This window comes from Ruditapes philippinarum, unplaced genomic scaffold (assembly GCF_026571515.1).
Source record: "Ruditapes philippinarum isolate M1 unplaced genomic scaffold, ASM2657151v2 ctg5383_1_1_1_1, whole genome shotgun sequence".
NCBI lineage: Eukaryota > Metazoa > Mollusca > Bivalvia > Venerida > Veneridae > Ruditapes > Ruditapes philippinarum.
The window spans coordinates 1-143,182 of record NW_026861954.1 but is presented as its reverse complement, the minus strand read 5'-3'; the positions used below and the strand labels follow the sequence as shown (position 1 = coordinate 143,182).

Sequence of the window (143,182 nt, the reverse complement as noted above, 5' to 3'; positions counted from 1 at the left end):
CGGAAAACAACAGTTTCTGAATGCGGAAAACTACAACATATCGTGAATCACCGAAACAGTTATATCCTTTTATACAAGAATAACTTTTATACAGGTTTTTGTGCATCCACATTTGCAGAAGTTAAATCCTGAGGCCATAAGATGAGGGCTTTAAATGAGTCGTCGCGCTTCTGTAGATGTTAATGCGGGAAAAGGTTGAAATAATCCTCTATTGTATTGTATATTTAAGTGCACACACTTCCTTAGCTTATTCGAACAAAATGTTAAATAGTAGTTATACTAGTAAGTGTCGGAAGACTTATGGGTTTCTTCTCCTGTCAATTCTTTTTAATAAATATAGTTTGCAGCATCCTTGTGACCGTCTTACTGCAGCTGCGAGTTATTTTTTTCATAAGTAAATTGGTTATTTTTTTCATAAGTAATTTGAGCAGCATATTTTGTGTCATAGATAACGGAATCAGGCTCTTATTATGGCATTATTTTGGCAAGGTCTTGTGGATCAATTAGAAAATCAGAATAACATTGAACAAAAACAATATCCTTGGTTTTTCGGTAATCAAACTACGTGTTTAGCATTATTAACATTAGTCATTCATGACTTAATATGAGATCAAGTTTAGACTTTACAGCTCTTTATATTTGATAATTTTGATATAAGATTCCATTTGTATGATTGAACCACTAACTTTCTGACTTCTGCATATTTCAGGGTTGCATTCCAGGGGTAACGCACTTAAAAATCTTGTTTACTTTTTCCTTTTATATTTTATAGCTGTTGAAATGCCAGATAAAGCCTTTAATAATCATGTGTCTTTCTTGATATTACAGATGGTTGTCTTTTATCTCAGTTTTTTTTTTTTTTTTTTATATTTCAAAAACAACTGAAAAGCTTTAGCAAATTATAAATCGAAATACGGTTATTGTTTACATAGATTGAATGATTTTTGTTTGCTTACTCGTTTCCACAACTGTCATAAAAGTACTGTACACAAGAACTAGTGAAATCATGCCACATTTAGCTTAATTCATGAGTTATTTTTACTGTTTGCAGAAAAAACATTGTAGCTTGTCATTTGTTAAGCTTTCTTTTTTACCTCACCAGAACCGAAGGTTCAGGGTGAGCTATTAGTATCAAAGGGGGATGCTCTGTTTTCCGTTGTCCGTCGTCAAGCGTCAACAATCGTCTTCTGCTTTTAAACTGCTGGGCAGATTTACTTCAAATTTGGTCTGTAGCATCCTTGTGACAGTCACACTTGAATTTGCTCATCTCATTTCAATTTGCCCCTTTTAGGCGTCAACAGAGCCAAAAATAGAAAAACCTTTAAACAATTTTTTCTACAGAACTAACTGATGGATGATCACCAAACTTTGCCTGTTGCATTCTTGGGTAGTCTTGTATCAAGTTTGCTCATATTAATTTGGTTGGCCCCTTTTAAGGGCCACTAAGCTAAAAATAGAAATACCTTTAAACGTCTATTTCTACAGAACTAATTAATGGATGATCACCAAACTTTGTCTGTAGCATTCTTGGGTAGGTAGTCTTTTATCAGGTTTGCTTATATTAATTTGATTGACCACTTTAATGGAGCCGTTAAAGCTATAAATAGAAAAACCTTTAAACATCTTCTACAGCAGAACTAATTAATGGATGATCACCAAACTTTGTCTGTAGCATTTTTAGGTACTCTTTTATCAAGTTTGCTCATATCAATGTGATTAGCCCCTTTTAGGGGCCACTAAAGCTAAAGATAGAAAAAACCTTTGAACATCATTTCCTACTGAAATAATTGATAGATGATCACCAAACTGCTACATATTAAATCATTTGAATAAGGCTCAGCTTAGTTTGATTGCAAGTTACTTGCCCTTGAAATTATCTCATACTAGCAAAGATATTCTTATTCAAGGGCAGGTAATGCAATTATGAGATGGTTTAACCCCCTTTTTTGTTTTAAGTATTCTTTTGTTTCTTTTATTGTGTTCTTAAACCTAATTAAAATGCTTTTAAAAAATAAATCTGAGACAGTTTAATTATGAGCATGTTTCAATGTGAAACGGATGTTTTAAAACAGTTTCATTATGTATTATATTAGGTTATGCGGCCATATTTAACTTTGTCACCCATGTTGATATCTTTAATAGATTATCTTCATGCTGGTATTTATAAAAAGCATGTAATATAATGTATTTGTGTTATTTTATACTAATTTGAAAATAATTACAGCTGGTTAACTAAAATAATCTGAAAATTTTAATATGGTGGCCATCTGGGATTTTGGCAACCATGTTGGATTTGCAAAACCTAGATCCGAGGCTTGGATATTGATAAATATGTAAATATGTAAAACAATAATTTTAAATTTGTGTTATTTCATACTGTTCTGTAATAACGACAACAGCTGAAAACTATAATATTCTGAAAATTTAAACATGGCGGACATCTTGGATTTTCGCAGCAATCATGGATTTGCACAACATGTATCCGAGGCTTGGATATATATAAATGTGTAATATATTAAAGTGTTGCTATTTCATACTGACATGTAAAGACTACAACTGTAAAGTTAAAAAACTCTGAAAAAAATAATATATGGCGGCCATCTTGGATTTTGGTGGCCATCTTGGATTTGCACAACCTGGATCCGATGCTTGAATATGAATTGATATGAAATTTAATGAATTGGTGCTATCTCATACAACTCTAGTTATGACTACAGCTGAAATACCCAATTATTCTGAAAATTTAATATATGGCGGCCATCTTGGATTTTGGCGGCCATATTGGATTTTTAAAAAGTGGATCCCAGGCTGAAATGAATTGAAATACGATTTTCTGCCACCATGCCAAGTTTCATGCTTTTCACAAGAGGTGCACAATTCACGGATTTCTTGCACTATAATATTACACTTCAATTAATGAAGTACAATGCCAGTTTTAAAAGTCTTTAAAGAGACATTTTATCAAGATAACATGTATAGTGATCACAGGAAACAGAAATATCAGGATACTTATACATGTTTTTTCTCTTTTATATAATAGAAATATCACGATACTTATTATACAATAATATACTAGTGAGTCATTGAATATCACATCATATTCAATGGCTCGCAAGTCAATAACTGTTTTTATTATATGAATAGATGAAGATTAAAGAGACATACAAAAAGTAAAGCCGTGTAAGGAATTACAAAACAGCACTTTTGCCTGTTTTCATTGAAGCCCAGGAAAAAAAGACGCTCTGTAAACAAATGATGTAAGGCGTTCAAACAAACGTAATTCAAGTTTATACACGTCATTGCGATGCAACTTCTAACTATTATAGTAAAGTAATAATATTTTAATCGAGAAATATGACATAAAGAATAAAATACAACATTTTCTTATGTTCAAGAGTAATTAACAGTCTACGATGTTGAGTCTCAATCTATTTTCAGATTGAGAAAATCCAATTCACTCAGTGAATATGATACTTAACCAAGTTAATATGATTTAATAAATAGTTCTGGGCCAATGTGATTGCGGCTAGATTAAGATCATAAAATAAAAATTAACTTTCTTTTATATAATAGAAATATCACAATATTTATAAATGTATCTCTCTTTTTAATACTGAAATATTACGACACTCATACATGTATCTCTCTTTTATATAACAGAAATATCACGATACTGATACATGTATCTTACTTTTATGAGTAGAACCTAATCAAATTTCGATTTAAAGTTTAAACTGATATATTGTTTTTTTATATTAATAACATAATCAATCATTTTTAGTGCCACAGATTACTGCAAACATCAAACCCAAAGCAGTTTTTCCGTTTCCCTCAATGTTTGATCCGATCTCGGAATTCGTATGTTCCGGGTCATAGGTGGCTATATTGTACTGTTCTATCACGTGGTACTAGGAAAAATCTGAAGCATGATAAAAGAAGAAATGTCCTACAGAACTTTTTACAATACGATTTTTCCATAGTAACAAATGTTACATTCCGCGCATGTGCGTAGGGCACAAACGCGTAGGGCAAAAACGCATTAACGATGACTACAATTTATCATATTCAAAGGCTTTAATAAACGTGATTTCAAGTTATGTCACCAAGAAAATAATAAGTGTGTGATGACTTAAAGCAGTAAGTACTTAAAACGTTAATTGTATCTATAACAGATATACGAAACTAAGGGGGAATAATAAAAATGCATTATCACCTGTTAACACTTTTTTCAGAACCTCGACATCATATATTATAAAAATTTCTTTAATTTTCATATGAACTACTTAAACAACAATTATGTTGACCTCTTTATTTGCAAATAGATATACACATTTCCACATTTCCAACAATGTAAATGTCAATGTCAGACCCGTGATCGTAAGGGGTATATAAAACAATTATCTTTTTCATGCCTTTTAATGGCAAACTTGGCCACAAATCTAAAAAGGCATCTTTCATGTTTTTGTCATGAATATCATTTTCAGTGACGGATGTGGCTATCTATCAGAATTAAAATCAAACATTTGCAAATGCTTTACTCAGCAATCTGCAACATATAACGTAGAAATAACCTAAAAGTTCTCAGAAAAGTGTCACGCCCAGATAGAAGTAGACAAAACGCATAGCTCAATGGAATCTTGTCTAAAAACCGACATATGTATTGCCCTGGTAATTATGTTGATGTATCACCCGTATACAGTTTAATGTATAAACCGCACATTCTTTGGGGACTACACCACACTGAAATTCTTTTGATACGACCTGGCTTTAAGAGAAGAGATCCGATTGTAAAGGATATATACCCTGTACGGCACTATTCAACATAATATATCGAATACAGATGCACCCGAACTAAGTGGTAATGAGGAAATTCAACCGTTGTACAAATGACCATTACAAATTAAGAAATAGAAATATGAACACTTACAACTGTAAAATTCCTAAAGACTACCACCTTTTCTATGATTTTCAAGCATATATAAACATTTAAGGATATCTTTTGTATAATCGTACGTATTGTGAAGTAGCAATATTGAAGATTCAAATGTTGTGATTCGCGTGTTTCTTACTATAAAGAAATATAATTTTTTTGTTAATTGAAAATATGTTACAATATGCTATCATTTAGGATTGTAAAACAGTTTAATAATTATAATAGTTGTGGTAAGTAAAGGTCATTTAAATTTGCCTGGTTTCCTTTTGTAATAACTAAACTATACTGAATCATTTTTTATTGGAATTAATAGGATTAACAGTTATTTTGTGACGGAAATTTATTTTAAGCACTCGATATGCAACTTTCTAATAAATAATAAAGTAAAATAATTAAAGATGTTTTCAAAACTAATATAACATTTGGATAAAACTAAAACATTGAAACAGGAACCATAAATAGTCCATTGAAATGCATTTAATAGCATAAGTGTTATTCCTCAACAAATTGATTACTTAAAACTTTTTATGTTTACTCTGTATTTTGTTATCATGATCAGTTGAGCTTTTTACTCATTTTAGGAAGGGAATTCCTGACCGATTCTGATTGGCTTAGATAAATCATTAGCGCAATCTGATTGGTCAGGAACCCTTTCCTATATTCCTTAACGACTCAAATGTTATAAATAGAGCGACAGTCCTCATTTCGGAACACTTCTCCAAATCCCTTCAGAGGCGTGCACGTCGCGGAGAAGGCACACGGCAGGTCAAGGTCAAGTCATCTTAAGTACCAGAGGTGACTGGTTGACCTGTCGTGACTAACTCTGGAGGGTTGGCGCTAATGAGAGCCGTTTTTGTTATCGTCAGTCAGGAACATGATGCCTTGACAGTATTGTCGTCTCCTCTACCACCAACGAACGAAGAATGGGTACCAGGAAGATTCAGCTTGACAAAGAGGTCCCCGATGAGACTACCATAGTGGACCGGCAAGGATGCTATAATCTCGGACATATGGTTATTCCGGCGCCGAGTATAAATAAACTCAAATTGACTAACTGACTGATTTTGGAACAACAACGCCCACGAAAGTTGCGAAGGCGCGAAAATTAAAAATTGAGCAGAAAGCATCAAAATTTAATTTAAGTAAGTTTCTATTTAGGATAGATGGCGTACTTCATGTAATAACTTTTACGTCTAAATTAAACGCTACTATAATCAAATAATCCAAACTTGATAAAAGCGTTGTCAACTTATATTTTAGGAAATCCTTAAATCACTGAACAATAGCGCCTTATGAAATAATGCTGAAACCTATTGCTGTGTAATGATGATAAGATGATATTAAATGTTAGTATATATATATGCACTTTATGTATGTATACAGATGTCTACAGTATTAACCAAAGAATTGAAACTTGATAAAAGCGTTGTCGAATGATAACTTACATAATATTGTATATTATTTATGCTAGTAGAACTTATGGCGTATTTTTGAGATAGTTTCCTGACACTGCGGCACAAGAACGTTACAAAACTGGTGTCAAAAGTACAGTACCGTATAAGTACTTATTTCTGCGGGCTTAATATTCTGCGATTTTTGTCAATATAAGGGGTTTTTAATTTCTGCGCATCTTATTTCTGCGGTGTCATCTTTCTCGCATTGATGCGTTTTATTTCTGTGTTTTTATTTAGATATTTGTACAAAAAAAGCAAATAAAAACTGACACCATTTCAAGATTTGTTGATGTTACATTACTTCTGGTTTAAACTGCAGACGACTAATAATGCTTTTTTTCGTAATCATCAAAATACTTAAGTCATCTGATAACTCAATTCTTAAAAAAAATGTATAACATGCTAAAAGAAGAAGCAGATAATGAGCTATCATACAGAGAAAAAAACTGGGCTTATCAAATAAAAAATATACTGAACCAAATAGGATTGTCTTACGTTTGGCTTCAACAAGATAATTTAAATATAAACAAAGAATTTTAGATACAAAATGTATCTACAAACAAAATTGGTATTCAAGCATTAATTATTCTAACAGACTTTCGTCTTACAGCCATTTTAAACACGAATTTCAGTGAAAAAAGTATTTAAGCGTTATAAACAAAGATAGCCATAGAATTATTTTAACCAAATTTAGACTATCAACTCATAATCTCGAAATAGAAAAAGGAATGCACGATAATATTCCAAGAGAAAACAGAAAATGTCGATATTGTGCATTAAATTTAGTTAAGACAGAATATCATTTCTTATAAATAAATATGCCCGATATATTACAATTTACGTAGAAAGTTTTTTAAACCATATTTTTGTAGATGGCCTTCAATGCAGAAATTCGAAACACTAATGACAAACACAAATATCAAAACAATTAATAACCTGGCAAGTTATCTGTACTACGCATTTAAAGAATGGACATAACTTTATATTTTCCACTTTTAATATCCGGAAACACACTTTTTCCTTATGATTACAGGTAATCATGGGAGATAACTACGACAATAAATGATTAGTACATATACAACGGTTATGTCATCTTAAAAATATTATAATTGCCGTTTGATTTGTGGATATCGATATAATATAACGTTAACAAATATCGTTCTACTTAGTTTCTTACATATTTAAGTGTATTTATGCCAACTCTCTGTTTATACTTGTCACCAATTACACGTGAACAAATCTCGTTCTACTGTGTACATGTGTAAGTATTTTTTTATGCAATTATGTCGTAACCTTTGTTTATATTTGTCAACAATACTTCTCGGCAACGTTAACAAATATTTTTTCTTCTTTGTTTAAGAACATTTGTTTCTTACATGTATAAGTATTTCTTATGCAAACTCTGTTACATATATCATAACATTTGTTCATACTCGTAAACAATACTTCTCGGCTAATTGTAACTTGTAACACTTTACACCATACAGAATCTGATTTGACTATAAATTGTATGTTTACAATTACATGTTAAATAAAATCTATGTTATGTTATGTTATATATCGGTTTATATACGTTTAAAAAACAACAACATGCAAACACAATTTGGATAAAAGAACGTCGATTGTTTCTTTAAAAATGATTTGTGGAGGTAAGTGTAAAAAATGGCAAATCGCACATAGACACAACTACATGTATTGTATAAATACTGTTTTATACTGCAGGCATTTATTACAATAACAAACAATTATTTTTATCATGTCTTTGATAATGATATCGTTGAATATATTTAAAAATGAGAAGATTAAATCAGCGATATAAACAACGGTACACAATTTTAGTGTTAAATTGTAATGATATACAATATAAATTTGCATCGAGAATTTGTTAGTATCATATAAATATATTCTGAGAAAATGATGAACAAGCAATAGAACAAGCAAAATAGGAACTTTTTTCTAATCGTTTATTCACAACGGATACGTAAAGAAAAAATCCCAATAACATTAATCTCTACAAAAGCAGATAACGTTACATGGAAATTTAATTATACAATACTGGTAGTTAAATATTCCGACATATATATAGGGAAAGGCTTAATTTTCTGCGTTTTTTAATCTGCGGTGTCGTTATGAACCGCAGAAATAAAGTTCCCGTAGAAAAAAATACTTATACGGTATTTTGAAGTTTTATAGACCGCGTAAGAACACACGTCTTCAATTAATTTGAGGTAGAAAACGTATTTTTCACTTTCATTTTCAGCAAAATCACCGTGGCGAATGTGGTAAAGGCCTTCCATAGAAGATAAAGCTTAAGTTGGAACTTGGTATGATGATTAGAAAAGCCAAATAAAACAAACTGTTGTCCCTAAATCAAGATGTACAGAACTAATTGATTTTCTGAACGACATTCCTACAGGTGGTCACTAGTTTAAGCGCCAAAAAGAGAAAATTTGCCAAAGTTTTTATTGGTCTGTATGAAAGAGGACAGCATGAATTATTGTAAAAGATGCGATCAATATGCATCACGTGAACTCACAGATTCCGTCAAATTTCACCTTGGGTCTTAATTTGTTTCAAAGCCCCTTAAAAAGTGTATTATTGATATTTTTGGACAACTTCCAAATATTACCTGCGTTAAGTCGTATATACTTGTAATGTGTGACTGCTTCACGAGATGGACATAAGCTATCGCCTTGGCTTATTAAGAAGCAGCGATCATTGCGAAACCATTCATTGATCATTACGTGTTTCGTTTCGGTGTATATCTTACCTTTCATAGCGATCCAGGCAGCAACTTCACTTCAAAACTTTCTAGCGATATGTGTGAACATTTGCACATACATCACACAAAAAAAGTACACCATTGCACCCCAGTCAAATGGCACAGTTGAAAGATTAAATCGCACACTAGCTGCAATGCTCACCATGTTTTGTGCTGATAATCAGCGCAGCTGCGATGAATACCTTCAATAGGTTATTTAGCTTACCGCTCTTCGAAAAATTCAAGTACTGGTCAAACACCAAATAAAATGGAATTCGGCCATGATATAACTTTACCCCTGCAAAAAGAGAAAAACAGAATTTCTAAACAAGAGGGCCATGATGGCCCTAAGGTCGCTCACCTGTATATAGGCCCCCCCCCCAACCATCCCCCCAACCTTGCAGGGCCAATTTAACCCAAGGGCTTTTATTTGCACAAACTTGGTAGACACCCATAAGAAGATATTTCATGCTAAACATCTAAGCTCTAGCTCATTGGGCTTTTTAAAAGAAGATTTTTTTTTAAGTTTTTACTATACACATCGGTGGCTCAGCGCAATACTGGTCTAACTGCTATTTTTGAAAATGTTCAGGAGAGACAAAAAACTGATTTTATTCAAAAATACTTATATAAGAAAATATTTTTTTGCTATGTTAACATTAATTATAATAAGAAATAATGCCATTTATATAATTTTTTATTAAAGTGTTACAAATTGTGTATTTTAGAGTTAGACCTTTATTGCGCTGAAATTCTGAGCGCAATACAAGACTAACTTGAGTTAGACTCAAATTCCCTCTTGCAATTTGGTAAAAGTGGTACAAATATTTGAGTTAGACCTGTTTTATGTTATATATTCTGATATAAATTTGAACAAAATTGTTTTGTTAATTTAAACATTGTTTAAAATATTTTGCAAGTCTGTAGAAGAACTTTACAAAGACTAAATCCTTTAATATTTTTCTATTAATATATCATGCTAGCTGACTTTAGATGAATGTACACTTCTATAATTCTTCTTTTTCAATTTGTTTGAGATTCAGATTCACTTAAGATCTTTTGCAGATTATCTGTGCAATAAATTTGAATTCTAAACAAAATGCAAACAGTTTTGATTCATATAGTGTTATGAACAGTAGTCATGAACAATGATGACTGACAATCCAGGTCATCAAAGTTTGAAAACAGGGATTAATGTACATTTTCTATAACTCACATTTGTACAAAGAAGAAACATTTTATTTTCTCAATGTACACCATTACCACCATTGGTGCTTAAATGCTGTGATTTCGATATTACTGTTATGCGCTAAATCTTAATGAATTTAATGTATGTGGTCCTCTTTTCTGATGATATAATCATTTATAAATATCAAATATTTTCAAAAATGAAAGCCGCTGTTAGACCATGCTTTTATTACATATTTTGTATTTACTTTCTCAACTGTTTAGAGTATATTTTGAACGTGAAATGTGCAAATTTTATGACATGTTTTGCTGAAAACTGTGCATATCTTAAGAAAAGTGTTTCATTTTATATATCAAAGTCATTTTACCTCTAAATTTTGACCAAATAAGAGGTTGTCAAACATATTTTAGAGAAAAAAGTAGGGCAGTACAACCCACTATCAGGGATTCATAGAACAAAGTATTGTTAGTACAGTCATGATATAATTCAGAATCATTTTTGTAAAGTTAGATGTGCTTTAAACACTTGCAACCACTTACTCATTAAGATATGAAAAGGCGCACACCTGAAAAGCACCATGTGCACACCTTAGATTAGCACCAAACAATTAGAATGGATAAATGTTTGAATTTTCTCATTGACACTGATACTATACCAAAAGCAGTTGATAGTCATTACATTTTTAATTTCATTAAATGATAGTCATTACATTTTTAATTTCATTAAATTTGATAGGTAAAATTAATGGCTTTTAGATCTAAAATGAAACATTTTTATCAACTTATAGCTGTTTCTGCCACATAAGTCAAAGAGTTTTTGACAATTGCACTCTTGAAAATTCAATGGAGCTGTGTGATGTAAAAAATTATCAGAATACAAGAACTGAAAAGGTCATTATAATATATAAGTGTGCATATTTTTAATTTTTTCTGCACATATCACATCAGACAGAAAGATATTGTATCAATAATATAAGTATTGTGAAGAGTGTGATTTGCACATGTTGACACTATGTTGTTATTGTATTGTTTGAGTTGATAGTGTAAAGTTTATATTTCTAACACGACCCACATTTTTCCCGATTGAACATAGAAGAACCGAAAGTATGTGTTATTATGCTATAAAATCACTGTTTGACGTTCTATATTTAGACGTGTGACATTATCATTATACACGTGACGTAACCACTAAAAATGTGACGTGCTGACAATAAGACCGGAAACAAATCAGGCGCAATTTAGCTAAATATCAGGTACGTGTTAATGTCGTGTTAGAATTGAAATAATATATCCAAATCGGTGATTTTATTGCTTGATAACATTACTGTTTGTCGTTCGGATGCGCATCATTATATCACTCAGGCTACGCCCTCGTGATATAATTCCTAGCATCCGAAATCCAAACAGTGATGTTAATGAGCAATAAAATCACAGTTTGGGATATATTATTTCTTAAATAACTTTACTTGATTAAAGAGAGTGATACAGAAGTAGATACATAATTTAAAAATAAAAACCCAAGAACGCCCTCAAACCTGAAATTGGTCATTGTGTTACAGGCTAAGTTTGATTTGGCAGTGAAACAATGTACAGTCTACCCCCTTACACCATCTTTAGAAGAACACATTATATAAATATGAACAAAGTGTAAAATTAAGAATTAGGAAATCTCAGCATATGATTAAACAAAGGTCAAACTAAAAAAAAAAGGAATTTTTAGAGGGGGATCAGAGGTTATGAATCCACTAGTGTAACACGCGTTATTTTCCATTTTAAATGTGTGCATGAGAAACATACACTGGCTTTTACTAAATTGTACAAAAATGATAGTTTTAACTACACTTTATTTTATCAAATAATACAGTATGAGTATGATGTAATGACTTCAAAGACAAAATCAATGTTTAATTGTGACACTAAATTATTATTAATTTTTTTCAAGATTTTTCGTTTACAGTTACTTGTACATGATATGCAATTGGCTAATATTTTGCGATTAATACAAAGGCAAATAATTTCTAGTGTTTTCATGAATTCTCACATTCTTTATAACACATTTCAATGGGATATGCATATTATTCTCTACCTGGAAATGAAACATCATAATCAAGGTCTAACTCAAGCTTTTTTGAGGAAAATTGATATATTTGACATTGCAATAAGAGACCAACTCAAGTTAGACCTATATTGCACTGACAAAATTGAACTACCTGAGATAGACTTTTATTTTAAATGTAAATAAAAAAGGCAAAAAAAGCATAAATTACCCTAAAATTTTCACAGAATGTGTATTTGACCTTACATTATCAAAATATGTAAAAAGGTGATTTTTGGTAAAAATGTCACTTAGACCAGTATTGCGCTGAGCCATCTACATATAGTTAAAAACAATGACACCCCTGAGGCCGGGCCAGTTTTGACCCCAGGGCTTTTATTTGAACAAACTTTGCAGACACTTACTAGAAGATGTTTCATGCTTAATATCTAAACTCTAGCTATTTGGGTTTTTTCAAAGAAGATTTTAAGTTTTTGCTATACACATATAAAGAAAATCAATGACCCCCGGGGCGGGGCCAATTTTGACCCCAGGTCTTTTATTTGAACAAACTTTGTAGACACTCACTAAAAGATGTTTCATGCTTAATATCTTAACTCTAGCTATTTGGGTTTTTTCAAAGAAGATTTTTTAAGTTTTTGTTATACACGTATAAGGAAAATCAATGACCCCCCGGGGCGGTGCCAATTTTGACCCCAGGGCTTTTATTTGAACAAACTTGGTAGACACCTATTAGAAAATGTTTGATGCTAAATATCTTAGCCATAGCTCTTTGAGTTCTTTAAAAGAAGATTTTTTAAGTTTTTACTATATGCATATAGGGAAAATCAATGACCCCCCCCGGGGCGGTGCCAATTTTGACCCTAGGGCTTTTATTTGAACAAACTTGGTAGACACTTATTAGAACATGTTTCATGCTAAATATCTTAGCTCAAACTCTTTTGGTTCTTTAAAAGAAGATTTTTTAAAGATTTTACTATATGCATATAGGGAAAATCAATGGCCCCCTGGGGCGGGGCCAATTTTGACCCAGGGCTTTTATTTGAACAAACTTGGTAGACACCTATTAGAACATGTTTGATGCTCAATATCTTAGCCATAGCTCTTTGAGTTCTTTAAAAGAAGATTTTTTAAGTTTTTACTATATGCATATAGGAAAAATCAATGACCCCCCGGGGCGGGGCCAATTTTGACCCCAGGGCTTTTATTTGAACAAACTTGGTAGACACCCATTAGAACATGTTTCATGCTAAATATCTTAGCTCTAGCTCTTTGGGTTCTTTAAAAGAAGATTTTTTAAGTTTTTACTACATGCATATAAGGAAAATCAATGACCCCCCGGGGCGGGGCCAATTTTTGACCCCAGGGCTTTTATTTGAACAAACTTGGTAGACACTCACTAGAAGATGTTTCATGCCAAATATCTAAGCTCTAGCTCTTATGGTTTTTTAAAAGAAGATATTTAAAGTTTTTTCTTTCGGTTGCCATGGCAACCAGAGTTCTGCATGGAATAAAATTCTTTGAACAATTTTTAAAGGTGACCACCAAAGGAACATTCCTGTGAAGTTTGGATGAAATTGGCTTAGTGGTTTATGAGGAGATGTCATTTAAAGTAAAAGTTTACGGACGGACGACGGACGGACGGACGACGGACGGACGCCGGACGAAAAGCGATCACAAAAGCTCACCCTGTCACTTTGTGACAGGTGAGCTAAAAGGCCCAACACGGCAAAATTGAAAATGTTGCAGGATCGGTTTGATTGAGCCTGTTTATGGACGGTACTGGAAATTGCATGATACCGCCTGCATCGGCTTGCTACCAGCGCAAACTAACTCAGATGAAGTTCGAGCCTTACCCGATTCTTTGGTGACAGAACTGAAACAACTATCCGATTAAATACATAAAAAGGCTCGCGAAGTTCTCGAAACAGACGCAATCTACAGTAAAAAGCATTATGACCCTTTTCTAAAAAGAGAATATTTAAACCTGGAGATCTTGTTTGGGTTCACGATACAACACGACGTCCAGGTGTAAGCAATAAACTAGCTCCTCGTGGAAAGGCCCTTGTGTTATAATATGTCAAATCGATGACCTTGTTTATTTCATTAAAAGGTCAGCAAAGTCTTCGGCCTCGCCGTTTAATGTTGATAGACTCATGAAGTATGGTGGCTCTCATATTCCTGTTTGGCTAAAGGAGCGGTGTATAAGCACCACTCTAAAGGATTAAAAATCAAAATGTTAGAATAATGTCAACTTTGTGTGGCAAGTCTGCGCAGTTGCATCTATTTATCTAATGGCTGGTCCATAACTGAGTTTGTGTTGTGTGTGCAACACATAATTTCGAATCGAGACGTCTCTTATTTGAGTAATGAAGTTGAATTGAACTCTTGCCAGCAATTTGCTCAAACGTGTTCTACTGGTAGAGATGAGGCGCAGTGAGAACATTAAATTGACCGATAATCTTCAACAATATTTATTTTAACTGAGTGAACTGTTCTGTCATGTCTGTCACATAGATGTTGTATTCTTTAACTTACCTTTGTAACGTTTTGGCATTTTTTATAATATAAAGATTATCGTTTTCTGAAATGATATTAGTGTTAACTAACTCTATTATGTTATTTGTTTATATTGCGACAATGTATTTAAGTTTACGGTACTTTACGATATACGTTTGGTATACGTTTTTTTCAATGAACGTTTGAAATCATTTAATTTAATAAACGTCTCAGTGATCACGATTACTTTGATCAGCCAATGAAAATAAGTCATGCTTGAGCGGTCATCTCAGCAGGTATAAATACGGCGATATGAGCCAGAATTATTCATTATTTACTTCTCCAAATCCCTCCAGAGGCGTGCACGTCGCGGAGAAGGCACACGGCAGGTCAAGGTCAAGTCATCTTAAGTACCAGAGGTGATTGGTTGACCTGTCGTGACTAACTCTGGAGGGTGGCGCTAACAAGAGCCGTTTTATGTCAACCGCCTGTTTGCAGCCGTCACGGAACTTGATGCTTTTCCGGTATTGTCTTTCCTCCATCGAACGAAGAACAGGACTTGGGAATATCGGCATGAAAAAGACGTCCCCGATGAGACTACTAGAGTGGACCGGCATGGACGCTGAGATTTCGGACATATGGAATTTCCGGCGCCGAGCTAAAATAAACCTAAAAACACACACAAGAATTATTCAGTCTGCAGAGGAATTCACCGGGACCAGGTTATTCTATGTAACTAAAGCCTCGCTTCATACATAGAGGATAATTTCGTCAACCTAACTGAAGCTTAGCTTCATAGGTAGAAAAGAAGAATTGGCCAAAACTAAATACTCTTGTTTATCCAATTGAAGCCTAGCTTCATGGATATAGTGTCGATAGATTAAAGTTTGTGAAATTGTATTTCACTCTGGGTACTTATAGACCACCACATTTTCTGAAAGCCTCGCTATCAGGGAAATGGTAACATATAGATATTAAAAATCCAGAGGTAGAGTAATAACGAATAAGTTTTGTGTAGATAAAAATAGTTGAAATTTGTTGTAAATCCCTACCAGCAACTTATCTTTCTATCTAAATAGAAGCCTCGCTTCATAGATAGGGAGGTAGTTGCTGGACTATAGGAAATTATCGGGTTGCAGCGTACGCGATATCTATAGCTTTCGAATTATTTCATAGTGTTATATTGTAAACATTTTTACTATATTGAGACTTTTGAGAATTTAATAGTGTATTTCGGAGTTTAATTCAAGCTGATTGTTTATGGTATATGATAATTTCTTGGGTATAGACCGATATGACATCATCATAACATTCGGGTTTATGGTCCCGAAGGAGGTCATTGAACGCCATCTTTCCTTGTTGATCTTGTTTATCATATTTAATAATCGTTTGTATCTAATCAACCGGCAGGTAGCCCAAAGAAATATTTATAAGATATTTGTTGTACATCCGCTCGGTACACGTTACACCTTTTTTTTTTTTAAATAGGCATGGCTTCTGGTGACACAAGGAAGGTGCAGTCTACTGTTGGTAATTTTGACTGCAGCCAATGTTCAGCAACCTTTCTTGTCAAAAACGAGTTGCTTGAGCACATCAGGAGTGACAAGCACGATGTTGTGAAAGTGATATGTCCTTTCTGCGTGACAAAGGAGCCGAGAATCTTTAAACGAGTAGGGGACTTGAGGTTTCACGCAAAGAAGAAACATCCCCAAGAGGTCCAGGAGGCTCCTAAGGGTTTGTTTACCACCAGGACAGCCTTTTACTTTGCCTTAGAGCCTCACAAATACATAAAGGACCATAAACCAGAATGTTATGATGATGTCATATCTGTCTATGCCCGTGATCTTGTTACGAAATGGTCCACTGGAAGACCGCCTTGTATAACAAAGTGGCTCGAAGGCTGGCAGCTGGCTAAAGGTCCAGCAAACAGTTCCGTCAAGAGACCCTCTACATCTCTAATGCTGATAGACGTCATTCTGTTCCCGCGAGAAATAAAAGCTCAATTTACTCTCGATGATTCCTATGTGATGGCTAAAGTTGACCTTGGTATCTCTGACGATTATAGATGAATAGAAAATATAATAAACAAGATCATCAAGGAAAGGCGGCGTTCAATGAACGCAGCCCCCACCCGACCCAGTAACAAGAGCCAGTGGCAAGGAGCCCAGGACCCCAAACAAAAACAGGGAAGGGCATAAGGCAGAGAACGGGCAGGCAAACCACTACCTAAGAATAAGTAATTAGAAACTGATAAGGAACTAAATGAAAACAAATAAATGATTGAATGTAAGGCCCATAAAGTCAAAAGACACAGGTGAAGGGGACACGAGACGGGGAGGGGGGGGGGATATAAATAGAATAAATAAAAAATAGGGGCAAAGGGGTAGATACTTACCGTAGACGAGAAAACAACAAGAGACACAAAAGCCTCACACATAGATCAAGGTCACTTAAGCCATCACAATTCCATCTGCCTCCTAGAAGATCCTTCATAAGCAGGAAACAAAAACCGAGTCTGCCGCTCTCTTGGGCATCCATGAGCGTTATGTCAATATCATCCTCCACAAGCCAAAGCCTCATTTCACAATTAAGATGCCTAAGACGGTGGCAGGCAACAAAGATTCGCCGATGACGACTCTTTTGGAGATGCCTCCGATCGAGCCGCCAATCCAAAGTCAGTGAAGAATGATGTGATTGGAGGTATATTGGAAGAGTGCGGAATTTTTCCACCACTTTCACCAATACCTTTACCTCCAACGATACACCTTGATGTCGCAGAAGATGACCAATAGACTGAAAAAAGTTGATGAATTCCCAGAAGATCCTCTTCAAAAGGAGGCCCATCAAAGTTATTTATAACAGACACACCCTGCCAAACTCCTCCTGTAACTCAACATTTTCAATTTTGCCGTGTTGGGCTTTCTTTAGGGATTCTGTATTTTTCTGTTCAATGTGCATCACCTGTCATGTCTGAGCCATCACATATTGAGCCGCCACCAGCTGAAAGTCAAACAGCTTCTAATGAGCCAGAAGTGCTTCATGATTACCATACTGTGTATGTCTCTTTATACTCATACCAACACCTAAAATTTCCTCAGGTAATGTCAGGACGAGCACCATCAGTTTATTGCAGGATGGATGTATGCCTCTCCTCCCGCCTGCACGCCGTGATTGGAATATTATTCCAGACCAATCAGTTCAACTTACTGAAGATTTGAAGTGGCCTCCAGCTAATTGGAATGCTTTATCGCCTGACCAGAAATCTATGTCAGTGGAATTTGCCGCTATGACCATATCACACATTTCAAATCCATCACAATATTTATCAAAGGACTGTTTCACTTAAGTACATGAATTCAATTCTCTTGTTCTACCTGGCAGTGGTCCATACAAAATTCTGGAAACAAAGTGATCCCTCGGAAGCATTAATCACAACAAAATTACATAAGAATTGCAGACTCGGTTTGATTCAGTCTGTACATGAGGGATAATGAATACGTGCAAGATCCCCCACGCCCCTTAGCACCGGCTTGAGCGGTACCCAATTAGGAATCATCCTAATTCTCTTTAATTCTCCTGCCAAATTACTAAACAAATTTCATTGAAATGCATTTTATAGCACAATGTTATTTCTCACCAAAATGATTACTTACAACTTAAAATAAAATGTTTACTCTATATTTTGTTATTATGATCAGTTGAGCTGTTCACTAATTTTAGGATGGGAATTCCCGACCGATTCTGATTGGCTTAGATAAATCCTTAGTGCAATCTGATTGGTCAGGAATCCTTTCATAAATTTCTAAACGGCTCAAAAGTTATACATAGAGCGACAGTCTTCATTTTGGACCAACAACGCCCACGAAAGTTGCGAAGGCGCGATTATTTAAAATTGAGCAGAAAGCATCAAAACTGTTTTTAGCAAGACGTTTCTATTTAGGAAAACAATCTGTAAACAAAAACTGGAAACAAAAACTCCTAATTCACGTTGGAATATGTATTACACTTTAAATAAGCAACTTTTCCTGAATGATACCTGGCGTACGTCATGTTAAATCTTTTACGCCTATTTAACCAAGAATCCAAACTTGATAAAAGCGTTGTTGACGTATCTTTTAGTAAATCCTAAAATCAATTAACATAGCGTCTTATGAAATGATGCTGAAACCTTTTGCTGTGTATTGATGATAAGATATTTAATGTCAGATAATTGAATTTTGCTTATATTTTCTTAACTTTGTCATTTATTTTTTAGAAATGATTCATACATAACACAACATTTGTGACTAGACATACCTATATATATACATATTAGAATAAAGAAAAGAAAAACTTCATTTTCTATTCTTTAATTTTCTTTTTGAACCGTTTGTTTCTTTTTTTTCTGCAGTTACTGTTAATCCGCAAATTAAATAATATAACAGATAATAAGATCAGTCTATGCGAAAGTCAATTTTTTTTTTCAGGCCACAAGGACCGGCACCATTAGGTTTATTTCCGGCCCGAATGATTTTTTTTCCGGCCCGGACATTTCAAGCATTAAATCAAACTAAAAATACGGGATCGGTTTACAATAAAAAATCCTGAAATCACATTACAGTAACATATTTTATTGTTTATTCTTATTCATTTTATTATCAGGTTATTGTTGTTCATTTGCAAACATTGATATTTTTTTGGAGTTTAGCTCTTCATCCTGGAAATCACTAAAGTAGTCACTGTCATCATCATAATCTAAATCTATGTCTGAGTCTAAATCTGACTCAGAGTCACTCGCAGATTGTTCAATATGAATTTCTTTTTGCTGCATCTCTGCGATGATAACTTGATCATCTTGTTCCTGAACATCTGAATTTTCTAGGGCACTTTCGGTTGCTCTGGAAACAGTACTCTCTGGCTCTTGGGTGACATTATCCTTGGGATTCTTTGGGGTACGGAAGTAGTTCAGCCTTCTACCAGCCCTTGGTTTCAAACTATTACCCTGAATATGAAATCAATTTTCATCAAATCAATAAGATTTATTCAAGCACTGAATTTTGACATTTTAATTTCTTTTACATTATATAACCTGTATAAATATATTTCAACAAATAATTTGAATTGCACAAAAAATAGATGTGCTATATCATAATTTTACAAAGTCATCAGTCATGTAATTTCTTAAGTTATTACATTTTAAAGCTTACCAGCCACATGTCTATAGAGGGTTCAGGGTTTAACAATTCAATACTCGGGCTATTAAGATTCACTTGCATCAAAGTATCCAGTGTACCTTGCTTCAATTTAAGTCTGCGATGGGTCTTTAAAAGCTTTAGCTGTGAGAATGTTGTCTCACAAGGCACACTGGTTGGTGGAAGACTGAGGAGTATGTCAATAAGTTTATAGAGCTGACAAAACTCCTCTTCATTTGCATGCAGGTCTGCCAATGTCATTGATGTCAAAGAGTCTCCATGTCTGAAATAAACAGTTATTACGGTGCAATTATTAAACATTTGATACAGTTAACATACTTATGGCATCTTAAAAATTTTAGTTATGCACATTTAAAAGTTATTTATTGATCAATCAATGACATCTTTACACAAACTTTTATATTAAAAAAAATAATTTATTGATTAATTATCTTTCAGGTAAGAAGTAAATAAAAGTGAAGCACAAAAGCAACACCTATTGTATTGTAAAAAGTTTGAATATCAACCTTTTCTTCATTATCTTCTTGAAAGATATCCACTGTAGGCTGACAGTATCTGTAGAAAATTCCCCATCAGAATTTCTTAAGGAATGTCGCATAGTGCCGGGCAGCCATTGTGACTTCTTCATGTCCAAATGCTGCATTGTAAAATATGGATCGTTATGATAAAGTTAGTTTAAACAGATGTCATCAAAATTTTAAAAGGACAGGAGGTAATAGTTTTCCTGGAATATTGTATTCAATTTACTGTTAGGTTTTAAATTTATCAAATAATTTGCATTTTGTACTGTACAATAACAAAGCACACAAATTATCATTTTGTTTTGGGGGATAAAATCATATCAAGTTGGTTTGTTAACTGAATAAAAAAAAACACCAACTTTCAATCTGAAAAACAAGAGGCAACAAAAATAAAAATCAACAGCAACAACAACAACAATATTTTTTTTAACTTTCGAATAACACATCATTGTGTGTCGGCCAACTTTTTGTCCTTAGGATTTTGATTGCTTTGACAAGCGTCATAGAATCTCTATCCAAGTCAAATCTGATTTTTAATGCAGAACAAATGCCCTGGATTACATCAGATTTGTAAGACAGTGTTGGTGATGACCCTCGTAAATTGTTGTGGCCAGTGGTTATTAAGTCATTAATTTCTTTCATTTCCCTGTTAAGATTAAACTTATATATTGAAATAACTTGATGATAAATTATCATTTTAAGCTTTTTTTACATAATATGTAAAATCACAGAAATAGCAAAGACAATAATTTATGCTGATAACAAATGTAGGTTACAGTACCTTGTTTCCAAACTCATAACTAGCTCCATTGTTGTTTCTATCCAAGCCATGGCATGTGCTAAGGTTATATCTTGGCGTTGCAGCTTTTCTTGCAAATTACACAGGGGCTCAAGAAGTTTCTAAAATGCATTAATAATGTGTATATCGATCAGTGCATTAATAATGTATGTATACATATCAATCAATGTCTTATGGAATGTTGGTTTTGCCAAGAATGATGATTGAATTTGAGTGAAATTTGTATTGATTAATCTCTTCAAACGGTTTAATTTCCTTCAGAAATGATTTATTTAAATATAGTTGAAATACTGTTTGTTTCAAATATCAAAAATGTAAACCTGCATAAAAAGGGCAAAAGTTAGGACATGCTTGTCTAGCATAATCTTCACTAGCCCTTCAGCCTTGGCATTTGTGTGGCTAGCATCACTCATATGGGTGTTGTATGCATTGAAGTTTCGGAGTAGAACAGCTATGCCTTGTTTCATATGAGGAAGCCAGCGGGTACCTGTAACTTTGGGTGGCATATGGGGCTTAACTTTAATAACCTCAAATGCACTCATAAGTCCTTTTTTGTTTTTATATTGCTTTGTGTAGAAGTAGTAAACCCCAATAAGAAGTGTCATTAACTTCTCATAAAGCTTGTTTTTCTTCACAGCATCTCTAAATGCCAACCCAAGGCGGTGACTGAAACAATGAACATTTACAAAATGCTCCCCGATATCTTGCTTCAAGAGTGTTGCCAGTCCTCCCTTGCTTCCAACCATATTTGATGCTCCATCTGATCCGAGGCCAATCATTTTATCTAAAGTATACTTTAAAAGCTGAGATGCAAAGCAAAAGAAAATGTAGAAAAAAAGTCCAGTAAAGGGGTTAGAAATGACCAAATGAGCTTGACGTAAAGAACAGGATACAGCAAACATATTTTTCATATTTATAAAAGTGAACACACAAGCATTCATAAGTAAAATGCAGTTAGAACTTTACATAAAAATGAAACAGTGATTTTATGGTTCAGGATTTGATGAAAGTTCACAATTTAATTACTGTGATATGATTTTTATAAGCTTTTTTATATTAGGTAGTAAGACAAAGTCTAAAACCTTTATTCAATTTAAGTGCTCCTATGGCCCCATCAACAAACTCTTTAAGATCTTTGGAGCATGTGCTTTTTGGGGAACCGATGCCAGCAAACCGTTCAATTATTTTTCCATTTAATGCAGCTCTAATATAAACACATTCCTGTTCATCACCCGACAAATCTGTTGTACCATCCATTAATAAAGAGTATGCAGGTGCTGTGTTTGTAAGTTTGGTAGTCTTGTCCCTCTCTGCATCTGCAATGTAAGATAAAAAAACAAGAGCAGACTTTGGGTTCCTGTAAGTTTTTCCTAAATCAACACCATTTGCCTCATTTACATCACATAGCCAAGTGAAATCTCTGAGGGGACGGCCTTGTTTACCCAGTCCATGTGCTGCCCGAAACAAACAGGCAATTCTATGCTTCTCTGATGCCTTCATAGACAGAAGTGTCTTTCCAGCAACAGATTTTGCTTGCTGCACTGGGGTAGAATGTTTGGCCTTTTCCCTAGAAATTGCATTTACATGGCTTGTACTATTTTCATGATCAGTGATTGAGGACTTTTTCATATTTGTGCTACCTGTTATGAAGGCATTTTTTCCTTTTAAATTTGATCCGCCAGACCCCGATGTACCATAAACATTAATACAGGCAGAACATGTTATAACCCCCTTTTCCTTATCAAATTTTAACCAAGGACGCCCTATTTGCCACTCATAGTTGAACGATCGATCTACCCGTTTTTGTTCATAATCTTTCCAGCGTTTTTTAGCATCGTCCTTGGTTTCACTTTCACTTTTCTTTCGTTTGATAGGTTGGCCGGGTTTTGCCCCTTCAACATATTTCAGTGAAAGCATATTTAATATATTTGCAATGTTTTAAATGCTAATTTAATAATATTTATAATAATATTTGTATGAAAACGAAATCACCTGATTATCGTAGCGTGACCTTCAGTGTAGAATCAAAACAAACGCGCTTATATGCTGGGAACCGGCAAGTCATGCGGAGTGATTTCCCTTTTCAGCAATAGCATACGTCATCAAAATGTTTACTATCCGGCTATAGTCGGCCATTTAAATTATAGTGTGACGGAAAATAGCGGAAATAAAATATGCATGACGTAGCTGAGGTATGCAAATTAAGCTGTCAAAACAAAATGTTGATGACGTTATCAATAAAAAGGTCATTTATATATTTATAGCTTCTGGAATTTTTATTCGGACACGAGGACTGACGGAAAGGAAATTTATCTCGGACCGCATGATTTTTATTCGGCCAGGACCGAGGACCGACGGACTTTCGCACAGACCGTAAGATAGATACCTGCTTAAAAGATAACAAGTTAATGATAAAATGTTGGCAAAAGTTTGCTATCATGCGATATGCCATTGATAAATAATGTAATAACCGTATTCTTTTGTATATCAGCCTACATTTATTTACAAGTACCCAATTGAAAGGTATACTGTGCCTGCTTGTACAAAGATTTAGAAAGATATATTTATGTATGCTATATAGGGTAAATCATGTAATTGATGAGATGTTATTGTTACAAACACACATACGTTAGATACTTTAGGATAGTTAAGAATGTTTAGTTGTTCTTCTATTGTTATGTTTAGCTTTATTTATTATTTGGAATGGGGTTTTCAAGTAAATATCATACAAGATAAAATATAAGTTTAAGCACATGCATTATGCTTATCCCAATAAGTCATAATAAAGTTGCTGTGCTTATTACATTTTGTATTAGTTTGAATAGACGTTATGGAATGGTACTTATGTGTCACATTGAAGGTTCCATGATAATCGCCATATGAACACATCTGCGGATGTTTCAAAATTCCAAATTTTACCAGTTCATGTTAAATGTTGAATTCTGCTGGGGCGTGGACGGTAATTTGCACTTGACAGTACCGTCCATGAACAGGCTCGATCAAACCGAGCCTGCAACTTTTTCAATTTTGCCGTGTTGGGCTTTCTTTAGGGATTCATATTTTCTCTATTTTATCGCCACATCAGCGTTTTTTTAAGCCGTGTGGAGGCTGTAAAAAGTCGCCCCGTACAATCAATCAGATATGTTATATTTCCGTTCCTTAAAGATCGTTCAGCACGACATTATTGTTGTGCTTGTGGTTATTTAATTCTTTCTATTCGGCTGTTTTCTTATTGGGTGGTTCCAATATTCCTCACTTGAATACTGTTGAATAACCCTAAGGATATGTGGCCTGCTTTTAAAATTTGTCATTTGACGTATTATCTGTGATATGCAGGCTTCATATCCTCTGATCCCCTTTCAAAATTCCATTTTATTTAGTTCCGCCCATTGTTTTCTTCTTTAGGGCACACACATTTTTTTACTTGGGGACAATATGTCGCTTTTTATGAAATGGCACTTATGTGTCACATTGAAGGTTCCATGATAATCGCCATATGAACACATCTGCGGATGTTTCAAAATTCAAAATATCATATTTTCCCTATTTTACACGGTATCAAATTGTAATGCGCTTTAATTGGCACAGTAGTCCTGTGCCTGTGTTTTAGACAATACGTTTACTTAGACTTTATATATTGCGTAATTTCAGTCTGACTTCTAAATTTGAAGCGAGAATTGAACCATCATGAAAGAATTTGTATGGAACAGAATCAATGCATTTATTCTATCTTGCTTAGTGACATTGAAACTTGCCTTATGCTTTATTCCATCTTGCTTTATGATATTTAAACTTTATATTATGCTGGATTCCATTGTGCATTATGTCATTCAAACTTGATGTAAAAAGTCTCCCAGTACATTTAATCAATGATGTTATATTTTCTATCCTTGAAGATCGTTCAGAACGACATTATTGTTGTGTATACATGTTATGTGGTACTTTTAGTTTCTTCTATTTGGCCATTTTCAACTTTGGTGGTTCCAGTATTCCTACTTGAATACTGTATAATCACCCTTAGGATGTGTTGCCTGCTTTTTTAATTTGTCTTTTGACGTTTTATCTGTGATATGCAGGCTCCATAACCTCTGATCCCCTTTCAAAATTCCATTTTATTTAGTTCCGCCCATTGTTTTCTCGTTTAGGGCAAAAGCATTCTTTTACTTGGGGACCATACGCCGCTTTTCATGAAATGGCACTACTGTGTCACATTGAAGGTCCCATGATAACCGCCGTATGAACACATCTGCGGATGTTTCTAAATCTAAATTCAAAATTTCACCATTTTCGTGTTAAATGTTGAATTCTGCTTAAGCAGGTGCTAGGGGGCGTGGGCGGTAACTTGCACTTTCCAGTACCGTCCATGAACAGGCTCAATCAAACCGAGCCTGCAACATTTTCAATTTTGTTGTGTTGGACTTTCTTTAGGGATTCTGTTTTTCTCTATTTGATCACTTTGTTTCCAGATTTTCGCCCAGTGACTAATTTTTTCAATTTATAAAATTTAGTACGTCAGGCAACCGTCAACAATGGCCGCGTCCAATGTTGTATGTATCTATTGCAAACATATTAAAAATTTGATTAAGTGAAAATCCAGGTAGTTTTCGTCTAGTTTTTAGAAACTAATTTCAACTTGGTATGTCTTTCTTCCATAATCAGCTTTGGTTTATCAAATATATATGTTATCAAATATATATCAAATTCGGACATGCTATGTTTTTTATGAATCAGTAATAAAGTATCATTTATACACACCACATTGTACATGATACTTATATTTACTTTAGATCAAATTATAACAGTTACTGTAATTGATGATTAAAAATAATGGGAACAAATGTGTTTTCTGATCAATTCAATTTAATAAGAGCTGATGAGAATGAGAAAAATTATTGATTTTCAGACTTAATGGGGCGTATAGTTCAGCTATATACAGCCAGGGTAGTTTAATGTCAGAACGCCACTTGAGAAAAATTTCTATGGCGGTTTGGGTTCAAATCCCAACCCTGGCTAATACCGAGAAAATTTTATATCATGTTTACTTTCATATAAATAAAGGATACATTACTTCAGAATTTTTGTGCCATAAATTACATCAATATTAACTCTTTTTTAAAACACTTCATTAACTAAACTTTTGGCCAAAAAGACATTCATTTTTAAATACAGAAAAAAATATCCACAAGGTAGTGTATGATTATAATTCTATAAGTAGTAATTTCTAGCTGTTATCAATTATATGTCATCTTCTTTCAGGATAAATCAAAGCTTTGTGATGCCTTGATGTCATATAATAAGACATTGGGTGTACAGATAGGCACACTAAAGAAGCAACAGATAGATGCAATTTTGGCAGTTTTAAGTGGTAATGATTGCATCTGTTCTCTCCCAACTGGGTATGGCAAATCTTTGGCCTATGAACTTTTGCCATTGATCGAACCAGCATTTTTGGTTATTGTGGTTGTTCCCATCAATGCCATTATTGAACAGCAGTTGAAAAAACTTGGCAATATGGCCATTTCTTCAATTTTATTTCATTCTTCCACCTAAAACCACCAACTTAAACAAAAGTAAAAAGTACTTTAATCAAATTTTCAGCTGAAGGAGGCCATTCTGTCTAATTTGCAGAAACTAGATGAAAAATGCCATATAAGACTTATCTTTTCAACTGTGGCACTATGTATGGGAGCCGACCTAAAACATGTTAAGATGGTTATCCATGCAGGTTCTCCAATTTCACTAGAAAGTATATTTGTTTCTACATTTAATATTATTTTGGAAAAATTTACTATCTCACTAGATCTGTACATATGTAATTCAGGAGTACAACTTAAGTTTATTGGTAAACTTAAACTTCTAAGTAAAACAATTTCCCGTATCATGCACTGTGTTCAAACTTATACTTTGAGGAACATAATTAACGTAATTTGATCAAATAAAACAATGGCATTATAATGCAGCATACATATGACTACAATTGTTATATATGATTTAAGCAAGAGCAACAGAAAGCACTTCTGACTTTTATTAGCTCACCAGAGCGGAAGGCTCAGGGTGAGCAATTAGTATCAAAGGGGGTTGCTCCGGCGTCCGTCGTCCGTCGTCATGCGTCAACAATCGCCTTCTTCTCTGAAACTACAAGGCAGATTTACTTCAAATTTGGTTTGTAGCATCCTTGTGACAGTCACACTTGGATTTGCTCATGTCATTTTAATTGGCCCCTTTTAGGGGCCGCTTTAGCTAAAAATAGAAAAACCTTTAAATGTCTTTTTCTACAGAACTAATTGATGGATGATCTCTAAACTTTGTCTGTAGCATTCTTAGGTAGTCTTTTATCAAATGTGCTCATATTATCTTGATTGGCCACTTTTAGGGGTCACTAGGGATAAAAAATAGAAAAACCTTTAAACATCTTCTTCTTCAGAACTAATGGATGGATGATCACCAAACTTTGTCTGTAGCATTCATGGGTAGTCTTTTATCAAGTTTGCTCATATGAATTTGATTGGCCCCTTTTAGGGGCCACTTAAGCTAAAAATAGAAATACCTTTAAATGTCTATTTCTACAGAACTAATTGATGGATGATCACCAAACTTTGTCTGTAGCATTGTTGGGTAGTGTTTTATCAAGTTTGCTCATATTAATTTGATTGGCCCCTTTTAGGGGTCTCTAGGGCTAAAAATAGAAAAACCTTTAAACATCTTCTTCTACAGAACTAATTAATGGATGATCACCAAACTTGGTCTGTAGCATTCTTGTATAGTCTTTTATCAAGTTTGCTCATATTAATTTGATTGGCCCCTTTTAGGGGCCGCTATAGCTAAAAATAGAAAAACCTTTAGACATCTGCTTCTGCAGAACTAATTGATGGATGATCACTAAACTTTGTCTGTAGCATTCTTAAGTAGTCTTTTATCAAGTGTGCTCATATTAATTTGATTGGTCCCTTTTAGGGGCAGCTATAGCTAAAATTAGAAATATCTTTAAACGTCTGCTTCTACAGAACTAATTGATGGATGATCACCAAACTTTGTCTGTAGCATTCTTAGGTAGTCTTTTGTCAAGTGTGCTCATATTAATTTGATTGGCCCCTTTTAGGGGCCGCTATAGCTAAAAATATCTGGAGCAATTATAGCTAAAATGCCCTGGGCCATGGCATTTCAAAATATTGTTTAATAATGAAAGGAAAATAACTCATGTTGGAATGTTTCCATATATGTGTACATGGATACATGTGAACTCTCCCAATTGGAGCGGAAGACACCTTCTTTCTCCTGTCAAATTTTTAAATATTTTTCTTAGAATAAGGGGTGTTTGAAAAAAATAAAGAAATCTCCCTTCTTTTTCAATTCCAAAATTTCCTGTCAATTAAAAAATCTCCCTCTTTTTTTGAAGTAAATTCTCCCTCTTGAAAAAAAGTTTACATGTATGTACATGCTATGCATAAAAAAGATTTAATGTCTTAATGTTATGACCTGTTTGCTTTACAGAGATCTGAGGTCAATGAGCTTTGTATATTTCTGTTTGTGCTGGGAATTGCATCATTCTAAGGTTCATTTGTAGGTCAATCTAGAGAATTTTCCCCAAGGCCTAAAGTAATGTTTCATTTGTTTCTCGTACCTTACTAACTTTGAGAAAGCACATTTCAATAAATATAGGGACACAATGTTACCACCACCACTATGCGGACCACCACCACCATGCAGACCACCACCACTATGTGGACCACCACCACCATGCGGACCACCACCATGCGAACCACCACCACCATGCGGATCACCAACATTGGGACCACCACCAACATGCAGACCACCACCATGCGGACAACCACCACCATGCAGACCACTAACATGCGGACCACAACTTCAAAGCAAATCACTATCACCATGCGGACCACTAACATGCGTACCACCATCACCATGCTGACCACTACAACAATGCAGACCACTAACATGTTGACCACCACCACCATTTAGATCACCACAAACATGCAGACCACCACCACCATGCTTACCACCTCCACCATGAGGACCATTACCACCATGATGACCACCTTCACCATGCAGACTACCACTACAATGCGGACCACAACCCCCATGCAGACCACTACCACAATGCAGACCACTTACATGTTGTTCACCATCACCATGCGGATCACCACCAACATGCGGACCACCACCTCCATGCTTACCACCACCATGCCGACCACTACCGAACACCTATGGGACTAGCCAAAATGTTCGGAATTTAGAAGTTCCGGAATTCAGAAGTTACACTGACCTTTTTAATTTGTTCAAACATTTCTTTGTTTGCTTTAAGAAAAAGTAAAAAGTCGAGCGTTGCCCCAACCTGGTGGTGGCTCTTTATTCTTTGTGCTATTTTAGTATTAGTTTCAATTACACATTTTGCAAACTTGGTTATCACTTGTTGAAAGTAATTTTGAACTGTTTCATACAGTGTATGTAAAGTTGTTTGCATGTTCACTGAATACATTTCATCAAAACAACATTTTGCTTTTTTCCTCTATGTAGTTAAAGATACAATTTTTCCCATTTCTATTAAAGAGAAAGATAATTAACCTGAAATGTTAACTTTCTGGTCAAGTTGACTAGTAATAGTATACCTATGTTATCTTAAATAAATATTGACCGGTGGTGTCATCCTGACAAACAGTATACATGTATATCTAAATAATGAGATTATAAGATTATTATTTTTTAGTTAATTAAAAAAAAGAAAGATCGCAATTTTGAAAAAATTCATAGGCAAATTTTATCACAAATTAATGGATGGATGATCACCAAACTTGATTCCTATCATTTTTACTGTCAAGAAAAAAAAATCAGTGTTGGGAAACCTTATAACTAGAGAGGCAAGTTGAAGTTGACCTGGACTTGTCTTTCTACAAGTTTATTTTTTTTCTAAAAATGTTTCTATAATCACTGAAAAACAGTTGTTTCTGGTGAGCGATTCAGAGCCATCATGGCCCTCTTGTTTCATAATGTTATAATTACTCTGACACATAATACAAAAGAAAGGCAAATAAATATGGTTTGTCTCAAATTTTTCTGTGAAATACTGAAAAATATCAGTGTAATAGAATTCATCTCGCACTGCTTGTAACAGTGAGAAATATTGATGTTCTGTTCCCATTCTTTATATCTAAAAACCGAGCAAAAATGCAACACACAATAGATAAATATTTCATGACATCATGAGTAACGTCAAAGGAGTCAACATCATTTAGCACAGTCTTTCTATTTCAATGACCAATCTACCAAATGCGATGTAAGACAGAAAATGGCGTTGGTTTGTTTTTACCTAGCTCTCCCTCTATATATAAGTATCTCACAACGAAGAAATATCTCACAATAAATTGAGATATTTATATACTCTCACTTGCGATTTAAAAGCTCACTTGATTATGGTTTCGCCTATTAAACAAACTCTAAGCTTAAAAACCTTTAGCCTAGATATTACATAATAACATGTAAGAGTAAATACAAAAGAGAATCATGATTGTCCTATATCGCTCACGTTAGTATAATTGCAATTAAAGCAGCACGCCTCCAGATTTGTCCTAATTTTCATGAAAATTTTAGAAATGTATTTAAAAGTAAAATACTCCAAGGTGAACAAAGAAAGTAATTTTCACAATGCAAACAGCACATACAATCCACGAAAAAAAAGGGGTCAAAATATGCAAAAAAGGCCTTACTGTGTTAGTGACGCAGTTGAAATATGGTGATAAAGACCAAAAAATCAGTCAGTAATCGAACATAAGATATAAATTATTACTTGAATATTGAATCTATTTAATTTTCTTACAATATTAGTGCGTTTTCACAAATTTTGATTTTCTTGAAATATTTTGGCTCATCTGGAGGAATGTAGCTTTAAATATATATCATATACTTTTATCAAGGCCTAATACAATAAGCCACATGATGAGAACACCAATATTTTTATCTTTGCAACTTAAAAGATCTAGATGTGCAGCATTTTATCGGCAGATGCACAGGCTTATCTTGATTAACTTGTCACAAATTGTTGATCTGGATAAATACTGGTCGCATTTTCAGAATGTTTTTGTTTTCTTTTAATGCTGCTTATACATATTATATATAAATACATTGTATATAAATATATATATAATTAACAACAAATTGTCTCTTTAGCCTTTGTTCAAAAATTGGATGAGCTAAAATGCCTTTTCAGCATGGGATATAACAGGATACTGCCTTAATCACTTCAAGGCAATTCTATACAGGTACTCTGCCCCAACACTGGCATCTTGCTATTTTACATAAAAGATTAAATCAGCAAGAGCTGCCCAAAAAGCAGGAATGCTAAACTAGTAGTATGTTTATAGCAATGGAAAGTCATTATAAATGAATAATTTGTATTAACATTGTGAAAGAATTAAGTTCAATCTTTTGGAGTTAAACCAATTAGCACTGTGAAACTCGATATTAAGAATGCCTATATTATAATTCACAGCCACAGATTTTCATCTTCATATTCCAATGATCCGATAAGATACAAATACCATGTCACCAACATTAAGTATAATAGCTGAGTCACCCAAAAATTTAACTTCAGGATAACTGCTGCTTTTGTGACCAGCATGGTCTTAAGTAATTAGACCTGAAAGATTATCTTAGAATTATGGGATCACATTTGCTGCAAACTCACATAACTCGAAGGTACCCAGCTGATGTAAGAACTGCAATTGACAGACTATTATAACTTAAACTCCAACCTAGCTTATTTTGGGCTCCATAAACAACCAACCACCGCCTTTATAAGAATCATTGAAAATAAAGGAATGCAAAAATACTGCATAATTAATAAATTCACAATTGCAAAGAATTAAGAAAACAAGAGAAAAAATTAAAAAAAGCATCAAGAAAAAATGATCTAGATAACACCATATGTGATTACTGTTTTATTACATGCCAACAGCCTTATCTTGTTTGGACAATTCTTCAAAGAAATGAAAACAGGTTCATAACTATACAAGGATAAGCATGTATACTCATTTTTTGTAAATTCTGTTTATACCTGAATTATACTTCTTAAATTGTTGCCAGTTGCTATTAAAACAACAGCTTTTATTCACAAGTGCAATATGGTTCTATAAACTTTAAAACTAAGTTTCTATTAATTTTTTTTATTGTGGTAATGACTTTTACATGTTTATACTGTGAAACTTTATTTGATAATAACACAGTGAAATATGATTCACAATAATAGTTCAATAAAATAGTTCAATAATCTATGTAATAAAAGTAAATACTTGCTCACAGTTCACTGGATAAATTAAAAGCAATATTCTTATTTGCATCCTGAAATATATGCAAAACGATTGCAATCATTTTCTTAGACTTCAATACTTGTGATATAATTTTATGACATTTGCAAATATATAACACTGCGCATTCCACGTGGATATTTGGTGTTCATGGCAACTGAACATTTCTGCCAATATTCTGTTGTTGTGTGATTCCCTTGAGGCATCTCATGGACATAGTATTTGAAGAAGTCTTTTCAAGCTTCCGTCCATGGAATATTCCATTTTTGACTGTAAAATAATTGTCTTCAATAAAAAATTCTTAAAACACTGGGATTTTCCAGACTTGCTAATAACATATTATTATTGTTATTATTTACCAAACTTATATAGCGCCCTTTTCATATACATGTTCAAAGGCGCTTTACAATGATATAAACTAATAACTAATTACAGCAATACAATTTAAATACTAAAACAGCATTCACATAATAAATCTACGACATAATAAGAACAAGAATATGAGACAATCAATTAAAATGTGGTATTTACCGTTTTACAATGATATAAAAACTAATAACTAATTACAGCAATACAATTTAAAATACTAACACAGCATTCACATAATAAATCTACGACATACTAAGAACAAGAATATGAAACAATCAATTAAAATGTGGTATTAACTTAGTCGTTTAGAATTAAAATAATTGAATATCGACAACATACGATTAAAATATTCTAGCGAAATTTCTAAAACACTAAATTAGAAATAATGTATTTTATAATCAACACCTTAATTATTTGTAACTGTCTTAAAAATATTAGCAGAATTAAAACAAATTTTAAAATTATGGTTGATATCACACAGTAGTCACACAGTTTTCTTTCTAAAATCACTGTCTCAGATTATTCACGATAAAACATAGGCTTGTTTGAAATAGTGTGTTTTAAGTGCACGTTTAAAAGAACACAATGAGCTCGAGTCTCTCACACCAGACGGCAGATCGTTCCACAGTTTCGGAGCTGCATATTCAAATCGTCGGTCGCCAAAGGTTACAGTTTTACTCGTTGGTACCACTAAAGTAAGTGCTTTGTTCTGAGATCGTAGATTCCTTCGTGGTTTGTAAACACATAACATTTCTTCCATATATTCCGGCGATTTTCCATTTAAAGCTTTGTAGGTAAGTGTTAAAATTTTAAACTGGATTCTGTATTGCACCGGAAGCCAATGTAATTCTTTAAGTACAGGTGTAATATGATCGTACCGTGAAGTTCTGGAGTTGATGCGGGCAGCTGTATTTTGAACAATCTGCAGTTTGTTTATTAATGTTTGAGGTACTCCATACAATAATGCATTGAAGTAATCTAGGCGCGAAATGACCAATGAAGTGACAAGTTGTTTAGATGCATCAATTGTCAGATATTTTCGAATTCTTCCTATTTGTCTAAGCTGAGCATAACATGATCTGCATACCGAATTGATGTGATCTTCCATGTTCATGTTTGAATCAAAGATGGCACCTAAATTTTGACCGATTTGTTTATTTTAGAGTCACCCACGGTTATCGATAGATCTTCAATGTGTTTTGAGTTATACGGAGATGAGAACATGATGACTTCTGTTTTATCAGTATTTAGTTTAAGCATGTTTGCATTCATCCATGATATTATGTCTCGGAAACACGCTTGAATGCGTTGTAATGTTTCTTCCTTAGAAATGTCATCTAATGGTTTGAAAGATAGATACAGCTGTGAGTCATCGGCGTAGAGATGGTATTGCAGTCCGTGATATACATGATGTTTCTGATAGTTTGTTTCATTTTACGCCTTTTCCCAACAGTATTTCACTCATAATTATAGGCGGGAAGTTTCCTAACCATCGTTCCTGGAGAGTTACGCCAGTACTAGACTAACTTCCTCTGTGCATAACTACCAAAGAATCTCCCGGGGATCGAACCCACGCCAGAGAGGTAACTGGATTAGAAGTCATCGACTCTAACCCCTCGACAACGGAGGCGTTTCTGATAGATACATGCGGCAAGAATGATAAATGAGAATGTGAAAAGGGATACATATCACATCAAATCAAATCATAAAACTATTATTATAATTTCAATCTGGAAACAGTTAATTAATAATTATCTACTACATAAACTTTTCTATCTCCAACGTTTCGAGGGGTTAAACCCCTCTTTTTCAAGGAGTTTCTGTTTATTTTTATTTATTTTATGCTTTTCGATGGATTACCGATTTATCCGTGAAAATTATATTTGATAATTTCACAGTGAAAATTATCAAAATATAATTTCACACTTTTCAATGACGAAACTACTTTTTAAAGATTTTCCCCATGTGGTACCTCAATTTTATTTTTGCTGACAATTCTGACAATGTCAGGCTGTTTAAAGAAAAAGCAAAGCTGAAATTGATAAATAACTTAAATGTCAAAAGTAATAAAAAGAAGAAAACTTACTTCTATTCATTCAAATTCCAATCACCAAATTTCGTCTCTAAAACTTTTTGTTTCATTTTTACAGTCTGAAAAATACATTCCTTCCACATGCAAAACTGCCCTTGTTGACATATTAAAGTACCCTACAAGCAATAACTGTCGTATGCTTTATAAAACATTGAAAAGCAATGACAGCCATCCTCGTAGAATAAGTAAAACAACCCAGCGTTTCATGAGCCAGCTTCCAAGTTTCCATTTCCATAGCTGCTTTATTGAATGTTTTCACATCTGTCAACACTTATTTTTTGTATGTTACAATCCTCAAATAAGTTTTATTTCTTTTAAAAAGGTGTATGGCTAACAAATCCAAATGATATCCATCTGAATCAAAACACAATTATTTTCCTCCCGTGAAATACACTTTAAAAAATGGCTGCCGCTTACATTTAACAAAGCCAGGTCTAATATAAATTCGCAGTAAGTAACAGAAATATGGATGGATGGTTGGACTTTTTCTCCTACAAGAATTGTTTGTTTTTTATTATTTAAACAAGAGATCATTCATATTTTATTAATAAAATGAATAATATCACCGCCATATAACGTTGATTGTCGGACTTATTTTTCAGCTCAAGACTTCTTGTTTTTAATGAGAAATTCCGACTTAATTGGGCTCTCAATGGGGAAAACAGATTTTAATATTAACGTTAATATTATGGAAATTTTGTTTTAACTTGATTTTAAGCATAAAATAAAAAGAAAATTTGTTTGTTTGTTGTGTAAGATGTAATTTTATTTCATCTCGTGAACTTTAAAAACAGTATTCTCACTCGTGGCTACGCCACTCGTGAGAATACTGTTTTTAAAGCCCACTCGATGAAATAAAATTTCATCTTACACACAAACAAACAAATATCCTCTATATAAATCACGTATTTATCTTCTTACATGTCTTATCTTAAACTATGTTATGCATACAGGAAATGACGTCGTTGACGTCAACAATAAAAATTACGCAAAACATGATGATGACGTTTTCCGTCAAAATTGTTCCACTGCATAACGTTGCTACCCTTATTCAATATTATTTATAATATTAACATAGCAAGAATTATGAAACTTATTTCATTGAAAATACATTAAGAACAATAATAATAATAAAACTGATAATGATAATAATAATAATTATTATCATTAAACTTCTTTCTACTAAACCATGCCAGTAATATTTACAATATACAGTTATTTCATATGTGATTTGGGAACAGTCAAACTGTTGGCCCTAGGTGGAGGGGGTAGTGTTTTGAACTGGGCAACAGTTCAAAACACTATCCCCGACACCGAGGGACAACTGTTTGACTGTTCCAAAAATCACGCATGAAATAACTGTTTTATTACCTGATCAACTACAGTTTTAACAGTACTTACAGAAGAAAAATGAACAAGAAAATGGTTTTGCACATATGTTAATAATTAAACTTAATAGTTTAACTATGTCACGTCACGTCTGGTTTATGATCAAGATCGATAGCCGCTTCAAGTGGGAATCCTCTATGACGTCGATGACGTCAGAGCACGCGAGGGAAACAGTCGAAACTATTGACCGGTCAACAGTTCGCGAACGTTGACGTTTTTAGAATTTCAGAAAACAGTAAATAATAACAAACTACATTTATATAAGGTATCAGGTAATAATAGCAAATAATTTGATAATAATAAAAATAATAATAGTAATTATAATAATTATAATAACAATAGTCTTAATAATAATAACAATGGTAGTAGTAATAATAATAATAATAATAATGATGATGATAATAATAATGATAAAAATAATAATAAAAATAATAATAATAATGATAAAATAATAATAATGAAAACAACAATGGTAATAATGATAATAATAATAATAATAATAATAATGATTACAACAATAAAACTAATGAAAATAATAATAATCATGATGATAATAATAATCATAGTAGGAAATAACAGTAATGATAATAATAAGAAGAATAACAATGGTAATGATAATAATAATAATTATCATAATAATTATCATAATCATAACAGCAAATAACCGTAAACTTAATAACAACAATAATAATAATAAAAGGTATATAATGGATATTTGTTTGTTTTGCATAAAAACAAATAAATTTTCTTTTTATTTCATGCTTTTTAAGTGATTTTAAGTATTTTTTTACTGATTTTGCCGCGTAATGTCGCGCATTCTCCTTTGTGACGTCATCACATCATGACGTCACATCATCAATTTTGAAATATAGTTCTGTTAAATTTCTCTTATTATGTTACATTTTTAACATGATGTATGGTGACGTCGACTTTCTTTTCCTAAAGAAGCAAAATTTACGCATGACGGCATTTATTTTTGCCTGTTATTCCATTTAGTTATGATTTTCTTTTCATCCGCATTCAGATATAGTTCGGCTACAGTGAAAATTATATTTTATAAATTTCACTAGTGGTTTATCAGAATATAATCATTTGATTACAATAAAACACTTGAAAGCATGAAATAAAATAATAATTATATTAATAGTAGATTCTAATAATAATAATAATAATAGTAATAATGATAAATGACACGTGATAAGCAGTGACTAACTAAAATTACCATGTTTTAGTAGTTAGAAAAATAGAATTGATAAAAATTAAAAATTAGATTGCAACAACTCAATATTACAAAAATACCGATGAATGCAATAATAACTGTCATATACTAACAATCAAAACAATAATAATATTGATAAATCCTTAAGCGCATATCACTATCAAATCATCTTAACAACAATAATAACGATAACAACAACAATACCAGCAAAAGTGATTATGACGGCAACAATGATAATGATAACTCTTATTTTGTTTTGATATTCAGTCCAATAGGTGACCATGTTTGTAATTTATTTATCCAAAATTCTTCACGGATCCGTCTGTAGATTGTACTTTTATTGTTATTAAATGATTCGATGATGTTGAATTTTATGTCATTTTCTGAATGGGCTGATGAATTAAAATGGTTGGACACAGGTTTGTCTCTGAATGCCCTTATATCCCAAATATGCTCTTTAACCCTCTCTTTAATGCTCCTCCCTGTTTCACCCACATATACAGGTTTATTACATTCTCCGCAACTTATCAGGTAAACTACATTCTTGGTGTTACAGTTCCCACCTCTATATATACTGTACGTAGCATCTTTCCCTTGAAACAATTCGCTCTGTGGTAGGAACATGCAAGTCTTACACCCAGGTGTATCACATGGATCACTACAACGGCTGCTCTGTATTATACCTTTCTGTTTTTTTTAGTTTTCCATGAATTAAAATGTCTCTAAAGTTTTTTGATCTTTTGTATGCTACATTTGGTGGTGACCTAAATACATCATAAAGGATGACAGATGTATTTATTATTATTATCATCATGATTATTATTATTTTCATTAATATTATTGTTGTAATTATTATTATTATTATTATCATTATTACCATTGTTGTTATCATTATTATTATTTTATCATTATTATTATTATTATTATTATTATCATTATTATTATCATCATCATTATTATTATTATTATTATTATTATTATTACTACCATTGTTATTATTATTAAGACTATTGTTATTATAATTATTATAATTACTATTATTATTTTTATTATTATCAATTTATTTGCTATTGTAAATATTACTGGCATGGTTTAGTAGAAAGAAGTTTAATGATAATAATTATTATTATTATCATTATCAGTTTTATTATTATTATTATTCTTAATGTATTTTCAATGAAATAAGTTTCATAATTCTTGCTATGTTAAATTATAAATAATATTGAATAAGGGGAACAACGTTATGCAGTGGAACAATTTTGACGGAAAACGTCATCATCATGTTTTGCGTAATTTTTATTGTTGACGTCAACGACGTCATTTCCTGTATGCATAACATAGTTTAAGATAAGACATGTAAGAAGATAAATATGTGATTTATATAAAAATAAACAGAAACTCCTTGAAAAAGAGGGGTTTAACCCCTCGAAACGTTGGAGATAGAAAAGTTTGTGTAGTAGATAGTTATTATTATAATACTTGGTTAATTATTCCAAACAAATTCTTATAAATTTGCTGCATATAACTATATATTTAAATGAGTGCCTTCCATAAGAGGTGGTCCATATTTTGACTAGAACCACCTCTAAGATTCACGGATTTTTTTCTATTAAATACAACTGAATTACCTGGGGCCTGTTGATACCAAAGACCTATTATATATATTATTTTTATTATTACAGATCTGTTTATACAAAATAAAGTTGTATTTGAATATATGATTAAATGTAACTAAAATCAATAACTTTTACAATGATCAAAATTAAATATAATTGCATCAATTAAGCATACCTACACTTACAGGTAAGACTGCTGATCCAATTTTAGAAGGCTGCTGCAGAGTTGTCCCAGTAGGAGAACTTCTTTCCCTCTTACGTGTGTCAAATGTACTTGGTGATCCAAATGTAGTAGAACTGTTACATCTATGACTTTTAACTGTACATGTGATCATCACCGAACATTGTTGGAGGCCTCTAACAAGCATGTCTTCGATTCTCTCCCCCTGCCATATTTGAGGAAGAATTGTCAATGACTACTCTGAAAATTATGGAAAATATTTGAGTTTTACAATGCTAATAAATGCTATAACAGTTATGATAATAAAAATTAACATTATTTTCAAAGGGTGAGGGTGTGGTACTTTTCCTCATATAGCACTAATATATACTACAAAATTCTAATATTTTTATGAAGAAAAAACTTAATAAAAACTTAGTTTTAGGGGAAATTGCATGATTTCTAGCACTTTAGGTATTCAATTATTATAATAATAACGACAGTTACAAGCCAAAATATAACCCTTTATTACATGCTTTTCGGTGGTTTATAGAAATATATCAGTGATATAAAAGTGGTAATTTCACTGTTTGAAACAGTGAAATTACCTTTTTGATAATTTCACTGTTTTGAATTTAAGCCCCTTATACGTTGTTTCAGTGAAATACCAGCGTGCACAGTACTGGGTACCAACTTTATGACGTGACGTCGTAAATGACGTCACGTTGTATTATTATTTGGCGAGCTTTTCATTCAGTATTAGGTTTAATGTCTTTTTAAAACGTTTCTTTGCATGTAATAAAAAGAAAATTTGTTTAGTTTAGTGTAAGATCGAAATATATTTCACCTTGTGAAAACCAAAAATTCATATTTCACTCGTGGCTGCGCCACTCGTGGAATATACCTTTTGGTGCTCACTCGGTGAAATATATTCCGATCTTACACTGAACTAAAAAAAAATCCTCTATATTGATACATTTTCTGGTATAATTATGTATTTGATGACAACCATGAACCGTGAACGAACCTGTATCCGAAATACTGAGATCACTCCTATCACCAAATATTCAGGTTAACTGATAAAACCAAGAAATGTTTATATAAGTAGCATATTATGTATATTGTACCGAGCAAAAATTTAAAATTTGAACTTCTTACTCAAAATATAACGCAAACCGTTGAAACGACGTTGACTATAGCCTTACACTGGACGCCGCCATTAACAGCGTGTGCCTGACCTATTGAACGGGGAGAAAAAGGCAGGTAATCCAGACTATAACTATTGAAGTTGAACAAGCCATTAATCGTACTGACTGTAAAGCCCGTCTCACACAAAACACGGTTGGACACACGATTCCCATACGGTATACTCGGTTATACACGGGTTGACTGGTACGAGTTTTGAGATCCAACCGTGCTTGTGGATTAGTTGGCACGGATTAGACTCGAATATAGCACGAGTATGTACGAATTGAGCACGGATATACTCGGTCAAGCAAGGTTTGAACACGATTTGCATACGAATACATACGACTAGTGTACGGTTCCAAGTACGGTCTAGTACGGTCTGGTACGATTAAACACGACTTTTACTCGATTTACTCGACTTTCACAGGGTTTACATAGGGTCCCGCCGACTTTTGTTCAACTTAGGCTCGAAATATCACACATTTGTGTATGTTTTGATATAAATTAACCCATTTTGATGACTTGGCTTCATGAATTTTCGAAATTTCAACGAAGAACACCTATATATAAATCATTAACATCAATAAATGAATAAAAAGGTGAAGCAATGTAAAATGAATGTGTCTTTTTTCTGTGGTGCAGCGGTTGCTGGAGGGTCCACCGAGCTGGCATTGGAGTCTATATCCCTGGGAGACATGGTTATTGCCGGTTGGTCCTCCAGCTTACCATGGTCAATAAGTTGGAGTGGTCGGTGGGCCTGGATGGCTCTTCTTGTATTCCTTCTATGCGTCCAAACCTTCTTCTTTGGATACATTCTAGTGTGATGCAGCAAATACTCTTGGTTGGCAGCAGTTATTTGTGTTTTTGTACCGTTCTTGCTGACGTAGAGGCCGTGTTAGACCGTACGAGGCAGTGTGAGACCCTGTATACCCGTACTTTACCGTGTCGGCCATGTATGTTTCGTATATGAACCGTATTGGTCGTATGGCGATCGTATGGAACCGTGTGTGCACTCGTTTGAATCGTACCGTGATCTTGTGACATTCGGGTGTAAAGCGGGTGTTGGATGTAGGACTTTGGGACGGTCTCGAACGATTCCATACGATTTATATACGACCTTGATACGGTTGGGCTCAGTCGTGGAGTGAACTTCACATACGGCTGTATATACGGTCTCATACGGTCTCACACGGTCTCTTACGGTCTTGTACGGTCGCTTATACGGTCATACACGGACATGGCATCCGTACCAGTTTTTTAAAAGTTTTAAAAATCATACACGGCTTACACGGATACACTCGAATGGCCCGAGTGTAACTCGGATAACGCTACGGTTGGTTCGGTTGTATGTACGGTTTACACGGGTGGCCAACCGTGTAAGCCGTGTGTCCTGTGTGAGATGGGCTTAAACGTCATATACCTTTAAAACAAACTATTTACTGTTTAGTTCATTTTTGTATTACTTTTTTGTAGAAGTAATTCAAAATCGAATATCTTTTATTCCCCCCTTCCTCTCGCACACTAAAATTACACGGTGGATTTTGTTAAAGTCTGCTTGTGTCAGTTTCATGCAATATTGGTCATAATGTACTCCCCTATGAAAATATTTATTGCTGTCATCCATAAGTTAAGCACCTGCAAAGGTGCTGCAAAGGCCTTTATCTAATGACTTGAACATTAGAAAGGCAATTTTATTAACCTTTTAACTTTCCAAATGTCTCAAAGTCACTAATAGTGGCGAAAAGGCGTGTAACGTAGTACAATATATAATAAGGAAGTAATGAATGAATGAAGGAAGGAAGGAAGTTGTTTATTATTGTGAAATGTGCATAGCCAATTACAAATAATGATCATATATGTGTACGAATATAGTACACGGCTAGGGGCGTAACTGAGCTATTTTGGTATGTATTCCTTAACTAGGGGGGTTCGGGGGCATGCTCCCCCGAGAATTTTTTTTGAAAGAGGAAGCGATATCCTGGCATTTTGTGACTATCTAGAGGCTATATTGACAACATATTGGTAATGATTTCAAACTCTTTTTGTCAATTTTAAAATAGGTAAAATGAACATGTACGTTACATATACCATAGAACTTTTTTATATTTATAATCGATTTTTTTGCAGAAAAAAATTGTCATTTTGCGACTTTCAAACCGATATTATAGCAACAAATCTTCCGTATTCAGTAAATTTTAAATAAAAAAAAACACTAGAAACGTCGAAAACTAAAGCAAGCGTTTGTTTTAATTGAACTGATTATATATGTCATGTTTGGGTACAGAGCCTTGCTTTCTTTAGAAAAGCCGGGTCCGCTGGACGGAATTGTCAAATTCACGTTAGTCCATCATATAAGCCACAGCTAACGCTGAGACTCTCGACAAATATGAATATATTCACACAATGCCCCAATGCTCTCTGAGGAAAGACTGTCATTTTGCATCTTCATAAGTAGCAACTGTTGTAACAATATATTAATTTAAGAACTATAATGGTGTGAAAATTGTGATTTAGTTCAGTGACTGTTTTGGACTGTTAAATATTTCATTACATTACAATACATGTATATATATAAAAAACGCGTTATATTACACGTTATATAACATGCAAAGATATTTCAAAATCTCCTTTCAGAAGTGTCAGTAAATTAATTAAAAATTGTTGCATTTAACATAGATTATGTGGATCATGTGAATACATTAAATGACCCATTTAAGACCTTTTGTGCTAAAGTAAATTCATAAGCAGATATATGCATGTACGACTTTAATAATGATGTAACTTTCTTGATGACTCATCGCAATGTTTTGCTGACCACAGAGAATAGTAAATTTAATCTCAACAACTTATTTTAGAATTTACTATTCTTTTAAATAACTGCATAAAATTGAGAAGGAAGTGTACATTCTTTGTATTTTTCTGCCCTTTTAGCACGGCAAAGTAATTCTCTCAATCAATTGATTAATATGCCATTGAGATATTACACTAATTTGTTACTTGTTTTCTGATTAAAAGATGAGATTAAAAATCTAACATTCAAGGCTACGTTGGCAGAACTCAGCCCCCTACACAATCCAGCCAAACCAGCAGGGCACCCAGAAGGCACCCAACCAAAAGCAGAAGAGGACACAAAAGGGGCGATACGGGAATAGTTAAAAGTTTGAAAAAAATATTGCGGGCGACCTGCGCGCCGAATAAGCACGTTGCGCAAAAACAGGCCACCAAGCCAATGCTAGGGGAATATCTCGGCCAAGAATAGGTTCTGAACAAGACACCTTAAGCTTTTCATAACTTTCCTCCGTTGAATCTGTACAATATATCACAATATAGATTATTTTAAAAGATATTAATTTATACTGTAAATGTTATGAAATATTTATATAATGATTAAGTCGAAAGAGTCAGTAGGCCTGTATGTGCCCCGGCCACACTCACGGGGGAGGAAGTGTTACACGAAGGATGGAGTTCTTATGATAACTTGTTTGGAGTTCTTATGATAACTGTCACGGAGTTCCTGGAAAACGTTACGGATTTCTGTGGAAAACTTTTCTATTTACTTGGAGAACTCACGTGAAAAATGGTCATTTTAACTTTAAATGGGGAGTTTGAGGTGCTAAATTAAACTTTGATAATTAAGCTTGCCCTACATATTGTATAATGTTTCAGAAAAACCTTTTATTCCATTTTTCATCGCCTTTTTATAAAAAAAATTTGGTAGTTTTGAGTAAAATTTCCAAATTACTTGCTCATTCGTACATATTGACCTCTTCATTTGTGATCTTCTTCGTTGCTATACATAATTACATAATTATAATGCAGAGTTGCAGACATAAAGCCCAGGCTAATAAATTTATACCCGATTTTTCAAATGTCACGGAGTTCTTGTGATAACTCAAAATATGTCCTGGAGTTCTTATGATAACTTTTGTTGCTGCCAGTGTGTTTCTTGTGCTAAATTACGGCCCGTTTAAGCGTATTTTATTAGTCAATAAGTGTGTAAATCATTATGAAGCATAGTACGCGTATCATTTGCACACACATTTGGTTATATAACGGTGGTTTAGAGTGTATTTCAGTTCAGGAGATATTTTTCTTACCTCCGTTTCTTGTGGGTTTTTTTGTGTTTGTTTGGGTTTTTGGGTTTGTTTGATTGTTGTTTTTTTCCATTTCATTGGAATGACTAAAAACATACTTGATATAGAGCATTTAGTTACAGGATAAAAATACGCTTTGAATTTAATATTTAAGCATGATTTCTTCATGTATACATTATTCCTGGCAGTTCTAGAAAACATAAAGTAATTATGCTATCGGTCTGCCGAAACAAATTACATGTAAATGGATGGTTTGCAGCAAAAAGGGAAGAAGTATGCATTACCTTTATCTAAATTTAATGAGGTGTGTGTCATCTTTATATATTCAATGGATATCTTAATTTCTAAAAGTTATAAATTTTGTCATAGAAACGTATAAAGTTCTATGACAATGATATGACAATAGAAAGTAAGAATTTAATAATATATGTGAGTCACCATTAAAGGCTTACTTTCTATTGTCATATCATTGTCATAGAACTTTATACGTTTCTATGACAAAATTTATACCTTTTAGGAATTAAGATATCCATTGAATATCTAAAGATGACACCCACCTCATTCATTAAATTTACATAAAGGTAATGCATACTACTTCCTATTTTGCTGCAACCATTTACATGTAATTTGTTTCGGCAGACCGATAGCATAATTACTTTATGTTCTCTAGAAGTGCCAGGAATAATGTATACATGAAGAAATCATGCTTAGATATTAAATTAAAAGCGTATTTTTATCCTGTAAGTAAATGCTCTACATCAAGTATGTTTTCAGTCATTCCAATGAAATGGAAAAAAACAACAATCAAACAAACGAAAAAACCAAAACACAAAAAAACCCACAAGAAACGGAGGTAAGAAAAATATCTCCTGAACTGAAATACACTCTAAACCACCGTTATATAACCAAATGTGTGTGCAAATGATACGCGTACTATGCTTCATAATGATTTACACACTTATTGACTAATAAAATACGCTTAAACGGGCCGTAATTTAGCACAAGAAACACACTGGCAGTAACAAAAGTTATCATAAGAACTCCAGGACATATTTTGAGTTATCACAAGAACTCCGTGACATTTGAAAAATCGGGTATAAGTTTATTAGCCTGGGCTCTATGTCTGCAACTCTGCATTATAATTATGTTATTAAGTATAGCAACGAAGAAGATCACAAATGAAAAGGTCAATATGTACGAATGAGCAAGTAATTTGGAAATTTTACTCAAAACTACCAAATTTTTTTATAAAAAGGCGATGAAAAATGGAATAAAAGGTTTTTCTGAAACATTATACAATATGTAGGGCAAGCTTAATTATCAAAGTTTAATTTAGCACCTCAAACTCCCCATTTAAAGGTAAAAATGACCATTTTTCACGTGATTTCTCCAAGTAAATAGAAAAGTTTTCCACAGAAATCCGTAACGTTTTCCAGGAACTCCGTGACAGTTATCATAAGAACTCCATCCTTCGTGTAACACTTCCTCCCCCGTGACACTTCCCCCTATGTTTTTATCACTTTTTTAGAACTTTTAGCGCATGTGATTTTTTTGAACACAGGATTGATTTGTACGCACGGGCGTACAGGAGTACGCCTAGTTACGCCCCTGATGTCGGCCCAATGGGCCTATACGTCATCAATTTACTGTGTCACAGACACCTCTCACACACCACGAGCTTCGCATACATTTATGCTTAAAATTATACTATTCGCACCTTTCAGTAATATATTTTTATTACAGAAATGTATTGAAATCTAAAAAAATTTACTGAATATGTCTTATTTAAATAAAAGCATATACAAACAATGTATGGGAATCTGTGTTCCTTATAACGGTTCAATTAGGTAAAGTTGTGCCTTTCTTAAAAAACTACCATATTCTTTCAATTACACTATATATTCATAGTGCCCATTTATAGGGTATATGATTTAAAGCAAAACATTTCTGAAGAGCCATATGATATTTATTTTATATTACGAAAAGACTGTGACGCAATTATCAATATTTTCATTTATCGAGTTTGAGCATAGTATGTCTTTAAATATAATTTCACTATTGCACATACGACTAAGGCACACGCTCAAAAAGAAGTATAAACAATGTATTTATAAGAGGTGATTTGCCACTTGTAGGATGAGTTATAAGAGTCATCTATTATACTTTTGTCACATGCTGGCCGAATCTCAAAAAAAACAACAAAAAACCACGCACTTTTCGCCCGTCACATCGTTCTTTCTATTGTTTTCTCTCAGATTTTTCATTGACATGTCAGCGCGAGCTAACACTGTTTGGTATCCGCCCCTATATAAAGGGGACGTAATTTTCATATACTCAACGCGCCAAAATAGAGGGACCATCCGGAAAATAACGGGATGTACCGACAAAGCGAAACCTGCTGTCATAATATGAAAACAAAATGTGGCAACTCGCATTATGCTTAAAGCCAACTGGTAACGTGTGTTTTCCCAATTGTATTTCAGTCACATAGGCGGGTAGTTTCCTAACCATCGTTCCTGGAGAGTTAAACTACCAAAGCATCTCTCGGGGCATTATATTTGTAATCAGTGAATATATTGAAGCATGTGAATGCTAAGACACGTCAAATTCGCCAAGTATCGATTAAAATCAATTATTTATTTTAAAAAAGGTCGACAATGTTAGTGGCAGATTTATAGCAAATTAAAGGTACTGACAGGAACTTACCATTTTACATCTAGTTGTATCAAGAACAAGCTAAGAATGTTCTTTTAAACACCGAACATAATACGCTATCCTAAAAAGATGCAATTAAAGATATAGTATACTAAAATGTGTAAGTTTGATGGTTCAGAAAGGAACACAAAAAGTTGCAATTTACATGATAGTGCATTCAGTAATCATAATGCATGATAGTATTCATTGTCATTAAGAAGTATGGAAGCAAGCATAATGTAAGTCCCAATATCATCAAGCAAGATGGAATAAATGCACTAATTCTGTTCCATAAATTTGTCATCTCAGCGAAATTTTATCTTCCTTTATCGATACATTGAAAACTTTTATGCGTATCACAAAAAGGCTCTGGATAGATAACTTTGTTTGCTTATTGATTAAACCCACGTTTTGAGTATAGCTACAATTGTTAATATGTAAGCAAACCTAGTATTTTACAAGTACATAAAAACATCCAGCCATCAGTTGCACGATTCTAATGGTGCAAACAGGGATATTGATAAAACGAAATTTATGTCAACCTGCCTTATATCGTAAGTAGAATTCAATTATGACTATATTTTATGATATATGCTATAAATATATAAGTATATTATAATATTATATCGTATATAGAGCTTAAAGTATTGTATTTTATCGCACTTTATCGTATTTAGTTACATATACTATACAAAATAATTTCATATCTATCAAGTCGTTCAATATGACATTTTTATGACATCGAAATTTTATCTTTTAAACTTTATCGATACATATAAAACTTTTATGCGTATCACAAAAAGGCTCTGGATAGATAACTTTTGTTTGCTTATTGATTAAAACCCACGTTTTGAGTATAGCTACCATTGTTAATATGTAAGCAAACCTAGTATTTTACAAGTACATAAAAACATCCAGCCATCAGTTGCACGATTCTAATGGTGCAAACAGGGATATTGATAAAACGAAATTTATGTCAACCTGCCTTATATCGTAAGTAGAATTCAATTATGACTATATTTTTATGATAATGCTATAAATATATATAAGTATATTATTAATATTATATCGTATATAGAGCTTAAAGTATTGTATTTTATCGCAAACTTTATCGTATTTAGTTACATATACTATACAAAATAATTTCATATCTATCAAGTCGTTCAATATGACATTTTTATGACACCAATCAAGCTAAAAATCTGTAATATTCGTTTTCAATTACAATCAAATCAGATAGCGAACAGCTAGTACAATAATAAGTTGTTTCGAAACTGACATCATCGATTACACTTTATATCATTGACATAATAAACAGTCTGTGGATTCGTCACTGTTTTTTGCAGAAGAAATGTTTTTTAAATAGTGTTACAAGGACTCTTACTGAGTTTTTTGGCATGGCAGGACAACATCACTTGGTGACCGTAGCCTTTAAAGGTTCCTTGATCACCGCCGTGTTTCACTATTTAATATTACGGACATGTTTAAGTGTTGAAATCTACTAAGCCGGTGCTAGGGTTCATTGATGGGAGCCTGCATTTCCACTACCGTCCATGCATTGATTACCATGTATATCCAGTAACGCCGGAATGTGAAAATAACGCACGATTATTGCGATAAGTAACGCAGAATTGTGCAATTAATGGCGGATACCTGACGGACTTCCAACGCGGTAAGTAAACTTGCCAATATATTTTTTATTTAACCGAACTGAAAAAAAATGAATAGCTGCATACGGTTGCAAAGACATTAATCTTTATCCCTCATCAAGATTATTTCCACGAATTGTTTACTTTTCAAGATCATTCGTGAAAATGATGACTTGACTACCGTTTTAGCGAGATTTTCGCGTTAACGCCGGAAAATGTTTTCATATATGGCACTGAACAGTTACACATGTTTAACGCCATTATGCCATTAATCGGCGAGTATCAGCACTTTTCAAATATATTTTTATGGGGAAACTTTAATTCATTTCATACAAAATTTATTTTAGTTTGATTGCGTAGAAACAAGGACACAGTCTCAAACCGTCCTGAAACCACAGAGCTATAAGCTTCGTAATATATAATCTTTGGTAAAGTGAGTACGAAGCAATGCGTGAAAAATTTCTTACTCAAGTAAACAACGGGGTAGCAATTTCTCAATGCCTAGTGAGATGGTAGTTATGAAAATGGGCTTTGTTAAATTATAGAATTTTTCATTGTTCTCCTTCTTTTTCAATTATTTGACCTGAAAAATGATAGATGAAATATTCCACAAACACATCTCTAGTAGCTTTCCATATACATGTACATTGAGTAAGTAACCAAAATATAGTCAACCTATCTAGTCTATGTCGCCCTTTAGCTGGTAAATTGATGAAATGGTTTGCTGTGAACTTGGAACAGTTCATTCAAAGTCTGAGAGATTGCTATTAGATATTTTCTGTATTTGTACAAATGAGCTACCTGAGTGAGCAAATGGCCACTCTGTATGGATGTGACCTGGCTCTTTAACTGGTGGCCTTTTTAACGGTCACTAGTACTGTTAGTTTTGTAAACGTCTATAGTATTGCCTAGCATAAACTCTTACAGTAGATTAATATGTTTTTCCCATACAAGTTAACACATGACAAGAAACCCTAAGAGTAGGATAAATCTTTACCCCAAGGGTAATAATTTATTTCACTTAAGCAGGGGACAATAAGGTTTTGCTTTTACAAGTTTTGGGCATTATAGTGTCTAAGTAAAATATCTTTTGAATACAAGTTACTTCCTTATATAAGAGAAAAAATATTGAATAAATAATCCATTTTAACAGAAGTTCACCAAGCAAATTGCTACAGCCAAATATTTGCTTTGGTTTGGTTTCACATCACGCCAACACAATAAAGGACATATGAAGACTGTCAAGCTTTACTGGTGCAGGTACTATTTCAGGTATAAAATATACAGGCACTTCTCTTGATTGATTTGATATTATTTATATTTTCAATTTATTTGCAAACTAAGTTTACTGTTCTTATTTTCTAACAAGATCAGACGTGGGCAGCATGTTCACTAATAATAATTTTATTTCAAGAAACAATTGTCAAATTGTACAAAAGGCCTCAACAGACGGTAGGATTTAGTTGTACAGCACTAATTAGAGATAAGATGTACAATTTTCAAAGCTATACAACACTTGCATTCAGACGGTAATTCTACACTGTAAGAATCATCTGAGGTTTCCCCTAAAAAAGGTCCCTTTACATTGATCTTTTACATACTTTACTCACTAAATACTTTTTTTTGCCATGAGTAATGATTGAAACACCTCCATTTAAAAAAAAATTATATATTTTTTTTTTAATGTGAAGCCTGACCGAGACTCAAACCTGGGACCCTCGGAATACCGTACTGCGGCTCTACTGACTAAGCTATCCAGCCGCCTACAAACTACCTCCCCTCCCGTAATTCATGTAATTAGAGAACAACTCAATACCGTGACATAATCATTTTCGGAATAATTTGGGATTCGAACATAACACAACTTTGGGTCTCCTGAAGAGTTTTTCAACATCATTTTTACCCCATCTTACTACTATGTTTACCTTTAAGCCCTAATTGTTCTGGAATTTCATCCATTACACCCATTATCAGGAGATAATCTGTTACTTGTCATCGTGGGAGGTCTGTAAAAATCCGTACGACAAGATTTTCAAAATAGAACATGTCCTATCCCTTACATCTAGACTTAAGATTTCCGAAATCAAGAAATAGTAGCCTTCACACATTAAGATTTGTCTGTACATCTTAGTTTTAATTGGTGTTGTACTTCAAAATCCTACCGTCTGTTGAGGCCTTAAGTTTAGTCATATTTTATTGCTAATATATACATGTAAATATATAGAGAAACAAATTGATTTCGAAATAACAAATAGCAAAAGGGTTGGGCCCAAGTTCTTACAACAATAGCGATCGGCCCTCCCCTGAAAAATATATTAATCAACATTGATGGCATTTATATGAGAAAGTGTGACATGTATACATATAAAGCGAACAAAGAAAAAAATAAAGACAGATTAACATAAAAAAATAAAACAATGTAAGAAATAAGTAAGACAGAAAAAAAAATGTATAGTAATGTATTTATATAATAACGACAAGGTTAAGGATCCAGCATTTAGTATTATTCGTCATTGGGAGTAAACGTCCATCATAAATGTGATTGTCAATTATTTGTGGTACCAGGTTATTAGGATTAGTACAATCGGCCGATTTACAAAAATATCATGCGTTTCGAAAACGGTCAGTAGTTTTGATAAATTTTTGGACAGCCGCAAATATTTGTTCATTATTGTTAACATCTAAAGAATTGCTACCCCACAGTAATATCTCAACATTAAGAGGATGAAAAATTCTGGTTTCTGCGAAGAGTATAAGTCTCTGAGATTTGAATAATGGACAGCAAAATAGATAGTGCTCGGCATCCTCACAAAGGTTCCCACATACACAAGTCGGACTTTCTCTCAAATGATTTTTGAAAAGGTCAGCGTTTAAGTTGCTACAATTGTTCCTTAAACGAGCATGTAAAACTGACAAATATCTTATACCAAACAAAAAGTGTTTAGGTACTACGGGGGCTTTAAACTTTTCTTTCATTCTAGATTTAAAAATATTCAATGAATTAATTTCGCGAATTTCGGTGTCTAATGCATTCCATAATTCAGTAGCAGAAGGTATAAATGATTTGTTGTACGTTTCGGTGCGCCTAGCTATAGTTATGTAATTGTTGTTGTTTCTTAACGAGTAATTTGTTGTTTCTGAAACCAGCGATGGAAATATGTGTTCAAGGTATTGTGGAAGAAGACCATTTTTAGCTTTAAAAACCATAACTAATTTTTGTATTTTACGCCTATCTGAGAGGGAAACCCACCCAACTTCTTTTATAAGCGAATTGATCGATACCGACCTGGTAAGGCCTGTTACTATGCACGCTGCATCATACTGTAGTTGTTCAAGTGATTGTTTTTCGTATACTGTACATCCGTCCCACACAACGGAGGCATATTCTAATATTGGACGCATGTATGAAATGTAAATTTTATTTAGAGTGGAGCGTTTCAGTTTAAACTTAAGTGCACGCATGGTACTCAAAACTTTAGAGGCTGATGTAATAATGTTACCAATATGCTGATGCTATTTTAAATCCGTTGAAAAAGTTATACCTAAATGTTTGTGATGATCTACAAAATCAAGAACATTATCATTAAAAAGGAGAGTAGGCTTGTCGGATGTAGTTGATGAAAAAACATAACCTCTGTTTTATTGGGATTTAAACTTACAAGCCATTGTTTGGACCATTCATCGATAATTTCGAGATCGTGATTTAAAGTAGATTCTATGTAACGCATGTCATTGGATGAAACGGCCAGAGAGCTGTCATCTGCGAAAAGACGTGTTATACTTATCAAATTTTCGGCAATATCATTAACATAGATGAGAAATAAAAGAGGCCAAGGGCCGATCCCTGGGGTACGCCTGCAGAGATGTCAAGTGTTCGGACAGTTCCTGAACCTACAAAGACGGACTGTTTTCTTTCAGAGAGGTAGTCGATAGTCCAATTTAATAAATTACCATTAATACCATACTGTGTTAGTTTAAAAATAAGACCTTGATGCCAGACTCTGTCAAAAGCTTTCGATATATCACAAAATATAATACATGTTGATTGTTGGCGTCCGCGCCGAAGCGCGGCGCTCTTATGGAATGAGATCAGATTTTGTGAAAGGGCGACAGCAACTTCTCGAGCCTTTTAGTTCTAAATAATAAAAGCCGAAAATTCCGATCGGTATGAGGATGCTTGATTATTAAATAAGAATGAAATGTCGCGTTATGTTACAATGAATTTTCAAATGAAATAACCTTTTCCGTCAATAAATCGCGCTCTTCGGGGTTTTTTATTTATCATTTTGTAGTACACAGTCGGTTATAATGGTATGTTATTGTTGTACATGTATCCTAGAATGATCAGTTGATGACCTAAATATTCCAAAAACCTATTTATAGATATATCTTTTTATCACTCCTATCGGTAAATGCCGGTCTCTCCCGGTCTATTTTGACCAGGATTTACTAGTGACCGGCGAATAGTACCAGAGGTTTATTGTCCGGTCTCTCCCGGTTTTGGAGTAGATGTTTGATATCCGTTACAATTAGAAAAAAAACAACAATAGCATGTTTCAATTTTATCTATATGAGATAAAAACAATAAATATGTACACGGATTTATATGTAATATAAATCCGTGATATGGTACAATAATTGAGAAAAAGGTACATTTTTTATGGTATTAAATGACATTATCAACTTTGAAACATTTTATTTAATTTATTTAATTTGTTATCCGTGTTAGTAAAGATGCCGAGGATTATTCAAAGTTACAAATTAGATTTTATGAATTATTCAATTGATCGAATAATTTAAAAAATGATAAAGAAAAATACAATGTACATGTACATGGTTTAAGAATAAACAATATTATATATTGAAAGATAAACCATAATTGACTGACTTTTCCCAGTTAAGCTTTGACTTATAATCGTCGGTCAATATGACAATTGAATTCTTAAAATTTATTTTACAATTTTAATAAAAAAGAGTAGTAAAAACTCAGTATTAAAATAGCACATAAAAACAAAAAAGAATAAAAGAAACAATATTCATAAAATTTGTATTTTTTTTTTTAATTAAATTATATAGATATTACAATTATTGGTATAATAAACAATTATGATCAACATGGTAATATAACCATGTCATATTTTTACCTAACTTAAAGTGTGAACAGATACCTTAAGGGGGTCTTCGCTATAGCGATAACATAATAAGGGACAAATGTTGTGGTACGTGTTGATCATAGCGTTACACATATGGATTATAAATGATTGCATACATGTTTATCCGTTGCTATAAATAACCACGATCATATTGAAATAACAAGTAATATTCTAAATCTGTAGCATGCCAATCAAAGTTCATAATGAACAATGTCTTTCGTCCGCTCATTCATAAGTGGTATACATTCTGGTAGTTTTATAAGAATATCTTGTCATCATATGTGTACTAGTTCATCTTCACTTGCTGCATTTCTTGCTTGGACGCCCTTTGATGCTTTGCATCAATGCTTTTCTTGTTTTTTGTCAAATGATTCACAAATTTGATGATAAATGTCAATAAGCTGCTATACCGTAGAATGTCCGGGAATAAAACCAGACTGTAATGGATAGATTAAATTATTCGAGTGTAAAGATGATTGTAAAAATGTTTAAATATTACCTTTCCATAATTTACCTACACTAGCTACATCAATGAGACTAGGTCTATAATTTGATGGCGAGTTTTTGTTACCTTTTTTTAAAAAGTGGCATCACTTTTGCAAATTTCCAAGTAATTGATAAATACCTTCAGAGAGAGACTATTAATAATAATGGTAAAGGATATAAATATTACTGGTACGAGTTTTTTTATAATTTAGACTTATTTGATCACTGCCGACTGCTTTATTTACAGCAAACTGATAGTATGTAAAACTTCTGAGAGTATTTACGCAATATTTCTAACATTGTTGCTTGATTGTAAACAAATTCCGGAAGATGATAGCTGATGAGTCATTTGAAACGGAAAGTTAAGTATTCATTTAGCAGTTGGCTTTTCGTGAATCGTTTGTGAATGTGATTCAATTATTATTTTCATAAATGATTATAGAGATTGGTATTGAAATATCGCAGTAGAGTTTTCTTTTTCAGTAATTTTAGACTTTTTCCAATATTGCTCGGATTATTATTACATGATTCTCTAAGAGTATTTAAATTTATTAAAAGAAAAAAGGATCTTTAGCGTGAGTTTAGTTAAGTTTATTGACTTTATTAGACGGAGACGTTTAAAGGCATTCCAATCATTTAAGAATTAGTTCTAATTTTGCTTTTTTCTTACTCCGATCACGTTGTTTGTTGTTCTAGCGTATTTCCGAGTCATACCAGGGCTTATCTTTTTGGTCGAATTGTTACTTAAGACGCGTAAGGAATACACTCTTTAGCTAGGTCTATAAAGTAGTGGCTGTAAAAGATTCACATGCTTATAACGGAATCATTATATAAAAAAGACCAGTCTGTGACTGTATAAGTGTTATTTAAACGTTGAAAATCTGCACGATATATATCCAAACGCGTCTTTTATACGTATTAAATGATTCATGTAATTGTATTTGATAAAAACATAAGTTCCATAGTGGTCACTTATTTCTCGCGGTGTTATGAAATATCCAGAATGATAAACGTGGATATTTGATTGGAAATAGCTATGGGATCCTATTTAGTTGAGGAATTGTCGTTACAAAGTGTGGTTCTGTAATTAGATTATGCAGATCGTTTAATAATAAAATATCTTTGAATTTGTAATTATTTAAGTTCAGTTGGTCTTCGTTTACATCACCTACTAAAATAACTTTATCACATTGTTCAATAGCCTTTTTTCCATGCATATATTAGTTCATTCCAAAATTTCTACTCAGATGAGTTGGGTTGCTATAAATAGTGCATATAAGGTATTTCGAATGTTATTTCTTAATTCAATCCATATTGATTCCTGTAAAAAATCTTACAGTTCTGATTTACGTTTAGATATAAGTTGGTCAGAAAACATAAACTAAAATTCACCAGCGTGGGCATGTTACATCTTTGCGATAAAACGTAGAGAAAGATCTAAGAAAAACTTTTCATTTATACCGAATTGTCAAAGATGTGTTCAGGTAAAACATAGTATATCAAAATCGAGCAATTATTTTTATGTAACTTAGCTTATTTCTAATACTTTCTTATGTTTTGACTATAAATTGATAGACAATGGTCGTCATTTTCACCCGGAACCTGGATTTTTTCAATGTCACCACACAAAAATAAAATAAGCTTAATTATGTATAAGATTTCCAGATTAAAAATAAATATCTGAATATGATGCATTTTCACATTAAAAAGTATCAAATATCTTTGCAAACAAAACCATAGTAAAGTAGAAAAACAGACATTATGTACACTTATAATTACTAATAGCCAGTTAGAGAGTTAACATACTGTTTGTAAAGCGAAAAAATAAGAATGAGAAATTTCCTATACAATGTTATCACTGGGTAAATAAAAGAAATACTGAGACTTCCTTTAAATACCCTGTGTACGTTATAGAATAAACAATTCGCCAATCCGCCATGCTACTAAACATTACCCATTAGGGAAAAGAAACACATATTTAAAAAATCATGACAGATGACGATTGTTTTTTCACAAAGAAAAACAACTAACGAACAGACGGACACAATCCCCGTATCAAAACAACATAACAAATGCTGGATCAAAAATAAAACCCACAAATTGTAAAAAGATATACAAAAAGTAAAACAGACATTTCTTCAGAATAAGAAAGAAGGGAAAAAATTGTTTAGGCAAACAAGCGGAACTTTATGAATTTACTTTTATATAAATTAATTTGATCAACTTAAAATTGTCTAATTAACACTGTACTTTTATCATGAAAGATATTTATCCTAATTATAATCAATATGAATGTTGAATGTTTGAATCAAAAAATGAGTACAACAAGAAATTTAAAATAAACAAATATATCTTATACATTACATTTCGTTTACAGAAGCACTAAATAGTGACAATGAACAATTGACTGATTCACGACGTTATAGTTCTGCAAAATAAAGTATAAAACAACATATCATAAGTACTAGTTTGATGTAATTTTTATTAGGCCAGAAACCTATTAATCGTGTGAATTATGACGGGAAAAATATATAATACACTTAAGTTACAATATCAATTCAAAATTTTGAAAGTTGTCAGATCTAATTATCAATATTCTTAATAAGTTAGAAGAAATACTTGATATAGGTCGCAAATATCTGATTATATTCGCCGATAACAGGCGTTAAAACGCTGTGTAAATATCGATTAAGAAAATCAATCACATTTTCCCGGTTTACCGGAAGCACAGTTCACGTACATCGGCGTTACCAATAAATAAAAACGGCTTGAATCAATTTTAATCAGTATTGTTATTTTTCTAATAAAGAAACTTAATGTATTCACTTCCTAACCCAAAAACGAAATTATAGGACTTATCATTGTTGTACTTATAAGAGCACGTTGGAAATCCTGTTAGGTATCCGCCATTTATTGCACAATTCTGCGTTACTTATTGCATGAAATGGTGCGTTATTTTCACATTCCGGCGTTCCTGGATAACAATTGAAAATAAAATGTGATCATTTACTTTGTAACCGAGCTCTATTTTTTGTGTTGACAAGACAAGAATACATACATGGTAATGTGGGTCAACATTTACTTACGTAGAAAAATCGATGGCTCGAGATGTATCTTCTCGAAAAAAGATATGTGAGAAGGTTCCTTAGATAAGCTTTGAAAGTTTCTTATTGTTCTATTCTGGATTTTACACATCTTTCAGGTTAGGAACTCCCGTTCCTATCATATTTTCTTATGTATGAGTTAGTTAAAATTTAAGAATTTGCATGTTAAAGAGTTCAAATGATTTACAAAACGGAAAAAAAGATAATAGCCAACGTAAATATTCTAGAATATCTTTGACGCCATCTAGGATATCTCAGTTTTGAATCAGGGTTGGGTAAAATGAATATCCAGTCCAAAAACAACAGATCCATACGATTATTGTGGTAATTGAACTTTGCTGTTGGTTGACATAGACCAGTTGCTTCTCTAATTAGGCAGAAAAGATGTCTGATTGCAGCACGAATGTAAGTTGTCAATGAAATTTAATATACTTTTAATTCTCAGAAGTTCAAATCTTTAAAGACAAATGTTGCCTTTCTTGTTTCAGATTTTGATGAAGCAGAAAATGGCCATAAGTATCAATTATTAATGGATTTCAATATCAACATTTTTCTCATGGTTTAAGCGCTCATGGGGCCGGGCAAATGTACAGAAATAATTCATAAAGAATATCCTTGGCAAATTTCCGGTGAAAGACCAAACGAAAAAAGCTTAAAGGACTATAACTTAATAATATGGTCTTAATGGGAATATTTGCGTTCAAATATTAAGCTTGATTTACCAACATTTAAATATATAAAACAAACATACTCAATTACAATAAAAGATGCATCCAAGCCTTCGGAAAACAACGACAATAAGTTCGGTTCCATCATTACAATACGCTTCGTTATTAGAAATGAATGTAGTGTACTTTTCAAAATTCAAAATATAAGTTAATTGATGCAAACCTAAAAAAGCTTCTTGTGAATATTTCAGTTACATGGACCTTGTCTTGTACGTCTATTCTGCTTAAAATACTTTACATATGAATATTACATCAATACAATAATGACATTTAGACCAATTTTAATCATTTATTAAATTAATCGAATCATTAAATTACTTGGATATCATTTTAGCTATCATTTACTAAGTAAGGGATCAGTTTTCTTACTGTCAAATTGTCACCGAAATCTTCATCCCGATTCGATATATTTACATCTTTTTATATATCTATTAACATCGATCAAATTCACATCGAACAATTTTAAAACTGTTTAAATTACTGCCATATTTAAGGGGAATAATCTACGAACGTTCGAAGAATTAAAAACGGTAATGTCTGCCATCTAATGATTATCATATTTTGTGTGAGGTTCAAAAGACAACCGTATCATTGGCAATCACTTATGCGTATATCTCAGTAAAACAGGAATTTACTCTCACATGTTAAATGACTACGAAAAATCGGGGGGGGGGGGGGGAAGGGATTAAACTTATTATACGGTTGACGATTTTTAACGATTTGTATTGGTGTCGTAACAAGATCTATGAATACTCCACGTAAATTTCCTTGCCCTGCCCTATGTCGCCTTATTACATAAAAATTGTTAATAATTCTCATTCATCTATTAATGATAAATATAAAAAATCTAAACTCTTACTTAGCGCGTCAGCGATATACTAACTAATTTTTGTTACCCATCCTATTTTATTTTAAAAATTGAATCTTTAAAGTAATACATTGGATTGTTACAATTGTCCTTTAAATTAGAAAAAAAATTCCTCTTTTTTTATTAATTATCGGGTTTAGGATATTATGTACTTTACTTCTGATTAAATTCTAATTGGGTTAGGTTAACCATGCCGCTTTTTTACAGAATTCTGAATTATAATGAATACTATTTACAATATCCATTATATTTAGACCAAAATAATATTATGTTAGAGTGACAAAAAAAAATGTTGCTCAAATTTTGAATTCAATTTTTCAGGTGGATAATAGAACAATCTGTACAAACGCAATGGACTTCATTATTATAATGTATTTGTCGAGATTCGAATGTATATAAATTTAATAGCAGGCTGTTTCCGATATCCTTGCCGAAAGTTATTCTTTTTGTATACAATATGTTGATCGAGAAAAGTACTACATTGAAAAATATTACATTGGAATTGGCAATTTTGCTACAGCATGCTAGTTATTATTTAAATATTGAAAATAAACCAAAACTTTAGCTAATTACCTATAATCTCGGTCAGTCTTAGCGTCAAGCTAATGTACGAAGATACCCACCGATTTTTAATTAATTATAAGAACATGCCTAAATTTTATGAACAATTATTATCTTTTTGTTCTGAAATAATTGCTGATTGTTAATGTTGTTACACAGATTTATTAGATTTAACGTGTTTCTGTTACCTGAAAGTTTAACTAAACTCATATAAATAATAACCTGTATGTTATTGTGTGTGGCTTAGTGGTCATCGCTAGTGCGCATATGTATTGCAAACAGTATTGTTTAACAATTTAAACGAAAACGAAATTACGGAAATTGGTATAAACAGAGAATGATAATATGTTTATATGTTGTGGATCGGATCGGAATCCCCGTCCCGAGGGGACCCGCCTCATTTGCGGCAACGAGACTTGCCAGAGTTATAGTCCACTGACGTGTTCCTGAAGGAGTGGATATTTCAACCAACCGCAAACATATGTCAGATATATTTGCATGCATAGTCTACCACCTAATTGCAATCATATTGAAAATAGTTTCCTAAAACCAAATTTCCGTGAAAAATTTATGTCATGATACCTGTAACTCCAACTCGTTAAGTAATATGATACAGTAGTGATAATAATGTGCAATTTATTATACTACGTTGCGAGTTTTCCTTACATATCATTTATTTTGACAGATTTTTAACGATCCTATTCACTGGTAATATAGAGGTTAGAGCCCTTGTTAGTGAAGATTTGTAGATACACCACAATTTCAACGTCTACGATCATTAAACAACTTGGTGGGCCTATTTTCGTATATCCAGGCGCATCCACATAACAGGTCGAACACTCGATAGGGTAAGTGTTTTTGTGATAGTTTGTATGCCGGCAGAATAACGCTATACCCATAATGTTTCTGCTATTTAGCCGTAAAAAAACAAGATACAACGGAAGTTATGCAAAAATAAAAAAAACATGTATTTAAGTGTGCAACATAATTTGCCGACAATGAAATGACTCCATCAAAAAAAAACTTCTTAACGTGTAGATAGACAAACTTTGTCAAACATTTATTAAGTCGAACACTTAATATTAAGATTTTGAAGGAAGTATGGCGTAGTAGCCTGCCTCATTAGGACGACGTCACATCTGGTAAAATTCTAAGCGAGATCTAGATACAATCAATCAACTACTGTAATTAACCGCTTTTATGGCGGGTCGTTTTTGAAAGTCCATGGAGAATATATATACAAAACCAAATATTTTGTTCGTTTTGAACTACATGTATTATATAAACCACAAATGAATGAAAAGTGTCATTTAAACTTTATCTAGTTTAAGTGCAAAGTAGGCACTTGAAGGTAAAGTGTCATTCCTCTTTTGCAATGTGTAGGGGTCACTGGTATATCGTTTAATGGAAGTGTCCTTCACCCTCAGCAACGAAATGACAGGGAGGAATAAGGCTTATATCACAAAAATCATCAAAAATTGCAATTGAAGAATTAGTATCAGAGAATAATGTGCACTCGTCACCAGATTACGTTCGTATTACATAATAACATGACATAATTGATCATCTAACCTTAACAACCACCAACTCTCCTATAGCTCGGGGGTGTTCCAGAGGGTAAAGTTAACACTAAGAAAGGATCTTTTTATTAAAGGAAACATTTTAAAAACATTAAGCCACTCGCTATTCGCTTCATTGGGAGTTCTTAATTAAAAAATCACTTAATAAACAGTCACATATATTTAATATTACCTTTCATCTGTCCTTTTTTCGTCACGAAAATTTGTCACTCTCGGCTTTCGCCTTTTGTCATTGGTAAACAGTGAAAATGGCTTATACATGTATAATCAGTAACTAAAATTTTGTCTTGCATATTATCTGTAAAGACAAACATAGCCATATTATATTTTCTATAATTAAAAACTGTTAACTAGATAAGTACGTGCATCCGTGCTGACAAAATATATTTAAACATATATTTAGATTTCTATAATATTCTATTACATAAAAGTGTGTGCCACTTAGCGGGACGTCTAGTAGGAGCTCTAAAAGAGCAGATATCGAATTCAGAGATCAAGATTACAAAGGAAGACGAACTTTGTGTTAAAATCGCAGCTTTATGCCATGATCTTGGTAAGTGTTTTTTGAACAGATATTATTGCTTCTGTTGATGGTGGTGGTAGTGGTGGTGCTGTTGTTGTTGCTGCTGCTTAAGACATTATGAGCATGTAATTGTGATATGCCGTTGTAATGACCGTGGGATGGTGATAGTAATAATAAAAATGTGTAGCAATAACTGTGGGTTAAAATAGGTGTTCATGTTCTCATGTCTTGCAAATATTTCAAAATGAAATAATTATCTGTAATATGAACTATGATAAAGCATAAATTGTTTATGTTATAGTGGTTATTAGTCCCCTATCGGTTTACCGGAGGGGACTTTAGGTTTACCCTCCGTCCGTCTGTCTGTCTGTCCGTCTGTATGTCAGTCCGTCAGTCCGTCCGTCCACAAAACTGGATCCCGCGATAACTTGAAAAGTACTGAAAATATTTTTATGAAACTTGATATATGGATATATGGCAGTATGGAGATTATGCACGTCTTTTTTTTCATCCTATGTTGAAAATTCTGGTTGCTATGGCAACAAATACACTGAAAATATGGCAAATTTTACAAATAAACTGGATCCAGTGTTAACGCAAAAAGTAATAGAAATATTTTTATGAAACTTGTAATATGGCAGTCTGGAGATTATGCACGTCTTTTTCTTTTCTTCCTTTTTTTGAAAAGTCTGGTTGCTATGGCAACATATAGACTGAAAATATGGCAAATTTTACACATAAACTGAATCCAGTGATAACTCAAAAAGTACTGGAAATATTTTTATGAAACTTGACATATGGGTAGATGGCAGTCTTGAGATTATGCATGTCTTATCTGTTCATCCTATTTTGAAAAAAAATTGGTTGCCTTGGCAACAAATAGGCTTAAAACATGGCAAATATAACAATATTTGTGATTTGTCAAAAAGAGCTGAAATTTTTTATGAATTCATGTGTTATCTCCTCTTTAAGATATTTGCTTTTAAAACTGTTATATTTTGGTAACAGGGATGTTTCAAATAATAACTTTAAAGTGTCCCCCAGTCCGTCTGTCTGTCTGTTCATAAAAACTGTTTCCTATGATCACTTTTAAAGAACTTTTCCAACAAATTTACTTAAAATAGAGAAAAATTGAAACATTAGTGAATGGCCAATGGCCCTTCAGAATGTTGATGGGGTTTTAACCGGTAGGGGACTTATGGATTGCTTGCAATACTATGATAATTGCTTGTAATTATAAGGAAATGGATATGAAATTGCATTGTTCTGTAAGTTGAAAGTTTTGTAATTCACAAGTCTAAGGTCAACTTCATGTATGCCGTTTCTTTATTACCTTTTATTTTATTTTTATTTATTTTTATTTTATTTTGTTTTAATTTTTTGTAGGACATGGACCATTTTCTCATGTATTTGATGAAAAAATAATTCCCAAAATTTTGGAAAATGAAAAAGTCAAAACCGATAAAATATGGAAGGTATGGTTTAATGCGCCACATTAGATGACGAACATTTTAATTGATCAAGTGACTAGAGGAACATTATGTAAAAGGAACAAAGTATTTTACAAAGCTCGATATTCTTATTACACATATTAAGTCTATGACTGGATCTAACATAAACGCTACTTATTTAACTTGCACTTACTATTGTTCTGAAACGATACCTTTAATTTCTTTTTTGACTTGATGTCTACCAACCATAATTCAATAAACCTTATGTTTGTTACTAAATAATAACACGAACCCATTGAAACGAGTTATGAGCTACAGTAAGTCTGAGTCTGGCAGTATTACATTTAAAAAAAATTATCTTCTGCTTGTTAACTCTCCATTTGTTTCGAAATGTGCATTGATAAATTGTGTAATGAATATTTCTATCACATGTTAAGTTCTAAAAGAAAGAACTGCTCTGACTAAACTATATTTTTAATCCCTCTTTGTTGTATGCTTGAACTTACCTCAGACAATGATTTGCCATTTTTGTTTTCGGCTGCTAACATAATATGTATACATTTACTGTTCAAAAAGCAGTCTCGGTCATCAGCAACTTATTTTGCTATGCTCATTATCACTTTTGAAATGATCATACCTTGTTAACTTTGAAAGATTAGGTTTTGAATCGAGGACATAATTGCTCGAAAAATAAACCAAGTGACCAGATTGTTTCTGTTTCAGTCTGTTTTACAGTTCACTTGTATAAACACTCAAAAAATTACCACCTTTTGCTGTATCTCTTAATTGATATTAAGAGATTAGAAATAAACTTGAATGCTATTATTTGCTTTATCTAGCACGAACAAGGCTCAATTGATATGTTTGATCACATGTTGGAAGAAAATAAGGACCTGGAGGAGGAATTCAATAAACAATTATCAGAAAAAGATAAAACATTTATTAAGGAGATGATTGCTGGACCACAAGATAAGAATAACATGGGTGTGACAGATAAAGTGAGTGTATAACAGTTTTCCTTCTTAAGATAATGATGAAATTATAAATTGAATCAAATATTTTAAAGCTTGAAAGCCTTTTCGAGAATTCCAAAATTTTTATGTTTCATATTTTGATACGTGCTCGAAATAATGCACATGGTTGAGGTTGTTTCTGCCCATCCGTGAGGAGTTTTGTGACACCTCTATAACTATTGAACAAGGGACGGAAACGAATCAGATCGGAATCATCACTGGTGAAATATAGGAAGCCATAGTGCCTAGCATTTAGATATGTGTATTATATTGCTTAATGTTCAAAACATGATTTAGACATGTTTTACGAATGGGTTTGATCCCTATTTAATTACTCAAACACATTTGTATTCGAATATGTATTGCCCCTTCCTTTGCGTGGCTCTTGTTAGAGTTTACATGCAGAACCTAGACATAAACACACACACACTTTTAGATAATACTATTTTCTATTGCTTCATGTGTCAATGTGTCCTTGACTGTAGCCCGAGGATTTGATACAACTAAAAACCTACTCAAACAAATATGTTGTTCAGTGTTTTAAATTTTGTCATTTCGTTTAATTTTGATATGGCAGAAATGAATGATTAAGTTGTGAAGCATATAATCAATGCACTTTTAAAAGTAAGGTACATGAAGCCAATTAATTATAAGGAGTAAATTATTGAACTATATACAATTAGGATTCATCTCTCTTGTTTTGATTTTCTTCAGACGTGGCCGTATGAAGGCAGAACAAAACAAAAGGCATTTCTTTACGAGGTAAATTATTGTATATACAAAACTATTAAATACTGTTTACGAATACATGCAATATTTCTTTCTTGAAAATACTTATTATTACAATTTTATTAAAATATAGATGCTTGAACCAAGATGTCACGTAGTTTGTTCCCACTTTATTTTCATTGACAATCTTTACGTGTGCAAACGCGTTAAATGATTGAAATTATCTATGATTTTTACGCTGAGATAAAAATATTGTATTTATAGCACGGTACGCATTTAACGATAAAATGCACGTGCATTAAGCATAATTATCAGAATTATTGATACGTCTTCCCAAAACACTTTCAATCAGATATAAGTGGCATGAAAGCAGACTCAAAGTAATTTTTAGAAAACACAAAATATATAAAAGCATTAATTTCTCTGTTTTGTTTAACTTACATGTTTGTTATTCAAATGTTGAAATACCTGTGGATGTGTACCCTAACATGTGTTTGTATTCCTGAAAGTATAACAATCATAATTCATCAGATCGTTATTAACACTACACAAATGTAAATATTTCAGATTGTTTCAAACAAACGTAATGGTGTTGATGTTGACAAGTGGGACTATTTTGCACGTGACTGTCATAGTTTGGGTATTGGTAACAATTTCAACCTTAATCGATGCATTGCGTTCTCAAGAGTTATAGAAGTTAATGGTGAACAACAAATATGTTATAGAGACAAAGTAAGCAATTACCTATATCTTGACTTAATAAAACCGACCGAAAATTGACAGACTCAATAAAACTGAGTCTGCAATTCTCTTGTAATTTTGTTGTGATTAATGCTTCCGAGGGATCACACTTTGTTCCCAGATTTTAATACTTCACAACAGCAGGTGTCAAGTGCTGTGTGGCAGCTGTAAAAAGTTGCCCCGGACTTCACTTCAGTGTTGTAATACTTTTCTGGTCCTTCGGGATCATTGATGCCAGCACTATTAAGTGTTGAGAACCGAGTACCGCTCAAGCCGATGCTAGTGGGCGTTAGGGATGTTGCACTTATTCAGTATCCCTCATGTTCAGACTCAATAAAACCGGGTCTGCATTTCTCTTGTAATTTTGGTTGTGATTAATGCTTCCGAGGGATCACTTTGTTTCCAGATTTTTTAATATATTATAATAATCTTAATTAAACTTATGTCATGCATTTACGTAACAACTGATTCCAGACCATAAAGGCTTCGTTTAATTAACACTTTATATTCACATGTAGTTATTAAATACACAATATAATTTGCTTTGACACAAACCTTTGCATGCTGTTTGTGTAAATATGTCAAGCTTACTATATATCACACAATTAAGTTTAATTTTATGAACTAGGGTACCATCCATTGACATGAAATTTGATGTATGAATTTATCCGACTGTTTCTATCTGTAAATGATTTATATTTACAATCTATTGGTAGGAGGTACATAATCTGTACGACATGTTCCATACCAGACTTCTACTACACCAGAGGGCATACCAGCATAAAACAAGCAACATAATTGAGTACATGTCTGTAGCTTACTTATTATTTGCTTACTTACTTATTGACTGGTGATTTAGAAATACTCGTCCATATCAATATTGTCATTAATAGTGTTCATACTGTTATATTATTAGTTATATGTAAAAATTTTGTAATACTGCAAGCCATCTTTTTAGAGAAAAAAGTGAGATTTCATGAATTGCCAGCAGCCATTTATATAACACTAAATAAACGTCACGATTATCAAATGAAAAGTGTTATCACTTGCGGTAGTTTCCTGCCAAATTTAGAACGAACTGGCTTTTGGTTTTTACCCCTTATTATGTATTGCAAATACCACTGTAGGAAAATATCAAACCAATTTTCATTAAATAAAATGCAGTTAAATGCTTATAAGTATCAGTTACACGTTTTTATCAATCAAAACATATTTGTTATTTATGTTTCAGGCTTACCGAAGCTTTAGTGCTGGCAAACAAGTCTTTAAAGTTTCAGGGCAAACACGGGTAAAATAGTTCTTCGTGTTCTATGAAATATCACTTATAAATGCCAGGCCTGAAATAAAATTTAATTTGTTTCCCCTTCCCAACCTACCCAACAAATTTTTTTCAAAGATTTTTTTCAAGTTTTTAGGGGATAAAAGTACAAAAGCCACAATCTAAACTGATATTTTAGATAGCTAGCATAGTTAATAAAATGTTGCATGTCAGTTGTGAATATTGTAATAAAAGTACATATACTATTGCACTTAATGAATTATTTGTAATAGTTCATTATACATATATGGAGATTTTTTACTATTATCCCCATACAAAAAAATAATTTTCCTACCTACCTACCCAACCCTAATTTTAATGGATCGGGAAGGGGAAACAGACATAATTTTATTTTGGCCTCACTTAATATAGGACTAATAAGCTTGCTATTTCTTTAAGAAAAACGCTATTGCTCCTTCATGTTGTTGACGTTGTTGTTACCGTTATCATTGCCGTTGCCATCAGAAAACATTGACTTTGGTCATTCTTTATTTATTTCTGAATAAATTGCCTTAATACTTGGACACAACAATCTTTCGGACAAAACCTTCAAGGTGACCAGACTGAACTTGATCTTCATTCTTAAATGTTCTTGACCTTCAAGGCCTAATGTTTGATTTTTGCTTGATTGAAGCTATAATTGGCGATAACTTTGTTATTAACGAATTGATTGTCTTCATATTTATGCAGAACTACCCTAAAGGCAATGTATTGAAAAGGATAACCATGACCCTAAAGGTCAATTTATTGTAATTTCTAAGTTTGTTTGCTATAATTGGCTTTAACCTTGTAATTTTTAATTATTTTCTTCATACATGTGCACAACAATTCTTGGGACAGGACACTAAAAATTTTTGATTGACCTTGACATTAATTGGACGTTGAAAACTTAGGTCAACTAAGTGATTTTTGCCACAATTTTGCCATAACTTTATTATTTAGAATCTATATATGGAGTTGATTAACATGATACCACATGACAAAACCAACATTTCGAACTATTATGAGATAAATTTGACTTAACCGTCAATGTCAGTGTAGATTTGATTCATATTTACACACACACAAAAAAACATATGTAAAAAAAGACATGTGGACTATTCTGATTTGACCTTGACCTTTAATTGGCAATGATCGTCAAGTTCAAATGATTGAAATTTGCTTAAATTGTCCAAACGTTGTTATTTATTTACATATTTGATTCATACTGCGACAAAATTCTACATATTACAAACCGAAATGTGGAATTATTCTCATATGACCTGGACCTTTAATTCATCCTCAACGTCAAATGTTTGTTTGCTTATTATTGTTTGATTAAATTGTGATAACTTTGTTATCTAATGATGGCTTTGATTCGACCTTGAACAAAAAAACACTTGTGTCAAATCGGACATGTTGAATTATTCTGATTTGACACTCAAGTTCAAATTATTGAAATGTACTTAAATTGTCATAATTTTTCTATGTATGTATGATTCATTCTTGGACAGGACAAAAGAACACATTCTGCAAAACTGACCAGATTATTAAAGACACATTATTACTCAGGAATCCATATTTTTCATCTCTTTAGAAATATCAAACATGTGTTAATTAATGTTTTAATAATTGATTTAGAGCATATAAGATGTTTAACAACTGAAAAAAGTTGCACTGAATGTTGCAGTAATATGTCATAAAAGTAGGTAATGTAAACGAAGTATTATTTTAATTTGAAGTTCTATACAAAATACTTATTAACCATACATAGTAATTATACCCATTTCCAACAGTGCAAATGAAGTAAAATATAGTTTATCTATGTGGCAAATGAATATTTTTGAAAACTGTTATGAGATACCAAAGACAAACTGGTTTTGAGAAATAAAAATGATAACATTTCTGGGCCGTAACTGTCATTTAAAAATGTTTTTTAGGAGGGAGCGCTATTATGAAGGTTTTCCCGTGTTATAACGTCTGCAGAGTCCCGAAGAACGTTTGGTGCCCGAGCCCGGTAGGGCGAGGGCTCCAACAGTTCCGAGGGACTCTGCAGACTTTATAACACGAAATAATCCTTGTGCTTGGACAGTATTTAACCTTTTCTACATGTTTGACGTATGCGTTTTATTTTTCCGGGACCAACAACTGCTAAGAACCGAGCGAAATTTCGAATTTTAATTAATTGAACAAAGCTTAACAATAGATTTATTATCTCAAGAAAAAAAACAACATTAAATTACTCTACCCAAGACAAAACATGACCCTCAGAAAATCCTAGAATGATTTCAGATTGACGGTAGAAAAAAGATCAGTGACATCAGAATCGTTTTTGTTTTCCAGCACACAAGTTTATAAAAATCAGGCACTGAACATTATTCTTTCAAAGAAATATAAAGAGCATTTATAAATATTAACATCAATAAAACAACATTTTTTATATTCATTATGTGCTATCTTGTTTTGTAAGTTAATCGGAGGGTTAAACAGAATGGCAGATATTTGTTTACATTAACAACAGTCCGTTTCTTAGAAAGGGCGACAACCAACATTAGTGGCGATGTCTATACGCAGTATTTCCGGCATAGATGCTTGAATGCTGCTCGCCGTTTTGTGATTGAGGCCCCCGAATCAATAATTTCAATATAACAAGAGTGCATGACTCTTTGGCAAACAGGCCAAATCCTCAAGTTTTTTATTTGTTTATTGGGCCCTGTATGTATTGCGCATACGTAAAACCGGGCGCGTGACTATGTTAACACATGGTTTTGGTCCCGTTATAACATGGCAAGAGCGAAAATAGACGATTTTATGCAATAATTACTTTTAATAATTCTTTTTCTGATGTATTTGACTTTAGAAAAAGTCGAGCGTAGTCCCCGCTAGGCGGTGGCTCTTGTTAAATGAACAAGCACCATTGTAAAGACTCTATTTTTGTGAAAACAATACTTTGATTTAGGTGATTTGTCACGAAATTTTCATTAGACTTTGTGTAATAAAAATATAAATATTGTTTTTTAGAATCGCACATATTGTTCATAAAACTTTTAGGTACCGCAGTATTTTTTACAATATTTATAGGGAAATAAAATAACAGGTAATAATCTGACACCCTTACGACATATTGATTTACGTTAAAGAACGTTACACTATCTGCGATGAGTTTATAGAAACTGGCTTGTTAGTCTATTGATGATGCATAATTATAACGTTCGTTAAGTATGTGAAATATTTGTATTATACACTATTGATTTATTAATAAATTAATATGTACGCATATATGTTAATAGCCAATTACACTTTTTTTAAAAAGAATGTTTGATAATAAGTATGTCAGACTTTTATTTCTACACCCACAAGAAAAACATTGCACTATTTTTCTTGGAGCTTATAAAGAGTATGTAATCACTATTGGTAGTGAATAATTTTATAACTGGACAACATTAAAGGTATATTTACTGTGAATAAGTCCGGGCACAGTATAGAAATTAACGTAATTGAGACATCCTGACCTGTTATATTGCGGAAATAAATATTATTAAACGCGGATTTAAATTTCCGACTCTGCCGTCGCGAAATCATGAGTCTGCGAAATAATTCGGGAAGGGGGTTTTCGCGAAATAAAGATCATGCGGATATAAAGTGATTTAGGATGTAGCCAAAATAAATATTGATTATGAATAACTACAGATAATTATATTGAAAACAAACATTTTTTCATGCGGGACACGTTTATTCATACTGGCTACAACAAGTGTATATAATGCATGACCATTTTTCAATATTAATTATGTCCAAACTAATATTTTGAAAATCAACATTTTTACGATCCAATCTGCGATGAAATACGTTAAATATTGTGATGGTGCAATAACATGCTTGCGTTTCAATTCTGAACTTTATTTTAGATCAGTTTGTATGTCTGAAACAATAAATGATATGAAGGCGTACACGCTTCTTTCCGATGACGTCATTCATCGAATCCTCGGAAGCAATGACAAAAAGCTACAGGAATCCAAAACAATCCTCGAAAATATTCTGAAACGAGATTTGTACAGCTTTGTAGGTGAGAAAAGGTTTCCTGGTGGTACATTTGTCGAAAAGGTATGCATTAAGTTTAAAGCCACTGACCTCCAGATGGTAAAATGAAGAACAAAATGAAATAAAATTTCAATTAAATGATACTGATCTAATTAGGTTTATTGTATAAATCCATCATTACTGACAACTTAATCCAAGAAAGAATGTTGACAAAAGCGTTAATATATCGGATTTTCTTTTCCATAATCTACTACGTTACTTACGCAGTGGCAAATATAAATAGGAGAAGATAATTCATTTAACGCGGTCACCTGTCACAACAGTGATCCTGAAACATCCGGTATGCCCGGGATCGTTTATCATTTTTCCTCATTAAGTAGGCCCCTATCACATTTCAAGCTAAAGGTCAAATCGATAAAATGGCCATCACATATATGACATAATTAATCAATTAAAATTTTTAGTGCCATGAATTACTACAAAAATAAAAACAAAAGCAGTTATTCGTATCCCTATATGTTTGATAAAATCCTGGATTCGGTGTGTTTTCCGGAGCACAGGTCGCAATATTGTCCTGTACGATCACGTAATACTAGAAAAAACCGCGGTCTAATAAAAGAAGGTATTTCCCGTTGGTGGAAACGCGAACTGTTTGTTTTCAGAGCAATTATGTTAAAATATGAACATTTTGAAGTGTCATTTCGATTTCTTTCAACTACATAATGTTTTTAAGGGGGGATTTTGAAATATAAGCAAGACGGCAGTTTTTCTGCTATCTTCTTGAGGTCAGCTGCTTTAAACTGTTCTTTGACGTTTCAGTGACGTTTGAATTTTCATTTAATTTCCAGCTGCGTTAATTGGTTCTAACCCGTCAGGACAATTTTTGTTTTCTTGAGCAAGAAAAGTTATACCCGGATCCGAGGGTGTGTCTATAAGCTAATAGCTTCCTAGACGATAGAACTCAAAATAAATTCGGCATAAACTAATAAGCTGTTTATTATATTTACTTATTTCATTGTATACTTTGATTTACATATATAATACTTGGTTTTTTGAAATAAATTTTATAATTCACATAACTTCTTGAAACGATTGGATCTTGAAATTCAAGCTTTTTACATATTCTTACAAATTGAAAGTCTATCGGTTTTTATTTCATATTTTCAATATTGGGAAAGAGATTAGTATTTTTCTGTTCTTCAGACACAGATTCTGCCAACTTATAATGCTTATAAAGATGAGAATGCTGATAATACAAAAGATGCTGAAAAAGTGATTAGGTTAGGGAAAGTGGATGCTGTTAAGAACGACTTTCAGGAGACATTGAATGGCAAGCCAGAGTTTCACGAGATTATTAAAAGTCTAGATGAATTTGTTGTTTTTGATGTAAGTAAAATATTTTATCAGAGAAGTTATAAAATACCAGCATAGCATAATTATTTGAATTTGAACAATAAAGCCGGGTGTCTTCTTGTCCTTAAATAATTTTCTTGAAACTTCTTTAATTTTCATCTACAAAAAATGATTGTTGGATCTACGTAAAATACTTTGTGATAAAGATGGTGTGGGTATTTGTCACTCCTTTTTTACAATCATCATATAATTATTGTATTCAATTTGTAGTTTCATTGAAACATGTACAAGGTCAACAGTTTTAATTACATTTTTCTTGAGTTAGTGACGACATAAGCTCAGTGGTATAAAGTATTGTTATCTACGTTTTATATGACATATATCATTAATAGTAAATTATATATACATGTATTACAAATTTTCAGGTTGTGGACTTTAGTTATGGTAAAAAGGACAAAGATCCAATAGCTTATGTCAACTTTTACTCCAAGAATGAACCGGACAGTGCAAAACCTATAGACAAAGACGACGTAACTATTTCTTTTTCTTGACCTAATATTAACATGTGATTATTGTGTATGATTGAATATAATGTATTTCATCACGTTGTGTGCCAAGACTGAGAATAAATGCAACTTTATTACTTGATATACACCTGTCTTACGTAATAAAAAAGAGCGCATAAGTAAAAGTTATTTAGGATTATAGATTTTAAAACTGAGCGACCCACCAGAGCATGATTTACATATTCTTTGTAGTGAACCACTGCAACGTGATGCTACATGCCAAATATCTAAGCTTCAGGGATTCTAGTTTTGTAGGGAATGTGTTTAAGATATGTTTACTTGATAAGTCTATATATATACTAAGTGACACCATGGATGGGGAATTTTTTTACCTCAGGGACATGATGTAGTGGTTCAATTCACCATGACCAAAGATGATCCATATTCAAACTCGTCTGAGATATCAATGAGATAAACATTTTCACAAAGTTTGATGATTGTGACCTTTTCAGTGTTAGGATGTTTTTCTGTGGATAATATAATAACATCTTCTTATGATTTTATAACTATAGGTTTCCCTACTACTACCGACACAGTTTGATGAGCAGGTCGTTCGTGTATACTGCAAGAAAGAAAACCAGAAATATAAAGTTGAAATGATGTTCCATGAATGGGCCAGGGAAACTAAGAAAAGTGCAAAGAAAGGAAAACATGATAGCGCTTAGATGTTTATTAAATTATAGCGCTATTGCATGTTAAACCAAACAATGCTACTTTTTGTGTTTTTGTTTTATCCGGAAACAACAATATTCAACATGCACATCGCTTATTACCACGAAATTCACACAATCCTTTGCTTTGCAATTCTGATTATCAATGCCTACATTAATATACACAAGGCAATTAACCCTTAGCCTTCTCACGGCAGTAAATTCTACAAATCTAACCAGTGCAGACATTGATAAGCCGGCATATCTGTATCATCTGATCATGGTCTGCACGTTTCACTATTCAGTCCGTACATATTTTGTAGATTTCCTTAAAATGATGAATGGTTTGGCTTTAATTGACTTCATTTAATAGGCTTTTTAGCATAGCTAGGGTTAAATCGGTATAAGCGATGAACTCATTCATAATATCGTAAAATACATTTTTATACGATTTTGTTATGATTTCGTATTCAGTTGATGTTATTTTATTATATACTTTGTAATATTTTTTAAACAGCAAGCAAATAAAAATCAACAAGTATTTGTTCACAAGTAAATGCATTTAAATACCTTAAACATTGTTATTGTTATTTTTTTAATTTTTTAAAATGAAAAAGAAAACAGAATTAAAGAAATTCTGGACAATAGATAAAACACAGAGAACAAAGAATAAAGAAATAAGTTTTTATAATATATGTACATATGCTTTTTGATATGTTTTATTATTATTATTATTATTATATTACTTTAAAATATTTGAAATTATGTCATGCACACATGTATTTCAGTTTAATAATAGTCAACAATTTGACAAAATGTGTATCAACGAGAACAAGGAAAAAATCGTGATCAAAACGAGATCACCTAATCAGATGTACTAAAATACAGTTTAAGTGTTAATACTTGGTAGATTCTGCGATAATGGCCTGAAAATGTCCATTATGATCTAAAGGGCAAAACGGCATAATGGCAAAAAGTAATCAAATATTAAAGATCCATAAACGTTCACCATAAAAAGCCCGCGACGCCAAAAATCCTGAAAATCTAAACGCTGTCATTCGAACATATAACAACCGTCTGTAAGTAGAAAATGTTAAAAAAAAGTAACAAAACAGGTGTTAAAAGTTTGCATTAAATCATCGCTCAACATTTTTAAGAATAATCCCGAGTCGTGATCTGATTCTGTCGGCAATTTCTCATTTGCATAATTTATGCAATTTATCCCAAAATGCACAGCGACTTATATCAACAACAACAAAAGAACAGAAAAATGTCATGTTTGTCTTCTTTGATAAATAAATATTTGTTGGTCCACAAAGTTATTCCAAAATTGAACAGGCTCAATCAAACCGAGCCTGAAACATTTTCAATTTTGCTGTGTTGCCGCTTTTCATGGAATGGCACTTACGTGTCACATTGAAGGTTCCATGAATGATAACCTCCATATGAACACGTCTGCGGATGTTTCAAAATTCTAAATTGTACCAGTTCATGTTAAATGTTGAATTCTGCCGGTGTTAGGGGTCGTGGACGGTAAAAAAATTGGACTTGACAGAACCGTCCAGGAACAAGCTTAATCAAACCGAGCCTGCAACATTTTCAATTTTGCCGTGTTGGGCTTTCTCTAGGGATTCTCACCCGCTACGCTTTCCTCTTATAATTACCTCTGACGGACTAAGTGGGAGATTTATGATGGACAGTTCTTAAAGCTATTTGGGACTGAATTATCTTAATGTTCGTCTTCTGTCTTGCTTCGTCGTTATTTACACTTTCATGTCATTCAGGAACATATTGGGGCTAAGAGACGAGGAATAAACACTGAAATGGTGAAATTTGGAATATAAAAACATCCGCAGATGTGTTCATACGGCGGTTTTCATGGAACCTTCAATGTGACACAGTAGTGTCATTCTATGAAATATGATAAACAAGATCAACAAGGAAAGGCGGCGTTCAATGAACGCAACCCCCATATGACCCAGCAACAAGAACCAATGGCAAGGAGCCCAGGCGGACCCCAAACAAAAACAGGGCAAAGACAGAGCACGGACAGGTTAATCATTAAATGAAAAATAATTTGTAACTGATTAGGAATTCAAAGAAAATAATAATAGGCCCACTAAGGCGGCGTATGGTCCCCAAGTAAAAGAATGCGTGTGCCCTAAACGAAAAACAATGGGCGGAACTAAATAAAATGGAATTTTGAAAGGGGATCTGAGGTTATGAAGCCTGCATATCACAGATAAGACGTCAAAAGACAAATTTAAAAAGCAGGCAACATATCCTAAGGGTGATTATACAGTATTCAAGTAGGAATACTGGAACCACCCAAATTGAAAAAGGCCAAATACAAGAAACTAAAAATACCATGTAAAATGTATACACAACAATAATGTCGTTCTGAACGATCTTCATGGATCGAAAATATAACTTTTTCTTGGAATTGCTTTTAGTGATTTATCTTCCTCAGAGTTAAAACAAACCAGCTGACGCGCATGGCTAATTTTTTTGATGTGAAGTAGATTATGTTATTTTGCTCAATTCGTTAAATACAAACACATATATTAATGTTATATTATCCAAGATATTATATCCTCCCGCTGAATCTCATAAGACGGATTCTTATTTACCTGTTCAAAACAAAAAGGGGTTTGCATGAAATTTTGGCGGGATTTTGTTTACATTTTACAAGTCTATCAACATTAAAACAAAGTGGCTCACATCCTCTTTTAGTTGCATTAGAATGTTTTGAGACAATTTTTTGACCGAAAATTTCAGTGTATATAATTTAGGAATTGACTAAATGTTGCATTTAGTTGTTGACAAAAATATTTTCAATGACGTCACTGATGATGCGTGCGGCGATTGTATTTGAGTGTGTCTTTGCAGTTTTATAAAATATGATAAACAAGATCAACAAGGAAAGGTGGCGTTCAATGAACGCAAGCCCCACAAGACCCAGCGGTAAGGAGCCCAGGCGGACTGGACCCTAAACAAAAACAGGACAGGGCACAAGGCAGAGCACGGACAGGCTAATCAATAAAATGATACATAATTTGTAACTGATACGGAATTCAAAGAAAAAAATAAATGATTGAGTAATAGAAAATAATTTGTAACTGAAAAGTAATTCAAAGAAAACAAATAAATGCCACACAATATGATAAACAAGATCAACAAGGAAAGGCGGCGTCAGGTAGAAACAACATCGCGGTAAAAATCAGGCTGGCTTATACTTCTTTAGGTAGCTTATTGCGCATTTTAGATTCTTGTCTTAGAAAAACATGTGCTCTTGACGTAGTTTATGGTGCATCGGAAACGCGTTTGTTTCCCTGTCCCATTTAAATGCATTCATCCAGTATTGCCAATAAATTTGGTGATTATAGCATAGATGTCTAGTAAAAAAATTTCGGTCACCACTTTTCAAAATATTATTGCGAAGTCTTTGGAATAGTCCATAATAAATACAAGTTAAATGTTGATGCTGCACATCAAAGACACCGCCAAATGGTGTGAACAGTCACAGCTAATGTACAAAATCAGAATTGAAAATCGTTCTCTATTACAGTTGAATATCCGAAGCACTAATTATTTTTTTCTCCATGTTCTCGGTATGTGTCTGAAATTCTGAAATGTTTGTCTGTTGCGACAAAGATTGAAATGTCTGGGCGAAGCAAAATGAATTGGATAACAAGTGAAATTGAAATAACTGGTAAACTTCCCCTTTCAAAATTCCATTTTATTTAGTTCCGCCTATTGTTTTCTCGTTTAGGGCACACGCTTTTTATTACTTGGGGACCATACGCCGCTTTTCATGGAATGGCACGGAAGTGTCACATTGAAGGTTCCATGATAACCGCCGTATGGACACATCTGCGGATGTTTCTAAATTCAAAATTTTACTATTTCATGTTTAAATGTTGAATTCTGCTTAAGCCGGTGCTAGGGGGCGTGGACGGTAACTTGCACTTTCCAGTATCGTCTATGAACAGGCTCAATCAAACCGAGCCTGCAACATTTTCAATTTTGCCGTGTTGGGCTTTCTTTAGGGATTCTGTATTTATCTATTTTAAAATAAATTCAAGACAATATGTGCCGAGAATATGTCAATTTGAATATTGGTGTGAATTGCATAATGTTCGAGTGATTTTGAGGACGAACTGTCTGTTATTTTACGAATAGCGTAAAAATATGTCTGTGATATCAAAAAATAGTTATGAATAAATTGATATATATAATCAATTCTTTGTTACGTATTGTTTACTTGTTTATAAGAGATTAAACTACTTGAATAAACACAAGATTGCATTTTCGCATGTAATAAAAAATCTAGACAAAAGAGAACAATCGTCGGTCACAGAATCCTTCAAAATAACCTATTGCAAATATTTGTGATACGTTTTAAAATAAACGTACTTTTTTCACTCAGTTAATATGATTTATAACTTAAATGCTAATTATTTTAATGAATTACATGTCGGACATGTTTTGCCTGTCTGCAAAAAATATTTCCGCTGCGTCCGTAGCGCCAAAGTAATCTCCGTTGCGTATTTTAGTGATACCTCTTGTTCCCTGTCCATCATTAGACTATAGTCGGGTCTGTGTTGAGCTAAGGGTTGGGGGAGAACCGCCTCTCTGATAATGGGCGTGGTTTAGGCTTTGCCAAAAAGGGTTTGTCATTTTCCATAACCTCTGATCCCCTTTCAAAATTCCATTTAATTTAGTTCCGCCCATTGTTTTCTCGTTTAGGGCACACGCATTCTTTTACTTGGGGACCATATGCCGCTTTTCATGGAATGGCACTAACGTGTCACATTGAAGGTTCCATGATAACCGCCATATGAACACATCTGCGGATGTTTCAAAATTTTAAATTTTACCAGTTCATGTTAAATGTTGAATTCTGTTCAAGCCGGTGCTAGGGAGCGTGGACGGTGGTTTGCACTTGACAGTACAGTCCACGAACAGACTCAATCAAACCGAACCTGCAACATTTTCAATTTTGCCGTGTTGGGCTTTCTTCAGGGATTCTGTATTTATCTATTTGTAACTTGTAATTTAATAATTCGTCAAGATATATTGATCATAATTGTCCAAGTTTCCCTCCCCCACTAGCATATTGAATTTGGCAACAATTTAAGGCGGAGAGGCGGAGCAAATGAAGTGAGTGACACTGCTTCAGTCGTTACCTCTCTCAACGGTTAAGTTTTAGAACGATCGACTATAGACTGGCTCATTTGGACGTTATTTATTAGGTAGATAAAATTAGATAATTATAAAAAGAAGATATTCACACATGACAATATCACTTCAGTTAAAAGTTTATTTTAATCCCTTAAAGCTCTGTGACATGCAGTACATCAGAAAAGCTTTTTTATTAGAAAATTTGAAACCAATGTGATTTTGTTAAAACAAAAAAAAAAATGCACAAAATCAAGTCTAAAATTTTCCCCATTGCTATACCGACAAATGCATATCTACTAGACGGCGCGTGCACGCGCCGTCTAATAATTTCTGGTTCATTTGGCTTTTATGGTTGAAAAGGTTTGAAAATTTGGTGTTGAATCAGAGAAAAACATTTGCATAAAGTCTCTGTTCACTTGCACACAATCCATGGAGAGAAAACTACTTTGAAATCGTGCGAGCTAAAGTTTTTAACGGCTTGCCAAAATACAAAATGCAAGTTAGAGGCTTTTTTTTGACAATCTGGAAAGCATGCAAATGAAAATCTAAATCCGTGAAGTCCAAGGATGAAGAGTTGCACATGACAAGCAAGAGTTTTTTCCTCTCTTTCCAGTTGATAACAATTTGATTGTATCTACTTCTTTGCCCATGTCTATGAATCCGACTAATCGGACTTCACCATTGGATTTAACATGCATAGATCATCCTGAATGGTTATGTCATCAATACATATCCCTCATGCGTATGATTCTGTTTTTTAGTATTTGTTAGCTTCTTTCATCCAGAGAAAAACGTCATTTAAAAACCCAGAGTCCTGATTTACTAAACTTTTGTAAAGGCCCAGATTAACCCTAGACGACAATATGAGCATCTTGCTATCTTTAAGTTTCTGGTAGTTACATAGACTCAATGTTTTCTTATCCCATCTTCTACCCTTAGATGTTCTTGCTTAATTTTGTTTCTGTGAAAGCAACATATCAAGCATTTCTCTACTAGACTCTGGAAGAATATTTTCCAGAATCTGCCTCATATCAGTATGATTGCTTTCATTTCGGGTTAAATTTTCGTCATGGAAATTTTATGTATCTTGTTGGTTTCTCGTTAAATTTGATTATTTGTTGATATATTCGACAAGTTGAGGAAAAGGCAGAGAACGGTATTATTCTTTTGAATATTTTTACCTGTATTATGTATTTGTTTTATTTGCCTAAAGGTTCTGTTATAATTCGCTTTTTTTCTTAATGTCACAATTGTTGTAATTGTTACTTTTTCCTTTTCCTGTGAATAAAATTAATTTTGATATGCAGATATTTTTGACTGAATGCCGTGTAAGTTAAAAATATTAATAATTCCAATTTCTTTTGATTCAATTTCAGCTTCTCCGATGTGCAGTTGCCATTCACTGCAGTTTCCATTGACGAAGTTGGAGAACAATGCATATTGTATTTGGAAAGAATTATTATTGCACACAAAGTATGGCGAAGGTACCCATTCTGACGAGTCTACTTGAGAATCCTTTTACATTAACCTTTATACGCAGACATCTCTTTCTCCTATGCAAGGTACCACTTCTTATAAGCTGTTGCGTTTGGGAACAAGCTCTGAATATATCTTCCTCAAGCTATTTTGCGAAGATCTCCACCATTGTCTTTGTAAATAGCATAGAATGACTTTAAACGGACTTTTTCCTTGACAGTTTTCTCGTTTATATCTTGCAACCCTGTTGGCCATAAAAGTTGATATTGAATACAATGTATAGATCTTTATAAACCATTATAATTGCATAATAAAAATTTGATTTATGTGCTCTAGATAGTCATTAAGTCAGTAGATAGTCATTTTCTTTGTTGAAGAATATATTTAGTGATATTAAATTTCAACACATTCGACCTTTGTCTTGTTGTTTTAGTACACATATTTATTATAAAAAGTAATGTCTAGTTTACTTTGAAGTAGATATGGAAACCATATTTCTGATATTGGGATATGGGTCAAATTGCCAAAACTAGAATATTTAGTTTAAGTGGCTTTCCAAACATAGATCTACATGTATTTGATGAAGGTATTTTGTATGTATTTCTTTCTTGTTATGAAAAACAGCATATATATGTATATCGATCTTCAATATTTGAATTAAAGGGACAATTTAGTGGCGTTCAACACTTTTGGCCGTTCGTTCATTTAAACGCCGTTCTGTAGTAAAAAGAAATGAACAGACATTAAATTAGGAAATGGGAAATGTTGCGACATTTGTCTTTGTTAAGTAATAAAAAATAATTCTTTTTCACTCTTGTTTTTTTTCTTATTATTAAATATAACCCACTAGACTTAAATTTCAAGGATTCACTTTTTCCCTTAAGCTGCCCAAGAATATGATCCTCAATATTTCATATTTGGAAAACCTTGCACCCTATCTCGAGTAGTAATTACCTGAATGTTTCATACATGACAGAATTGGGCTTATTACTCCATATGAAAAAACATACCTCACCAAGTCACGCAAAATTTAGCATTTGATATTTTTAAAGTGGTTTTGAATCTTAATTTTTTGCTTTTGTATGTAATGACGTTATTTTATTTATTTATTTTTGTTGACTTTCTTGAAGAACAGACAAAATATTCCGTTTTAATTTGCCACCGAAAACATCGTCAACAGAGTTTGCTGGTTCCCATGTTTAAAGCGCGGCACATTCGAATGTTACAAAGCTGGGAGTCAAATCGAGATCTGTCGAAACTCTTTGTAAATGGAATAAAACTTGGAACAGTTTTGATTTTTTTTCGCATATTTTGTTGTTGATTTTAAAGATGAAGCAAAAAATTGACAACGATCGTCAATAATATAATGTGTACTGCGTTAACAGTTAAAGGAATATGTGACAATGTTGAAAATGGAATAAAATGCAAGTAGGTGTTCTGATTTTTTCGGGCGAACATTTTTATCTTGTGTATTATTATAAACGTTGAAATACGATTTTTTTCAAAATGGCTTATATTACGTTTTTTTATATGTCTGACAAGTGCGTGCGCTGTGATTGACAAATATGCATTTTTTTTATTTTAAAGGCTCCAAATCCCAGGTTTCTGTGAAAATATCTAAAATAAACGTTATATTTATCTATTATGCAATTTATCTAATATAAGCAATCTATTATGGATTTTAAAAAGGACCATATTTATTGGTACTAGTCATTACCATACAATATGACATTTGAGTCATATAGCAGTCGCAATACTACATAACAAATTATTTAAAACTTGTAAAGAACTTTTTTTCCATAAATACCCATCATTATGAGGGAATACGTTATTATATACAAGCAATATTAAAATAACAGGTTGATGCACGCACAGATATACATGTATGTTTAGCTCTGTGATACATGCATTAACTGTAGGTTACAGGAGTGGAAATATAGGTTTTGCTGATTTGATCACCTGCTCCTTCACTAAATCTAGTAATACCTATGGTGTTTCAGTCAAGACTATTTGTATTTTTTTCTGCACGTAATGTATTCTTCTTCCAGCATATTGCACAAAACGTTGAGAAATTCACAGAAAAATATAACAATATCCATTAAAATATGAAGATTGCATCTCTTCAGAACTCCTACAAGCAAAAGCAACTACAAGGGGCTATAAATGCAGATAACTGAATATGTTTCGGCTTGACTTAACAAAAAGTAGCAAATGAAACAAAAAAATAAGTATTTTCTAGAAGCCAAGAATATTGGTGCAAATTCTGGAGATAATCTGTTTAAACCAAGGTTTGTCTTTCTTCATCACCCTACAATCACCGTATCGGCCTTACCAGGTTGAATTCTGCTATCGTCAGCACGCTCTTGAAATCAAATTATAAGTATCTCGAACTCACTAGTGGTTTTTGCTTTTTATTTTTCTGTTGTCCTGCCCGTGTTTTTGACATTGTATTAATGTTTAATCCAGTCTTCTTACGAAATATAGAGTGAGCTCTGTATTTCTTTATTTTTTGGCCAGCTGTAGCCATGTCTAGCCCTTTTATGATGGACTTACTGTGACCCTTTTCTGTTACGTAATTGCTCACCTACAATATTACAAAAACAATTGCTCGTCTTACTTTGTTCTTCTGTACTTCTGTTAAACCAGCTGTCATGACATTTTCAGATTTGCTTTTTTGTGTTCTTGGGGAGCCATTGAGTCGTTTAACTAAACGTTGTCTTCTTCGCTGTTCTGTTCTCAACCTTCTAGCAATGTCTATATTATTTCTTTTTAATTCTTGAATGGTTTTATTTGCTCTTGTTAGCTCCTTTTTCATTCGTTTCCTAGGACCAAATGCTCTATTAGAAAACTTCATTACTACTACTTGATTAAAATTGTCATGATGGTGTATACTATTTCTTCTTGCACGTTCTATTATTAAGTACCCATCACTGTCTTTTTCTATTAAACGTATGTCGTAATCTTTACAAAGATCTTGATTTACCCATAGTTACCTAAAAAAGGAGAAAAAACTTTACAGTATATGGTATAATGATCGATACTTTGTAGGGTTATGTTCGATACCTAAAAGTGTAATGTCCGATATGCAACAATGTAAACAATAATAAAGTTAACATAAATTATCTTCGAGTCAAATATTTTTCAATGTGCTCAAAATTTTTTTTCAATGACATTTTTTGTAATGATGATACCGTTTTGGTGTTAATACGAAGAAATGTTTGGATTCATCTTTTAGATATTTTGCATATTCTATATGATGATACTTTATTACATAAACATCTATTTATAGTATCAAAATAACAAATATTTACTTATTTTAGGACAACATATTAACATGTAATTTCCGTACAAAAACAATTGGCAGAAACACATAAAACAAGAGAAAAATATTAAAGTTTGCAAACAGTAAAATTCAGTTATGTTCGATACATTTTTTTTAAATAGTTGGCAGTGTTCGGAAATACACGCATGTGTGTTCGGTATTACAGACATATGATCAGTTATAGAAGCAGTCGGGTCCAATATAAAATGTCATAACTCTTTAGATAGTGTGCGTAGATAAGTGTTTCTTGCAAGTAAATGTAAATGAAAACTCTCGTCAAATGTCAATTGAAAATCATGAGTACGGCGTGTAAAACCGAATACTACTTATTTCACCAAGAGTGTTCGGGAATACCCACGACTGCTCTACCATCATTTTTTTTAAAAAGTAGTAAGAAAACGTAAATGATTTCAGATATAAATCCATGTGTTAAAGTTCTCGTTTTAAATTAAACTTAATTCAAAACTTAGACAAAACTAAGTATTTTTGAAAAACTTTAAAATCACAAAGCGTGGCAGGAAATTCCGGTGCACTCCCACGAGATACCAAATATTAATGATGACACTTTGATTGCGTCATACGAAAAAATGACATTTTCACATGAATAACCTTTGTATTCCTCTGATGTATGTCCCACAACCTCTGATCATCTTTAAAAATTCCATTTTATTTAATTCCGCCCATTGTTTTCTCGTAAAAGGCAACGAATATTTTTAATTGAGGATCATACCCCACTTTTCATGGAATGGCACTACTTTGTCACATTGAAGGTTCCATGATAACCGCCGTATGAACATACTGCAGATGTTTCTAAATTCATAATTTTAAAATGTCTTGTTTAAATGCTGAATTCAGCTAAGCCGGAGCTAGGGGGCGTTGTCGATAGTTTGCTCTTGACAGTACCGTCCATGAAGAGACTCAATCAAACCGAGTATGCAACGTTTTCAATTTTGACGTGTTCTTTTTTATTTCATTTGTTTTTTTTACATATTAAGGTGACACCATTGTGTCCTATTGTATTCTCGTCTACGGTATGTATCTTCCATTTTCCCCTGGCTTTGTTTTAACTTAATTGTTTTGACCCCTTCCCTACACCAGTATCAAATAATCGTTATCTTTATTTTCCTTGTCGGTTCAGCACGACATTAATGTTGCGATTGTGGTATTTTTAGTTTCAACTGTTCGGCATTATCTAGTTGGGTTGTACCAATATTCATACTTGAATAATTTTGAATCACTCTGAGGATATTTTGCCTGCTTTTAACTTTGCTTTTTGATGTCTTATCTCTGATATGCAGGCTTCATAACCTCTAATCCCCTTTCAAAATTCCATTTTGTTGAGTTCTGCCCATGTTTAGGGCACACGCATTTTATGCCCCCGAAGGGTGGCATATAAAAATCGTCCGTGTGTCCGTCCGTCCGTCATTCCGTCCCGCTTTATACATATAGACAGTGGTGGTCGTGTCCGCTCTGAAACTTCAGTATGCATGGAAGGATTTTAATTTTTCTTTCATTTATGAAATAACCATAGATGTAAGGTATGTCGCGAACAAGACTCGGGTTCCTAAGACTAAGGTCAAGGTCACAGTGGGGTTTCAAACTTTGTCATATTTTATGTTCTATAAATATAGAAGGTGGTGGTGGTCGTGTCCGCTCTGAAACTTCAGTGTGCGTAAAAGGATTTTAATTTTTCTTTCATATATGAAACAACCATAAATGTATGGTGTTTCGCGAACAAGACTCTAGTTTCTATGAGTTAGGTAAAGGTCACTGTGGGGGTTCAAACTTTGTCATTTTTATGTTATATAAATATAAAAGGTGGTTGTCGTGTCTACTCTGAAACTTCAATGTATTAAAGGACTGTAATTCTCTCATATATTAAATGACCATAGATGTATGATGTGTCACAAACTAGACCATGGGTTTTTCGACTAAGGTCAAGGTCACTGCTGGGATTCAAAGTTTTGTTGATTTTTATGTTGATACCCATTAAGACAGTGGTGTTTGCGTCCGCCCTGAAACTTCATTATGCATGAAAGGATTTCATTAATAATTGAATAACTTAAGGTGGATGTATGATGTGTTGTGAACAAGACCTGAGTTTTTCCATAGTGGCATATGAAAATCGAACCGTCCGTCATTCCGTCCCGCTTGATACATATAGACAGTGGTGGTCGTGTCCGCTCTGAAACTTCAGTATGCATGGAAGAATTTTAATTTTTCTTTCATATATGAAATAACCATAGCTGTAAGGTGTGTCGCGAACAAGACTCGGGTTCCTACGACTAAGGTTAAGATCACTGTGGGGGTTCAAGCTTTGACATTTTTTTATGTTATATAAATATAGAAGGTGGTGGTCGTGACCGCTCTGAAACTTCAGTATGCATGAAAGGATTTTAATTTTTCTTTCATATATGAAACAACCATAGATGTATGATGTGTCGCGAGCAAGACTGGGGTTCCTTCGACTAAGGTCAAGGTCACAGTGGGGTTCAAACTTTTTCATTTTTTATGTTATATACATATAGAAGGTGGTGGTCGTGTCCGCTCTGAAACTTCAGTTTGCATGAAAGGATTATAATATTTCTTTCATATATGAAATAACCATAGATGTATGGTGTGTCGCGAACAAGACTCGGGTTCCTACGACTAAGGTCAAGGTCAGAGTTTTGGTTCAAACTTTGTAATTTTTTATGTTAAATAAAATATAGAAGGTGGTGGTCGGGTCCGCTCTAAAACTTCAGTGTGCGTGGAAGGATTTTAATTTTTCTTTCACATATGAAATGACCATATATGTATGGTGTGTCGCGAACAAGACTTGGGTTCCTACGACTAACGTCAAGGTCACAGTTGGGGTTCAAACTAATTTATTTTTATGCCCCCGATAATTTCACATATGAAATAACCATAGATGTATGATGTGTCGCAAACAAGACTCGGGTTCCTACGACTAGGGTCAAGGTCACTGTGAGGGTTTAAATTTGTCATTTTTTATATTATATAAATATAGAAGGTGGTGGTCGTGTCCGCTCTGAAACTTCAGTATGCATGGAAGGATGGTAATCTTTCTTTCGTATATTAAATAACAATAGATGTATGGTGTGTCGCGAACAAGACTGGGGTTTCTAGGACTAAGGTCAAGGTCGCTGTCGGGGTTCAATTTGTCATTTTTTATGTTATAGCATTCGGCACGATATGACCAGCTATGTGTTGACGTGCCGTAAAATTCCAAATAAACAAACATTCCGCCCATAATTTTAAAAAAGAAAAGAGGGAAATCCCATAAACCGACTGGTTTATGTGGTAATGTTTCTTGTTTATGGGGAAACATGCCTCATAAAGATTAAAGAAAAAGCACATAAACCCCAATTGTTGGCACTTCCGTCCGAACATATCTCAAAAAGTATTTGAGGTATCAAATTGAAACTACAAATTGAAACTTCATAGGGAGATAGATCTCATTAATGAGGGATGCAGTGCACAGGAATAATAACTCTACCCTGCATTATTTTTCAGTTATTGCCCTTTGTTATTTTTCATGCTTAAATTTTGTCCAGAGCATAACTAAAAAAGCCTTTGAGATATCAACATGAAACTTCATAGGTGGATGTATCTCACTCAGGAGGTGCGCAGGGCATAATATGGATAACTCTACCTTTCATAGTTTTTTAGGTATTGCTCTTTGTTATTTTTTATACCTAATTTTTCACCTGAATGGAGCATAATTCAAAAAGTCTTCGAGATGTCAACATGAAACTTCATAGGTGTATTTATCATATTAAGGAAAAATGCTGTGCGCAAGAATGATAGCTCTTCCCTTTATAAGTTTTGAGTTATTGCCCTTTGTAATTTTTCATACTTTTTGTCCTGAGCTTGTCTATAAAATTGTAAGAGGTATCAACTTGAAACTTCATAGGTGGATAGATTCATTCAGGAGGAGGGCAGCACACAATAATGATAACCTACTCTGCATTATTTTTCAGTTATTGCCCTTTCTTATTTTCAGCCATCAGTATTCACAAAGGTTTCAAATCTGTAATCACTTCAGCCACCAGTTTTCATTACCAAAAGACCTCTTTAAATTGAATTATTCTGCTCTACTACATATACATTCTTCCAATGACCAAACACATTCGGCAGGGGATGACCATGCTAACATGGCTCTGGTTATTTTAAAGACCATCTAGCTAATGTATAACTAGGCTCATTTTTGAAATTCAAACGTGTTAATGCAGATAAGCCAGTGTTAATCAAAATGTCGATGCCCCTTACAACCAAAATATCTTACCGGCAATATTTATATAAGGAACGCAACTATATAGAGAACAGCTTACACACATAACAAGTGGATGGATAAATTGTAATATACGTTTAATCATCATAATTCTGTGAACAATTCATGTTTTTTTAAGGTTTATAAATCACATTTCGTAAGTTCATTCGTACAGGTATTTCAGTGCCTGTGTTGCGATACATGTATATTCGAATAACAATTTAATTGGTCAGGGTAAAGACTCGCTTTATAGTGTTTTCTCTTGGAAGCGTATGTTCAGTTTCATAAGGTATCCGAAAAGAAAACACTGGACTGAGTAATGAGCGAAAAAGTGCAGTTCGTACTGATGTAGACAGAAAAAAGGTGATATAGGATGAATGTATGCGAAAACAAAACATGATAAAGACACGTTAATTAACAGATGTGCCAAGTAGAACACAGCTAAAAATGGAATGAAACAAAAAAGGTTAATACATAATTGTAAGTGTAACACTGATGAAACTTCTACTGAATGATTATTTTTGGATTGCGTTCAGTCGTACTCATTTAGCATTGCAGGGATAACAACGATCCAGGAAATGATTACAATCTGTTTATTCCTCTTGTTTTTTAATCATTTCAATGGCTGCATAACATCGTTCAAGTTCTAAGTTTTTGTTCAGTTTGTTTTGTAAAAGACTTAATCACAGTTCAACATTAATTCCTATTACAAAACTGGAAATGATATTAAACTTATTTTTATAAGAATGATAACACAGGTTTTACTTTTATATGCAATCTTTGAGAATAAGATGTAACATTATACCATACACTCGGAAACAACTTTACCCATGTACCGTGGTTAAGGCATCAAATGTATAATGGACAATGTTTGAAAAGTCAGCTAAAGCTTTATTTCATTGAACTTTATTATGTTCTATACACAAAATACAAATATAACAAAAGTTTACCGTCTTGATTGCAAAAAATATTGACTTAAATATTAAAAATTTGCATCAGTAATTTAATTCTTAACTGATTTCATCTTCATCTTACTTTAGAAGTGGTAAGGAAAACCCATAGTTTTGAAATGAATAGACACAAAAATAAGAACAAGTATATCTGAAAAAATGGTTTATTAATATACATAATATATTGTCAGATTTAATGAAAATGAAGGTGGCTTTAAAAATTGGGTCATATTTTTGAACTTTCACTAGGGTATCCTTTTATTTCATAAAATCATTTAATTTATCTACTAGTACATACAATTATGAAGTCTTATAAAATACATTATTCGCGTGAGTTTTATTTATCGTTCACCGTATTAGGTGATAAATTTGATATTCCAAAATGAAAATAAAAGGTAACAACTCTGCCTTGTCTCTAAAAAAATATATATATAAATACATCTGGACAATATGTACCTACGAAAAAGTACGCATGAAATAATATAACATTTTTTTTTAAAGCCGGACGGGCCATAGGCATCAGAATAAAGACATATAAAATTACAATGTACAAGATTTGTAGAAATGCAAATAAACAAAAAGAAAGATTTTTATTTTGATCATAAGCATTTTGTGACACCGTTAAACATTTCAAACTATTATTTTATCATATTATGGTATAAACAAACAGGACATATTACATCCTATCAATAAGGAAAAGGATATGCAAAAAAGACAAAAAAAAACAAAGACGGCATACATAAATCTTAATCTTTACATATCTACATCTTTACTGCGTTTTAGATACATTTGTTCGTTTAATGGCAGGATAGTGATTTTGTAGTCAGATGCTTTTATAATAAATATGCATTTATCCTGAATTCATTTACAATCTACAGATATAGGTTACATGTAAGAATAAAGTGAAACTCATATTCTAAAACAAAACAGTTAGATAACTTACGATCGTAAAAAGGTTTAACTCTAAGTTTGTTTCCCCTGCCAGTTTCAATTTCAGGTCTTTGTTGGGAAAACGCTGAGCCGAGACATTTAACCTCTTAAATTTTTAAAACATGAGCATATAAATAGAAATAACACAAAAATAACAAAAGATATAAAAAAACCAATACAGCGACTATAATAATGGAAATATGTTACCGTGCAAAATCATGATTATATTACATATTAAACAGAAACCATTGTGAGAAATGAAACTACAAATAAAATAGAGAAAAACAGAATCCCTAAAGAAAGCCCAGCACGGCAAAATTGTTAAATGTTGCAGGCTCGGTTTGATTGAGCCTGTTCATGAACGGTACTGGAAAGGGCAAGTTACCGTCCACGCCCCCTAGCACCGGCTTAAGCAGAATTACAAAACGGACTTTGGTTATATTATCACATATACTAAATATGTATTTCTATTGAAATCTTGTGAGCGAATGTGAGCAGATTAATTAATGCACATTCCTAACAGTTGAAGACAGCTGTACGCCTTAAATAAAATCGATGTCGTATTAGCATATCAAACTATAATTGTTATAGACCTTTGTCTTCCGTTTCCCTGGAAATATCGTATTGTAAAAAGGTCTATATATATTTTGTATATTATTGTATTCAAGAGACATCGTTATTCTTCATGAAGTTCATCTGGCTGATTCCGTAATTTTCTTGACAGCCTAAAATTGCAAAGAGATTATAAAAGGTGACATAAATCTGCTAAGATACGGATTATCCTACAATTAGAAAGACAAAACCTACGTTTTATGTTAGCGGTTTTCACATTATTTTGATATATATGACTAAAGAGTACACAAATTATCTCTCACCTCATTTTCTGAATTCGTATGCAAGTGTGCATACAAATAAGGAAAATAGTGACAACTAGATACACAAAGGAAATATCTAAGCCAAATTGTATTTGAAAAAAAAAATCAAATATAGCGCTTTTAAGTACAGTTTCTTCTCAAAATTTAACAATGGGTTAGCACAATACCTATATTACCTTCATACTAACAGTTAAGTAAGTAACAAGTTGTTTTATAAGACTAATTATCAAGAGTTGTTTAAAACAGTAATTTGTATCATAGTTTGGAGACCTTTCTGTTGAATATGTGTCAGGGTTAAATCGTATAGATATACATGCACAGTGCGTTAACTGGAGTGCGGGTATTACTTACCCGCACTCCAGAGCATGCCCATTGATTGGCTCATTTTTGCTGGGGTTTACATATTGTGACGGCAGAGAAAGGGAAAGCGACAGAAATATCATATTCAGATGTTCGTTCATTGGTTCATTTTTGCCGGGGTTTCATATTGTGACAACAGGGAACGTGTTTTTATGTTTGACTATGATACAAAAGAGAAAGAACATCAAAACACTCGGTAATCTGATTAATACTCGGGGGCTACGCCCCCTCGTACAAATCAGATAACCTCGTGTTTCGGTGCTCTTTCTATTACGTAATGAAATATTTCTCAAATGGCACGCCAGTTGAGTAGTTATATTCAAAAAGTAAACTACATAGTTATTAAATTGAAAATTGTTTTAGTATTTGATCTCTCCAGACAATGTTATATGCGGCCTGAGAAGTAATTATATTGCTTTATTGCAGATTCAGCTTTTAAGTACAGTTTCTTAAAATTAAAAAATTGGTTAGCAGAATACTATTTCCTCCATACTAACAGTTAGGTTAGTGACAAATTGTTTTTAAAACAAATTATCTAAAGTTGTTTTTATAAACGTTAATGTTATGAAATATTTTTCAAATAGTACACAAGTTGAAAAGTTATTATAAAAAATACACTACATAGTTATTAAATTGAATGGAACATGTTTTAGTATTTGATCGCTCCTGACAATAAAATATGTGGTGTGAGTAGTAATTATATTGCTTTATTGCGTACTCAGCTTTGTTAAATAATTATTGATATGACTTCGATAGAAGTGTATAATTACCTCTTAAAAATGCTTGCAACTCTCTCAAATCTACTTTCGTGTCGTTTGTATGTTTTAGGTATGATAAAAACTGCCAATGTAACTGAAAAAAAAACGTCCGTGGGTCCATAACTTGGTATTTATTTGTATTTGTATGTGTGAGACTTAAAATTAAGAACAAGAGAAACCTACAGATAGACGATAAATAGACAATCAAGCTATATGTATTACCATACAAAATAAATACATGTACTATAGGCGTAACATTCCTTATGAAGAATACGAAAATTAAGATCGGAAAGGGGGGATGGGGTGGAAGGGGACGCGCAGGTAAACAATAATGTAACATGAACAAGATAAATAATCAGAGAATCATGCAATGTACGGGCAAACAAGGTTATGTTATGTATGGCATATGTTCCTGTTTTACAATTGAATGTTAATTTAATATGACGTACTTTTGAGGTATATCCGTCTTAACCATGTCAAACAAAATCAAATTTTAACATGTAATTAAATTGTCAAACAAAAAACGTCACTGACTGAGAGATTCCTAAATTTCCGGATCCATGGGCTTATTATACATTGCATTCAATATATATATTTGCCAAGATCACTTTTGCAATAACTACATGAAATGACATATTCTGCCCTATATATGCTGACAAGATTTGTTGCAGGTGTTACCAGGATAAAAGTTGTTTTAAACAGAATCATTACGAACAAGCTGATTGAAGACATGGTAAATTAAAAGGTATCGGAGACAAATGTTTATGTTTGTAATTGTATTCATATTTGAACGGTTCGGGTGAACAAAGTTAAGATTGTGACGACTTTGTGTAAACTCACATAAGTGTATTGTTACAGATCTGATACATTTAGTTATCAGTCACGTTTACCCTAATTCTGAAAAAAAACTTGAAAATGATAGACATGTGACACCAAAATAGAGCCAGGCTAGCCAGGATAACCTGTAGTTTGTCAAAGCGAGTAATAATATTGCCTGACTGAATTTTAATTTTCATCTAAATACCCTTAAAGTGAATCATCATGACAAATTTAATTTAGAAAGACAGAATGTAAAAGGCTGAGAAAAATATCTAGAGAAGGCGTCACTAAATTATAATTTTATAAGCCAGTGACACTGTGTTTGTGTAATCAGTATATAAAAAAACGTATTTGAAACTTAATAAAAATATTTGTATTCAAATATTTTTATGTAAATGTATTTTTGTTATTGTTTATTTCTATTTGTTACAAACGCAATTGGTAGTTCTTACCTATAGCCATGAGGGTTGTCAGTCTGAAGAATGTCAAAACATAAGCGGTGAGAAGCAATCCAAAACATAGCTGAAAAATAAACATATATGCATATAAAATATGTATAATTCTAATTTTACTTCAAATTCAAAATAAAAAGCCCTTACAGAGTTATTGCTGGGGTTACGTTTTATCACATGAGCATTGGGCCTGGCTGTTAAAAGATTCACAATTTTAAGAGTCAATACAAAAGGAAACTCAGAATGTTTAGAGCCAACAGATTAATAGCTCACAATGTTGAGAAGGAAAAATAAGTAAAGTCAATACATAAAAAGCCCACAATGTTTAAATCCAACAAGAATATTTCATAGAGTTACCATAGTCCCCTGTTTACGGGCAGTTTTGCATGAAGCACATAATTGTGGTATTTCAAAAATTGAGGTCTGGATCTTGACATGCAGCGCAAAATCGTGATCAATGCTAGATCTGCACACGCAACAATAATTTCATTAGATAACTCCTACAGAAATCTATTTGAAAAATTGTTATCACCTTTCAAAACCACATGATGTGCGAGATACAAAATCAGTATAGGGTATGGTCTGTTACCGGGTATATTTCTTGTTCGGTCCGTGACTTTTTCATTAATCAAGATATGTCGGTCATTCACCAATGACAGTTTACTTACTTGGACCTGACTTTGCATCATACCCCGTAAAAGACCATGTACGGCTTCGACCTCAAAGTTTGACATTGACCTTTGTAGGGGTCTGGCGTGTTGCACATGACATGTCGTCTTATCATTTAGAACATTTATGCAAAGTAATTTCGGAATCTCTTTATTGACGGCACATATACGATATAACAGATCATTTTAAGTGTATACCTCCAAGTGTAGCCTTGACCTTAAGCATAGGCGTCTTGGTGTTGCGCACTGCATGTTGTTTCATTTTTGTTTGTGAAATTTATGCCAAGTAATTTCAAAATCCCCTGATCGATGAATAAACAATGGACCGTACACAAAATATACACTATAATAGACCATGTTGAGCTTAACTTAAAGTGTGACCTTGATCTTGTAGGTAGGGGTCTTAGTGTTGCGTATAAAGCATCGTTTTATTATTATGCAGATTTGTGCCAAAAACAATTCAAAAGCAATTGATCTATGAAAAAGTTATAGACCGGACACAAGCTATACCCTGTAAAAGAGCATGTTAAGCTTTGACATTCAGGTGTTTCCTTGACCTGGAAAGTAAGCGTCTTGGTGTTGCGCACGACATGTTTAATTATTTTAAACATTTGTCCAAAGTATTTTTTCAAATCCCTTGACGGATGAAAAAGTAATACCGGACACGACGTATATTCTCCAACAGACGATGTTTACATTTAACCACCAAGTGTGACCTTGACATTGTACTGTGCATGCCACATTGTCTTATTAAAAAAAAAACATTTGTGCCAAGTTATTTCAAATCCCTTCGATAAATAGCATATTTATGGACGTACAGAAAGGCAGTCGAACAGATGGACAGAGTCAATTTCTACATTTTCATTTTTTATCGTATAGGTGAGGGATAATGAAGCTTAAAATGTTTACAGCCATTTATAAAAAAGCTCACAATGATTAGAGAAAGTACAAATTAAGCTTATAACGTTCAAAGCCAATAAATTAGAAAACCTCACTGTTTAGAGCCAATAAATAGAAAAGTTTGCATTTAAGGCTAAAAATTATACATAAAACACTCATAGATTTAGAGCTAATATAGTTCATTATCATGTTCATAGGAATGTATTTATAATCGTATATTCTTTCTGTTATAATTTTTACTGACAGCAACTACAGTCCAATATTCATTAACGGAGAAAATGTTGTTTGAAGATGCAAAATATATATTTGTTTCTACAGCACAGAAATGTCAAAACAAGATAACTCCACAACGTCATAGAACCTTATACTAGTATTGAAAATGTTGATTGAGACAAAACAAATTATACTAAAAAAATATTTACTTGAAATACCACAATTCCTTTAATGTCGTCTGAAAAAATTGTTTGATGAAGTGTACCCCAAGCAGATTTCATTCCAAGTTCAATGTTGCCCACTATAGTATATCTCAATTTTTTGCCGTACAAAAGTGTTGACCTTAGTAGAAGAAATGAATCAAAGGGATACAATTAGACTTTTGTTTTAATAAAAGATATATGTAACATGTAGACAATATTATTAATTCATCTTCTGCGTAAAATCCTAAACGTGTGATGCGAACCCTAAATAAATGATTTAGGAAACACTTTAAAGGTACGGTATAACAAAAAAAAGACTGAAACAAAAGACGTTATCTAGGATGCACTTATTGGCAAGTAAATGAAACAGAATATTTTACTGCGGCGTAACCCTAATACATCCGTACAAGTATTGAAAAGCAAAATCTTATTCATGACAGAACAAAACAGATTTTAGTATAAAATATGACTTGAAAATAATAGTTCTTTGTCATTACACATATAAACAGCTAGCATACGGAAAGTCAGTGGTTTTACTCAGGTGCCCGTTTGCGTCTGAAATAATGTACGGAAGAGCACCCGAGGTATTGCTCCACCAGTAAAGCTGGAACGTTATCTATACTATGTCGGTGTGACGTAAAACCAAAAAAACAAACAAACATATAAACAACATAGATTGAACACATCGAGAGGAAAAATACAAGCATAACATTTAACATTAGGTTTTATCACTCATACACATTATTCATATATTCAATTTCTGAAAATAATAATTTATTACAAGCTATGCTATTTTTTCAAAGTATTGATATTTACATTTGTTTAAAGATCAATAAATTTAAAATTTCTAGGATGCATATAGTAATAGTATACACCATTTTCCTATATTTGTGTAAATGGGACAAATTTGAACAAATTGATATTCATCTTCTATGCCGTTAAGGTTACAAAAAAGTATATTTTCTTTCCGATCTGACATAGTTTCTATTTAAATTAAAGGTATGCAGTATTGCTTACCTTTGCAGATTTAACGTGTCCATTCGCTTTATTTTTAGTATTCTGACGAAGGCACGTGTCCATATTGTCAGTAAGCTTAATAAAAGTGTAACGTGAAAAATCACCGCCATAACATTGTTTATCGATACATAATAAAGCAAAGCTAATATTCCGCCTAGAACTAGGATTGATTGTTGTGCATCACTCCAGTAAATCAAGTCCAAAACTGTAAAATAATAAACATTTTATTTAGTTTTGTTTATTCATGAAAATGTAATGATATAAACGTTAGAAAGTTTAAAAGTATGACCTCTATTAAGGTACGCTATAATGAAAAATGCAAATATCTTTTTATGTACGGCTTCTATAAATATTCAAGTCACGTAAATGACAAATGTTTGCTTACATTTGTTTTTGTCTTGTTTACGTTCTGAAATAAATAAGCGAAAATGAAGAATATTATCAGATATCTTATTCAAATGTACATACATGTATATTGTTTTAATTTTCCACATTTAAAAAAATCTTGGTAAATGTACGCCACACTATTTGTCATTTTAATGCTTGTTTACGGAGATTCTTATGTTAGAATCGAATGCATCATTGAGGGTCGTTCAAATTTGAAAGAGCCTGAATGCGTTATTTGATAGAGAAAAATTCAAGTGTTTTACTTACTTTCAGCATTGCATCGGTTATTTATTAGTAAACTATTATTTAAAACAAATAAGTTAATCATTTAGATTAAATCGAATTGTTTATGTGAATTGTTTCTTCGGAAATGTTGTAATGTAAAAAAGTATTATTCTTTTGAAACGGCAAAATTGAGACATTACAAATCGTTAGTATGTTAATACGAGTAAAACGTGATGGTAATGTTATAATGAAAAGAAATAAAGCAATATGATGTAAAGTTATTTTACCTCTTCCCGCGACTTCAAATGTTTCTGTATCATTGAGGTCCTGATTTTTACCTTAAAAAAGAAGCGAAAATCTTATATATTATTTGTTGTTAAAAAATTAAGCTTCAATTCAATATGATTATTTAATTAAGATATTAAACCAACTTATTTAACGAAGACAATATGAAATATGTGTTGTTCTGTGAATTATTATTATTAGTATTGTTTGTCTTTGTTTTTTTAATTAAATAATTTCGTTTGCCGTTCCGTGTGGTGCTTTAATTTTGTCCCGTACTTCACTTCAGTGCTGTTCTAGATTTATTTTGTCCTTTAGGTTCATTGTTTCCAGTATGTAAGTTTTGAAGCCTGAATACCACTTAAACCCGTGCTAGTCTGAAATTTTCAAATTATTTTGTTCATGCTTCCAAATGATCACCCCTTTTCCAGTTTTTTTTATAATTTTATACACATGCAAATTGTCACGATAAATGTATGAAATTTTCGTATGCATAACAGCATAAACGAGGAAATACTAAATTTAATCAAACTTACGTGAATATTTTTTCACTTGTCCTTCCTCTGTATCTGACGAATCGGATTCAATATTGCCTTTAATATAATAAAATTAGTTTATCATCTGTTATTTAAATGTTAATTTAGGTGTTCATGCTTGAGTGACGCTAAGATAACATTAGAAAAAAGTTGTATACACGGCCATACAAACTCAAGGGTCTTAACAAACTGTACAATTCTTTATTTAGAAACTAATAAAAAGCTGTTAAATGTTGAGAAAGGAAAATTAATAATTGATATATAAAATTTCAAAACCAAAGGTTATTTAATGCCGGATCATCAAATAATACATTTAATGCAAATTACAATTATAATATTCTGTTTCATAATTCGAATAATTTCACCATACATATAGGGGTCAGATGCAACTCCGATTTATTAGGCAATATTTCAATGCTTTCTATGTCAACACTGATCTCGCTATCTGGTAGTTTAAACGTCAATGTAGTCTTATCATCAATTCGAAAATTATGTTTGCCTACAAACAAAGAAGACTGATGACAAATGCACAGAACAAAACGACAAAAATAACGTGTATATTTAAGAATGTTAGTAATCTTAACAAATGATTATATGTGCGGTTAGTGAATTCTAAAAACCCATTTGAAATATATTACCTTCTTACAAGAATTAACAAAGTTGTGCTAATAAGGCACCCTCGAAACTAAAATTCACACAATTTGACGAACTCATAAGTCTGTATTTTCAATATGATTATGGTTTGATTTGGCCAATATTCACAATTTGCAAGTGTCTTTTGGGCCAATAATAAAGTGTTTGTACTTGGGTACACCGAGACAAGTATATAATTATGCAATTTACTTCATATAGAAATTTCTATAGATTTTTTTTAAAAATTGGCGACAATGTAATAGACAATTGCTTGCTCTTAGTGATTTTGATGATGGCAGGTATATAGGAGCTAATATAAGGCTTTTGAGAAGTTTTAATGGGAACAAAACTTCAATAACTTTAATCGTATTCCTCCCCTAAAGCATTTTTGTGATTGTACTATTATGTAGAAAATAAAATATAGTATTATGTTCAAACAAACTACGAAATATTGAGCTAATATCCAAATGGTGTTATCAGAATTATACATACATCGTTCAATAAACTTCTCTGGTGACTTGTGAGCAATCTGCACCTTCTCGTTTCCATGTTTCACAATAAACGATTTAACATGCTCACTCATGATTTTTTATCCTTGAGTATAATTTTACAAGTCCTGAAAGAAACAAATGAATACAATTTGAATAAATGGTACTTATTTCAAATCGATGAAATGCATTTATATATATATTTCCAAGATGAAGGAGTACATTTAACCTGATTCGTCCAAAGTTAAACAAATTGTCCTAATTTTATCTATAACTTTCATCTGTATAGGAGGATCATCAGTTGGAAGTTTATTGAAAAAGTTAACAATTTCATTTTAGTACAATTAACAAAATAGCATAACAAAACAACAAAAGATAATATCATTTAAAATGTTTGGAGGATGAAACATTTGAATTGCAATGACACTAAAAATGTTTTAAAACTATCTATACAAATATTACCAACTTTAATTTAATGTCACAATTTAAAATTATATAATATTAAATAGAATTTGCAAGGGGTTTCTACATGAAATAATCTGTGACCACGAATGTGAACAAAACCAGTGACCTTCACCCTTTGGAGGGGAAGGAAACATAAACTTTTGGCGATTTTTACAAGAAATAGGTATCGTATTTCAATAATCATAAGCACAATGTATGCATCACATTGTCAGATTTCTATCGGTAGATATGAAAAATATGTTGTTTTAATGCTTTGTCGATTTTGAGAACATTCAAGCATAAATTTCCGTAGCAGAGAGTGTGCAAACACGCTACGAATAGAAGCAAACTTGCCCTTTTTTGCGTATAGCGAATGTCCACACGTTTCTTAGCACACTAGAACCATCCACTACCGTTTTAATCAATAATTGTTGTTTTAAAGTCAGTATGGTTGACAAATCTTAATAACACCACGTTCAAAACCACATCACTTACTGGAGCTAAGACTTTCGAACCCATTTAGTCGTCTCTTGCTTTTACGCAGGGATAAACAGTGGTTGCGATTCTGATGCCTCAAACCTTAAAGTCAACCACACAGCCACAAGGGGACATTTTAACAGGTTTGAATGTTTTAAAAATTACAGGTTACATAAGTTATGCTTTCATGCAGAATCATACCTAGTAAGCTCATCATAGCATACACTTGTCTCATTATCTTAATATTTTCGATGGTATTGGATATTAAAATGTTTCATTGTAATCATCACATGGACTCTTCTGTCATCCTGTGTTATGCGTCATATTGCAAGCATTGCTTGATGTGGCTGTTTTGTCTCCTCGGGCCCACATGAAAGGCATTGCCACAGTATTATGTATTTTTTGTGTGTATAGAAATGCGAAGAAAAAAAGTATCTTTGTATTTCTGTCTTTTAACCTCTGCATTGCTCAAAACAAAAATGACTGTAATTATAATCAAAATGCGCCCAGCCAAGTTAAATGGTTTGATATAGAGGATATTGAATGAGTGTAGATTTGATTTCAAAGTTTTAGAAGGAGTTGTATAAAATTGTTTAATACGAGCCTCAGGCGAACAATATATATTGTTTTATTCAAGGTTGTCAACAAATCTAGTATTGAATTTGGACGAAAATAAAATACGAACAGTTTACAGTTAATATTTTAACATCTAAATGATATGACACTGCGTACCGTATAAGTGTTTTTTTCTGCGGTGACTTTATTTCTGTGTTTTCTGCGGTCAGTTTTAGCGCCGCAGAAATAAAAACCGCAGAATATCTTCCATGTTTTCTTAACGATATGTGTCCTACATCATGACCTGTTTCCTCTAAAGTAATAACGACTTACGGATTATAACGGTTAGCGGGTCATCGAGTTATACATTGCTTTCGGCTAAGTATGTAATATGTGCTTGTAAGGATGCCAATTTATGAATAAAAATATTTAAACATCATAGAGTTTGCCTGTACGCTAAAAGGTTTGTTTACCACTAAATCATTAAAACCATTTTAACCCTTATACTGCTAATTAATCGTCGTATACATTAATTATTGTCTGATTTACGATAAACTTCTATCAATTTTATTAAATTTTACCGGGGTATATTTTTCAAACGTCATTTCAAGCAAACAATATAATTGTTTGAAATTACTATAAAGTTTTGCGGTGACGACGATAAACAAAATTTTAATGCGAATGTGTACATGCAAATGAAATAGGTATAGTAATGTGACTAAGACTTTGATAAGATGAGCCGCAGAATTTAAATCACGTTTTGTCCAAAGAATGTGTATATATGTTTTCATATCACGTGAATGATAGTTTACTTTGTCTATTCTAATACTTATTAAACGGTTTAGTACATATGTTATATTAAAACACTAGTAAGAAAAATGAAATGATTTGTTTTAATTCTAGTCGTTGACCTATTTCTCGAACGCGTGCCTTGTGTTTACCCATACACACGGATCTTTTCAATAAATAGTTAAAAGCTATTTAAACAGTTTATTTAAAAAAGACAATAAAAAAAAAAAGTTATGATTAAGAATGTCTAAGGTTTAAAGAAGCAACATGTAAAAATCTAATTATATTTTTTGAAGTACGTCCATAATAATGTTATGTATATTTTTGTATTGTAAAACAGTAATATTGTTTTGATATTGAAAAACAGTATAAAAGTGCAGTTTATATTAAATAATGTATATACATTTACAAAACATCACATAATTTATTGTTTACCTGTCTTAAAATTAATTAATGAAAATATCTGGAAAAAGTGATCCCTTAGAAGCATTAAAAATAGCAAAATTACATGGATCTTGCAGACTAGGTTTGAGTCTGTACATGAGGGATAATGAAACAGCTCAACATCCCTCATGCCCCTAGCACTGGCTTGAGCAATACTCAATTCTCAACACTTAAAAGTGCTGGACTCATTGATCCTGTAGGACCAGACAAATATAACAACACTGAAGTGAAGTACGAGGCATTCTTTTACGGCTGCCACACAGCATTTGACACCTGCTTTTGTGATGTATAAATGTCTGGAAATAAGATGATCCCTCGGAAACATTAAAAACAGCAAACGTACATGAAAATTGCAAACTCGGTATCATTGAGTTTGTACATGAGGGATTATGAAACAGTGCAACATCCTCAACACCTAAAAGTGCTGAACTCAATGATCCCGTAGGACCAGAAAACAATAACAACACTGATGTGAAGGTTCATTTCTGCTACTGAATTTAATTATATAACTAACTAACTTTTATGTTCTATTCTGACATACAAAATATGTGAATAAAACAAAAACATTCATGAACAGGCTCATTCAAACCGAGCTTGAACATTTATAATTTTGGGCGATTTTAGAAATTTAGTTTTTCCTCAATTTTAGGATGGTTATACCTCTAATAGTACCAGAATAATTCACGTCACCAACACTTGTTTACACTCGTCTGATTGTTTTACTTTCTCATCATTTCAGCTCGACATTGAATAATCTAATGCATGCTCAATATCTTATGCAAATCTCCGTACAAAATTCACACATTTTTTATAAATGTATATTTATTTTGCCACAAACAACCATATTTTATGTGTTTATGTAATTATAAAGATTTTTGAAGAACATCTTTAATCGTTATTTTTATCCACCACTTTAAACTGTATCATAAATTTAATGCAACATTTTGAAAAAGCATTGTCAATTATCATATTGCATTGTCGAATCTCGAGTTCACCAGAAATACATAAAAATTATCACGAATGTAAACATATTTGATACAATATTCGACAACTCGTTATTTGTTCGATATTAATGAACCTCGCTTCGCATTGTCGAGCTTCGACTAACATTGTTGCGATGCATCTTCGCATTGCATTGTCGGGTGTAGATAGGGCGATGGACGACATTGTAAAGGCACGATCGATGTTGACCTTTTACCAAAATCACAGTTAAGCTTTTGGCAAACTGACAGCAATTTTTTTTTTGAAGGCCATTACAAAATTCTATTTTCTCTGATCAAGGCTAGTGAAATGAAAGTATGAGAAAGTCTCTATACGTACACGATTAGTTGTTTAACAAAAAAAAGTTTAACAACAACAAAAAAAAAGGAAATATAACAGCATATCATTATTCTGATAGTAGCCACCGTGTGCAGATTACATCAACTTGAACAATAGGAAAAGTAAACTGTATTGTACCATTCTTAACATTTGGTTTATAAATTTACTGCAAATGTATTACCTGTACACCAGAAGTTATATATACCAAAAAGTAAAGAAACCTAACGTCTGAATACAAAAAAATTACCCCCCACCCTCAAAAAAAAATTAAAAACGCAAAAAACGTACAGATGGAATAGGTGTGTCTAATATTCTTGGTTTTCACATGTCGTATTGATTGATAGAATCAGTGGGTGCTAGCAGTTCAAAAGATTAAAATGTTTTCTTAACTTTTTTAAAATCGTCTGAAGTTTTCTATAATTCATTGTCATTTCTGATTGTAGCACATTATCAAACCACAGCCTACAACGACATTAACTATTAACATCGATACTTCCAATAAAACAACACAAACCATTTTGCTATAAAGATACATTGTATAAAGTTTATAATTGAATGACGTACCTGTGATATATTTTGAAGAAAATTATTTCCTTTTAGTATGTTTTAAATTCACTTCAAAACAAATAACCGTTCTCTTACAGGACTTTAATATATAAAACTAGCCATCCGTATTATAATGACACAAATGGTAACGTTAGCTTGAAAAGGGGTGTTAAAAAAGTTTTATCGATTTGAAAATGGAGCATTTTATTTTGCACTACCAAAATGGAGCATTTTATTTTGCACTACCAATAGGCCCTGAAGTAATCGAAATTTCACCTGTCGATTTTTATGGTTAACACTTGTAAACAACAAAAACCGATGACATCCAAAACAAAAGTTGCATGAACTTTAATGTCTGTATACAGTAACAAAATTAAAGGTATTTCAATGCCATTTTGGCAAGATCTAGATTATTTTGCAATTTCGGCCGCCTTGCTACTCGGCATTATTTTTCCATAATGTGCGAGTAAATGAGCGCCCGTGCAAAATGACGTTATCAACTCTTAGTGTCGTTCAAGATGGTTGAACTGAAGTCACTTGCTAACAAACTTTTTTTAATTTTATGACCTAATCAATCTCAATCAACAAAGCTTAGCATTGAAGATTTATAAACTCAGAAAAAATTAATAACTGTACCCAAGACAAAACCTGACCCTAAGAAATTCCGAAAATGACTTGAGATTAACAGTCGAATAAAAAATCGGGGCTTTAAGAGCTAGATTTGTGACTTGACATCACACACGTTCATACTAAAAGTATTCTCACAAAGAATTATATAGGTCATTTATCAATTTGAACAACGATAAAACAACATTTTCCCATATTAATTTTGTGTTATCATGTTTTCTAAGTTAATCGGAGGAGGATAAAGCTGAATAACATATATTTGTTTACATTATACAAAATGTATGAATAACAATATGGTTTGTTGGTAACAGTAAAAATATCATCTGTTACCCGAGGCGTTAGTTACTCGCAAACCGAAAATATGAATCATTTGAAAATTTCAACTATATCTAACTGTATCAAAACTGAACCAAGATTAACAATGACTCAAATATACTAACCTTGCAAGTTGAAAAGAAACACACAAAAAAGAACAAAAAACATATGTCCAGATTTTCATACAGTTAAAAAGTATCAGTATCAAGTTTACACTTGCTTTAACAGTGATAATAATTCCCAGTAATCTACGGGAAATAAACATGAAAAAAGTAAGGGGTAATAATGACAACTGTCTGTTTCTTAAAAGGGCGAGAACAAAGATTAGCGTCGATAATAAAACACTGTCTTGACACTTTATTTCCGGCATAGGTATTAAGGACGTTAATACTTGGCTTTATTTACCTCTAAAATATCATATTTGTAAAAGAATTATTACAGGTGAGATATATAACTTGTATTATTCTTAATAAAAAATAACTTGAACATTATAAAATCTGAAAATACAATGTAATAGTTATTGGGAAACATACAATCATTGCATGCTACTTATTTTTGACTTTATAAAACATAAACAAACCATTAAAAATGAAATTCCTTATTTCTCTATTGAGCTTAAATGACACCGACATTCTAATGGTTATAGAAATCTTGAAACAAAGTGATCCCTCGGAAGCATTAATCACAACAAAATTACATGAAAATTCATAAGGCGACTTCTCATATTGTACAAGTGCACTATTTCTGACGGAAAATTCAAACAAGGGAGGGAAAGGAAAGGACAAATGTCCGCCCTTTAAAGTTTAAGCAAGGTAGGGTCTTAAAATGTTTTAAGAACGGGCGTAAATGTCCCCTAACGTAACAATTATGGGGTAAGAGCCACCGAAATTATGGAAACTTGCTGCATTACTTATAGAAACTATATTTCAGCGAAAATGTTTAGATATAATTTTGTTTCTTTGGTAATTAAACACGTGTAAGAAATTAATTAAGTATAAACTGATCATTGCAAAAGTTCTATACATATATAAAGATTCAATTCTTTGACTATTATAACATTTACATTTTAGTAGGTATCTATGCGGTTATACACAACGTGCAAAACTGCTTACGAAATATAGAAATTTGTATAAAATATGTTTTCGGTATGCAATGAAAATTCATGTGCATGTTTAAATTTATTAAATTAACGTAAATTAATTTGTTGTAGAGATCTTAGAAATCAAGATGTTTTTCATTTTGATTGTATATAATTTAAGATGGATAAGATGGGATAAATCTCCATTTGCGGTTCATTTGTTTAATTGTTATGTAATCGTTGGCCTATATAAGTAACGTAAACACGTCTTGATATAGATAGCCTGATTTATATTTAAACAATACTATGCACATATTATATCAGCATGTCCAATGTTGTATTCCTATTCAAAAGATCTTTATCCTTCCTGTTCTTGCATTCGATTTGTTTAACATTAATCAGAATATAAAATACGCATATGGAAGGGAAGCAAAAGTATATTTCGCAAGGATTAATGAATAACCCACTTGGAAAAAAAATCTTTCATAACAAAACGCAACGATAAAAAGCTTAAATATTAAGTTTATTTTTTTCTTTGTATACTTGTAACTTTATACATTTGTATTGACTCGTCTATGTTTGTCTAGTTTAACATGTTTTTGTTTTGGTTTACGAGCGTGTAATAATGATATTATCAGTACACAAACACCGTAATATAACGCGACAAGTGGTTGTGTTCCACAAAACACGCACACATTAGTGTGAATAGAATTTTATATTTCCAAATCCACATTTTGTATTAAAAATTAGGTTAATAAGCCTGTAGTATAACACAAAATATAAGTACATCATTTTAATACAATACAATACAATATAATACAATACAATGCAATATAATACAAAACAGTAGCATAGTGTAGAGAGGAATAGAGTAGAGAAGTTAAGCGTAGAGTACAATGACGGATATTGATTAAATAAAATTATTTACTAACAACATGTTGTAAACTATGTATATTAGCAGAATGGTAGGATATCAGTTAAAGTATATTTTTCACACATGTGTATTGTTTTATTATTGGGTTATGACCATGGAGCATGATACAAGTGTTATGTGCTAGTGTTAATAAAAGTCAATGGTAATAATCATCAACTTACAATATTATCATAAACTCTATATTTTGCTAACCAATACTTTCATTATTTAATTCAATATGCCTTGTCTAAAAATTAAATAATAAGAACATTATTGACACAACTGAAATTTCAGGGCATGATAGTTCATTGTTAGTTTGTTTCGTTTTATGGCGCACCAACACAGAGACAGGAAGTGCTACGAAAGAAATGTCAAAGTATTTTTTATGATACTTTAGATCCGTGAAGTGTATAAATGAATAGTTATGCTAGAAAGTGATAATCGGCCCTGATATGAATAATGCCCTCGGGCTGAAGCCATTATTCATTTTGCGTCCGATTTCCGGCCCTATTCTGCCGTTATATATCTCTTAATCTAAAGAAAAACAACAAATTTACGTCCAATAAACAAGATAAGAGCTAAATATTTAACAAAGAGCTTAAAAACTGACAAAGCCGCAAAACTCAAAAGTATATTATCAAAATATGTTACCTTAAAGCTGCATGCCTTCATATAAGCTAAAATATTTCAAGAATGTCAATCTCGAGAACAGAGCTGCATTACTAGTACTGCAGTACGTTTTGCGGTGATTTTGCAAGAACTTGAACTGAATTACACGTACACAATGCTGCTTCTACTTGTACTGCATTACTGTCTTAAACAGTGGTACTGCTACTGTAATACCAGGCAGGACTTTAGTTTTGATAAAAATGTCATCAGTTGTTCTTTTTGTGTTAACTAGTAAGAAAAGCGCAAGATAAAAATTAAATAATTGCTTCTTTTCTAAATAATACTATTTCAAGTGATATTGTCACTGCGGTATACCGTACCCCGGATATTGCTCGTTATTATGAGAACTTTCATCCCATTTCGCGACTTTGAACGGCGAACAATGGTTACTTCAGATACGATATTTTCTAAACAAATGGCTATTTCATTTATCTCAACGGGTTTTATATATCTAGAGATATTTTTTGTAGCTCTAAAATACATCAAAGTATAACAGGTATTTGCAAAGTTGATTAAACTATCCCTAAACGATCGGCTGCTCACTAGAAAATATTGACCGCGATACTGTAGAATCGTTAGAAACGATTATATTACCAAGATAAAAACAATTGAATCGATCTTTTTTTTATATTCATAATCTAAGTAAGCTTGGTCCAAATTTCTGACAAAAAGTGTAAAAGTACAAAAAGATACAGGATAAAACAGATACAAGAAAGTGTACCGGGTATTGATTTTTATTGTAACGAGTATTGCACATTAGCTCAACTAAAGTGTACACAGTATTGCAAAAAGGAATGAGCAAATTAGAATGTAAACTTGATATTTTTGATATTTTTGTCTAATTTTTACGTCTGTTTATCGATTATGCCATTTTATTTTGCTGATAATGTACTGTTTATGATATTTATTCAAAATTTTCAGATTCAGCTATGCAGTTTCATTGTTATTTCTGACAAATACAGATATTTATTTTCCCCATTTGAATCGAAAACCACACTATGCATGAAAAAAAGTTTAAGCGTGTTAATGAGGACGGTGTTGAAATGTGTGCTTGTAAGATAACCCCTGAACTTTGCCGGGAGCAGGGTAAAAGCATCAAAATTGACGATCAGACTCTTTAAATACATGTCTCAAGAAACCGTGATCAGGGAGATCCATATCTAAAAAGAAGAAAATATATTAAGATGGCATTAATTATAGGGTTTTACAGGGCATGTGATATCGGCACACATAGTAAAATATTGGCCCGAGGGCCAATGCCGTCCAAATATGCCGTTGGCGGCTTAAGTAACACTTGCCCTGTATCATAATTAAACTTTATTGCATTTGCTGCCCTGTATCATAATCTGATCAAAATCCATTATTCGGTTTGAGACTGAAGTATCCGCTCGGCAGTCAGAACTTATACAAATGACGTAATGATTTGACGTGCAGACGATATGCTGTTGCTAGAATGCAGGTGCAAAATGACCGAAAGTTACCTTTATATGGATTTTTTGGCATAGAAGGAAGTGGTTTGATATCAGATATTGGCAAACTTGCTCAATACCGGCTAATATTGACAATCCTGAGATTTTCAATGCAATTTTGTTACTATTTGTATTAAGATATGCAATAATTATTAATAAACTCCGAAAAGGTTGATCCTTCGATAACAAAGAGAACTTTGTAAACACAGACACTTGCTGACTTTGTGTGACTGAGGTTTTCATGAGCAGGAATGCAAAATCTCACTGTCTATGGATTATTCGCAGATGTTTTCAGTAAAGTTCCTTCGAACTCTGCATATTCTGCACATAAAGTGCCAATAAGTATACACAGTAAGAAATATATAAGATTGAATGTGGTAAATACTCTGTGGTTAATCCTCGAATTTACTCGATATTAATAACCAACACTCGTTACACTGAAAAGAAATACTCGTGACACCGGCGAGCAACTCCAAAGCAATACTCGTTACACTGACATGTGTATCTATTCTCAAAATGCGCTGTCATCTGAGATATTATTGTTGATTGAACGTTTACAACATAAACATTATCATCGTTATCACATTTCATTCGGTTCAACTTTCTCTTATACATGTTATAAGGAAGTATATGCGCAAAAACATCAAATATGACTGATCCGAGCTCATTTATAATGTGAGCAAAGAGACGAATGTTAGCTTCTAATTACATTTCAAAGCTATTTGTCAACATTTATTGGTTTTAAGTGACTAAAGAAATTATCGAAGTAATTGTTTTTCTATAAAATTTATATGAAACCAATTCAATATGACTAAATACCGTCGCTAAACTTACCTTTGATCCCTTTCAAAGTCGCAAAATAGGATGAAAGTCCTCATAATACTGAGCAATATCCGGGGTAGGTATACCGCAGTGATTGTTAGTACCATAAAAAGCTGTTATTTACTTTTAAATTGGTATAAATTGAACAGAGGTAAGAAGGTGTGAAAGGCAACAAAGGACTGTTGTGTTTTAAATGAAGATGATTACATTGTATCTATACAGTTGACTGGTTACTAATCAAAAAGATATGACATGAATAAATGTTGTAAATATTGTTTGTAAAAATTATGTTATATCTTTAAGTTTGAAAATGTAAACTTTAAAGTAAATAATAATTCCATTTATTTTGCTAAATATTATTTGCATTTTTTTTTAAATTTGAAGTGTACACTTGTGAAATGGAAATAATTTTTAAAAAATCGTATCATTAAAATATGTCAGTATACAATAATTATGTGATATTAGTTTGACAGTGTGTATTTAGTTAAACTATGATGAAAATATGAACGTACTGGTACTTATACTTCATTACTTCCTAAAATTAGTACTGGTACTGCAGTAGAAATCTAAAATCTAGTACATGTACTGGTAATGGTACTGCATAACTTGGCAAGTACTGGTACTGGTATTTAAGTACTACACCCTAAGTCTTCATGCAGCTCTGCCTGAGAAAAATGTATGTACATTTTCAAAAAAGTATTCTTTTAAAGATCTTAAAGAAGTAAGTGTATTGTAAATGTAAAAATTGTTTAATATGGGATACCAATTTTTTAAAAGTAAAATAACCTGAATATCTAGCTTCAATAAAATGCTTTCTTTCTGTACGACATTTTAATTACCTATATTTAATATTTATTCCCAAAATTTAAATATATTTCAACTATTTGATTACATTTTTATGCAACAAAAATTAAAGGTCCATAGAGGGCTGTTTAATTATTCAATTTCTTAACTTCTAAAATATTTTGAAAATTCTGACCCCCACTCAGTAGTAGTTTAAGATTAAGATTACTTATTAAGCTTACTTATAAACCGAAACGTATATATATAAGATATTTAAAAAAGAAAGCCGTAAATTGTGCCGTTATATACATGCATTTGTATGCTTATATGATTCGATCTGCAATTTTCAAATATCATCGCTTTACTTTTTTTTCAACATTAATTTGAAATGCCGGATAATTGCAAAATGACCATTAGTTGAAGCTTTTATTTGAATTAACTAAAAGGAGTCATATCATCTTCGTACATTTATAGAAACATATTCAGATTCATATCACCAAAGATATATTTCTATATCACAATTCATATCATTTAAATATTAACTAAAAAATGAAAACAAAATACATGGATAGCTAAGCTGAGATGCCATGTTTTACTTATAGAAGGGAGACAACTCCGAGTTAAATCGAGTGCGGTACTAAACAGTGTTATACAACTAAATGTTTTTAGAGTTTATACCAGTGGTAACTGTGTTTAGTTCGGTGAAAAAATTGTTAGTGGACTTTTCAGCAGATGTTTCTAAATTTTACCATTTCATTTTTAAATGTTGCATTCTGCTTAAGCCGGTAGTTTACAATTGACTGTATTGTCCATGAGCAGGCCCAATCAAACCAAACCTGCAACATTTTCAATTTTGCCGTTTTGGGCTTTCCTTAGGGATTCTTATTTTCTCTATTTGAACATTATATTGTTCATAATTGCGAGAAAACATGCTAGCTTCACACTGATACCACAGTCATTAATTACATCCGACTATAGTTGTGTTTATAGCTCGCTATATACAGTGTTTACTTGTATACTGTAATGTTTAAATAGTTGGAAGAAGATCAGAGCATGTCATTGATCTTTTATTGAAAATTCATTTGAAAAGAAAGTAAGATTGTAAACTTTTTTTATTTGTAGAATATGTTTTGAGTTTCTAAGACATCAATAAGCTCCTTCCAAAATGTTTCACTTTGTAGTTGCTCAATGCCTCATCAACGGCATTGTTTGTAATTATGTTAAATTAAGTGTTGCAACATATTCTGGTGTTGCAGTAGAATCTACGACATATTTTACTCAATTATCAGAATTGGAGACTATGCATAGGCTCTTTCGCATTGATTAAGCTTTTTAATGGGTTCAGAGATGCTTTCATTATCAGTGTATTGGTTGGTAAGAAATAAACACTTGTAAGGCAACGAGTTATTGGCATTTTGATTAGTTAAGTTTTCGATGAATCGTTTGACTAGACTAAACATGTGAGTTTGGCAATCGAGAATAATCAAGTCTGGACAAAACATCTGCATTTGGGTTTAAAAGACCTCTTCTTTGATAGAGATTAAAGACATATGACAGTTATGTTATAGACCATCTAATTAATCTACAACTATGCTCCTTTTTGTTTTTACACGCACAACAAGTCGATAGATAAAACTGTGATATACTTCTATCATCATAATTCAGTTATGTGTGACAATTGATTTATCAAATTTTGTAAGTCATTCGTACAGGTATTTCAGCGACTTTGTTGCGAGAAATTTCAACATTATATAAATAACACATGGGTTTGTGGGTAACAGTAAAAATATCATGCCGATGAAAATACGCCGAGGGTAACAGTATTTTTACGAGGGATAATATTTTTACTGTTACACACAAACCCATGTGTTATTTATTTTATTACCCCGAACAAATACTGTGATGATCTGAATTTGTCAACTTAATCTAACTGTAACAAACATAAACCAAGAGAAGCAATAACTAAACTGTCCTTACCTTTTAAGTTTTAATTGTATTTTAGGCCTACTTGAGAAGCTGTTTTTGTAATTTATTCTTTAAGCAAGTGATGATATCTACCAGTCATAAACATACAATTAGCTGTGTTTTATTTAGAAAACAAAACACTAACCCATTTATAAGGTTATGATCTGTGAAATCTGATCCTTCTGTATACGAATATTCTTCGCAAAGTGCATTAACAAATAACGATGATATCCTACGGATGTCTGTCCAACAACTCTATCTGTAACGTTTCACTGGTTAAAGTTGTTAAATAATCCTTTGTTGCATGCTTTAATCGTCTGCATGTTCGAGTTTGACACAAAATTATTCACGTTACAATTACTTCCGTTGAAAATGGATGTTTACTTTTTGACTATTCAACAAACAGATATTTTATACGCGAAAAGAACTCTAGGGTGAAAAGAACTAAATTTTATGAGAGTCATAGCTACTTTGGTGATGTTCTATCGTCGAAAATAAGAATGAATCTAGAGAAAATAGCGGCCATTTTATTTCATTTTATTTAGAAAATAGACCACGCGACCAGATTTTATACTGTTAAAAATACTGTTACCTACGTAACAGTATATAAATAACACATGGGTTTGAGGGTAACAGTAAAATTATCATCCCGAGGAAAATACTGTTACCCGAGGCGTAGCCGAGGGTAACAGTATTTTACGAGGGATGATATTTTTACTGTTACTCACAAACCCATGTGTTATTTATTTTATTACCCCGAACAAAAATAGTGTGATGATCTGAAATTGTCAACTAAATCTAACTGTAACAAAAATAAACCAAGAGTAACAATAACTAAACTGTCCTTACCTTTTAAGTTTTAAGTGTACTTTAGGCCTACTTGAGAAGTTTTTTTTCTCTTTTATTCTTTAAGCAAGTGATAATATCTACAAATCATAAACATACAATAAGCTAGGTTTTATTTAGAAAACAAAACACTAACCCATTTACACGGTTATGATCTGTGAAATCTGATCTTTCTGTTTCCAGAATATTCTTAGCATGGTTTTTGACAAAATAACGATGATATCCTATGTCTGTCCACCATATCTGTAACGTTTCACTAATTAAAATTGTTAAATAATCCTTTGTTGCATGCTTAAACCGTCTGCATGTTTCAGTTTGACACATAATTATTTCCATTGTTATGTATGCAACATATTACATGTATATAATTTATATCTGACCAGTTGGTATTTCCAATATTATCATTGTTCTATTTTTAGAACATAAACTACATGTATGTACTAGAACTTTCTTAACTGTTGTAGAAAACTCATGCATTATAATTAGATAGAAATTTCCGGAATGATCTTTATTGTTGAAGTTGCTGGATTATGATTATTATAGAAAATGAAAGACTATTCTAGAAACTTCTTAGCTTAATATATATAGGAGACTTTTTTCTTTCGTATTACCTTTTAAGTAATCAGTGATCTTTTAAGTCATCAGTAACCTTTTAAGTCATCAATATATTTGGAGTATTATTCAACTTGGAAATTAAGTGATTTATTGGAGCTTGGATTATTTTGAAATAGTTAAAATTATTCTTGTGGATTTTATTGTGGGAATTTATTCTAAAGTGTTCTTGGATTTTACTTGGATTTAAATGTGCTATTTAAAAAAAGGATCATTCCAGGATCAGACTAGACATTTGTGATTTCATTTTATTTGGACTTCAGGTATTTGTAAACATAATTTGTTATTTTTCTTTGATAATTTTTCTGTTATAAATTTGTTATTGTTACAAGTTTGTTGCTGGCTTTTCTTTCTCGTTACGCCTGGCTCGTAACACCATTGCAATTACTTCCGTTGAAAACGGATGTTCACTTTTTGATTATTCAACAAAAAGATTTTTTATACACGAAAAGCACACCAGGGTGCGAACAACTAAATTATATGGGTGTCATAGTTACTCCAGAGAAGAAATTGATGTCCTATCGGGGTTTAACGTCGAAAATAAGAATGAATCAAGAGAAAAATGGCGGCCATTTTATTTCATTTTATTTAGAAAATAGACCACGTGACCAGATTTTATACTGTTAAAAAATACTGTTACCTATGTAACAGTACAAAATTCTTAGTCACGTGGTACACTTGCATTAACAGTAAAAATAACTCCCAGAGGCCTATGGGAAATTAGCATTACGAAAAAAGTGAGGGGTAATAATACACCCTATTCTCGGTAACAACTTTACCCATATCCTGTGGTAAAGGCATTAAATGTATAATGGACAATGTTTGAAATGTCATTTAAAGCTTTATATTATTGAACATTACACAAATACAAATATAACAAAAGTTTACCGTCTTGATTGAAAAAATATAGCCGATTATATAAAAAATGCATCAGTTATATAGAGCAACAAATATTAGGTATAATCAAATTAATCAAAAATGAAAATAAAATGTAACCAGTCCTCGCAGTCTCTACAATTATATATAAGAAAGAAAGAAAGAAAAGTATACATAAACATATATAAATGTATATACATCTTTACATCCTTTACATCGTTTGAGATAAATTTGTTCGTTTAAAGGCAGAATAGTGTTTTGGCAGTCAAATGCTTTTACAAAAAAATAAACATTGATAAGCTTCTATTCCAGAATTCATATACAGTCTACATATAAAGGGAACATGTAAGAATAAAGTGAAACTCATCTTATAAAACGGAACAGTTGCTATCAAAGGTATTACTCTAAGTGTGTTTCCCCTGCCAGTTTCAATTCCAGGTCTTTGTTGGGAAATCGCTTAGCCGAGACATTTAACTAATAAAATTTTAAAAACGTGTGCATATAAATAGAAATAACACAGAAATAAGAAATATATATATATAAGACCCGATACGGCAACTATAATAAAGGGAATATGTAACCATGCAAAATCATGATTATAATACAAATTAAACAGAAACCATTGTCATACTAAAAAACTGACTTTGGTAATATTATCACATATACATGTATTGAATATATATTTCTATTCAAATCCTGTGAGCAGATGTGAACAGATCAATTATGACACATTCGTCAAAGGTAAAGAAAAATTTATGCCTTAGCATAGTAATCTTTAATTGTTATAGACCTTTTTTACGACGCGGTCCGTTGCCATGAAAAGTCGACCAGATGTAGTATTTTCAAGCGCATGCGCAATCTGCACAGGGCATAAAAATCATAGCCCCACATAGAAATGTAGTAGAAGATCATAGATAACTCTGTATTAACTGACAGTAAAACTTGAAAATAATACATAGCTTTAAACAAAAATGCAAAAGATGTCTTTTAGCTTCGTGACCAAGACTGACATAAAATATGTGGAAAATAGGATATTTTAAGAATTCCGTTTGAGGCCACGTCGGACTTGAAAATCATTGAGATCATTGTTGTAAAAATGTTGAAATATATCTATTATAAAAAAAACGATATTCCTTATTCACCTTTAAATTGTTTATATAAAATGCTTATTTAAAAGAAATTTATAGAACAAATGAAATCATAGTTAATTATCAGTTTGAAAAAAGGGCCAGAACATGTGATAATGCATGTTCATGAACGTGTTTTTTAATATTCAGTTTGCCTGATTTTATCCTTTATCCGATTTAACGGTATTGCAATACAGTCACATATACACGTGTAAGTAATTTTTTTCAAAATCATAAAATGGTAAAAACATTTCCCAGATGGGCAACGAAACAACACACTTCTTTATCTAGTTTATTGCAGAACAATTTCAAAATCGAGGTAAATGCATCCCATACTATTTATAATGTGTAAAAGTTATTAAATTACGATTATCATAATTTTACGTTATTTACTATGCGATGGCACCAAAACATCCCCGGTTGAATGAAGAAACAAAAATATGATATTAAACACAATGTTGTTTAAATTTAAATTGATGACAATATCCAAGTGCCCAATATCTGCACATTTGAATGCAAGAGATGGAATTTTTATGCTTGTATACAAAAGTTCTTTTGTCAAAATCGAGTGCATCATTTAGGGTCTTTTAATGCGTTTTGATAATGAGCAGATGTTCAAGCTGTTTACTTATATATCAGTTATTTAACAAAATAAAATATTCTAAACTTAAGGTTAATCATTTAAATTTGTTAAATTCTGATAAAATCTATTCTTCTGTTTATACGTTTTAGCACTACATAGAATGCGCATGCGCGATTGCTACTTCTGTTTCTTTGAAAATAGAATAATTTCGTAGTGTAACAAGGTCTATATATATTTAAATATTATTGTATTCAACAGACAGCGTTATTCTTCATGAAGTTCATCTGGCTGATTCTGTAATTTTCTTGAGAGCCTAAAATTGCAAAGAGATTATGAAAGGTGACATAAATCTTCTAAGATACGGATTATCCTACAATTAGAAAGACAAAACCTACGTTTTATGTTAGCGGTTTTCACATGATTTTGCTATATATGACTAAAGAGTACACGCATTATCTCACCTCATTTTCTGAATTCGAATGCAAGTGTGTATACAGATAAGGAAATAGTGACAACATGATACACAAAGGAAATATTTAAGCCCCATTGTATTTGAAAAAAAAAATCAAATATATCGCTTTTAAATACAGTTTCTCAAAATTAAAAAATGGGTTAGCAAAATAATATTACCTTCATACTAACAGTTAGGTAAGTTTCAAATTGTTTTATGAGACTAATTATCTAGAGTTGTTTTTATAAACATTAATGTAATTAAATATTTCTCAAATAGCACGCGAGTTAAGTAGTTATTATAAAAAGTACACTACATAGTTATTTAATTAAAAAAGGTTTTAGAATTTAACCTCTCCCGACAATGTAATATGCGTCCTTAGAAGTAATTATATTGCCTTATTGCATTTTCAGCTATTATCAAATAATTTTTCAAGATGAATTCGACAGAAATATATAATTACCTCTTAAAAATCCTTGCAATTCTCTCAAATTTACTTTGGTTATTTTCGTATATTCTTGGTAAGATAAAAACTGCCAGTGTTACTGAAAAGAAATCAATCTCCATGGGTATAGAGCTGGGTAAAATACAATCAAAGTTTAGCCGAGCTTGTATGTGTGAGACTTGTATCAAGATCATAAGAAATCTACAGATAGCCGGTAAATTATACAAGGCTTCCACTAAGGACATTTTAGGAAGTCAGGACTTCCTTCCAATCAATTTAAGAAGTCATGAGAAATGTAGCTTACTGCAAGTAAGCTGTTTGTTCGAGTATAATTTTCATGTTTCAATGCAAACATTTATGTTTAACTAACAGTATGGTAAGTAACGGGTAACATCAATTATTTTAATCACAAGCTTCTCAAAATGTCATTTCTTTTAGTCCAAATAGTTCAAGGTACCTTAACCTGATTGTTGGGTAAAGATTTTCAATAGAACTAAGAACATTTCTCAGAAAAGGACTGTATTGCTGTTACTAAAAGACAGGGGTAACCATGTCGAACTGAAAATGAAACCTTTCAATAGTTTCAGTCATTTGATCATATACCAACAAATGCTTGGTATAACCAAATATAACGTTTCCAGAAAACATTAAATTCTTATAACAATCATACATGAACATATAAACATGGCATACAACTTCGTAATATATCTATCATAAAAGAGAACTACTACATTTTTCAAACATTATACTAGTAGTACAATCATCTAATGCATTATGACATGATATTAAAATTATATTTACAAAGATATGTACTGGCACAGATAAAAATTGTCAACAATCCTACTTAGTAAATCTCGCTTCTTTTATAACTTTTACAATGTCATTTATTTTGAAAGAACTTAAATAATCCATGATGATACTTATACATGAAAATGGTATTTACAAAAATTTTTTTTTACAGGCAAAGAAAACAATAGATGGAATTGTTACTGATTAGAACACAGACCTGTCTATTCACAAGAAAGTTTTAATGTGCATAAAGTATGTGTGTAGGAACAGTGGTGATTTGAAAACTCATTTAGTTGGAAATATAAGAATTGCTGATGGGACTTCAAAAACAAGTGCGGAACAAAGTGAAATCACTTGGACTTAACATGGTGAATCTAAATGGATTTGGTAGTGACGATGCATCTGTAATGTTTGGGGGAAAAAGTGGTGAAGGATAGTTGTTACGATGCCCCTGTGTTGCCGCATGTCCATTGTATGGCCCATAGACTTACTAAAGCCTGTTCAGAAGCATCAAAGGAGGTTCCGTACTGGGCTATTTTGAAAAACTTGTATGTTTATGTGTCAGGTTCGGGTATCAGAACATATAATCTTGAGGCAATGCAAGAAATCATGCAAGAACCACAACATAAACTAAAGGATCCGATATATATTCATACTTTAAGAAAGCCCAAAACGGCAAAGTTGAAAATCTTGCAGGCTCGGTTTTCATAACCTCAGATCCCCTTACAAATTTCCATTGCCCTTCTAGCACCGGCAAGCAGAGTTCAACATTTATACACGAATTTAGATATTTTTTGTTATTGAGAAACATCCCCAGATGTGTCTATACGGCGTTTATCATGGATTAACACATGAATCACTTTGTAAATCAGTCTGCAAAACCGAATCAAACTTAGGCCTGGACTTTCCTTACCCCAGATAACCTAGAAATGTTGATGAGATTATCCATCTGGCACAAGTGAACATAACTGCCTTTATGAGAAAGCAATAAGATACTGGCGTCTTGAATGGCTCAACTTTATAAACCAAACAAGTGACATTACAATAAAAATGTAAAGATCTGACTCTTGAGAAGTTGTGACTATGTTAATGTACCTTAATATCATACAATACTGCAATCTTTGTTCAAAATTATGTTAAAAGTGTTATGCATTTCGTAGCAAACAAATGATGGAAGTAATCATACCACTTTAAATATGATTTGAGTGTTCTAAATGATAAATATTAAACTATATTTTAAACGAAATATTATATTAGCTAGAGTTTCTAAGAGACTTGTTTTCAAATGATATTATAATTTTTGTTTTGCAATATCTTATTATCGATAATGATTCTGTGAATGTATTGATAATTTTCTATTTTTCATTCATTATTATTCATTCAAAGACAACATTTGATAATGCATTTGATGATTGTACTATCATATTTGAAAAATGTTTGATAATGTAGTATTTCTGTGGGTTGCGTTCATTGGACGCCGCCCTTCCTTGTTGATCTTGTTTATCATATTTCATTAATGAATGTTAAATAACTAAGCTGTATGCCATGTTTATATGTAATTATGTGACTAATATAAGAGTTAAATCTTTTCTGGAATTTATAGTTTTTGTTATATCGAGCATTTGTTGTTATATGAGCAATGACTTTTACATATCTGAAACGTTTCATTCCCAGTTCTACATGGTTCCAATGGTCTTAAACAGTATGAAACAGTCCTTTCCTGAGTAATGTTCTTAGATCTATTGAAAATATTTTTAATTACTGCCAGGTAAAGGTAGGTACCTTGACCTAACTAGTCTAAGACTAAAAGGAATGACATTTTGAGAAGCTTGTGATAAAATAATTGCTGTAACCTGTATTGAAACATGAAAATTATACTCGAAAGAACAACTAAATTCCAGAAATTTTGCTCATGACTTCCAAAATTCATTGGAAGGAAGTTCCGACTTCCTAAAAAAGTTCTTAGTGGAAGCCATGTGTAAAATACGAAACCTACATAATTTACCAGGTGAGGGGTTTGGGTAAACAATAATGATACATGAACAAGAAAATGATTTAAATTATCTGAGAATCATGCATTAGCAATGGCAAACTGAGTGAAAATACTATGTAAAGCATATATTCGTGTTTTACAATTGAATGTCAATTGAGCTTGGCATACTTTTGATTACATCTGTCATAACCATGTCAAACAAAACCAAATCTTAACATGTAAAACAAAAACGTCACTTACTTGGAGATTCCAAAAACTCCATGGTTTTTATTATACATGGCTTTCAATGTGAAACATATTTACGAAGATTCCTTTGCGAGAACTGCATGATATAAAATATTCGCTGACAAGGTTTGTCACAGGCGTTACCAGGATAAAAAATGGATCAATAGGAGCATTACTTGTCATTAAATTATAATCGTTTAAGCTAGTGACAATGTTTTTGTGTTATCTGTATGTCAAAATTGTTGTATTTGATATTTACGGTAATTGTTTTATTCAAATAGATTAATGTTTATATAATTTTTGTATATTTCTATTTAATACAAACGCACATGGTATTTCTTACCAATTGTCAGGGAGGTTGTCAGTCTGAAGAATGACAGAACATAAGCGGTGAGAAATAGTCCAAAACATAGCTGAAAAAAATATATAATTTGAAATTAACTTCAAATACAAACAGAAGCCGTTACAGGTCTTTAGCTGGTGTTAATATTAATGTTTATATCCAACAAGAATTTGTAACAATGTTTATATATACTAGAATATGCTACAGTGCTTCCGAGGGATCACTTTGTTTCCAGATTTTTTTTACCAAAATCTGGAAACAAAGTGACCGCTCGGAAGCATTTATCAAATTAAAATTACATGAAAATTGCAGACTCGGTTTGATTTAGTCTTACATGACAGGTAATGAATAATTGAAGCATTCTAAACGCCCTCTAGCACCGGCTTGAACAGTACTCAATACTCAACACCTACTAGTGCTGGTATCAATGATCACAAAGGACTAGAACTATATAACAACACTGCAGGTCCCCCGCCTAAGAGAAGTCAAATCGAGTCTGCAATTCTTATGTAATTGTGTTGTGATTTATGCTTCCGAGGGATCACTTTGTTTCCAGATTATTTTACATGTAAAATTGTGGTGTTATGGATCTGGACATTCAGTGCAATGCTAGATCTGCACATTTTGCAATAAATTCACTCAGAAATAGAATGCATTAACTCCTGTGTATGTCTCAGGCGAAATACATTTATATAGGGTTATCACCTTTAAAACCACAAATGTGATAAATGAAAATCAGTACAATGTATGGTCTGTTACCAGGTATATCACTTGTTCGGCCCGGTATCTTTTCATTGATTAAGTTATGAAGGCCATTCACCGATGACATGTTATTTACTTATTTTGCATCATACATGTGTGCAAAGTATATTCGGAATCACTTGATTGAAGAAAAATATACCTTATAACAGATCATGTTAAACTTAGACCTCAAAGTGTGACCTTGAAGGTAGGCGTCTGCGTGTTACGCTTTACATGTTGTTTCATTATTGTTAACATTTTTGCCAAGATATTTCAAAATCCCTTGAACGATGGATAAACTATTGACCGGACACATAGTATACACAATAACAGAACATGTTGATTTTGACCTCAAAGTGTGTCCTTGACCTTGTAAGTAGGGCAAGACACATCGTCTTATTATTTTGCACAATTGTACCTTGCAATTTCAAATTCAATTGATCTATGAAAAAATTATAGGCCGGACATAAGTTTACACTATGACAGACCTTGTTAAGATTTAACCTTGATCCGGGGGTAGGCGCATGGGTGTTGCACAGGACATGTCAAATTATTGTAAAAATTTGTATTATTTTTTAAATCCATTGATAGAAGAAATAGTAATGGACAAGACACGACAAATATCCTCCACAACAGACAATTTTGAGATTAAATCACCAAGTTTGACCTTGACCTTGCAGGGTGCGCATGACATATTTTCTCATTTTAAGAAGCATTGTTGCCAAAGTATTTAAAATTCATTTGATGAACGGCTTAGTTATGGACCAGACGGACGGGCAGACAGAAAGACAGTCGGACGGATGTAGAGACGAACGGAGTCCATTTCTGTATCTCACTTTATTCATTGAAAAGGTGCCGGACAATAAAGATTGCCTGTTTAAAGTCAAATATAAAAAGCTCAAAATGATTAGAGAAAGTGTATATTATGATCATAATGTTAATCAATAAAAATCTCACAAAAAACCCTCACAATGCATTCAACGCTTATAATATTAGGAGCCAATAAATAAAAAGGCTCACAAATTTAGAGCTTATGCAATTCCTTTGAATATACTTATAATTAGAATACTCGACAAAATACCATATCTATTTTACTTTTTTTCTGACACAAACTGCAGTTCAAAATTCATTACAGATCATGTAGGTTATGTGAATGATATACCAAAAATTATCAGAAAGGTTTGATTTGATGGTAAATGCAATAGATTTACGAAAAGAATCAGATTTGGTACATAATACAGAAAATGAAATAATAAAATGATGAAAAATTTCGACGCTGACTCAATCTTTCTTAATATAACACAATGGTACAACATCAGTAACACATGATCGGTCACGTGATCCATTCTTTAAGTAGAACAAAACAAACATGAATAGCAAAGACAGCAGCTCACCAAGCAGAGTAAGTTATTTTGATAATTCACTTCTGATTTTCGTTTTTAAAGATTAACCTGACCTGGCGACAATCACGAGAGACGCGGTTTCTTCTCTCCGCCAGGTTTGTTAACAAGCTATGCGTGAGTTTGAGTCACGCGACCTCCGTTGATGTAACATACACTTAGTGATACCGTCGGGATTTTCCGACGATAAATTTGCGATTAAATTTAGATTCTGACCGTCTTATTTTTTGTTATTCATTTGAAGATATCTTTCACACATACAAAGCTTAACGTTTTTTTCTATTACACCTGTATGAAATGTTACAGGATCTTTAAAAGAGAACAAGTTGCTTGAAGATGCAAAATGTATATTTCTTTGAACAGCCAAGAAATGTCAAAACAACATCATTTCATAACGTCATAGAACATTATACTAGTATTGAAAATGTTAATTGAAACATAACAAATTATATTAAAAAATAATATTTACTTGAAATACAAAAATTTCTTTAATGTCGTCTGAAAAAATTGCCTGATGCAGGGTAACGCAAACAGATTTCACTCCAAGTTCAATGTTGCCCAAACTTGTATGCCACACATGTCTCAATGTTTCGCCATAAAATTGTGCTGACCTTGATAGAAAATAATTTGAAGGGATATTATTAGATATTTTTAAACTTTGTAAATAAGAAATATAAGTAATATACAGTCAATATAAATTATTAATCTTTCTCGTGTTTTTAATTAAATCAGCTAATTTAGATAATTCACGCATAAATCTCGCTCAAGTTTTGCATAGGAATTAATGAAATTAAACTATTGGGAATTTCATTAAGTAAACGTTTTCTTTAAATTTTTACGTTAAATAAATGCATGTAAATTAATAAACCAATAAATTAGGTAACATTGTTAAAGTACAGTTTAACAAAACAAAGAGTTATACAAAATATGTTATCTATGCAATTATTTGACTGGAAAATGAAACAAAATATTTTACTGCAGCATAACCTAGTTAATAAATCCTTTTAAGTTTTTTTTTATTTATTCAAGTCATAACAGAACTGGAACAGACAAGAACAGAGATAGTGAAAAAAATGAAACATACAATTAGTTGTATTGCATGTATTTATAAGATCAATAAATATAAACATACATATAGTAATAACAAGGTATATACACTTTTCTTATAATAGAATAAATAGGGCAAATTAAAACAAAATAATATATTCATCTTCTATATCTTTTAGGTTGCAAGATAGTATATTTTCGTTCCAATGTAACAAATTTTTTATTTTGAGAAATATCAGGTATGCAGTATTACTTACTCTCGCAGATTTGAAGTGTCCATTCGCTTTATTTTTGTAATTATGAAGAAGAAACGCATAGATAATGCCATTATGATGAATAAAAGTGTAATGTGAAAAATCGCCGTCGTTGCATTGTTTTCCGATACATAATAAAGCAAAGCTAATATTCCATCTAGAACTAGAATTGATTGTGGTGCATCACGCCAGTAAATCAAGTTCAAAACTGTAAAATAATAAACATTGTATTAGATGAAAATATAATGAAATAAACGATAAAAAATTTAAAAGTATGACTTGAATTAAGGTACGCTATATAATGTTAAAAGCAAAATATCTTTATTTTGTATACGGCTTCTCTGAATATTAAAGTAAAGTAAATGACTAATGTTAGCTTACATTTGTTTCTATCTTGTGTACATCCTGAAATAAATAAGCGAACATGATTATGTATATACATGTACATTTTATAAATTTACTTTTAAACTGATAATATACATCACATGAAGTCACATGAGCCAATCTTATAGACCTTATTACAACGCTATTTAAAATCAACAGGGTGTACTACTTTTTCGCACATGAACAATCTGCGTAGGGCAAAATATCATTGCTTTACATAAAACGTAGTAGAAGCTCAAAGACAATCCCGAGTTAGTTTAAAGTAAAAATCATGAAATTATATTAAGTAGCTTTTAACAACAACAAAAAAGATTCTTGTAATCAAAAATATATGGAAATGATGACTTTTTGAAAATAGTTTCCCTTTTTTGACCACTTCGGAATGTAAAATCATTAATAGACAATTGTTGGGAAAATGTCAAATATATTCAATAGCAGCAAAAGTGATCTACTTAATTGATCTTGAAATAGTTATAAAAAAACACACAAGAGATTTATATATAATATGATTTCGAAGTTAATTATGATCATTCTGAAAAAGGTCAGATAACGCGACAGTGCATATTCATGAACATGTTTACCTGATTTTATCCATTACACGATTTAACTTTGGGCCAAAATTAAAAATCACAATGGTCCTGAATGCGTAATTCTATGCAGAAATGTTAATTTGTATTACTTAAATATTAATTCGGCATTGCATCCACAATTTAAAAAAGGAAACAATGCTAGACGAATAGTTCATCATTTAGATTACATCGAATAGTTTATGAAATTGTTGTTAACTATTGCTCATGTTTATATGCTTGCATTTTTGCCACTTTCGTTTCTATAGAAATTTCGTATTGTAAAAAAGTATATTCTTTTGAAACGACAAAATTGAGATAAGTATGTTATAACAATAGAAGTATGAAATAAAAGGATGTTTAACGAGTTAACGAGTGTTATCAAATTAAACTAATTCAAAACGAGTCCATGGAAATTGTTAAAATATAAGTTTGTGTGATTCCTTTTTATAGGCTAGAAAATGCAACCATTTGTTTTATTAAACCTGTAAAGTAATATGTGATGGTTATGTTATCATGAAAAGAAATGAGGCAATATGATGTAAAGTACCTCTTCCCCCGACTTCAAATGTTTCTGTATCATTGAGGTCCTCCTGATTATCACCTTTAGAAAACGAAAATATTATATATTAGTTGTTGTTGAAACATAAAGCTTAAATTTTCTATGATTGTAAAACTACTACATTGCTTTTCAAATAGTTCATTTCAAAAAACTAAGGAGATTTATATAATATGAAATCGAACAGAAATGATAAGAACACTTGATAATGCATATACATGAACATCATTTTAATTTTCAATTACCTGATTTTATCCTTTATGCGATTAATGTGTTTAAGTAATTAGAAGTTAAGAACATTTCCCAGATGTGTAGAGATATAACACACATTTTATCCAGAATAACGTTACACATTTTTAAAAATCTTGGTAAATGCACACCACACTATTAATCATTTATCAAAATTAATTCCGTACTTTGATGAGATAGGTACATATTTAAGTTATTAAAATGGAGATTATCATAATTTTACGTTATGTCATGGTACTAAAACCTCCCGGTTGAGTAATATAGTCTGTGTGATTCCTTTATACAGGCTAGAAAATACAAACATCACTGTTTGGTCAATTTTATATTAATCCTGTAAATTATTCAGTATTATTAAATAATCTATAAATAGCTTTGAAATGCATTTCCCTGATTGGCTATCAAGCAACTATTTGTAAAAAACAGGTCAATATGAGAGTATATTCACTGTTTTTTCCCTAAAAATAAGATTTTCTTGTAATCCCCAGAAAGACGCGAGATAAGACGTGACGTCACGCCTAGTTTGTTGTTATTTACAGAAGAAGAAAAAACGTTGAGTGACTTGTAAATAAGAGTCCAATTAGTCTTTTGTAGTTACCGACTTTACATTTTAAGAACAATACGAATTAGCGTGCCAATGCGCACAAGCTGAAAAATAACGATTTCCGTCGTATTCAATGGCAGATTTGAAAAGCCATATAAAAGCTTTTTATGAATTATATCAGAAAACAGTTATGTATTTTTAGCTGTTGATAAGATGAGATCTGTACTAAAAAATAATACTGACCTCGGCTATTGTCCATATTAGTATAATACGTGATTGTTATGTTATCATGTAAAGAAATGGGGCAATATTAAATTAGTTTACCTCTTCCCCCGACTTCAAATGTTTCTGCTACAGTATCTCTGAGGTCCTCCTGATTATTATCTTTAAAAAGAAAATCTTTGCTATAAGTTGTTGTTGAATTATCTACTATGATTGCTAAACGGATTTAATATTGCTGCCTTCAATATAATAAAACTAATTTGTCATCGGTTATTTAAATGTTTAATCAGGGGTAACACTAGGATAACTCAACAAAAATAGTTAATACACGACCATACAAGCTATCAAGTTTCCTAACATACTCGTAAATTTCTATATTAAAATAATAGCAAAAGCTATACCATTTTGTTGAGAGTAAAAAAATCTCTTGACATACCTAGCTGTTACCAAAATATAACATTTCTAAAAGCATTATTCTAAAACTAAAGAGAAGATAACGATTAAAATAAAGATATTTGGCTTATGAACATTGTCATACATGAAGTGGGTGTTGACAAAGAACAATTATCTTAAGTGGGTGGCTGCTAGGCCAAGTGGTTAACGTTTCGCACTAGTAATCTTATAATCGTTAGTCGCATGTGTCCAAACTCCGTCACGGGCAAGTCTTTTTTTCCTTGGGCAAGAAACTTTACACTCATTGCTCAGTACTGGTAATCCTAAAGTGTGTCTATAAGCTTAAAGCTTCATACACAATCGAACTAAAATAAAATCTGTATAAAACAATTTTATCTTTTAATAGTTCCAAAAAGAAGAAAAGTAAAAAATAACAATTTTAAAATGCATACCATTTATAGAAACAAAGAAGAAAAGTTAAAAAAATATAATAATTTTCAAATATAGTGAAAAACTTATAGTGAAAAATAGTTTATTGCGTACAAAATTTAATCAGAAACATAGACGTGGTTGCCGACGCTGCGTGAGTAGGACAGCTCTCAATATACTACTTATAGTTGAACTTTAAATGATGTGCATAATTTCCATACTGCTATCTATCCATATTTAAAGTTTCATAAAAATATTTTAAGTTCTTTTTGATTAATCATGAATATCATTATATTTGCTATATCTTGGGTCTTTTGTGTTGCCATAGCAAACAAATGTTTAGAAAAAAATGTGCATAATCTCCAGACTGCCATACTCATATATCAAGTTTAATAAAAATATTTTCAATTGTTTTTGCGTTATCACGGAATCTAGTTTTTCTGTTATATTTGCCATATTTGAGTCTATTTGATGTCATTGCAATCAAATTTATCAACAAAGGAAGAAACATAAATGTGCATAATCTCAAAACAGTCCTTTATGATCCATATATATTGTTTAATAAAGATATTTTCAGTACTCTTTGTGTTATCACAGGATCCAGTTTTGTTGACGGACGGACTGACAGATGGACAGACAGACGGACGGAGGGTAAACCTAATAAATGTATAAAATGATCAGGTCATTGTTTCAATTTCCATGCCATTATTGTCATAACATGTTTTTATATAGTTTTCAAGTGATACCAATTTGCTGTTATTCACAAGACTAAGTAAAATTTATGTACTCTTCTATGGCATGATTAAAAAATAATATACTTCTAGGAGTCAGATGCAATTCCGATTCATTAGGTAATATTTCAATGGTTTCTATGTCGACACTGATCTCGCTGTCTGGTCGTTTAAACATCAACGTAGTCGTATCATCAATTCCAAAATTACGTTTGCCTACAAAATAAAATAAGAAGACTGAACAGTCTCATCTTATTTTTAAATAATTACAAATACACTGAAAAAAAGCCCAAAAGAAAACAAATGCAATTTATGTAATTTAGTAGATGGGAAATTTTGATAATATCTTTTTAAGCATTTGGTTACATTGCAGTTGGTAATTACTCTAACGTGTCCCAGCCGCACAAGGGTATCTTAGCAGCTCAGGGGCTAAAAAGCCTTTTGAGTGGTTTTAATTGGAACAAGACTTCAATAAGTTTTGATCTTATCACTTACCTTTAGCATTTTGTTTAACTGCTATTCATAAATATACTATAATGTCCTTTCATGTCAGAAATATTATTTACCCATGTTGAAACAGACTACGAAATATTGACGTAACATCTAAATGGTGTAATCAGAATTATACATACATCGTTCCATAAAATTCTCTGGCGACTTGTGAGCAATCTGTACCTTCTCGTTTCCATGTTTCACAATAAAAGATTTAACATGCTCACTCATGGTTTTTCTTTTACGTTGAGTATAATTCAAGAAGTCCTGAAAAGAAACAAATGAATACAATTTGAATTAATGGTACTTATTTCAAATCGATAAACATCATGTGTATACAATCATTTGCAAAATAAAGGAGTACATTTAACCTGAATCGTCTAATTGTCCCAAATTTATCTATAACTTTCCTTTGTATAAGAGGATCATCAGTGGGAAGTTCATTGAAAGTTCATTTTGTTAAAAATTGACAAAGTAGCATAACAAAACAACAAACGATAATATCATTTATCAATGTTTGGAGGATAGTTTTGAATCATATATTTACAAAAGATTACCAACTTTTCTTTCCTGTCACAATTAAAAAGTATAGAATATTAAATAGAATTTACAAGGGGTTTGAACAAGAAATAGTTTGTGACCACGAATGCGAACAAAAGCAGTGACCTTCACCTTTTGGAGGGGTAGGAAGGAAAACTTTTGGCGATTTTTACAAGAAATATGTATCGTATTTCAATAATCATAAGCACAATGTATGCTCCACATTGTCTGCTTTTATTAGGTAGATAAAATGTTGTTTAATGCTTTGCCGGAGAACATTCAAACATAAATGTCGTAGCAGGAAGTGTACAAACACGCTACGGATAGAAGAAAACTTTCACATTTTATGCTATAATGTATCGATTGATCAGACATTTCACGGCAAACTAGAACCGTCCACTACAGTTAAATCGATAATTGACTGTTGTTTTTTAAGTAACTACGATTGTCACAATCTTAAAAAACACCAAATTCAAAACCCCATCACTTATAGGAGCTAAGACGTGCATAAACTCTAGTAAGTCGAACCCACATCGTAATATCATTTTTGTGTATATACAAATGCTTAGAAAATGTATATTTGCATTGCTCAAAACAAAAATGACTGTAAATATAATCAAAATGCAGACATCATAAATGGTCTCATATAGAACATATTGAATGAGTGTAGATTTATACTTTAAGTTTGTGAACGAGTTAATTAAATCGTTTAATGCGAGTCTTAGGCGAACATTATATGGTTTTGTAAAAGGTGTTCAACAAATCTAGTATTGAGTCTGCGAGAAAATAAAATAAGAACAGTTTACAGTTTAAAAGAATCATTTTTCATAAGCACACCTAAAGTGTAAGGCCAACACTAGCGCGATTTAATACCATGATTGTACATAACGGAAATAACTTTACGTCAAAGCGTTATCACACTACTGTAATGATCCTTGTTTAAATGACTTGATTACACCTATGCACCATACTTCGTTTACTATCCCCTAACCAGTAAAATCGGAAGAAAGATGGTTGGTTGAATTATAATGAAACTCGGCCTGACTGTGGGTACTATAACAAGAAAATCAATGTTATTATCTCCCGCCGATGGAATCGGGAGGGGGATATAGTTTTAGCGTTGTCCGTCCGTCTGTCCATCCGTCCGTCCGTCTGTCGATTCGCCCGTCCGAATTTCGTTTCCGGACTAGTTCTCTGCAACTACTGGCTGGAATTCAACGAAACTTGATGGGAATCATCATTATCGAGAGGAGATGCGCATATCGTCGGCTTGTTCCAGTCAGACCTTTTAACTCAGAGTTATGGCCCTTGATTAGTTATGTAGTATGCATATAGAGTAAAATCGTTTCCGCGCTACTTTTCTGCAACAACTGGCTGGAATTCAACGAAACTTTATGGAAACCTTCAATATCAAGAGGGGATGCGCATATCGTCGGCTTGTTCCAGTCAGACCTTTTACCTCAGAGTTATGGCCCTTGATTAGTTATGCAGTATGCATATAGAGTAAAAGTCGATTCCGTGCTACTTATCTGGAACTACTTGCTGGAATTCAACGAAACTTTACAGGAACCTTCTATACCAAGAGAAGATGCGCATATCGTCGCCTTGCTCCGGTCAGACATTTTAACTCAGAGTTATAGCCCTTGATTAGTTATGCAGTATGCATATAGAGCAAAATCATTTCCGCGCTACTTCTCTGCAACTACTGGCTGGAATACAACAGAACTTTATTGGAACCTTCAATACCAAGAGGGGATGCTTATATCGTCACCTTGTTCGGGTCAGACACTTTAACTCAGAGTTATGGCTCTTGACTAGTTATGCAGAATGCATATAGAGCAAAAATCGTTTCCGCGCTACTTCTCTGCAACTACTGGCTGGAATTCAACAAAACTTTATGGGAACCCTCAATGCCATGAGAAGATGCGCATATCATTGTCTTGTTGGGGTCAGACATTTTACAGAGTTATGGCCCTTGATTAGTTATGCAGTATGCATATAGAAAAATATTCGTTTCTGCGCTACTTCTCTGCAACTACTGGCTGAGAATTCAATGAAACGTTATTGGAACCTTCAATACCAAGAGGAGATGAGCATATCGTCGCCTTGTTCGGGTCAGACATTTTAACTTAGAATTATGGCCCTTGATAACTTATGCAGTATACAACCAGAGCAATAATCGTTTCCGTGCTACTTCTCTGTAACTTATGGAATGATATTGAGGTAAAAATTACACAATGCCTGCTTGCACTTTCATCACGCTTGTTGACAATTACACACTCCCTGCTTACTGTTACAATTTACTCATTGACACTGCTATTGTGCTTATTGGTACAGTCATTTTGCATGCTTGCCTTTCCATCACGCCTTTTGACAATGATACCATGCTTACTGGAAGTTACAACTTGCTTGGTGTTTAGTCCCTAATGTCTATATGGCTGAATGACAGTGCAATGTAGCGTAATGAAATATTTCAACATGCCGGGACTGTATATAAGCTTTGGTATTTCAACATTGCACAGTTATAATGCTCCTAGAACATTACACACGATGTGACCACACCAAATGAAAGATGCCATCAGCCACTAAGCAAATTGAAAGTAAGCATAATGTGAATTGCAAATTTGCACATCACATTTTGATACCAGCGGGCGCACGTTCGTAGTTTTCGCGAAATATGCCGGACTTTAATTAGCTGTTGCCTTAGTCGTTTCCCATCAGTTGTGTCCCTTTGTTTCAATTACGCCATTAATTAGGAAAACCGGGATCCGGGATCGCAATAAACATATAGTAATCCCGGGAATTGACCACCTACTCTCAGTGTATTATCATTATTATTATTATTATTGTTATTATTATTTGAATGTTTTTGTAGAGATTTCTAAAAAAGTTTGATTTGTAGTAGTTATAAAAAATCTTTAAAAATAACGTTTTTTTTCACAGACAAAAGCGTTAATTAATTGACCTCAGAATGTCAAACACACAAAATCTTATTTAATATTGTAAGTACATGTAATGGCAATGGAAGTCGTTGTATATTGGGCATCAAGAGTGCTAATATGCAATAAGAAAAGGTAAACACAAGTTGTCAATCAATTCAGCCAGAAAAGCCGAGATCGTATTAAAAAAATATAGGGATCCCGGAAATTGACCAGTCTAAGAAGATATTTTTCAGATATGCCGGGATCGTATTAAACATATAGGGATCCCGGGAATTGACCAGTTCAAGAATATAGTTTTCAGAAAAGCAAGGATCGTATTAAAACATAAAGGGATCCCGGGAATTGACCAGTTCAAGAAGATATTTTTCAGATAAGCCGGGATCGTATTAAAACATATAGGGATCCCGGGAATTGACCAGTTAAAGAATATATTTTTCAGATAAGCCAGGATCGTATTAAAACATATAGGGATCCTGGGAATTGACCAGTTCAAGAATATAGTTTTCAGAAAAGCCGGGATCGTATTAAAACATATAGAGTTCCCGGGAATTGACCAGTTCAAGAAGATATTTTTCAGATAAGCAACCTCATTACGTATTGCTAACGGTAGAATCGGTAACGATTATGATATTGGCGAGTTTACATACTATAATAAAAATACGTGCACTACTATTGATTATCTCGTTCTATCTGCACGAGATTTTCCACTGATTGATTCGTTCACTGTCTTACCTTTTAATCTGTATAGCGCTCACGCGCCGATAACGTTCTCACTAAAAGTAAACAGTAATCAAACCGAGCAAAACTGTGATATCAATTTTGAAACAACGGTACACTATAAGTGGAATGCTGCGCATAAATCTGCATTTAGAAATGATGTTATCGCTAAACTACCGCAATTTAATGAAATTTTGTCTAAAATAAACACTGATAATATTACTAATGATGATAATGATCAAATGGTTGATTCTTTTTCTGCGCTTATTCAAAATACTGCTGATCCATTTTTTAAACAGTATTCGAATTGTAATGTTTATAGCAATTGTAACAAAGAATGGTATGATAATGAATGCAGAGTTTCGCGACAAGAGTATCAACAGGCTCTCAGTTCCTTTAATCTAAATAAAACGCAATCGAACAGGGATTTACTATGTAATGCTAAATGCAAGTATAAATCATTGATAAGAGAAAAGAAAAGGGCATTTAAGTTACGTAAGTCTCAAGAATTAAGTGATTTACGACATAAGAAACCCAGGGACTTCTGGAAACATTTTAAACAAAATAAAAAGGATAATACAAGCAATATTACGCCAGCAGAATTTCTTGAGTACTTTTCAAATATGTTTAACGAATTACATGCGACACAGATTGAAGAAATCGAAAACTTTGTAAATAATCATGATTTCAACGTAAATAATCCCAGGTTTGAGTCTTTGAATATCCCAATTACCACAGAAGAAGTTCGTGAAGCAATAAGTCGTATGAATCGTAATAAATCCTCATGTCCTGTTGATAATTTACTTAATGAGTATTTTATAGAAACTGCATACATACTTGCAGGACATCTAACCGACTGTTTTAATAAGATATTGATTCAGGTCTTTTTCCTAAAGCCTGGTCATACGGTTATATCGTCCCAATTTATAAAAAGGGGGACAAAAATGCTCCCAATAACTACAGAGGAATAACACTTAATAGCAACTTCGGAAAATTGTTCACTAGTGTTTAACAAAGCGTGTTGAAAATTGGTCAAGTCAATTTAACATATCTTCGGATGCTCAGTTCGGTTTTCGTCACGGTGCAAGTATAGACGACGCGATTTTCGTATTAAATTCGTTAATCGAATATTTTTATCACAAAAGTTACGCCTTTATTGCGCTTTTATAGACCTAAAGAAGGCCTTTGATTCTGTGTACAGGAATGGTTTAAGCTCTGTAAGGTTGGTTTGGATGGAAAAATACTTAGAATACTCAAAGCAATGTACGCTTCTGTGAAGTCATGTTTAAAACATTGTAACACTTTTACAGAATTTTTCGATATTTCGCTGAGTTCGAAACAGGGCCTAAATTTCTACAAGAAAATATTGATAGTGGTATTTCATTATTCGATTTGTGTTTAATTATTTTGCTTTTTGCAGACGATATGGCTATTCTTGCTTAAACTCCTATGGATTTACAAAACAGTTTAAATAAATTATATGAATATTGTATGAAATGGGGTTTAGAGGTGAATACAAATAAAACCAAAATAATGGTTTTTAGGAAAAGAGGGCCTTTAAAAGAGAATGAAAATTGGTATTATAATGATATTCTATTAGAAATTGCTGTCAATTTCAACTATCTAGGCGTAGTTTTTAATTACAATGGGTCTTTTACACTTAATAATCAAAACGTAATTGGTAAAGGTTTAAAGGCAATGTCTGTTTTATTAAAGAGCATCAATAAATATGAGTTAACCCATAGCATTGCGTTGCAGCTTTTCGACTCTTTTGTCGGTTCAGTGTTCAGCTATTCTAGTGCTGTTTGGGGATTTTCTAAATCAAAGGATATAGAGCGATTACATCTTAAATTCTGTAAAACTAAATTAGGAGTGAAACAAAGTACTTGTACTGCAGCAATCTATAGCGAATTATGTCGTTATCCATTATGTATTAAACGATATGTGCAAATTATTACATACTGGCTTAAATAATTAATAGCGATAATATCATTTTGAAAACTGCTATGTACGCTTCGTTTGAATTACATGAAAACCACAATCAATGTTGGGCTTCTAAAGTACATGGAATATTAAATGAGTACGGGTTTTCTGATGTTTGGAGCAACCCATTTCAATACGAAGCCAAATAGTTTGTTAAACTTTTTAAACAAAGGATGATTGACTGCTTTTTGCAAAAACTTTCTAGCGATATTTTAAACAGTCCATTGTTAAGTAATATATATGTACATTTGCATAACTCATTTGAAATGGCAAACTACCTGAAAATTCTCCATAACAGAACTTATAGAAATTGCATAGCAAGATTAAGATTATCGTCACATAAACTTCGGATTGAAACAGGTAGATATGGTGCTAATAGATTACCCCGAGAGGAACGCATATGTCAGCTTTGCGATAGTAATGAAATAGAAGATGAATTCCATTGTATATGTGTTTGTAATAGTTACTCTAATATACGTTCTCTTTACATTAAGCAATACTACTACAGAAGACAAAGTATGTTCAAATTGATTGAATTATTAAGTACTGAAAAGAAGTCTGAATTAATAGGTTTAGGTAAATATTTGTATTATGCTACAAAACATCGAATTGAACTACTAAATGTTCTGTAAATCAATGTATAAATTTGTCTCGTTGTATTAAAAAGTGATATTGTTTATTTCTTGAAATTACTTGATAATGTGTCTAGTATGAAACATTGTGAAATGGAATCTTATCACAGCATATGATTAAGTTTAAAATCCATTTTTTATATCTTTAAGAATGTAAACGCTTTATAAAAGATAAGCTCACTTTAGTACTAAATGGTGTTAACGTTCATTCTCCAAAAATATGTTAATTGAAAATTTGTGCTACAACTTTGTTCATGTACCATGATATTGTGTTTGATTGTACTATATAAATGTGTGTAATATGACTATGTACTGAATGTATACATATACGTCAATAAATTATCTATCTATCTATTAAAACATATAGGGATCCCGGGAATTGACCAGTTCAAGAATATAGTTTTCAGAAAAGCCGGGGTCGTATTAAAACATATAGGGATCCCGGGAATTGACCAGTTCAAGAATATATTTTTCAGATAAGCCGGGATCGTATTAAAACATATAGGGATCTCGGGATTTGACCAATTCAAGAATATAGTTTTTAATTTTTCCAGGCATATAATTATAAGTATTGTGATTTCCGCATTTTAAGTTTGTTAATAAATAGCTCTTAATATATTTATATCCTAAGTTAAATTATTTTACCGTTCATTACATACAATAAAAATTAAAAACTTAACGTTTTTAAATCGCCTTTCATTACGACAATAATCATTATACAAATATAGTTTATTAGTTTTCCCTCTACATCTAATACGATCCCGGATCCCGGGATCATCCCTCTTAATTTGTGGAATTTCAGGAATTTCAAACCGTTAGTACTCCATTTCTAAGAAAAACAATTTAATTTAAGCAAATGAGATGTAGAAGGCGAGCTAAAATTTAATCTGGCCCCTAAATCAAATCAAATTACTTAAATTAGATGTACCATCATCATTACTGGTCACAGTCCTGTGATTAATTCCAGTCCAGTCAAAATTTTGAACAATGAGTCAATGTTAATTGTTATGGCCTATATTTGGACGTTATGGCATGCATACAGAATATATAGTCAATGCTACGGGTAAAAGAAGTGACCGACAATCTATTTGTAATCTTTTTACGACAAATGGCAAATTGAAAAGAAGGGGAAGTAACTATTTATAGATCTATCTATACATATTCGGATATCCACGATAATCTTTCCGGCAAATGATTATTCAAATTAACACGAAAACGGAAAAACACGACTAGAACATAGCGCCCCTTGTTATCAAAATGTAACCTAATTTTGAAATGACATTATGCTTAGTTATATTTTGCCTAGTGCCTGATGACATTTTCCATACTGGTTGATTACTTCGTGTATGCATTACAAATTAACCAAGATAATCACTGGCACAGCATGATGAAATAAACCTTAACGCTAGGTTGCACTGTCATTCACTCAAATGAAAATATGAAAAATGCATCAGGGACTAAACACCAAACAAGTTGTAACTTCCAGCAAGCATTGTATCATCATGCATAACGACTGTATTAATAAGCACAATAGCAGTGTCAATGAGTAAATTGTAACAGTACCCCGGTCACATATTCACGGATAATGCGACGGAAGAGCTAAGGTCTAATCGTTCACGGATTACTACGGAAATGTGGAATTCCATAGTCCTCTACGGTTCCAGTACGGACACACAACGGTAATGAGTACGGAGTCCGACGGATTTACCACCAAAAGCCCCCGTAGAGACACGGATTGTTACGGACCGACACGGTTTGATACGGGGCGACACGAATCATGAAGGAACCACTAAGGATACACTACGGTCTGCTACGGTATAAGCACGGGTTAGTACGAATAAGTACGGTCTGATACGGAGAAGAACGTATTGATACGGAGAAGAACGAATTGCCACGGATCTATACGGACCTAATACATCCGTCCACAACCACTTGCTTGCTCATTTTCAAAATGCCTCAAACGAAAAGAACACCTAGAAAACGAATTGCAGCGTTCAATGATTTTGGTGGAGAGGATTCAGCCTAATCGCGTCCGAACCCCGAGACACATCTAGGTCCAATTAAAGTGAATTTCTTGATGTACGCTGGATCCTCAACAAGTTCGGCCATGAGACTCATACTAAACATAAAGCGGTCTTCGTAAAAGCCCATCTCTAGTCCACCATCTCGTCTGTCTTCTCTTACCTGATTAGATATGGACTAGTAAATGTTGATCAATACTGCTTCTCTTTTAATTTTAAGATTTGCTGTTCATCTTACAATTACATTAATTATCGTGATGTTTATGTTTTAAAAACATGTAAAAAGCTTGTTATTTAAACTTATTATCACTCAAGGGCCAGTGTCCGAGACTTATGAGACACTTCGTTTAATGTACATATTTACTCCACTTTCACGATCCAATGTTTGTAAAATATGTAACATTAAATGTTATTCTATTTCTTATGAATTGTAGTACGATATTATAATAAATTTACTTCTATGCATCTCATCAAGCAGCTCGACCACTGCCTCCGCATTCTGAGCTATTGTAATATAAAGTTGCAGCCAGTGGCAATTATCATTTATTAAATGTTCCTGCAAATTTATATGTCTGTTTATTAACAAGAAGGTAGTATTTATACCCTTGAAAAAGTACATGATACTTAATTCATCCGTACTAAACAGTGTGGGCTGTACCATTCCGTACCGTTTCGTGTTGCAACGCAATAAACCGTATAAGACCGTGCTAATCCTTGCCTTTCCGTAGTACAACGTATTACGATCGTGGTTTTCCGTGACAATGCCGTATTAATCCGTATTAAAACCGTAGCTTATACGTAGGGTAACCGTACAAATACGTAGAAATCCTTGTACGAATCAGTACGGACTATTACGGTTTTCGTACGGACCAGTACGTATCAGTACGGATTAATACGGACTAGTAGGGATACGCTACGGTTGATTTTTCCGTAGCAAATTTTTGTGTTTACCGACCTTTAATTAAAAAATCTCGCACGAGCTAAAACAAAGTATAATAATAATAATAACAATAATAATAATAACAATAATCAATAATAACGGCAACAATGCGACCTAAAAATGTATATAATAAACAACGGTTATTATAACATAATTACGCCGCAAATTTTAACACAACTTCCTAAAAATATATAGAAAGTTTTTTTTTCCTTTTAGAAACGAAAGATAGAAGTGGCAAAAAAAAGCCGTACAGGACGCTAAAGTCCTGTTAGAAGATCTCGAGAAACTGGTATAGACGAAACATTTTATAATAATTTCTACGACTGTTTGTTCGTAAATAATAAATAATTTATGTTTCAGTCTATTAGTATGTCCGATTACGAGTTAGTTGTAAATGTTTTAATTAATTTCCTGTATCGTGTAAATCGGTAAACGCGCGGAATATTTGATTATATATTGACTAATTAATATCGTTCTTTTTCTATTTCAGGGAGAACACTCGAAAATTTTTTTATATTATTTTGTCGTTGTTGTTTTTTTTTAATTTAATCTTATTTTTTTTTAATTTCATTTTCTTATGTCGTTTTGGATGTTGTTTTTTTTAAAATAAAAATAGTGGTAAAAATTTAATAAATGGCAATGTTGTGTACTTATTGGTCATAAAAAAATCGTTCAACTTAGAACTTGGCGTTCTTTAAGCGATAATGTTTCTAAGTTTAAAAGTCAGGGTTGATTTAACCAACGTTTATACAATTGGGTGCAGAAGTTATAAAGACCAAACAAGCAATAAAACATATATACCAAAAAATAAGCCCCCTCCTAAAAATAAAGAATGTTAAAATAATAAAAAGCAAAACACCACCCCCCCCCCCTCTCCAAAAAATATTCAAATACGTACCGATGGAATAGCGACAAAATGTGTGTCTAATATTCTTGGTTTTCACATGTCGCATTGATATTATCAGTTGGTGCTAGCAGATCAAACGATTAAAAGTTTGTATTTTTTATTTGATTAAAATCGTCTGAAGTTATCTATAATCTCTTTAATGTATTGTTATTTCTGATTGCAGTAGATTATCAAACCACAACCAACAACGGCATTAAATATTAACATCGATACCTCCAATTAAGAAAAACAAAACATACATTGTATAATGATTATAATGGAATGACATACCTGTGATATATTTTGAAGAAAATTATCACTTTTTGTATGTTTTAATTTCACTCCAAAGCAACCATTCTAACAGGACATTAATATATAAACGTAGCCAGCCGTATTTTAATGACACGGATTGAAACGTAAGCTTTAAAAGGGGAATTAAAAAAGTTTTATCGATTTGAAAATGGAGCATTTTATTTTGCACTACCAACAGGCCCTGAAATATTCGAAATTTCACGTGTCGATTTTATAGTTAACACTTGTTAACTTGTTAACAACAAAAACCTATGACATCCAAAATCAAAAATTGCATGACTTTAAATGTCTATATAATATTATAGTAACAAAATTAAAGGTATTCCAAGGCCATTTTGGCAAGATCTAGGTTAATTTGCAATTTCGGCCGCCTGGCTTCTTTGCATTATTTTTTCCTAATGGGCGATTGAATGAGCGCACGTAAAAATGACGAAATCAACTCTTTGTGTTGTTCAAAATTGAATGAACTGAAGTCAATTGCACACATTTAAAAAAAAAATTATGACATAATCAATCGCAATCAACAAAGCTTAACATTGAAGATTTATAAACTCAAGAAAAATAAATAGTGACTGTACCCAAGACAAAACATAAAATTCCGAATATGACTTCAGATTAACAGTTAAATAAAAGATCGGGGTTTTAAGAGCTAGATTTGTGACATGAAAACAGAACTTCTCTTGAAAGCACACACGTTCATAAAAATACTGGCCACAAAGAAATATAAACGACATTTATCAATTTAAGCAACGATAAAACAACATTTTCCATATTTATTTTGTGTTACCATGTTTTCTAGGTTAATCGGAGGTGGGTAAAGCTGAATAACAGATATCTGTTTACATTATACAAAATGTAAAAATAACACTTTGGTTTGTTGGTAACAATAAAAATATCATATGTTACCCGAAAACTAGTCTTGATTGACAATCTTATCATAAATAGCCTGATTTATATTTAAATAATACTATGCACATATTATACATGTAGCAGCATCCTATTCAAAAGACCTTTATCCTTCCTGCTCTTGCATTCGGTTTGTTTAACATTAATCAGAATATAAAATACGCATAAGGAAGGGAAGCAAAAGTATATTTCACAAGCCCTTGGTAAAAAATCTTTCATAACAAAAAGCAACGATAAAAAGCTGAACTATTAAGTTTCTTACTACATTTTGTATAGTTGTAAGTGTAAACATTTGTATTGTGTCTTCTATGTTTGTCTAGTTTAACATGTTTTTGTTTTGGTTAACGAGCGTATACTAATGATACTATCAGTGCACAAACACCTTAATATAACGCGACAAGTGGTTGTGTATTGTATTCCCCCCCACAAAACTACAATAAACAACTAGTTTTACATTATTTACTAACAACATATTGTAAAATATGTACTGTATATTAGCAGAATGGTAGGATATCAGTTACATTTAATCTATAGAAGCAATACTATTGTATGTTTTTCACACTGTTTTTTTTTATTATTTGGGTTATGACCATCGAGCTTGATAAAAGTGTTATGTGTTAGTGTTAACAATCAATGCTTACATAATTATATTATATTCATGTATAAAAATATTTATAACCCTATATTTTTATTATGTTGCTTAATATAACACTAAGTGCGAAAAGAAATGCAACATTTTGATTCATGCCTGCTACACGTTTCAAAAACGAATCTGTATCTGTTCGATAATTGGGCATGGGTTGTATCCCCATATTTCTGCTGAGTAAGTCAATATTGGTGTAACTGTTGAGTGAAAAAGCTTGAATAGTTCTTTGTGATATAGATGACCGAAATATCTTTGACAACGAAATATTGTGTTTTTCGCTTTGTTTGCTTGTAAAGCCAGAATTTTTTGTATTTTAGTCCAACATAACTTCGGAGAAAATACATAAATACTTGTACCACGAAACAACCTCAATTTCTCCCCCTTGGTAAGTCCATTTTTCATTTTGTCTTAACTAACCACTTTTCTGAAACACCGTGATCTTAGATTTGTCTAGGTTGAGTTTCACCCCTGTTCCTTCACAAAAAGCATTTATTGCGTTTATCTGGGTTTGTAGTTTAGATACAGTTTGAACAATCGAGGATATAATGTTTGCAAACATCAAGGCAAATATGTCGTTTGTAATAAAAATACAAGAAACGCATTTTTGTTGCAGATAAGTCACCATATTGTTTATATAAAGCGATAATATAATTGAAGGACTGACACAGCCCTCATTTGTACTAATTTCACATGGAAAGAAATATGTTATACCATCATTAATTTTATTACACGATAGTGTTATGTATGCAACATATTACATGTATATAATTTATATCTGACCAGATGGTATTTCCAATATTATCATTGTTCTATTTTTAGAACATAAACTACATGTATGAACTAGAACGTTCTTAACTGTTGTAGAAAACACATGCATTATATTTAGAAAGAAATTTCTGGAATGATCTTTATTGGTGAAGTTGCTAGATTATGATTACTGTAGTAAATGGAAGACTATTCTAGAAACTTCTTAGTTAATATATATAAGGAGACATTTTTCATTACTCTTACCTTTTAAGTCATCAGTGATCTTTTAAGTCTTCAGTTACCTTGGAGTATTATTCAACTTGGAAATTAAGTGATTTATTGGAGCTTGGATTATTTTAAAATAGTTAAAATTATTCTTGTGGATTTTATTGTGGGAATTTATTCTAAAGTGTTCTTGGATTTAACTTGGATTTAACTGTGCTATTCAAAAAGGAATCATTCCAGGATCAGACTAGACATTAGATTTTACATTTATATTTGGACTTCAGGTATTTGTACACATAATTTGTTGTTTTAATCGTCTTTATTAATTTTTCTGTAATAAATTTGTTATTGTTACAAGTTTGTTGCTGGCTTTTCTTTCTCGTTACGCCTGGCTCGTAACAATAGTAGCTGACTGTACATGGATTTGAATATTTATAATAACTTGCTGTTTTACTTGATACGCTTACGTCTTAAGCTGTTCTGTAGCTGAGAATGAATACAATTATCAAATGATTAAAATACATTAACAGGACCCTTCATTTTAGATAAGTATTTTTGCACTATAGCTTGTAGGTTAAATACGTTATCAATGGTGGAATACCCACGTCTAAATCCTGTTTGTGATTCGTCAATGACACTGTTTGCTTCTGCCCCAGTTGTCAACTGGTTGCTAAGTACATGTATTTTCATGAAGAGTTTACTAAGACAGTTTGTAATTTACATTGCCCTGTAGTTATTAGGTTCACTCTTCGATCCCTTTTTATGCACCGGAGTTATTAAGCTAGCGGACCACTTACATGGAAATTGTCCGGATGAAAGTATTATATTGAATAGCGTTTTTAAATAAGGTTGTGTAAAATTTATAGTTTGTTTATTTCAAAATAAATACCAGCTACCAGCTATTTATGAAGCAGATTCGTTTCGAAGTAAATTAAGGCTATTATTATTTCTTCTTCACTTATTTCAGCATCTAGCATGTCGCATTCTTGGTCTTCTTTAAAATTTTCAAAAATAACACGCTGCTGAGTCTCATTATCATTATGTAATGCGTTCCAGAATAAAAAAGGAAATTCCAGATGTCCTTTTTCCGGGGGTCGACCTGAAGGCACTTTTTCAGCAACAAATTTACATGCAGAGAGAGGGAGAGCGAGAGAGATATAAAGTGTTGGCTGACATAGGGGAATAATT

At 32.5% G+C, this 143,182-nt stretch overlaps 4 protein-coding genes and 1 long non-coding RNA gene across 5 annotated transcripts; 1 reads left to right on the top strand and 4 right to left on the bottom strand.

Moving 5' to 3' along the window:
- Window positions 1–19,408: 19,408 nt before the first annotated feature.
- Window positions 19,409–20,741, bottom strand: LOC132717457 (uncharacterized). Its single transcript, XM_060700924.1, has 3 exons — window positions 20,590–20,741; window positions 20,078–20,345; window positions 19,409–19,872 (listed from the first exon to the last, which is right to left on the bottom strand). The coding sequence occupies exons 1-3, from the start codon at window positions 20,724–20,726 to the stop codon at window positions 19,534–19,536; spliced, it is 744 nt and encodes a 247-aa protein (XP_060556907.1). The 5' UTR covers window positions 20,727–20,741; the 3' UTR covers window positions 19,409–19,533.
- Window positions 20,742–21,354: 613 nt separating this feature from the next.
- LOC132717452 (zinc finger protein 862-like) lies at window positions 21,355–23,774 on the bottom strand. The gene is made up of 3 exons (XM_060700921.1): window positions 22,486–23,774; window positions 21,724–22,187; window positions 21,355–21,504 (listed from the first exon to the last, which is right to left on the bottom strand). Exons 1-3 carry the CDS (start codon window positions 23,318–23,320, stop codon window positions 21,355–21,357), a joined length of 1,449 nt encoding a protein of 482 aa, XP_060556904.1. The 5' UTR covers window positions 23,321–23,774.
- A 17,591-nt stretch (window positions 23,775–41,365) lies between these two features.
- Window positions 41,366–74,575, top strand: LOC132717454 (deoxynucleoside triphosphate triphosphohydrolase SAMHD1-like). The gene is made up of 13 exons (XM_060700922.1): window positions 41,366–41,459; window positions 43,767–43,902; window positions 62,100–62,221; window positions 63,578–63,666; window positions 64,482–64,640; window positions 65,370–65,417; window positions 65,952–66,116; window positions 66,842–66,927; window positions 67,357–67,413; window positions 71,331–71,526; window positions 72,667–72,849; window positions 73,242–73,346; window positions 73,895–74,575. The coding sequence occupies exons 1-13, from the start codon at window positions 41,366–41,368 to the stop codon at window positions 74,045–74,047; spliced, it is 1,593 nt and encodes a 530-aa protein (XP_060556905.1). The 3' UTR covers window positions 74,048–74,575.
- A 14,652-nt stretch (window positions 74,576–89,227) lies between these two features.
- Window positions 89,228–126,613, bottom strand: LOC132717455 (uncharacterized). The gene is made up of 8 exons (XM_060700923.1): window positions 126,555–126,613; window positions 125,432–125,485; window positions 124,313–124,336; window positions 123,935–124,139; window positions 123,100–123,241; window positions 120,490–120,559; window positions 117,158–117,239; window positions 89,228–90,892 (listed from the first exon to the last, which is right to left on the bottom strand). Exons 4-8 carry the CDS (start codon window positions 124,003–124,005, stop codon window positions 90,844–90,846), a joined length of 414 nt encoding a protein of 137 aa, XP_060556906.1. The 5' UTR covers window positions 124,006–124,139; window positions 124,313–124,336; window positions 125,432–125,485; window positions 126,555–126,613; the 3' UTR covers window positions 89,228–90,843.
- On the bottom strand, window positions 97,859–103,690 carry LOC132717453 (uncharacterized). The gene is made up of 4 exons (XR_009623962.1): window positions 103,577–103,690; window positions 98,988–99,111; window positions 98,233–98,361; window positions 97,859–97,919 (listed from the first exon to the last, which is right to left on the bottom strand). It is a non-coding gene; the product is annotated as an uncharacterized LOC132717453 (long non-coding RNA).
- Window positions 126,614–143,182: the final 16,569 nt, after the last annotated feature.

Excerpts from the sequence above, each read along its gene's own strand:
- LOC132717454 (XM_060700922.1), top strand. The coding sequence starts at position 41,366 with ATGAATGTGTCTTTTTTCTGTGGTGCAGCGGTTGCTGGAGGGTCCACC. Across the intron at positions 62,222-63,577 it reads AGCTTTATGCCATGATCTTG|GACATGGACCATTTTCTCAT; the intron begins GTAAGTGTTTTT and ends AATTTTTTGTAG. Across the intron at positions 66,928-67,356 it reads AAAACAAGCAACATAATTGA|GCTTACCGAAGCTTTAGTGC; the intron begins GTACATGTCTGT and ends TTTATGTTTCAG.
- LOC132717455 (XM_060700923.1), bottom strand. The coding sequence starts at position 124,005 with ATGGCATTATCTATGCGTTTCTTCTTCATAATTACAAAAATAAAGCGA. Across the intron at positions 120,560-123,099 it reads AAGAAATTTTTGTATTTCAA|CTATGTTTTGGACTATTTCT; the intron begins GTAAATATTATT and ends TATTTTTTTCAG. Across the intron at positions 117,240-120,489 it reads GACAACCTCCCTGACAATTG|TAACACTGGCAGTTTTTATC; the intron begins GTAAGAAATACC and ends ATTTCTTTTCAG.
- LOC132717457 (XM_060700924.1), bottom strand. The coding sequence starts at position 20,726 with ATGCAGCATTTGGACATGAAGAAGTCACAATGGCTGCCCGGCACTATG. Across the intron at positions 20,346-20,589 it reads AAGAAGATAATGAAGAAAAG|ACATGGAGACTCTTTGACAT; the intron begins GTTGATATTCAA and ends TGTTTATTTCAG. Across the intron at positions 19,873-20,077 it reads CCTCTATAGACATGTGGCTG|GGTAATAGTTTGAAACCAAG; the intron begins GTAAGCTTTAAA and ends TTTCATATTCAG.
- LOC132717452 (XM_060700921.1), bottom strand. The coding sequence starts at position 23,320 with ATGCTTTCACTGAAATATGTTGAAGGGGCAAAACCCGGCCAACCTATC. Across the intron at positions 22,188-22,485 it reads AGCACTTAAATTGAATAAAG|ATAAAATGATTGGCCTCGGA; the intron begins GTTTTAGACTTT and ends AGTATACTTTAG. Across the intron at positions 21,505-21,723 it reads CTTTTGCCCTTTTTATGCAG|AAACTTCTTGAGCCCCTGTG; the intron begins GTTTACATTTTT and ends AATGCATTTTAG.